At 41.6% G+C, this 144,179-nt stretch overlaps 2 protein-coding genes across 2 annotated transcripts; both read right to left on the minus strand.

The window, feature by feature from the left end:
• Positions 1-26,511: 26,511 nt before the first annotated feature.
• On the minus strand, positions 26,512-85,564 carry LOC124607318 (solute carrier family 22 member 19-like). The gene is made up of 4 exons (XM_047139617.1): positions 85,459-85,564; positions 50,941-51,155; positions 40,958-41,145; positions 26,512-27,066 (listed from the first exon to the last, which is right to left on the minus strand). Exons 1-4 carry the CDS (start codon positions 85,524-85,526, stop codon positions 26,815-26,817), a joined length of 723 nt encoding a protein of 240 aa, XP_046995573.1. The 5' UTR covers positions 85,527-85,564; the 3' UTR covers positions 26,512-26,814.
• A 4,528-nt stretch (positions 85,565-90,092) lies between these two features.
• Positions 90,093-115,632, minus strand: LOC124606134 (solute carrier family 22 member 7-like). The gene is made up of 5 exons (XM_047138098.1): positions 115,604-115,632; positions 112,060-112,284; positions 95,523-95,680; positions 94,734-94,902; positions 90,093-90,096 (listed from the first exon to the last, which is right to left on the minus strand). The coding sequence occupies exons 1-5, from the start codon at positions 115,630-115,632 to the stop codon at positions 90,093-90,095; spliced, it is 585 nt and encodes a 194-aa protein (XP_046994054.1).
• Positions 115,633-144,179: the final 28,547 nt, after the last annotated feature.

Below are 144,179 nucleotides of genomic sequence, written 5' to 3' on the forward strand. Positions count from 1 at the left end.
GTTTTTGTAATTTTTAACACGTTTTAAGTTGATTTCTGAATGAATAATAAGTTGATTTTTGAATGCGTGCATAGTGTACGTGATGTGTCTGTCGGGAGAATCCTCGTCGTATCTAGAAATAAACTTTCGGCGGATGAAATGGAATGGGCCTATACGAGCTGAGCGGAGTCAAGCCGAACGGATGAGTGCCAATCGCTGTCTGATTATGTGGTTGATTGGGTTTGCGAAGGATCACCATTGTTATAATTACCTGTGAAATCCATAGATTCAGACTACCAGAATGGAAATAAACGACTAACAGGTGAGAAAGATTACATATTATCTTCTAGGTGTATCCAAGAAAATGAAGAAATTTTGACAGAAAATTTTTGGGCGAGATCGCTGCACTAGTAAAACTTGTGCGAACATGTAATAACGCGTAACCGGACAATAATCGCGGGATAGCTAAACCTGTGATTCTGGCAGGGTTAGTGAAGTTAATCGGCGAACAAATTTTGACAAAGGCAGGAATAGCTACAGAGTTGGTGATGACAAGATTGTTTGTTAGAACGAGGAAGGAGAAGAAACGGGGACATCATGCAAATTATGGAAGAATAAGACGATTCCAAATTTATATAAAAATTTCGTAATACTGCTTTTCGAGCTCGTGCTTGAGAAACTGGTGCATATGAATGAAATGCGAAACTATTTTCTGACATAAAGCTTTTTGCTTGTAGTAGGCTTAATAGGCATTTTATATTGGTTCTTCGTGAATTATATTCTGTCGTGTTATAAAAATGGCCATTTGTGCCAAAACAGTCTCGTTTATTTGGTGTGTGTTACAAAATTGCTGCAATATCAGAAAGGCCTATTTTGTTTTATCTAGCAGACAGTGATAAAATAGACGTAATCAAATCGAGAAACCACACCAGTCTTGGGTATTATTTGTATTAACAGCTTTTTCAGTATTAGATAACGACATTTCGATTTTTCATGTAGCAAAACGTTTGACGAACTTTGATGAGGTAATAGATTCTTTCCTAGAAAGTAATGCACGCCATGTAAAGCTGTAGAAAGATTAGAGAGAAAAAATGCTAGGAGCTAAGGATTGAAGAAATGTGTACTTTCTTGCTTGTCTCTTGCATTTATTGGTTTTATGTATCCTATATTTAATTTTATGTCACACAAAACAGCAAGTTATTAGGCTGTCAAACCGGCCGACTGGGAGCAGGAAAGGCACCACAGGACATTTCAATTTCCACTGTCCTGAATATAGTTTGATGGCGTCCATTACAAAATATACACGTTTCAATTCCACAGAGCGAAATACAGTGACGTACGATTGAAGAATGCTGTATGAAGAGGCGTGACACTGCACTGCACTTTGGCACACTTAAGACCAAATAACATGTCTTACATTTCCTCAAACACATATGTTTTATGTTTCAGACTTTACAGAAAGATGTGCGCTACAAGATGAACATAATTTTGAAAAATCGATTTTTTGTAGTATTGGCCCGGTTAGCAAATATCGTAGGTACGGGGGCTGATGCGCAAAGCAGTCTGAGTTATAGTCTCCATGTGACCCGTGTTTACATTTAGTGATTTTCCTGTTTCCCCTTCGTTTACTCTCACGTCAAATGAAAACAAAACGGATATCTGTGGCCGGGAGCTATCAAGTGAATTGAAATACATTCACATAATTACAGAAGGCTAAAATATGTTATTAGTTTCAGATTTTATTTTATTTCCACCTTTCTGACAGTCAAGCATTAATCACCTTGCAGAACAATGAAGTTATTTTTGTCTGCTAAAGAAATTTGACTTTTATTAACCTTTTCCGCAGAGGCAGTCAATGTATTTGAAACGAAATGTTTATTCCGCAGTACTTGGTAGTTTCAACTGTCCGCTGCATTTCAAAGTGCACGTTTTCATCTTCTAGCACGTATGGCATTACGCCATAATAAAGAACCAAACATGATATAATACAGTACTGGTGCTCCAAGAAGATTTATATCCCGAAAACAACATTGAAAACCTTAATATCAGGTCGAGGTCTACTTCATTGGGAATCTGGACAAACGAATGTGCACTTTAAGTATGCACTTCAAATGTGCACATTTTAGTATGGTTCACGAAATTCCGATGCTCTTGAAGTAACCTCTGATGTCTTGTTTCTTTTATGGCATAATGTAGCATCTCTCAATGTTTTACACGTACGTTCATACGGGCTTCCTACGTCATGGTAGCGCGGTGTCGCCTGTTACCTGCGCTCTCTGGCAACTGCTGAAACGAACCTATTGCTAACAGGTAGCGGGAAAATATTGCGAATGGTAGTTTGAAAAGCAGTACTTTCTAAGTAAATATCCTTTTACGTAAGTTGAACTATGTGCGAGGATGTACCATGAATTTCTTAAATCACAGAGCGTTTGACTCTCATTTAAAAGTCAACTCTTTGATGACGAGCCATTTAGAAGAATTTCGAACCCTGAAGATCAGACGTTTATGTCATTATAAAAAATTTTACCGGCACATTTGCGTGACATATCTTAAAGTGTAACACGCGCAAAAAAGATCAACATTATATGCGAAAGCTTATCTTCTCTTGCAACATATTAACCTTAGAGACCAATATTATATGTGAAAGCTTTTCTTTTCTTGTAGCAACACTATGTGTATTAATTTAAACTATTAACGTTTCCTATTCGTGTGTTCGTGCTACTTAACAGTGATGTTGCTGTTGGCTGACTACATCACGTGTCCTATGCTCTGAATATCCGCTGTTATCGGCTGGCGAGATCACGTGACATGAGCTATGACTGGCTTACAAAGGCGCATCGCAATCTCGATTTCAATGATTTGGAAAGTAACATGTGGTGTTTGGTGGAATTCCAATGTATACTTTCGTAATACGAAAATACGCAGCGTACATGTTGCTGCAGATCAAAGATATTCCCAAAACGTGCCTTTTTCCCTGAGTTTCGTTTTCTGAAGTTCCGGGAAATTCTACGCCCGTGTGTAAAACCATAACCATTCAAAGGATTGATAAGTTTTGCGGTTCCGAGGGAAAATATACCGTCGCTTAACACAGAAAAAGTGTTTTCACCCGGGAGAAAGTGTATTTTTAACTGGAAAATCCGGGAATTTTTTTTCCTTGTCCGCGTATACACCCTGATTAGGTTTTCGAGGTGTTTGTAAACGTACGTCAGGTTAACTCAGAATCCCTGGAGGTTGTTGTTGAAATTTTCCGTGATTCTGGAAAAAATTGTTATTGTCATAAGTACGTTGAAATTTCTGTTTATGACCTCTTTGTTTGTTGCTGTGATACGGAACATTTCGGTTGAAATGCGATGTCTGGTTTCTGTACACGAAATTATTGCATTGTGGTGTTTCATTATTGCTACGCTGTTAGGTGTTCACGAAAGTTTGCGGCGAGCCATTGAAGTTGGGTTGACCTCGCTGAGAACATTGTTGTACGGAAATTCCAACTTGCTGGTTTTCTTGGTGAAACTGTTGTTGAAAATGCTGGTTGCTGCTACCAAACTGTTGGTACTGTTGTTGGTTTTGTGAATACTGATTATTAAATTTTTGACCCTTGTGAAAATTATTCTGAAATTTGTTGCTATTCCTAAACTTCTTATGACGTCTGTCATTAAAATTTCCTGATGAGTTTTGATATCCATACTTGTTGCTATTTTGGGAGAAATTTTTACTGACAAAGGAATAGTCACAACGTTGTACTTCCAAAAGTCGTAAAAGATCGCGAAATGCAGGAATGCTTTCTTTTTGTAGCCCGTTATCAGGGTGACTAGTAATGATCGCGTTAATTTAGAGACGCAGAGCTGTATTAATGCTGATTGACTATATGGATTGGTAAGATGCTAATTTCGTTGAACCATGTGTTCAAACAATTGCCTAATGGTTGGGAAGTTAGAATTTTCAAAGGACGGTAAACTGATCTTTAATTCCTCGTTTTGTAATTTCCGACCAATAAGCTGACAAAAAGGCACATTGAAATTCTTCTAATGAGTGGCATTGCCTTGCAGTGGGGCGCATCCTGGTGGCGGGCTCGCCCTTCAGAAAACTGCAAATGAATTCCAATTTATGGATAACGGCTAATGAGGTAGCAACGAGAATGAAAACTGTTGTACCCAGTCTAAGGCATGGAGATCTGTTTTGTTATTGCAGAATACTTTGAACTTACTTACTGACAAGAAATGCTTGTAATCGAAACCATCGCGTCGGAAATTTTGTGTCGGTTCACTACTGTTAAAAAATGTGGTGTGCCGACATTGCTCCGCATCTAACTCTCTCACACATCGTAATTTTCCAAGATAGTGCTCAGCGGTGTAATGTAAAATTGTTCTGCCCGATTATATTGGAGTTTACTATGTACTTCATTGTATGATGTCTGATCTTTTAACGTAGCAATTTCATGGTGCAAACTGTTAACTTTACGATTCAGTGCATTGCTATGTGAGCTCAGCTCATTAATAGCACGATTCATAGGTTGAAGTTGTTCAGACTTAATGGATGGACCTGGCAATGTGTCTTCATATTCAGCATCGGTATTACTTTCTAAAATTTCTACTCTGTTCGAAAGGTCATAAATTTTTCTGTAAGTGATGAAACTTGAGTGGTATTGTCGGTGTCATTTTCGTCGATCTGCCTCTGCAGTTTATTTGTACACTTGTTAAGTTTGCGTATGTCAGATTTGACTACGGTAGAATCAATATCAAGTTCGGATTGTTCAAATCTACTGGTGGCAGTTTGTATGTATTCTTGGTGTTTTTCGTATTGTCTACTCAAACGAGTTTATGCTCTGTAAAATCAGTTTGAAGCAGTGTTGCCAATTTAGTGGACTTTCCACTAAAATTGGTGGTTTCTATCCTCCTTTAGTGGCGAAATATTGCTTCTAGTGTCTGGTGGATTTCATAGTGGTTGACTAGAATTCAGTTTCAGTTACTGAAAATGCGATCTCTCGACCACTAAGCTATTTATATGTTTCGAAATATGTCATTTGTACTTTACTTGATTTCATGATTATTTAACTTTTGCTGCGAAGACAACACTGATGCTTAACTATGTGACATCAAACGAACCATGACACTGAATAGTCTACATGCGGCGATTCCCTGTAGAATGAACAGTATTTAGTAGCACCTACTCATCGTTCTTTTCATGAACGAAGGTGGCTTACGCAGGTGCAGGGAGTGCAGCAACCAGTTTCAACCAATGGGCGCTTACTTATTTGATTGTCGCTTCGAATAACAACTGAGCACTTGTTGGCTCACGCAGGATGGGCCCCGTCAGATGCGCAGAAAGATTAACTCGACTGTCATCGTTCTTGGTGTACACTATACAATTGTGATTCTCAGTGTATGATACTACTTCACGACTTATCACGTGTATAACTATGCCGAAACCACAATATACGCAAAAGTTTTGGAATTCTTGGCTTCAAGACCCACATTTGAAAGATTGGCTTGAAGTTATTGAAAGCACTGCGGGTCAGGTAGCGAAGTGCAAATTTTATGGTACCGTTTTAAGGAGTCACTATGGAGATTTGAAGTCTCGTGGGATGTCAAAGAAGCATCTACAAAATAAAAGCGTAAGCAACCTTTTTCTAAATTGATTAGTCATTCATTGATCGGTTTTACATCTTTGACTAAGTAAATTGTTGCAAGTTGTAACTATGCACCCTAAAATTGATTTTAAGTCAGAGCCCATTGGAAATAAAAAAAGGAAGAAGCAAGACTTGCATTATTCACAGCCATGCATACTAATATACGTGTAGTCGACCGTTTGGGAGAGGTAATTAATCACAGTCATGAAAAAGATACCGAAAGAGTTCAGCTGCACCGAACTAAATGCAACACAGTTGCAAAAAACGTGTCAGCACCGCATTTTACAGACGTTCTAAAACAAGATCGCAAAGATCAACCATTTAGCTTATTAATTGATGAATGTACCGGTGTTGCTGTACATAAATACGTGGGACTGATTATAGCTTTTCACAGTAAATTTCACCAAAATATAGTATCTGCATACCGTGACCTTGAATCGCACGAGTGTAATGCTGATGCTATTGGTTGTGCCATAAAGAATTCACTTCAACGACTCGATTTGCAACTTGAAAATTCAATGGGCATCGGTACAGATAATGCTTCTGTCATGGTTGGAGTAAATAACGGAGCATTTACGAAATTGAAAGAAGAGATACCACAGCTGGTTTTAGTACGTGCTTGTGCATTACTTGCAACTGGCTGTTTCAGCTGCTGGAAAAGAATTTTTACCGAGAAATGGGGACTTTTTAATTACAGAGACATGTTATTGGTTTAGTCGCTTCTCTTCCAGACAGTCTCTTCATAAGGAGCTATACAAAACCATCAACGATGCACAGAAACTGTTAAAAATAATTCAAGGGTGCCAGACAAGCTGGTTATCGAATCCTCTGTATCAAGAATATACACGCAATGTTCAAAGCTAAAATCACATTTCTCCGTAGCTAAAGTGCGCTAAAGATGTCACATAGCAGAGTTATTGCACGCTGTCTATGCAAACGAGATTAATTACGCGTGTATTTCATTTTTATATCCAAAATTAACTGAAATAAACAGAGTCAATAAAATGTTCGAGTCGAAAGGTGCAATTCATACCAAACTCTTTGATAAGTTGACCAACCTGATAGATATGTTTGTCAGAAAAGTTACATTACCTGTAAATAAAGTTAATATTTGTACTCAAAATATTCCTGATTTCTTCAGTCGAAGATGTTATCTGTGATTCCGTTTTGAAAAGCAGTTACTTGAAATGAGAGAAAAGAATTACCGTGGAAAGACGTAGAAATGTTGCGTAATCGGTGCATAACATTTACAGTAAGTCTGATTGAAGAAATAAAAAACAAATTACCAGAAAATTTAACGTTGATGAAAAAAATTTCCAGAACAAATGTTGAACAAGAACTTAATCACAACAAACAAAATGTAATTGATATAATGACTCAGTTCAATAAAAGTGTAGAATTTATAGCAAGAGTGGATGATCAGTGGGGACAGATTTATTTGTTGAACTGGAACGAGACGAAAGGTATAAAAAAAATTAGGAATGAAGTATTGCGTTTCAAAGATGCTCAAGGGGAATCTCCCAATACTGCCTCATTCCAATGCCGATGATGAGAGACTATTTAGCGGTATGACTGTAACAAAAAACAAGCAGAGGAATAGAATGAAGCTAAATCTTTTAACTGTTATATTAAGAACACTCTGTGGTTTGAGTTTGGAAGGAAAATGCTGCAACGAATATGAAATTCCAACAAACGTTGTAAAAAAAATCAGTACCACAGAATCATATGTCTGAAACCGATGATGATGATGATGCAGACAAAAATGATTAATCTGAAGAAGACGAATTCATTTAAAAAAATAGCTGTAGAACTTTTTTGTATGTTCCTGACCTTGACTGACTATTATTTAATTGTACGTTCATTTCATGATTGTGAATATTTTATTACTTAGTAATACAGGTAACTAATTACTAATATACTTATTGTTTTCTTTCATAATAATTAAAAACATTTTTAGTGGACATTTTAGCGATTATGATAGTAGTGGCATTTTTGCTAGTGGTTTTTGGACTTGGAACTGGTGGGGAGCTCACTTTAACTGTTGGCAACACTGGTTAGAGCTGTGTGTTCGTGTCTTGTATGGTTTAAGATCACCGAAAACTTTACTGTAGCAATTGTCTATGTATTTTTCTATGCGAGCTACTGCATTTTTGCTGATTTCATGTTGCTTGTGAACCAGAGTTTCGTGTATCTGTTCGATATTTTTGTATTATTGGTAAATGGTCTCATTTTGGGCTTGGATTGCAAGTGTAATTTGCTCCTGAAATTGTTTACACAACTCTATGTGATGATTGAGGCGTTCATTAAGTCGCGTTTCTTGTTGTTTAAAACATTCATTGATTTTTTGGTGTATACTGTGCGTCAGTTCCTCGTGTTTTTGTGTCTGTTGATTCATTGCGTCACTCATTTGCGTGAAACATTCGTCTTGTTTCTGGTGTAACTTTTTATTGCCATCCATGATTTGCTGAAACATCATCATAATGGCATTATTCAATAATTGACTATTAGTGTTTGAAGTATTTTGCGTAAACTGTTCAACGGTGTCAGCATGTGACATGTCTGTTGAGGTTTGGGTGTTGTAATTTTGTTTCTAAAGGTAAATGATCGGAGTGAAAATTTTGTACGTGGGAAGTATGTGTATCAGCGGCTTCCGCATCTGTAGAACGTGTTATCTGCTTAATTGCTGCATCGGTAGGTAAAGCAAAATTCTATGTAGTCTGACTGTTTGCCAGTGAAGAACTTTCATTAACTGTCGTGTGATTTACTGCCGTCAATGCAGTATTGTCAGAACTGGTATTCATTGCAACAGAGATAATTGGTAAATGAGTAACACAACTGTTAGAATGGGAATGGCATCTGAACATGTATTTTATCTCGTCGCTTATGCGCTTTGCGCCGTACTCAACTTTTCTGACTGCGAGAACGTAAATTTAATTTAGCTGTGAGAAAGTAAACTGTTAACAACTTTAAACCACACCATAACTGCATGAATTTACATAACACAGAAACTGAATCTAATGCAACACTATTGATTTGAAATTGGCCCTGGGCAATGCTCTCTGTTAGTGCTTTAAATTGTACAGTTAGCAAACAGCTATTGTGCATGGCTATCGCTTAGCATACATTTTAATTAAATAGAGTATAACTGAGACAATAACTTCTCGAGAAAAATAGTCAACCTAAAATGACATCGATCTAGGAACTGCTATTGACTTGGCGTAAGTAACAATATGACACTAACTTTAAAAATTCTATTTTGACTTTTTGAAAATTAATAATGCTGACAATGAACACACTCACTAAACTAATTATATATTAACAATTAGATTTACAAAACCATTGGGTGTGAGTGCTACACATTGTCTCAATCATCACGTATGAATACAACCATTGCATTAGTAACAAAACAAATTTGCTTACCTTAATATTTCCAACGTCTGTTGAGATTCCTTTTACAGCTACCAAACATCATAGCATCTCGCAAATAAAAAGTCATTACTGCCCATTGCGAGTAAGTATATATCCAGCATACATGTGATACAACACGTCTTCACACTTGAGAGTCTTCCCTATATCTCTTGATCTAAAGTTACTCTAAGACATAACACCTGGAATTAGCGATCGCTGTTGATCAGCGTTGCTACTATACAGTCGATACTGCTTTTGACCATCTCTGGATCACTATAATATTTTCTTACAAAACTTGAATTAATTTACCCTGTTTGTATATTTTTCACTCTACACTAAGTAGTTTAGCTGTTCCACGATGGACAATCTCATTGCACCTCATGCGTAATGGCATGTTCCATTATTGAAGTGAATGCAATCAGATTGCGGTCATTCAGCATCGGTGTTAGTATTTTCCATTGTCATTTAATGTTATTTATTGCAAAAAACAGTTATTGTGATTAATAAAATTTTTCAAATTATGGTAAAAATTGGTCAGAATCGAACAGTCGTAGAAACAAATTCTGGTAACATTTCTTCTGACACAGGAAGTAACGAAGCAGAAATTTTTCGAAACAGTGAGAATATATTAATACCCCTGTGTGTGAAACATATGCCCAATTTAAAAGTGCCACATGTCAATCGGAGATGCAATCGAACCCCCAATAATGAACAGATTGCGATTGCAAAGGATCGACCTTCAGACGACTTTGCGTTCCTGCCTGTACAAGCTTCTAGTGTACTCGATATAGACAAATGTTGCAGCACATATTAACTAATATGACCACTCTGGGAACTAAAGATGAAATGATCAAGTTTAAAAATGAAACTTCTACAATGATATCAGATGAAATGACCTCAAAGTTCGATGATGCAACAAAAAATATCACAACACAAACTTCGCGGCTTTCATCGGCTGTGCCTGTTTGGCAATTAGAGTTTAGTAACATCTCCCTCGGTGAAGTGGAAATATCCAAAGAGAATAAAAATTTGAAGCAACAATAAGAAACATTAGCTATCATCGTAATAAAGTTATCAGATGTATGTCAGACTTTGTCTACTAATATGGATAAGTTCACTGGTGAAAATACCACACTTCATGACATCGTGTACTCTCTCACGATTCAGTCTAAAGTAGAACATTTGCCTACTGAGTAGGCAAATAGTTTAAAGTTACAGTTCGAAGACCAGATGTGTACCTTTAACAATAATTATTCGGAATGGATAGACAGCAAAGATAAACACATTGATAAACATATTAATGAAGAGTTACCATGAGCAACAGTCGGCGAAAGTGTGGGGTCTTGCCCACTCATCGCTAATAGGGTGCCTACAGGATGCAACGTAATAGGAATGCTATACAAAAATTCAAACAAATAACATTAGCAGTTTTATTTCTATAAAGCAATTCACAATATTTTGGAAATTTGCAAGTAGTAGGCGCAAACGAAGAGGGACAGGCAATATATGTCCTTTATATATGTCCTTGATATGTGAAATGTTCAGGCAAGTTGACACAAGTCACTGATAACTAACGTCCATGATCCGGTGCCGATCTGCGCGGCCGAGGCTAAAAGGAGCGTCGCTTATATTCCCATCCTCCAGGTGTCGCTCCTGGCGCGGTGCAGTCAAATTCCATACAACATTGGCGGCCGTTTCCTCACCGCCTTCTCTGCTCTTACGTTCCGCATCTTCTTTCTGGCGTTTGTGGTTACGCCAGAGCAGAAAGAATACTTTGCAAAGGAAGAGGCTACAAAATCTACACAGATTCATGAACTGAAAAAACGAAAGCAAACTTTTGACTTAGATCTGGCGGTTTGGCAACAAAATGCAGCTTCACAGGAACTAAGAGCAGTGCCGGAAAGTGTTACATATTCCTCACTCACCACTGTAAGTGAAAGTTCTAGTCACTTGCAGACTGCTCGAAATTTTAGTAATGAAAATATGTGTGATGCTCATTTCCCATTAATATCCTATTGTGTAACTTGGGGGCGGTACCTAAATTGTCAACTGTGTTATTGGACGAGAGTATTCTGAAAAACACCGTCAATTTCACATATACATCCAAGAGGAAAAGACTGTCCACCCTGTCGCTTTTCTTAAATCATTCAAAACAACTTTACATAGAACTTAGACTGACTGTAAAAAGATTATGTGGCAGGCCACATACGGTGTATATCGACTACGAAAAGTTTGAAGACGTTTTCACGAAAAAATTTTTTGTTCAGGCTCGGTTCAGGAGAAACTGAGAAAACAGGTTTTTGAGCCAGAATTTTTTAATCCAAGTAAAGGTAACCTAAGACGTTATTTTGAGATGTGCATGATGCAGTACTGGTACGATTCTGTCTCAACGTAATTTGTTGCGGACACTAAAAGTACACTACTGGCCATTAAAATTGCTACACCAAGAAGAAATGCGGATGATAAACGGGTATTCATTGGACAAATGTATCATACTAGAACTGACATGTGATTACATTTTCAGCGATTTGGGCGCATAGATCCTGAGAAATCAGTACCCAGAACAACCGCCTCTGGCCGTAATAACGGCCTTGATACGCCTTGGCATTGACTCAAACAGAGCTTGGATGGCGTGTACAGGTCCAGCTGCCCATGCAGCCTCAACACGATACCAGAGTTCATCAAGAGTAGTGACTGGCGTATTGTGACTAGCCAGTGGCTCGGCCACCATTGACCAGACGTCTTCAGTTGGGGAGAGATCTGGAGAATGTGCTGGCCAGGACAGCAGTCGAACATTTCCTGTATCCAGAAAGGCCCGTACAGGACCTGCAACATGCAGTCGTTCATTATCCTGCTGAAATGTAGGATTTCACAGGGATCGAATGAAGGGTAGAGCCACGGGTCGCAACACATCTGAAATGTGACGTCCACTGTTCAAAGCGCCGTCAATGCGAAGAAGAGGTGACCGAGACGTGTAACCAATGGCACCCCATACCATCACGCCGGGTGATACGCCAGTACGGCGATGACGAATACACGCTTCCAATGTGCGTTCACCGCGATGTCGCCAAACACGAATGGGACCATCATGATGCTGTAAACAGGACCTGGATTCATCCGAAAAAATGACGTTTTGCCGTTCGTGCACCCAGGTTCGTCGTTGAGTACACCATCGCAGGCGCTCCTGTCTGTGATGCAGCGTCAAGGGTAACCGCAGCCATGGTCTTCGAGCTGATAGTCCATGCTACTGCAGACGTTGTCGAACTGTTCGTGCAGATGGATGTTGTCTTGCAAACGTCCCCATCTGTTGACTCAGGGATCGAGACGTTGTTGCACGATCCGTTACAGCAATGCGGATAAGATGCCTGCCATCTCGACTGCTAGTGATACGAGTCCATTGGGATCCAGTGCGGCTTTCCGTATTACCCTCCTGAACCCACCGATTCCATATTCTGCTAACAGTCACTGGATCTTGACCAACGCGAGAAGCACTGTCGCGATACGATAAACCGCAATCGCGATAGGCTACAATCCGACCTTTATCAAAGTCAGAAACGTGATGGTACGCATTTCTCCTTCTTACACGAAGCATCACACAACTTTTCACCAAGCAACGCCGATCAACTGCTGTTTGTGTAAGAGAAATCGATCGGAAACTTTCCTCACGTCAGCACGTTGTAGGTGTCGCCAGCGGCGCCAACCTTGTGTGAGTGCTCTGAAAAGCTAGTCATTTGCGTATCACAGCATCTTCTTCCTGTCGGTTAAATTTCACGCCTGTAGCACGTCATCTTCGTGGTGTAGCAATTTTAATGGGCAGTAGTGTAATTACCATTTGAGATACGTGAAAAGCTTCTACAAGTTGCAGAGACTGATATAGAATACTTGACGTCTGACCTCGACTCACTGGATTTAATCCAAGAAGATATACGCTCCTCTCGAAATAGCAATAGTCACACAACTGATGCACAACTTGCCACAGTACAGCCAGTATAATCTCGTGCGATGAAAACTTCGTTAACGATGTAGGACCGGCTTCAGCTGACAAATGAAAATTCGCTTCCTCAGAACTATGCACTGAATTCTCCTAACAGGAGAAAGAAAGAACGGAAAAAACCGTTTCCATCCAGGATACAAGGACAGTAATAACAGACGAAACATGGAATGGGAATGGGCATGGCAATAAAAACCGTAACTACCGTGACCGCCATAATAAAAGTAATAATAATAATTACCGAAACGGAAAATGGCAGTGGTACCTACCAAACAACAATAATAATTGTACGGGAAACCTGCCTGTCTATAATAACAGTAACCACCAAAATTGTTCGCAAAATAACATGCAGAGTCGGATGGTCCAAGGTGACTTGAGGACACAGCATTCTCATGTAAACATAACAGAAGTGGCAAATGAACATCAACCTTCAAATGACAGCCAGTCAAACTAGAATCGGTCTCATGTCACTCCCAGGACATAAACGCTGATCATAATGGGGGCAAGTTAACCAAAATAAATCAGAGAGATCTTGTATTCTCATTGAGATACTAGACTTGTCCGTAAAGTACGGTCTCCAAGGCGTTGGAACCTTGAGGAACGCTTATACGAGATCCGGCAACGCTGGCGTGTAACTTGGCTGACCCTTTTCCCCACTCCTCCAAATTAACACCAACCTGAGGCTGCTGCGATGCTTAATCTTGACTGTGCAGCCGTTCGCGGTGGAGCTCAGCCCCCTCCCCCCCTCCACCCGCCGAATCTTGATTTCAGTATCTTGATTTTTTGAGCAGGTTAAAAAAAAAAAAGTTCGAATGTGTGTGAAATCCTACGGGACTTAACTACTAAGGTCATCAGTCTCTAAGCTTACACACTATTTAACCTAAATTATCCTAATGACAAACACACACCCATGCCTGAGGAAGGACTCGAACCTCCGCCGGGACCAGCCGCACAGTCCATGACTGCAGCGCCTTAAACCGGTCGGCTAAACCCGCGCGGCACTTGAGCAGGTAGTGAACCATCTTCCTACTTATGACACACAAGAAACACCTGCAGACATCATGCTGAATGTCAAAGAAAGCAATGGTTAGGCAGATTCTCTTCTGAAGGTTCCAGGAGAAGCAGAACCCTTCGAAGAAGAGGTAAGATTTGTGATAATGGCATGCACTCATCAAGATCAGCTTAGGAAATCGCATTATGACAAGAATCTCAAAAACACGCAAAATTTTGAAGTATGGTTTACGTTTTACTCAGAACTCACTGCAAATCTTCGCAGTTCACATGAAAAATTAAGCAGCAAATGGACACTAGTCTGTGACAGACCGTGTATCATCATACACATTCCATGCCCTGGTTGTTTAATTTCTCACATATCCTAGAACCAATACGATCCAAAGTTTGTACTCACACAAAGATTTGAAGAAGTTTCGATGCACACAAAACCTTTAAATAAACATTATGAAAGGTAAGTACCCCGTACGAGAATATTCGTTGTGATGTTCGCCTAATGAACTGATGATGTGATGTCCGAGTTGCTAGGGTCTCCCATTGGGTAGACTGGTCACAAGTCTGTTTAGTCGACACCATTCAGTGACTTGAATCTCGATGAGGATGAAATGATGATGAAGACCACACAACATCCAGTCTCTGTGCAGAAAAAATCACTGAGCTGGATGGGAATCGAACCTGGGCCTGTCATGTGGCATTATTTTCACCTGTATGGGTATGAGGTTATTCCTTCGAGTGCAAAGGTGCTTTCAGACATTTCATCAATACCTATTATGCCTAATGTATTTTAATATTAAGACATTTATTTTGAGGAGAGAGTAGAAGATGGTCATGAACCGATTAAACTGAGCGAATGGTATAATGCCAGAGATTGACGTCTTGTCAATAAATGAAAACATTCGTACAGGTACACTGCACTGTGTGACATGTACCATCGACAGACAAAACAGACACATGCATGTATGTGGTGCACTAGTCTGTTCACAAAGTAAACATCGGTAGTATACTTATAAAAAATACTACTAAGTAACATGAATGGCAGTGTACTGTTGATGCGAAACTTGTAACTAGATGTTTTTTTCCTCTTCTCCTTTTGGGTGATCATATGTTTGTTTCGTACTTCAGTCGCCTCTAAAAGTCGCTACTTTGCTATTTTGGACCCACATGTTGTAGATACTGGAATGTTGTAGCGATTTTTCTCTGACCAGGCTTTTATGTGTATATATGTAAATAAAATATTAACTCTATGATATATGAATCCTACACTCGAATTCTGAACCATCTTTTAAAGGTTGAAAATAGGATGAATGAAATTTGTAAAAATTTGTAACTGGTTATAAAAAAAAAATTTAGCAGGTAAAATGACTCGGACAGAGAATCTGTAAATAGCGTGATGCTGAACAAACATTAGGTCAAGTAAACTGCATTTCTCCCAGATATAAAGGTTTATACTTACCTTGCGGGAAACCTCAAGCTGCTTCCTCCAACGGAGTGTCAGTGACTTCCATTGCACAGAAACTCAAAATGCGTCTTCACGTCATCGAAGCACAGTGTGCTGCACCCAACAGTTGCCTCTGAACAAAGCCATGGGAGCATCTACAGTAAACTATGATCGGCGCCAAACGGTTATGCGTTGCATGGTATTGAACATTAAAATTTACATGCTAAAACGCGTACATGTAAGCAAAACAGCACCGTTCTTTACATAAGCACGCTGGGCTTCCCTTTTAATTGTACTGCGTCACGCCTCATTCAATTGCTCAAGTAGAAGTGTATGAGTTAAACATATGAACTGAAACAGTCGTAGAACGAAAACGGTACGTTGTGAACATGGGTTCCTATTCAAAATATTGTGCACTCACTCCCCTCTATAAGTCCTAGAAGTTTATAGCGGAAATTTCCTAACACCATATGTAGTAACATTGCACCTACCATTCAAAATGAAAAAATAATTCACGAAAGACAGAAATGTAGCACAAATTTAGGAGACCATTTCATTATTAATGAATCTGTAAGAAGATACAGTACTTATCTATCAATAGTCAATCCACTCTCTGCACATGAATCAGTGATGGTATATTACATTTACACATCAATCATGTAAAATAACTCTTGACAAAGAAACCAGTTTATACAATTTCTTTATAAAAACGGGGAACGTAAACAGTAAACCACATTATCAAAGACAATGCAGAACATTTCTATAAGAAATAAAAGACAGCTGCGAGTTACGAGCAAAATACTTCCAAAATGTAAACCGTGAGGAACTAACACAACGACTAATTTTCAGACAGTCTCTAAAGAAAAACCCACCTTCAGAACCAACATCACTGCATCGAATTGAACAGTACATTGGCCAGCTGAAAAGCAACAGAGCGCCATGTGAAGGCGGCATATTAACTGAGATTTGGAAGCTGGCAGCTGAAACCATTTATGAGGTTATTTAAAATTACTGAGAGAAAAAGAAAAGAATACCGGACGACTGGAAGCAAGCCATAATCCATCCGTTACATAAGAAGGGTGACAGGACAGAAACCAACAATTATTACTCTACCTCCAGCAATCTACAAAATTATGTCCAAAGCCCCATTGTTTAAGATAGAAGATCAAGCAGAACGCACAACTGGCGAGTACCTAAGCAGGGTTCAGAAAAAATAGATAATGCCCAGAGCAAATTTTTAACTTGAAAACTATCCTTAGTATCAGAACAATGCGGAACCTTAACATAGCCGTTACATTAATTGATTTCATAAAAGCATACGATTCTGTACACAGATAGACAGTATTCATAACACTAGAAGAAGGAGGCATCGACAAAACCGACAGACAATTACTCGGACAGACATTCATAGACACAACTTCAAAAATTAAATTTGTAGGAGAGGTTTCTGAAACCTTTGCAATTAACACTGCACGGCAGGGCGATGGGCTCCCACTGATTCTCTTCAGTCTGGTCTTAGACATGGTCATGAGAGAGTGGGATAAAGAACTAGAAGAGGAAAACAACGAAGGAATCATCTAGGATTAACAAGATGAAGATCTGAAGTGAAATGTCTCGCTTTTGCTGACGATATTGCAGTAATCTCTAAGGACAAAACAGACGCAATGGTAATGATAGAAACACTTCACAAAACTGCAGCTAAAAACGGATTACTAATATTATATGAAAAAACGGAATACAATGAACATAAATACAACAGAGAAAAATACACGCAAACGCAACAGGGAAGCATCAAAAGAGTTGAAAAGTTTCAGTATTTGGGAGAACGGACACAATAAAATGGGTTAGATAACATCACAACTAAGGAACGATCGAAAAAAATGAAGAAAGTAAGAGAGAGTGGATTAAACAGATTAGAGAAAAATTCCTCTTGAGTGGAAATAAAACAAGATGGGTTTACAAGGGTTGCCCAGAAATTAATGCATTTTTGTTCTTCAACAATTTTTTATTGAACATAATGTGAGTTACACACAAAAAAGAATGGTGTTTTATCTACACACCCTACTTTTCCATGTAATCTCTATTCCATTCTATAGTTCCCAGCGCGAAACAAGGGCGTGTATTGTCTGGTGGCGGAGCCAGTGCTTCACTATGTGAACCACCTCCTCATCGTCCTTAAAATGTTTTCCATGAATGGCATCCTTTAATGGCCCAAACAAGTGGAAGTCCGATGGTGCTAGGTCAGGTGTGACAGCCGTGGATGGTCTCTCCCACTGCTACAAAACGTGGAGCTCATTTGAACCGGCTTCTGTTGACCTCACCCTCCGTGCGCAGCGACTAACTGTACTTTTGTCGACAGCAGATGCTCCATGGATTTAGCACAAGCGTTTTTGAATATTCCCACAGTTTATTTCTCTGCAGTGAGACATTCAATGACGGCACGTTGCTGGTAATGTACATCACCTACAGACGCCATTTTGAAGCTGTCCCCCAGCTACGCTATCTGTCGAAAGTGGCTCACTTAGGAGACTTCAAATAATACATACGCAACTTTTTTCATTCGTAACATCATTTTCGGCCGAGAAAAAGAACGCGGTACATTACTTTCTGGACAACACTCGTATGAGCCCTTAGTTCATCGGAACACTGTTGTGTTTTATTAGGTGCAGTGCAATGGAATGTGAGTTTTATGCTCGAGTTTTATGCTTGAACTACTCTTCTACGTAAGTACTCGCCCACTCAGCCGTTCATAGGGGTTTCTACAACTTCTCGTGAAAGTCAACCATGAGGCAACTTAATATTATAACACTCACTCACACACACACACACACACACACACACACACACACACAGACACACACACACACACTACTCCTCTAATGTCATCGTGGGATCTTCATTGCTTCATTGGAATTTTGTCTTCTCTTCTGTTTTATAGAGTTTACACCTTTCGATTATTCCTAGGAGTCCTGTTGTGTTTTTTTCTTTTCTTTTTTTTTTTCTTCACCGAGCGAGGTGACGTGGCGCAGTGGCTAGAACACTGGACTCGCATTCGGGAGGACGACGGTTCAATCCCGCGTCCGGCCATCCTGATTTAGATTTTCCCGCCGGCCGGTGTGGCCTAGCGGTTCTGGGCGCTTCAGTCTGGAACCGCGCGACCGCTACGGTCGCAGGCTCGAATCCTGCCTGGGGCATGGATGTTTGTAATGTCCTTGGGTTAGTTAGGTTTAAGTAGTCCTAAGTTCTAGGGGACTGATGACCTCAGATGTTAATTCCCATAGTGCTCAGACCCATTTGAACCATTTTTTTTTAGATTTTCCGTGATTTCCCTAAATCGCTCCAGGCAAATGCCGGGATGGTTCCTTTGAAAGGGCGCAGCCTACTTCCTTCCCCGTGCTTCCCGAATCCGATGAGACCGTTGACCTCGCTGTCTGGCCTCCTTCATCAAAAACAACCCCAACTCTTGTTGCGTTCCTTCCTTATTCACTTCTGTTTTCTCTTCTCGGTGATCGCGTTTTCTCGGCGTCTTATGGTGCTACCTGTGGTTGGTAACCAGCAATCCGCCCATCTGATAGACGCTCGGAAGAGTGTTTTTTGTCCGAGTGTCTAGATCTTCGATTTTGCGAGATCTGCGTGGTTCAGTAGACAGTATTGCGGAAGCGTTCAGAAGAGCCAACAATTTGGTGTACAGTTTCTGAAAGGAGATCGCCATCGGGATTCGGTTTTTTAGTCTTTGTCCCATCACAGCGTACTAGAGAACAGGGAGGAGTGCCACATTGTAAGGTATTATACTGAGGTGTGGATGCAGTGTAGAGCTTGGATTCAGCATTGCCTGAAATGTGGTAAGTATTCTACGAGCCTCTTTCCTAATGTCGGTCATGTGTTATGTCATGTTAGACCCTGTCAACCACAGCAAATGATAACATGGTAACGTTTCCTAGAGGACAACGATACTGAACATGCTAATCTGCTGGAGGGCTGCTGGAAATCGTCGGTAGATGATAATGATGGATTGAATTTTGACCGTTTTGAAACTGAGCCGCCATTTGACAGTCCAAGGGCGAGGTCATCACAGGGCCTCTGCGATGTTGCTACAGAACATACGGACGTATGCTGTGGACGAACAACAGTGTACCACCTGCATATAGCGTCAGGTGTACACATTCAGTTCTGGGGAAGTCATCAGTATACGGGGGGTACACGATCAGTCTAGGAAAGTCGTGCCTCAAAACAGAGGAGAGGTATTCGGAGGATGCACCGCTTCGTACCATTACTTGAAATGTCCGGTCTGTCAGGTAACTTTAGAGCATGAACATTTGACGCTGGAACTACATGTACAAGTAGCTTATACAAGTGTCCATCATGCAATACAATGGAGGGCTTCACAAGCCGATGTTTTAGCTATTGGTGAATCTTACAGATTGTATGGCAGCGTCCCATTAAACTTTTTCGTTCCTAACATTTCACCCAGAGCTTCACTGGACGTCATCACAGGTGGTGCTGGTTACACTGAGTCTTGGCATCTTGCTCTTCGGCCGGCCGTTGTGGCCGAGCGGTTCTAGGCGCTTCAGTCCGGAACCGCGTTGCTGCTACGGTCGCAGGTTTGAATCCTGCCTCGGGCATGGATGGATGTGTATGATGTGCTTAGTTAGGTTTAAGTAGTTCTAAGTCTAGGGGACTGATGAGCTCAGATGTTAAATTCCGTAGTGCTTAGAACCATTTGAACCATTTCAACCTTGCTCTTCGGATGTAAGCGAGCGACATAAATATTGTGAAAAAGGGGGTGTAGTAGAAGTTTATATGTGGTTGGCTCAGATTATCGTTGACAGAGATTAAACTTGATTATCGATTGTCGTCTGTGAAAGATACAACTGGTACAGCGATTCCAAAGAGCAACTGAGCATATATCAATAAATTTCACGGCTTCTTCTTTTATGTTAAGATTATACCCACGTTTGTAGGGTCCAGTCACATTTAGGGCCCCAGCACGTTTGTTCGACGTCAAAGTGAAATAACCATCCACAGACGGCAGGTGGCCGCACTAGTAGTGGAGGGTACATAAATCATGTCGGGAGGAGGCGGAAAACAGTGTAATAGTTATTGTAAAGTGAAAATGGAGTGATTTATGTCACATCCAGAGGGGGTTGATAAATCACTTCCTGGCCAAGGATGGAAGCATTCCCGAAACGGCTAAGTTTGTAAACTGATCACGTGCCGCCGTGGTTAAAGTATTTAGCGAATGGAAAAACTACGGTTTCTAAAACCGGCCCATAGCCAACTGTGGTGCACCATGGACCATAGATGACGGGGCGAACGCCAACTGCAAAGATGGGTATGGGGGAATAGACGTGCAACTGTTGAGAAACTGACCGCCCTGACGAACGAAGGGGCTACCAATAGTGTCCTCTCAACGCCCGTTCAGAGAATGGTGCTGTATAGGGGCTTCCGCAGCAATTGCCTGGTTCTTGCACTCGTCATGACTGCAGGAATTTGCACGCCTATACCGTAACTGGACGTTCACTGAGTGGCGACAGGTGACCTGTTCAGATGAATCACATTTTACGCTTCATCCGACAGGTGGCCGTTTGCGTGGATGGCGTGAAAAGCCTGCAAGTAAACACCCTGCAGCCAGGAGGGAGCAGTGTGATCTGTAGAATGTTTTCGTGGCATTCCCTGGGCGACATCGTCATTCTGGGAGGTACTATGGATCAACACAAGCTGCAACTATGGTTCAAATGGCTCTGAGCACTATGGGACTTAACATCTGAGGCCATCAGTCCCCTAGAACTTAGAACTACTTAAAACTAACTAACCTAAGGACGTCACACACATCCATGCCCGAGGCAGGATTCGAACCTGCGACCGTAGCGGTCGCGCGGTTCCAGACTGAAGCGCCTAGAACCGCTCAGCCACACCGGCCGGCACCTGCAACTATCCTTGAGGTCCATGTCCATCCCTAGATGCAGTTTTTTTTTCCCTCGGCACGATGGAATCTGCCAGCAGAACGATGCAACGTGTCACACAGCTCGCAGTGTACGTGAGTGCTTCGAAGAGTAACAGGATAAAGTTATGCTACTCCCCTGTCCACCAAACTCTCCGGATTTAAACCCAATCTGTGGGACCAACTCGATAGGGCTGTTCGTGTCATGGGTCCTCAGTCGAGAAACCTAGCGCAACTCGCCACGGCACTGGAGTCGGTATCTGCCAGAACCTCAACGTCTGCCTTCCTGCAAGTCTCGCAGTGGTCCACGGTGTAAAAGGTGGTTATTCAGGTTTTTGATAGGTTGCCACGTTAACGTGACTGGCCAGTGTATACATCGATGGCTGCTATATACAGCCGTGTGTAATGGTGTGTCTCTGTAGATAAATTTTTGCGTTTGGAAAACTTCACATCATGATTTCTTAGTTGAAGAGAATGTTCTGCTACCGTGGTTTTTTACTATTTTCCCTATTGAGCAAAGACGTTTATGTTCCTAAAAGTCTTTCGGACGTATCTCTTAATAGTTCCATTGTATACGTTATCACATGTACACGAAATTTTACATACCGTGCATACCAACAGAAGAGGACGTTTCTCTTTTGCATATCAGAGTACTTGTATTTTCTTTGTTGGTCTAGATACCGGTCTGAAATGACGTTACTGTAAAATTTTTCCGACTTCATCAGATACTTTTCTAATAAGAGGGAGATGAACTGTTTTATATACACTACCGGCCATTAAAATTGCAACACCACGAAGACGACGTGCCACAGACGTGAAATTTGACAGACAGGAAGAAGATGCTGTGATATGTAAATGCATTCACACAAGGTTGGCGCCGCTGGCGACACCTACAACGTACTGACATGAGGAAAGTTTCCAAACGATTTCTCATACACAAACAGCAGTTGATCGGCGTTGCCTGGTGAAACGTTGTTGTGATGCCTCGTGTAAGGAGGAGAAATGCGTACCATCACGTTTCCGACTTTGATAATGGTCGGTTTGTAGCCTACGGCGATTGCGGTTTATCGTATCGCGACATTGCTGCTAGCGTTGGTCGAAATCCAATGACTGTTAGCAGAATATGGAATCGGTGGGTTCAGGAGGGTAATACGGAACGCCGTGCTGGATCCCAACGGCCTCGTATCACTAGCAATCGAGATGAGAGGCATCTTATCCGCATGGATGTAACGGATCATGCAGCTACGTCTCGATCCCTCAGTCAACAGATGGGGACGTTTGCAAGACAACAACCATCTGCACGAACAGTTCGACAACGTTTGCAGCAGCATGTACTATCAGCCCGAAGACCATGGGTGCGGTTACCCTTGACGCTGCCTCACAGACAGGAGCGCCTGCGATGGTGTACTCAACGACGAACCTGGGTGCACGATTGGCAAAACGTCATTTTTCGGATGAATGCAGATTCTGTTTACAGCATCATGATGGTCGCATCCGTGTTTGGCGACATCGAGGTGAACGCACATTGAAAGCGTGTATTCGTCATCGCCATACTGGCGTATCACCCGGCGTGATGGTATGGGGTGCCATTGGTTACACGTGTCGGTCACCTCTTGTTCGCATTGACAGCACTTTGAACAGTGGACGTTACATTTCAGATGTGTTACGAGCCGTGGCTCTACCCTTCATTCGATGCCTGCGAAACCCTACATTTCAGCAGGATAATGCACGACCGCATGTTGCAGGTCCTGTACAGGCCTTTCTGGATACAGAAAATGTTCGACTGCTGCCCTGGAGAGCACATTCTCCAGATCGCTCACCAAATGAAAACGTCTGGTCAATGGTGGCCGAGCAACTGGCTCGTCATAATACGCCAGTCACTACTCTTGATGAACTGTTGGAGCTGTTTGGGCAGCTGTACCTGTACACGCCATCCAAGCTCAGTTTGACTCAATGCCCAGGCGTATCAAGGCCGTTATTACGGCCAGAGGTGGTCGTTCCGGGTACTGATTTATCAGGATCTATGCACCCAAATTGCGTGAAAATGTAATCACATGTCAGTTCTAGTATAATATATTTGTCCAATGAATACCCGTTTATAATCTGCATTTCTTCTTGGTATAGCAAATTTAATGGCCAGTAGTGTATAAAAGAGTCTGGTTATTCTTTTCGAGAAACTTGACGTTCTAATTTTGGCTCCTGACGGTACTGTTGTTAATCTCAGCTTTTGAAAATATGTACAGCTTTCTCAGAGTCAGTATTTACTTCTGCTCATAATACTACACTACTTCGCAGTCATCTAGAGCAATCAATTTTCTAGATCCCCTTTGTCTCCTAGGGCTTCTAACTTTTTCCCCAGTTTCTTGCTCTTTCTTAAAGTCTTTCAAAATAAATTGTACTGTTCTTTCTGATTGCCATAGCATTCTGAAGTGTCAAGATTGCATTTTGTAGATGTATCATTACTTCATTATCCTTTTTTACTTCCTGGCGAAATTCTCCAACTACGAACATAAACTCTTTTTCATCTGAGTTTCTTATCTGGTAGTCTTCACATAGCTATAGGACTTACATTTTATGTTATACTGAACGAACATGAATTGTGAGTTTTAGCTTCTTATCCCACAATCTCAGAGTGTAACTAACAATACGTAAATAGATTCTGTGAACTTCGAAAGCGTGTCTTATTATCAATTGGTAATTAGTGCTTACAACCTGAAAATCGTTGCTATTTGATCAATATTAATAACTGCAAGTAGTTCGGCTCCGTTGCGTGAATATCTCAGGGAAACTGAACTGGCATTACACTTGCCTTAAGACCTGAAAATCACTAACGAAAGATACGTTAATAGGGATCACTGTGGAACAATGTGTCCATATTGTACTAGCTTTTATGGATTATATGAGCTCTTGAGCAAATTCATTCAAAACTATAATACAGATGCTTTGCCACATGGTAAATCTGCGATTCGGGGAAAAAGTGGAGTAAATTAATGAATGTCTCTAGGCAAATTAAATAGAGAGTACTGTCACTGGATAGGGAGTCAGATACGCAGTTCACACATGGAAATAGAATTGACTAAAACTCTACATTACTCCACATTTCACTTGGAACAAATACAGCATTTAAAGTGAGATAAGCAGCATGTAACTCATCTGAGATTTAGGACACCTATTACTGAAATGCATGTCGGGTTAACATTACATAGAATAAGTGGTAAGCAAAAGAAAGACATACATTTAACACTTGATCTTACCACATGAAAAGCAACGCGGGAGAGTGATGATTTTATCGCCATCCAACAATCCTGTGAATGTACTATGAAGAAAAAGAAAATAAATGCAATGCCTTCATCGATATGCATCTTGTCATATTACATCAAAGTGTGAAACTTCCAGACAGAATAAAGGTGTGTGCCCGGACCGAGACTTGAGCTCGTGACCTTTGCCTTTCGCGGGCAAGTGCTCTATCTACTGAGCTACCAAAGCACGACTCACGATCTCTCCTCACAGCTTCAAGTCTGCCAGTACCTCGACTCCTATATCAAAGTGTGCTGGTCAATACCTTCCATCCTGCGCATTAGACAAAGGTGTGAAACACTGCTTGATACGGCCTACATCGAGCGCAGAGTCACCACCTTCACCCCATCGAACAAAGACCACCCAAAAAGTAGAGTACCTTCAGTGTGGCGAGTCTTGTGTCCAGAACAAGTGAAAACTTGTCACCCACTTTTCTTGTTGGCTGACTCGGGTTCAAATATGATAACACGTAAGAAGGAATACCACATTCTCACATTAGCTAAGATGCATTGCTCCCACGTTTTGCAGTCGATACACTGATCGACAAGTTGACCAAACGTGACAAATGCAGTGCTTATGGTGGATTCACGAGGAATGAAAAGGCACTCATTATTAATTGGTCACCTATCAAGTTCCTAAAAAATAAATATTTGATTCTGTAGCTAGAGTTTTATAAGACGACCTTTTACGTAAATTACACTCTACATGCTACTAAAATATCGGTTTCTGGCATTCCTTAACTTTGCAGTACCTCACGATTTCGATGTTGCAGAATACAACGTGTAAACCTAAAGTAGCAGTTTGTGTGGAGACACCCATTTACCTACAGGCACACTCTAAAAATACTTCTAGCGTTTGTAAGTCGGAATACTGTAGCTACTGTTGACAACGATGTAATATATTTTTGGAATATCTGTATCAGAAACGATAGTCTCTTCTTCCAGTAGCATTTTATTGTTTGTAACTACTTCTACAACTCCTCTGAAAAGCTTAACTGGTAGTTAAGTGTTGTTGTTATTATTTGGCAACACCATAATATGAAACAGGAGAAGGTAATAAATGGATTATAACAGAAAAACAATGAATTTTAATATTCTATTTTGTCAACATTTTGTTGACAGCGTCTAATAAGTAATCGAAAATTTTCTGTTCACAGGGGCACACAATAGTTTCCCAATAAATCGTCTTGCACAATTGTTCAGTGATCGACAGTAATTATGGTAATAATATTAGCAATAACACTAATCATCACATACCACATCCTTAGATTTTTTGCATACTTCAAACCTGATCTTTCCACCTCTGCAGATTTATCTCTCTAGACGTTCAGCGCAACATATGACATCTCCAGTTTAGACGATATTGTGAGATTTTGGCATTGAAATTGAGAAAGTTCGGTATGCCTCCACTTCTCATCCCGTTACTCTTTCTCACTGCCACAGCTGATGGATGAAGTCAAATTTCTGAGACTGCTAGTGAGCACCTTCCCTGTAGTCCCACATAAATCTGCTGGCTCCGCCAGAAAAGGCATACAGAACTTCTGCATTATTTTCTTCCTTACTCTGTTTCTTAACATTCTGCTTCTTGCACCACACATTCTGTCAAATTTTTCGATTGTCTTCCTTGGGATTCTAAACGCGCTGACCATTTTCAAGTGATCTGGAAATGAGACGAGTAATAAAAAAAAATTATTATAAATGAAAGCATCTTAAATGCTTCGATATCTTGTTTCTGTATCTGCTTTTCTGATGGTAACTTTGGGGCGGCTAAGAATACGTGGAAAAACGAATACGGAGCATCTTGCTATATCTGTTGTTGCATCTTTCGTAGAAGACTCCCCAATAAATGTCTAAGTTCTTACTGCAACAAAGACATAAAAAAATTGCTGCTGTGGTGTAGTGATAATTGTTCCTAGTCATTGGTTTGGATTCCCTTGGTTCATTACTCACCGACAACTATAAAATTTCTCTGAAGTTGCAAAGCCTGCAGTGGTGGTCCGTTATGCTTCACACGCTCTAGTTAAGAACTGTATTAATAATTAAGCGACGGCAACGATTGACACAAAATACCAAAGAGGTTCGATGTCGAAAGTTTGGCACTAGACTGCGGACTACTTCAGTTCCCTATACATTGTGATTACTGAAGGAGGTACATTCCGTAAAACCGGTTTTGTAGAGTGGAGTAGTTTCTGGTAAGCTGGTCTTGCCTCCGGGAAGAGTCCAGAACTTCTGGTCACGACCATAGAGCGCTGCGTCTTTCATTGTCTCTGGAAGCTTCTCATTCAACGATTCAGGTAAAAATGACACCAGAACTGATGCGATAAGCGTTACGGTCCCGAGTACTGCGAATAACCAGTGCTGTCCAGCTGTGTTTCCCTGTGAACAGAAAATCATCAAAGTGTAACTATTTTTGATTAGATGGACATACATAATTAAATATTTGTATTAGTATGATTACAAGAAACTTCTGCTGGGAAACAGTTACACAATTTGAATGAAAACTGCATTGTCAGCAGTAACAAATCGGTTATAATAGTAACACCGCTATAACGTTTCCACATGCATCCTGTGTAAAGAAATCTGAAAGAAAAGTTTGATTTAAATTGTTTGTCTGTAGATGGTAGTATAAAATGCCTGAAGACCACGAAATTTTTTTTTGGAAAGTGGTGAAATTATGGTAAATGTGTCAGTGGATGAAATTTATATTGGGCTTCATTTGACCTTTATGGAAGACATAACCCATGGTGTCAATAAAACATAATAACGATGTAGCTAAAAGGGCTTGGGTCTCAATTGCATCAGTGTCTTTTCAAAATTAAAATACATTGTGACTATTACACCTCTTAGCAATTTAACTGCTCCACAGATAAATTATACTTATGAAAAGTAATTAATGAGACAGAAAAAGCTGGTTGTATTATATTACCTTTAGTATCGTGCAATAATGTAATAAACAGAAAAACTTGAAACGAAACCGCCTTACTCCTAACTGTACACTGTAGACCTGCATTCTTCATCCTATTCACAGTACTAGAAAGTTGTTCCTAGTTTGTGACATTGGAAACATACTGAAGTGTACCTGAAACAACTGGATTGCTAAGCCCGAGAAAGTGCTGAAGTTTACTGATTTTGACAATTTTCATCTTATATTTCTGCAACTTTTGAGTATTTGGAATTGATATTTGAAGGCTTGCTTCTTTTCAATATTCGTTAGCAAAATATTAACCTAGCACCCAATGTTTTTTATGAAAAAGCTGCATTTGCTTTAAACGTCTTGGCTTATAAGGACACAAAATTTTCGGATCAGTTAGTTACCTAATTTGTTTTACCTTACATTAATCATACGCTCAATAAATAATTGTAATGGTATGGAATGAACCATTTTATCTTCAGATAAAAAATTAATTTTTATATATAGCTACATGCTGGTCATTTACCAGTTATTTTTTGATATACCGGTACAGTTGTGAATTAGTAATTCCTACCTTCCAACTTCTACACATTACAGTAACAGAAAGTTTTCTACTGAATAGAAGGAGTTGTCAAGAGGAAAATTTTTCTGTTTATTTTCATATTTTACTTTGCTGTCGATCCTACATGTCATATCACTGTGTGAACCATCACAGATTTTGGTCGCAACATTCTGCTCTTATTTGTGTGCTAAAGACAACCTTACTGTGGAGTAATAAATGCCATTTTTCGTATGGTATAGGAATAACGTACATCACTGTTGTTTTTAACTACAGTGGATTGGTACAACAAACTTCTTGAGGGAATGAATATACTATGGAGCAGCAGACAAAACGCCTAACTCCTCAAAAAGATGTATATGAGATGATCGTTGGTGAGCACCACATATTATTCTTATGGTGTCTGAACATACAGCTCTAGTCACACAAATAATTTTTAGCTGGTGGCACATTGTGAATGCAAAAATTGCGTATGAAGGAGAAAGATTTAGTACGGACTAAGTTTCAAAATAACACTCTGGAAGATAGATTACCTCAGTGGGGCAACGTACAATGTAAGTTAAATCAATAAAAAGGATTGAAAGATATGGTGATGATTAATTCTTTGAATCACAAAATTTCCGTGAGGGTTCGACTTCCTTGTTCTGGCAAATTTGGGAAATGATTGAAAGTTAGCATTTCTTATGTAGTTTTAAGGGAGACTTGGGAAACATTGAAGATACCAGAACGGTTTCTGTTTTTACTGAAGCGCAAATCTGGTTATGCTGCAAAGAAGGAATTTTCTCTTAAAACTTGTGAGTTTTGCACCTCTTGGGTGCAATCTAAGAAGAAAGTTGAATTAAATACCTAGGCGTAAAGTTACAAAGCTATATAAAATGGAACCAGCTCATAATGTTGGTAGAAGGGAAGGCAAATGGTAGACTCGGATTTAATTGGAGAATTCCAGCTGATCGATAAAGGAGACCACATACAGAACACTTGAGCGACCAATTCTTGAGTACTGCTTGAGTGCTTCAGATTCCTACCAGGTCGAACCAATTCAATGTTACCGTTCGGTTCTATCTGCATGCGTTTATTACAGAGCTGCTTCGTGAACCCAAATGGGTATGTGTAGAGGAAAGACGACATTCTTTTGGATAAAGACTACTAAGAAAATTTGGAGAAGCATCATTTGCAACTGACTGCAGAATGATTCTATTGCTGTCAATATTGCTGCGAAGACAGGACAAGAGAAATTATGGCTCACACAGATGCAATACAGACACTCATTTTTCCATCACTAAGTTTACGAGTGGAATAAGAAAGAAAATGACTGTTACTGGAACAAGGACCTCTCTGCCATGCCCCATGGTGGCTTGCGGAGTATGTATGTAGATGTAGCATATAAACCAGAATGCCACTACGAACGACCATAGTGCTATAACTTTCGATGTAGAAATTCCACATGTTGACTTGATTGAAAAAGTTTTCATGTCAACTGTCTCTGACCCGAAACTTGCTGATTGACATCTCTTACCTCGTCCAGCAGAAGCACTTAACAAAGGTAATGCCGACCATAGATCTCACTGATTAACAGAAGTTATACAATGTGAGTAAACCATAATAGTACGTGTAATGACTCATCAAATATGGCGAAAACGGTTGAAATCAAGAACTATTTTGTTTAAAAAGGGTAGATCATTGCGCTCTGGGCACGCGACGTCTTTGTTAGTGTCGACTGTGTCTGTGCTAGGTTTGTCTCCAGCCCATTGTTGGAAGACCATAGGACGCTTGGTCAATAGAGGGCTCATAGCAGTGGCGATTGGGATATATTCCGGTGCTCTGCTAGCTGTTGGGGGGGGGGGGGGGGGGGGCGGTAGGGCTAAGGTGGTAACCGGCTGGCAATAGTGGCAGTTGAAGGTCCGCAATGACAAGGGGCTTTTGAGCGCTCTGTTTTGTCCGAACGTTGCCAGAAGACGGTGGCCTCGCACCGTTTAGGAATTTAATTGGCAGCTACTCGACAGCTGAGGTGAGCAGTTCTGCTCTGGGGAACCAACGCCTGCCCATATTGCGAACCAGTGTGAGATCCTCTGAAAACAAATATTAATTTTGCGCTTAAGAACTGCATGTCGGTTCCTTTCGCGCCTACTTGATATTTCTCTCGTTACTCCGGTCTGGTGTTGTGAGTCAAAGGTGCTCGTTTTTTTTATGCATCTAAGGTACATTTTCGAAAATTGCGGCAAACGTGTATCAGACTGGCTGTCTGGTCACCATACTAATGGGCGGCCTGTTGTCCCTTCAAGACGGTTTCTTTAATTTCACCATGTAAATTTATTGCTGTGATCTTTTATGTCATACTTGATAGTTTTCTTTAAGGTACCTTGTAATTTTATTACTTATTATTTAGTGTCTCGCATTTTAACAAAAATTCTGTTGATTTAAAGTTGTCAGCCTCTGTTCATTTTTCCATTTCATTGAAATACGATTTAGAGCTTAGTGTTCGCACAGCTGATTTTATATTTTGGACTATGGAAGCTTGTGTATTGACTTATACATAAACAGAGTAATGTCTTATTCCGTCTATATGTGTGTGTTGCAGGCTAGATTAGCCATTATTTTATGAATTGTTTGTCATGGACTTCACTGTATGGCTTAATGGATCTGGTGACATTCAGGAAACAGTTTGGAAATATGACTTAAAAGGTATACTGTATATTTTACTGAGGCAGCTGGTCAGCTGATTGCATCAAGTCCATATTACTTCTCACTTCGGACCTTTTTGAACAAACAACTTGATTGATGTTATTTGTCGTGCCCACATTTACCTTTCAGCCCACTGAGCCTTGCCTATTCTGTTACTGTATTTGATCAGCTGTTATTGTTGTTTGCTGCCCTGTCATCCCGAGGGTGGGTGTTTGTCTCGCTTGAAATTTGTCGGTTATGTAAAGCGTTTTCCTCAAATGTTTATGTGAGGAACACCAACTAGAGGAGACCTATAAAATAAGTTCATCCTGTTAATCCCTTGGCCATTGTGCTGTGAACCTCAATATATAATTACTGATGGATTTCTTGCACTTTAGGTGAATGTCAAGCAAATCTTAAAGTACCTGTACTGATTGTAAATTTGTTTACATAGCCGTTGGCAGTAGAGCTAGCCTGTACATGTTGTTAACTTGCTGGAACGTCTCTAAAGTTCAGTGTGTGTGAAATGTGTAGTCGCCTTTTTTTAAAATTTATTCTGGTTTACAGGTTTTATTGAGCCATAAGTCATTTGGTAAAATTTTCAGGTGCAGTATCAGTTTCAGCATTTGTGTTCTTAACGTGTAGTTATTTTTTGTTTTCTCACTGCAGCTGCATACATTATTATGGTAGGCTTTTATGATTGGGCCGTGAGTAGTTGATGCAGTTGATTAGAATAATTTTGGGTTGATATTGGAACGTTATTCTGTTAACTGTACTGTACCTAGCAATTTAAATTATTATGACCTATCGATTAAACATACTTTTATTGATCCTTTAGCCAATTTTGAAGTTGTAAGTTTGTTTTTGGATTTTATTTAATTTTCAGTCTATGAACAAAACCGCAAGGGGATTTACTACCGAGAACTTCGGTAGTATTTTATTGGCCTTAGTTTGTAAGTCATTATACTGCTATAGTTCAAAGTTTCACATTTTTGTGACTTCGCAATCCTTGTCGTTTGTCATTTGCCCTTAAGACATTTTACTTGGTTGTTCTTGCCCTATACTTGTCAGCTCTAAAACATTAAAATAATTTTTGTTTACTGTGTTGTCGAGATACACAAGCCTGTCTACAACAAACCATAACTAGCAATACATGTACTTACAAGTATTTGAGTGCATGTGGAGTAAAAATGATTTTATGATAAATGTTATAGTGTAGAAGGAGGTAACCCATCATCGTGTCTGTCCAACATCTACAGCAGCTATAAACATTTACCAGACTCCTTTGTAACTTTTATGAGATTCTGCTTAAACCACACTTAACCGAAGGACAAGGTGAGTATGATAAGATGTAACACTCCTATTTCATAAATGTTTAGAGATCAAAACGAATTTTGGCAAATGACAGTACGCTTCTTCAATCCTACTAACTACTGCATCGACCGAGAAACTGAAGCAAATACTTAGTTTTTGTTGAAAATGTAGTACACACTTTAATGAAATTTGGAAGTACTTAATAAAACGAATACAGTAACATAAAGTTTGTTAATGGTGGCATTACACCTTTATGCAAAAGTATGTGAGAATTGAACTAATTGTTAGAGGCAAGGCAGCTGGACTACACTAATGTGGTGTAAACAGGGCGAAATAGGGCTAGAATGCCTAGTTCTCGCATTATATCAAGCCCTTCAGCTGTTACTTATTTTAAAAAAGTCTGTACAACGAAAAACTAGCCAAAATTGCGAATGGCACTTCTTTTTTATTTACTAAATGACTAGTTTTGGCCCTGGACCCATTTCCAAGTCTTCTTATAGGACAGAAGACCAAATTTACATTCATGTACAATACAGTGATTACCATGTTTTTGAAGCACGTGTCAAAAACACAGAATATATCGTTTCAAGACATGTGCCAGATAGTCAAAATGGTATTTCCAAAAGTACAAAACTATGTCAAAACTACATACATATTATGAAGCACACGTGAACAGTTACAGCACATACAGGTAACTTGCAGTGTACTCCTCCTGTTACCGTAAGGAAACCTTGAGAATGCAACGCCCTATCAGGATACAGCAACCATTTATATTTATTACAGCATTTTCCAACCATTAAAAATACAACTAATAATAGAATAGTACAAGTCAATAATAAAACTAATACTTTTTAAAAATTTTACCAAAAACATATGCTTAAAATCACTGAACACCTATCTCTTCTTCCCCCATCCCTCTACAATCCCACAGCCTCCCTATACAAGCAGGCATGTGTTTATTCTACTTGTGTGTTTTCCCCAAGGATGGCTGGTATATTCATATATACATGGCCCATATGACGAAGTTGTATGTCACATTGTCGTGTAAAAATCATTAAAAGTGAACCACAACGTTGGTGTTGGAAGAAACCAAAATAATAGGACATTAAAAAAATCTTCATCTCTTCCAGTCCTTTACAACCATCAATAAAAACTTTACCACAACAAACGTTACAAAAAATATAACAATAAAACATTTCTTCCCTTGACATGTCCCAATTAAAAACAAATATTAAATCACAAAGTTATCTTTCACAAAGCACCAAAATTTGATTATAATAATGGCAAATAGTCGTTTCTGGTCGAATTTTAGTATGTTTGTTTTACTACTACCGATAATATATTATTTACATCCTTCCTGTTCTTCTTCATCTTCATGCTCCTCCCCCCCCCCCATTTCCCATCCCTCCAGCCTTCCCCACCTATCTCTTCTTCCCCCATCCCTCTACAATCCCACAGCCTCCCTATACAAGCAGGCATGTGTTTATTCTACTCGTGTGTTTTCCCCAAGGATGGCTGGTATATTCATATATTTTGTGAAGTTTGTTAGTGAAGCTTTTATGCTTGTAAAATGTTGAAACTCAATAAGATTTTTAATGTCCTATTGCTCTGTTTTCTTTTAATAATAATGTTGTGGTTTAAATTTAATGCTTTTACGTGCAAATGTGGCACATAACTTTGTCATATGGGTCATATGTGGAGCTACTGTGATTTACTGTTCAGTGATTTTAAGTACATGTTTTTTTTTGTTAAAGATTTCAAAAAGTATTACTTTTATTGTGGACTTGTACTATTATTGTATTAATTGTTATATTTTTGATGGTTGCACAATGTTCCAATAAATACAAAAGGTTTTTCTATACCCTGGTGTGGCGCCCCCTCCCTGAGGTTTCGTTATCAAGCAGGAGGAGGAGACTGCCAGTTACCTGTATGCACTGTGATTGTTCATTTGCATTTATTAAGGTGTATATAGTTTTGACATGGTTTTGTATTCTTACATATACAGTTGTGACTGTCTGACATGTAAGTTTTGAAACGATATGTTCTATATTTCTGAAATGTGCTTAAATGGTAATGACTGTATTGTACACAGTATAAATTTGGTTTTCTGTCCTGTGGGATGATTTGAAAATGGGTCCCAGCCTAAAAGTAATCATTCAGTAAAGAAAACAAATGTGAAATTTTGAACTTTGGCTGGGCTTTCGTTGTACTGATTAACAGAACTGGCTTACTTTCATTTACTCTAGCATGGTGAAAATTTGTAAAAAAGTCTTCACATAAACACAGGTATATACACATTTTTGAAATAACTTTCCTAAGCCCCACTGGACATGCTAGAGGTTGCCTTATAGTTCGGCTTACAGAAATTGGAGCTGACCCTCTATATATACCACACACAAAGTAGGACAAAGAGGAAAGCTGTTTTGTTTTAGTGGTGTAGAACTTGTTTCTTACATCATATGATGATGGAGCCTTGCCCATTAGGTGGTCTTTTCATGACAATAGCGTATTGGAGGTTGTTGATATATACTAAAATTGAATGGAATGTAATTATAGTTTGAGATTAGTTCATTAATTAAACAATTCCAGCTTGTGAACACATTGTGTACTTTACTAAATAGTTGTTTATAACTTTAACGACCAATTTAATAGGGATATTATTGTACAGGTTTGCGTCATCTATTCTGCATGAAATGGACACAATCTGTGAGGATGTCTCTCATATTTCAGTGACTAGTATGTATTGTTATTTACAGATTTTATATTGTTTCATATAGGATACAACTTTTTAAAAACACATTGACTTTGAGAAACAGTTTGTTTACAGGGCTACTCATATAGTTTATGATTGGTGATTCTTCTTAGTGGACTTTACGTTGGCATCTTAATATGGGGGCATTAGGGCTATGTAGGTGATGTGGTTCTGTTTATGTCATGTCAACATGAAATGTGTTTTCGTTAACTTCCTTTGATTTTGTTGTGGAATTGTTTTGTTGGATCTTCATTCAGCTGCACTATGTTACTTTTTGTGTTAAAATTTTAAGAGTTTTTTCTCCATATTCATTTTCTTTCATGATGACTATTATTTCGTTTGGTTGTTGCTTTTAAATTGTTTTGTATGTGCCTATAGTTTCCTCATATCTCTTCAGTTCCGTCTCTATGGGTTTATTTAGTTTGTGACCTGTGGCTGATATTTGATTGTTATTCAGATTTTCAGTGTCTTTGGCACTGTCTGCTTCCATGGCTGTTTTAATGTGTTGCCTGATAGGTTCTTCTTTGCAGTACATTTCAGACATTCGTTTTACAGGTTGTATCTTACTCACTGAATACTATGTGAGTGTTTTAACATTGTCTTCGTTTTTTGTTGTTCCTATATTCCTTGTATATCAGACTTTCCAGCTTCAATAGCATGTGCACCACCAGTCATTAGGTACTTAGGTTCCATATGTTATTGTCTGTACATTTGAGTATTTGCAAATGTATGGCCATAAGCTGCCTGTTTACGGTGTCTTTCCCCTTGTGTAACTGTTTTTTTCTGTATTTAGCAACATTATTTATGATACTCATTTCACAAACCTTGCACAATAGCTTCTGTATCCTACACAATCTGTGCCACGTGTGCCACTCATGAGAACACAAAAATGTGGTATGCAAAATGTTGGTACACAGGACAAAGGAAATTCCTTTGCACAAAGAGAGTGGTAAATTAGCTAATGACTTTCTCAAAAATGGCTCTGAGCACTATGGGACTCAACTGCTGAGGTCATTAGTCCCCTAGAACTTAGAACTAGTTAAACCTAACTAACCTAAGGACATCACACACATCCATGCCCGAGGCAGGATTCGAACCCGCGACCGTAGCGGTCTCGCGGTTCCAGACTGCAGCGCCAGAACCGCACGGCCACTTCGGCCGGCAATGACTTTCTCAGCTCAGTGCTAGACAAAGTGCAGAAACATATAGCAAAACAGAAATAAACGCATGGCTCTCTGAAAGAAAACAATAATACAGCCAATATGTGGCCAGTATTTCTTTTGTAGGAACATTTTGCAAATAACAGCAATCCTACTTAAGTCATGTTAAGTAAAAGCGGCTTTCTCCTCAAAAAATAAAGTACAACAGAAATCAATTCACGCCTTAAACCATAAAACAGATAATTTCGCAGATTGAGGAATGTACAAAATGACATTTAGAACTAGTTCAAGCTTCTACATATCACAGACTAGCAGTAATTTTCATACTAGACACAGTGTATGCATCAATTGTTGCACATATAACCATATCATAAATTCAGAAACAGCGACATATATTAAAACACTGTACACCCTTTTACACAGAAGAAGCTAAGAAGATATTAATCATGCCCAGAAGTCATGCTCGATTTTTGCACACCACAAAATAGTGAAGAGAAAAAAGTGTCATTGATAATCTAGATATATTGTAATTTTAACAACTTATATGTCATCTGTTTAATAATGTAGGAGACACTCTCATATAAATCTTATTTAGTCAACTTACTTATTTATCCCAATGAATATGACATTTCTTTCATTGTTTATATAAAATATTAAATGAATTTTATGTAGGTAAATGTTTCTGTGCACAAATTTCACATTGTACACACAAATTGCTGTGTATATATGTTATACAATGTCCTTTTCATTTGAAAATTTACCAAGTGTCACGCGAACTGCATGTCACATTTAAAATGCCTGTACTTTAGAGCATGAGTGAGGATGCCTGTTATTATAATTTATGTTATTGGCGGCATGTGAGATGAGAGGACGATCTGTCATCTGTCAACCTTGTACAAGCCATATTTCTGGATGAGGGAAACAGTACCATGGTTTAAATCCACAAGCATAAAAATATTGTCTACCATTTTGCTTCATGGAAGAGTGCTACTTTATTTGAGTTGGGCACCAGTCACTGAATTTTTATTGTATAAATCACAAATGTGAAATTCGGAAATACCAGGTGGTCGAATTTTTAACTGTAGCTTCTATCCTGGTCCGCTGGCATGCGTCCAACGTTTGTGTGTATGTGCTGTTGTTGCCTCAGTGGATGACTGAGGACTCACTGAGTGGGTTTAAGTGTTGAATGTGGCTATTTATAAATATGAGTGAGAAACTGGCATCAACGTAATCGACTCCCCTTTCTGTCATCAATAATCGACTCAGACTGTGTAGTGTTTGTTCTTTCTGACACGTCCGAAAGGACAGACGCCACGCAGAATCCGCAGCTATTACATGTTATACGTAAATTGAAGGTAGTGAGGGGAAGAAATTCAATTTACGTATAATGTATAACAGCTGCAGATTCTGCATGCCACATTGGCATATAAAAATCATTAAATGTAAACCACATTATTATTATAAGACGCATTCATATAATTCGATTGGCCTAGCTGGGCAATGGATCCACCTTCAATGCGAATGCATAAATACGTTCGACGTCCTGTGGGAATCTCAGAGGACGAACATGGAGAAAATGGACAGGAATTGCAGCCAGGTGGTACTCGATTGGAAAATGGATCGGCCATGAGGCGTACTGGTATAGTCCGTGCACTTGCAATGGCGCAGTGGTAGCGCAGCTGCCAAGTAAGCAGGAGAACCCGAGTTGGAATCGCTCTAGGGTACACATTTTTACTCGTCGCAGCTGATTCAGCGTAATAGCCCCATGCAACTGACAGCAGTGATCTGCTCCGTTTCCTTTCCTTTTCTTTCTTGCCCTCTCCACCTTCAGTTTACCTAAAGTCGACTCAGACTTGTCCTATGTAGTGACAGGTTGATGACTAGTCAGATTTTTGTTTGGGTAGTTGACAAACCATCCTTACTTTAAGTTAGTCAACCAGTATCAAAAACAAATCTATTATGACTGAGGGATTATCTTGTGTGAGCTTGCAGGGTCGAGAAATGTTTGTAACATCTGGTTTCGACTGAAGTTGCATGAGAGCTGCTCATACATTCAAACAATTGCCCCCCCCCCCCCCCCAATTTAACTACCACTGTAACTTATGCTCAATGGAGATATGGAGATAACAGAATTAATACAAGGACCCTGTGGATGAGTAGTAAAAAGGGTTGCAGAGAGACTATATTTAATAAAGTTTCTAATCAATGTCTATGCTCAATAGTCACGAGAAATGGGAAGGAAATGAAACATATTGTCTAACTACTAAACGATAAACAAATTAAATATCAGAAAGAGATTTATTTTATCCAAAAAAAGATGATAAATATGCGATTCACTGAACAGTGCTTTAACAGAACAAGGGCACAATATAATGGTGTTGAGAAAAAAGTAGTCGGCAGGTTATTCAAAAGGGCACTTAATCTGAAATACTGAATATGGTAATCTGTTAACAGTGGGCCAATCAACAGAGATAATGATATACCACAACTGCAGGATAGAATACCGTTCGGGAACGAGAACTCTGTGAAAAATCCACAAGCAAAAGCGTGGGTAATGCAGCCCCAAAACGAGAGCTGCTCAGGGCGTCAGAGAAAAGTTACAGGTTCATGCTACGCCAAATACTTTACCACCAAGATCTCAGGCGGTGAGTAGAGAGCAAACAGGAGTCAGATGGTGCACCCACTGACCTATGTATTGTTGGGCTCTCTGATGATGGGAGATCGCGGATCAAACCCGATGAGATAAATTCCAGAAAGAATCTAAACTTCTGCTCAAGTGACCGAGACAGTCTTCCTCCTCAGATCGTGCAAGAGTATCTCCAAGGAGAGACACTATCAGTACACTTATTCTCCCTGGCGGTCCAGAGGAAACTCCCTCATCTCGTGCACAGAGCATTGACTCCGACTGCTAGTGCTTTACGACCCCACCATGGTCGAATGTTTCCAGTCGCAGGAGCCCACGGGAAAATGTGCTATCATAGGTGTCCAGTACACTCCACAAAATCCGACCAAGCTGGCTAGCAACATTTTTGTATCAATCGGGTGGTCATCACTGCCAATTTTCAGTTGGGCTCTCTCATGTCACATAGAATCTTCTTGAGTTGTCCAATCAGCTCCCTGCATTTTGAGGGATGTGCGAAAGCAGCCGTGAAAACCGCGGCCAATAACGAACAAAATATCGCCCGGACGCTAGACACCGTTGTGTCGGGGATCCTGTGGCTTCAGGCCTCAGATTTCGAGAACCACGAGGACCTACTGACTCCGGGCGTCAGCCACGCGAAGCCCAGAAGGAAAACATCAATGAAACGTTTAATACTGCTTCGAAAGAGAGTCGTACTCGCTGTGGCTTCATGCCTAATACACTGGCCAAGAGCCGTAGCAGGTCGGCCACCCTGAGGAGACGGAACACGCAATTCTCTACTCCCTGTCGGACTCACAGAAAAGCTTGCCCAGCCTGACTTCACATTCTTCTGCCTCACTCGACGTTGCTGACTCTCTCACAGCTCCAGCTCGCCCACGCAAGGAGGACAGAACAGTAAGCAATGTCCCAACACCAGCTGATATCAGAGTCCTCGTTTCCAGTCTAATTTACAGCAATGAGGATTCTTTGCCTGCCCCCACTGACACAAATTAACAAGAAAACAGGAGGCTTGTAACCTCTCAACTTCTTAACACAAAACAAAATGTATCTGACACACCTCTAAAAACGAGCAGCGTGGCGCTGTGGTTAAGACACTGTCGTTGCATTCGGGATGAAGGCAGTTTTGATACCAATCACTGTTTGCCCATCCACGTTTTGGCATTCCGTTGCTTCCCCAAATCGCTTTGACGAATGCCGGAATGCTTTCTTAGAGAAAGACATAGCCTGTTCCTTGCCCTATTCCTCTCCAACGTGAACCTGGATACCTGTCGGTGGGACTCTAAATCCAAATCTTCTCTTCTTGTTTTTAAACACTTAGGCCTTTAGTAGTAATAATAATAATAATAATAATAATAATGAGCGTATGGTATTGGTGGCCGGGAGACCCCTCGCGGGGAGGTTCGGCCGCCGCTCCACAAGTTCTTTAACGCCACTATGGCGACTTACGAGTGAATGAGGATGAAATGATGATGAAAGACACGCAACACCCAGGCATCTCGAGGCAGAGAAAATCCCTGACCCCACCGGGAATCGAAACCGGGACCCCGTGCGCGGGAAGTGATAACGCTACCGCAAGACCACGAGCCTTTTCTTTTTTTTTCTTTTTTTTAAAATCTCATTTTGTTCGTTGCATCTGCTCGGGACGGACGTCGTAAGACATGTGTTTAAATTCGTTGTTGATCAATTAACTCAGTTTTTTTACTACAGAGGGCAGCTAACCATCTGACCGAACACGCTGAGCTACCGTGCCGGCAGCCTTTGCCGTCTCATTGCCTTTCTCGCCAACAGTTTTAGCTATCACAGCGTGGTATTTAACCCATAGAAAAAACTCTTCTCCCATATATATTCTTCCTCCTTATATAACTATCTTTTCTCAACCAAGTGTTGCCATGGCTCAATCTGGTTAAATGGAAAAGGATGAAAAGAGAAAGCTTATGTTTCTAATGCACAAGGGAATTGTGTATACATCCCAATCTCCTTCTCCCCCCTGTCTCTGCCCACGTCCTCCTCCTCCCATTCTCCTTGTCTGCCTTCTCCTCCTTCCGCCTCTCTCTCTTCATCATCTCCTCCTTGATCTTATTATCAATTTTCTCCTCATCCCATTATGAGAATCAGTTTTTATTCGAGTCTGCTGTTTGTAAAGAATAATTATTTGCATGCACAATAAAGGACAAAGGAACATCGATACGGCTTTGCTGTAGTAGAATATGACTGTAACTGCACAATCAGAATTTTGTACCTTATTCTTTATAAAAAAACGGATACATACCAGGTATGAAAGGTACGGATTTGCACACATAACGCAAGACAGAACTATATATTCAATGGCGATACATGTTTGGCGTAGACATGTCGGATGGATTTCCATGCCCTGTAAGTTCGTAAGTAACAACGACGAAGAGGAGAAGAGTTGTAGCGACAGTGACCCAGCAGTTGTCACCCATTGTTCAGCAGATACTGAAAAATAAGAAAAAAATTCTGTAACATATCAGATACTGAGCAGTATTTGGCAGCTGGATGTATATGTTACAAAATATCATACTGTGCTGTATTTGTTCGTTTATCTTTATCGCATTAAGGATTACATGCTGTCTTTTATTTTGGACCGCCGGTCGCAGTGGCCGTGCGGTTAAAGGCGCTGCAGTCTGGAACCGCAAGACCGCTACGGTCGCAGGTTCGAATCCTGCCTCGGGCATGGATGTTTGTGATGTTCTTAGGTTAGTTAGGTTTAACTAGTTCTAAGTTCTAGGGGACTAATGACCTCAGCAGTTGAGTCCCATAGTGCTCAGAGCCATTTTTTTTTATCTTGGACCAGAAGAAATACTCACATACCGGGTAGCTATAATTAAAGTGTAGCACTCTCGAAGGTCCGGTGTGGGCTGTAATTATCGCACAGCAGCGAAGTTTGATAGATACACTAATGCGCTCGAACATCGGACCTCTCCTCAGATATTTCAGTTGGCGATACACTCTCAATGAAGCACTATAATTTATCCGTTCACATAAAACAGTTTCATTAATAGCGCACTGTCTCTCCTCTTGATAGCCTACTGCTCACTTATTTTGTGGCTTATCAAATGGCAGTGTGGATAGCATACTGTCATCCAATGTACAGCGCACGATTTGCACCTGGTGGCCAAAATTGGAACTATTTATTCCCAGCGCAAATCGGTTCCGCATAAACGTATTCACATATCTATCAAAGTTTCGTTGCCATAAGATAATACAAGCCACACTGGACTTAAACGTGAGCAGTTACAGCGAAATGTAACCACCCTGTATATTTTTATTGTAATATAGGTGTAACAGTTCTTGCTGGTTCCAAGTGAGTCCAAGTGTCATCCTGTGATGCGATGGACAGAGGCAGCAGCTGCAGCTGTAAGACAGGCAGAGAAGTACTTGGTGCCAGAGTAGGAGACCAGTGATTCGGTATTCCGGGAAGGCTACACTATGGGGTAAAAAGGAGAGCTTAGTAGTACTGAAGGTAGTTACCTAAGTCGGAGACTGACATCTTCATGGCAGGCTGGGCTTACCGGGAAGAGGTAGGGAAATCGGTCTATGGAAAAACATTCGGGTAACTTCGACCGTTGATAGCTGCTGCTTGTGAATGTGCATGCTGTTGTATCCAGCAAGAATTAAGTAGTGAATTATCCATGACTGTTGCGAAAGGTCTGAGCATACATCTCATTCATATCGATGAGAAACTCTTCATTATGATCAGTGTATTGAAAACGGAAATAGTTATGACGAATAAACTAAGTACAATGGACAAAAGGTATTCACTGCCAAGATATATCCCTCTGATACCTACTCTTTGTTTATTTTTTGTTTCTCTTGGACCTAATCTCTCTGTTTACTTAATGCATCGTTTTTAACATTTTTTGAAGCTTTTATATACAGGGTGAGTCACTAACAATTGCCACCAAGATAGCTGGGAAAGTATGATACGAGCTGAAAATTCTGTGGGACAAAAGTTGCATGGGATAACGGGGGCCATAATATGACGTTGGTTTTTTGTTACTAGATGGGGTCACTTCAGAGAAATCATGATCAACTTTGTTTTTTTAAATGGGATGCTATAGCTTGGTACTTATTTTCTGACAGCGGCTATTAAGACGAATCCAATAATGTGTAACAGTAAGGTCCTTGAACGTCAACGAATTTCACTAAGGTGGCTTGAACATCCATTTACAGAAGGTGTTCGAAGTGATGACCATTGGTATCAATGCAGTGCTAGAATCTTCTTATCGTTGATTGAGTGATATTCCTTAACACATCGGCACTTATCGAAGCACATGCTCTTACAATTCTCTCCCCCATATCTTCAAGTGTAGTTGGAACGTCATTGTAAACGATGTCTTTTACGTATTCCCACAAGAAAAAATCCAGAGGCGTCAAGTCTGGCGAACGAGCCAGCCACGACACATCTCCTCCGTGTCGAATCCAACGATCTGCGAATTGTCTCTGTAACTCATTTCTAGCCATCATCAGAAAATATGCCGGACACCCATCGTGTTGATACCACATTCTGTTCCTTGTTCTTAAAGGTATTTCTTCCAATAACAGACCTAATGTTTCTTGCAGGAATGTGGTGTACTCCCTACCATTCCTTCGATGAAACAGGGGCCTATAATTCTGTCCTCCTCAATCCCACACCATACATTCACCGACGACGGCTTTTGGTGTGCAACTTGCATCAGTCAAGATGGATTTTCAATTGCCCAATTATGCGTGTCATGCATATTAAGATTTTCATGGTTCGTGAATGTAGCCTCGTCAGTAAATAAAATCAAATTAATAAATGTGTTATCCCTCTGAATCTGAAATTGAACCCATCGGCAGAAGTCAATGGGACGCATACAATCCGTACCAGTTAATTTTTGGTGGCGACTGGTATGGTAAGGATGATATTTATGGCGATGCAGAACACGAACAACACTACTCTCGCTCATGCCAGATTCCATTGCGATTTGACGACTACTAACACAAGGATCTCGAACCACAGTAGCAAGAGTACCAATTTCCGTTTCCTCGTTAGTAACTTTCCGATGCGTTAAAGATTCAGTTGTTCTCAATTTATCATACACATTTTATATGTTCGACGTGTAGGGTGAAAACGTTGAGGATATCTTTCTGCGTATAGGTCTCTAGTTCTCATTGAATTTTGTTGACATTCTCCGTAAATGAGAAGCATATCGACTTGTTTTTCCAAAGAACACATCATTCACATTCGCTTGATTCGACAATACAAGTCTTACCGTTCCTATTAGTCTTGTATTGCGAAACCGCCGAACGGTGTTTACATGTCAATGGCACGTTAGATGGATACGCCGTATTCGGTGAATATTTACTATTTGCACTCAGAGCATGTGCTTCGATAAATGCCGAAGTGTTATGGAATACCACTCAATAAATGATAAGAAGATTGCAGCACTGCATTGATACCAATGGTCATCACTTCGAAGAACATCTTCTGCAAATAAACGTTCATGCCACCTTTTTGGCCTTCGTTGATCTTCAAAGACCTTACTGTTACACATCATTGGATTCATCTCGGTATCCATTATCAGAAAATAAGGGCTAAACTATAGCATCCCATTTACGAAAATAAAGTTGACCTTCTTATCTCTGACGCGACCCCCACAAAAAACCGTCATATTATGGCCCCATTGTCCCATGCGACATTTGTCCCACAAATTTTTCAGCTAGTATCATACTTTCGGAGTAGGTAGTGACTCACCCTGATTATATGTACAGCCACGTCAGAAATCGTGGCAACATTTTCACCCCGCTACTGCCAATGTTGGGCTACAGCAACAACAAATTATCATACGAGCGAGAGGTACTATACACAGCAGTGGAAATTAAAACCACTGAACATTGTCCGTAGAAGTATACGATGTCGACAGCGATCACGAAATTTGGAGTGATTTGACCGGTAGCGCTAGATACGGTCCGAAGGACACTATAACGTCGCTGTGGAAGCAGCTCACAGTCGAAGTGTCCGCCGCACTCACGATCGAGTAACGGCCTGTTTACTAGATCCGGAGCACGCCCGTCAGCGGAGGTCGCAGCACAGTGGAACTCTTTTTGCGAGTACGGTGACTGATGCGAACAAGGAATTCAGTTTTCGCAAATATATCCTGAAATTTTACTGCCAATATGATTTCGCTCATTCCACAGTATCCGAAATCGATGGATGGTTTCACAACGAGATTTCTCTGTGTGATAATGAAATGCTAGGTTTTAGTACGATTTTGTAGCAAACGTATGTTGAAATAATGCGATGACGAAGCTTGTGGTAGGATTGTGAATGGAACCCAAGGAAAAGTGGACTTCGAGCATACAGACGGAGAGGTCATTAAGTTAGCTATCAGTTATGCAGGTTTACGACTTAGGACAGTAAGAATTTTAAATATTCCACTTGAAGTAACACGGAAAAATTTGGAAACCATTCTGCAAATAATCTTTGAAAAATTGGTCGGAAACAAGTACTTCATTGTAGACAACGGATAAAGAGTGCCACAATTGATTTACAAAAATCATATCCCGTCATATATATTCATTCAGAGAGTTAAAGCCTTAGTAATATAAGCCATTTACTTACTTACGCCAACTGCGAATCCACTGACCACCAAAATCAGCATTCGCATTAATCCTGACGCGAACAAGGAAACTTAGGAAACAGCCCAACACATGCACTGCGGTGTTCATTCGAAGGGCGTTAAGAATAATCAAAATACTACGCTATACCGTTGTTTACGTGCTTACCATCTCCAGGGCTGGATGAACCCATAAATATAGAATGGATAAATACTGATCTAATCCACGTCCGAAAGTGTGCGTAGGATTGAGCTGTATTGAATCACAGTACTCCAAACATCGCAGTTTCAATAATGTCAAATTTTACAGAAATCTCAATATGACTCACGAACGGAACCCAGTAAGAACATAAAGACCCACGCAATAACTGGGCAAAAATCTGAGAAAATATCCAGTACCCGACGCCAGAAACTAGAATAAGTGCATAATTGTATGAAATTGTGAACTAAACGATCCCTGCGGGAGAAATCTGCATAAAAGGAAGACCCACTCTGTATTGCATTCAATAGATACCTTCTTCCGCCGAAACCAAAGCGAAATTTGCAGCTGGACGAGGAAGAAGCTTGCAGTACTAAACATGACAACCACAGCAACGATAGACATGGCGCACATAACTAACATGCACCGTCAGCTATTACATTTGGCTACTCGGTCAATATGTTCACTACGCGACCTCCACAAAATCTCCTTCCCTACAGGACCATTAATGTCTCTCACTGTTCAACATCAGCGTATGAGGCAACGCAACAGAAAATTGTTCCATAACTTTTTAACCGCTGTTATTGCTATGGAGTAAATATGTCACCTGCCCACAACTAACAAAACTCAGCGGTACGATAAGCTCTTGATGCTCTGGAATTCAGAAGTGACACTATATTTGCCCACAAGAATTATTGCGACTACTTTCGTATTTGTAATAAACTTGAGTAACATGCTGCTTAAATGAAACACGGCTTAAGACGCCCACAGATGGCGCAAAATTGCCGTTTCCTTTTTTATTATTAAATTTAAATTTTAATTTCACTAGCTTTGAAATTTCATCGTCAGTTTGACAGATTAGACAGTGCTCTTGAAGTGCACTCCGTCTTCAGGCCAATCGGGACCATCCGACCGCCGTGTCATCCTCAAGGGAGGGTGTGGATAGGAGGGGCATGGAGTCAGCACACCACTCTCCCGGTCGTTATGCTGGTATTCTTGACTGAATCCGCTACTATTCGATCGAGTAGCTCCTCAATTCGCATCACGAGACTGAGTGCATCCCGAAAAATGGCAACAGCGCATGGCAGCTGGATGGTCACCCATCCAAGTGCCGACCACGTCCAACAGCGCATAACTTCGGTGATCTCACGGGAACCGGTGTATTCACTGCGGCAAGGCTGTTGCCCCGGTCTTGAAGTGATGCGACGACAAATAGAATTTCGTAGGTGGACCCCTTTTGTTTGTTTTTAACTCTGTGTTGAAAGGTCAAAGCGAGCCACTCAGCCAGGCGTCCAGTCACTGAAGACGTGGGAGCAACGAAGCATTCTTGGGTAAGGCAGAAACTATATTCTACTTCTATACGTAGAAACACAAAGTTATTTTACTAAAAAGTAAACTACTCCGTCTGAACAGGCCTCGGAAAGCCCGACGGTACTGACCGGCCGCCGTGTCATCCTCAGCCCACAGTCGTCACTGGATGTGAATATGGAGAGGCATGTGGTCAGCACACCACTCTCCCTTCCGTACGTCAGTTTACGAGACCGGACCCGCTACTTCACAAACAAGTAGCTCCCCAGTTTGCCTTACAAGCGTTGAGTGCACCCCACTTGCCAACAGCTATCGGCAGACCGGATGGTCACCCGTCCAAGTGCTAGCCTAGCCCGACAGCACTTAACTTCAGTGATCTGACGGGAAGCGGAGTTACCACTGCGTCAAGGCTGTTGCTAAAGTTATTTTACACAGATGGATTTAATTTACAAGCACTGAAAAGACTTTACCGTTTTCAGTTGTTGTACGTTATCATCCCAACTAATCACGAGGAGAAATTTTTTAATTCAGAAATTGCTTATTTATGAAGAATGTCATGCTTCAGTTTATTTTTGCCTTGCTATACTTTAACAACACCTGTTCCGTTCGGAAGACAGAAGACAGCCTTCTACGTAGGAAACGTCCTTGTTTACCTAGCACGAAGCTTATTTAGTACCCAGACTGCAATTTATTGCGATGGAGAAATATCTTCTCACTCATTGACTCACTGGTGTAGCAACAAAGCTGGCCGAAGTAGTAAACTAAAGAAGTGTTCGGCATGCGCTAGAAGGGGAGGTCAGGAGGTCATAAAGAAAAAAAAAAAAAAAAGAAAACGGTCAATGTGCCTGTTTGCCACTCGTTGAAACAGAGTTCGGTTCCCCCCCGATGCGGTAGGTACCAAAGGCTTTTCTGTAGTAGCTTGTTTCGTCTTTAGTATAACTCTGGTGCGTATTATTTGTAGTCTTTAAGAGAACCATTGCAGTACGAGCTAGCGAAAACTGTATCACAAAACTCACTAAATTTTAAACAAAATTCATCCAAGTTATGCCACTGGAGTGAAATAATATTACTATTTTGAGGATTAAATGGTTTTGGACTAATCACACAAATGTAGCCAAATTGTACCCATTATGAACTTCGTATTTCAAATGTAGGTGAGAGTAACTAATCGTATAAATATGTAATTCCTTCGCATGAAAGAAACGGATGACGATATACTTTTTCTTTTCCCAAATTACAGACTCAAATATAAGTGCCAAGCTCATCGGAAATCTTTTTGTCCCTTTATTCGAGATCAGTAATTTTTTTTATCACTCTCAGCTTTGTACACAGTCAGATCCAAAGTAACTTGCCGAAGAGAAAGTTTTGCCTGTATGCTGTAAGGGCTGGCTGGCTGAAGGTGGTGTTGATTGGTGGGCCTGTAGCCGCGCGGGATTAGCCGAGCTGTCTTAGGCGCTGCAGTCATGGACTGTGCGGCTGGTCCCGGTGGAGGTTCGAGTCCTCCCTCGGGTATGGGTGTGTGTTTGTCCTTAGGATAATTTAGGTTAAGTAGTGTGTAAGATTAGGGACTGATGACCTTAGCAGTTAAGTCCCATAAGATTTCACACACATTTGAACATTTTTGGTGGGCCTGTGAGTCCCAGTGACAGACGAGTGGTTAAGGAGACTTTTACAACAATTACAACAAAGGAAAAGGAATTCAGCAATAAGTCACAAATCCAATCTGTGTTCTTATGGCAGCTCTAGATTTCAGCTACTGAGTAACTATCTTAAGTGAAAAAAAACGAGAAATGTACAAGAATCAGTACTTAAAAGTTGTAGGTTAAAATCATACTGTACAATAACGAAAAAGTAAAAAAATATATACACGGAAGTATTTTCGGGCTAAAGAAACACAGCATCTTAACATCACGAAATCATGCGCTCCTACTCTTAGGGCACAGCTTAAGATCCATAAGGGAAGTATCCCTGTAAGACCAATAGTTGACGGAAGAGGTGGTGCTATCAGTAAGGTTTCCAGGAAGTGTCTCAACTTTTTCAAGAAATGTTTTCACTACAATAGACAGTATTCAGTCAAAAATAGTTGTAATTTCGCCAATAATATACGTGACATACTAGAATTAGCAGACATAAAATTTGTCTCCTTTGACATAGTAAACTTGTAATATACTAGTTAACGGCACGATTGAAATCGTTGGGAAGAACCTAAACGAACAGAACAAGCTCCCTAAATGTGATACTGATGAGTTCCTCGATTTGTTGTCAGTAATTCTGCAGTGTAATTATCCTGAATTTATTGATGAAAAATACCTCATATAACGATGGACTCAGCATGGGAAGCTCCATTTACGATCTGCTTGTCGATATGTTTGTCACTACCTTGAAAGCTGTGTAAATTATTTAGATCCAATCATACACATCAGTGATCACATTCACACTTTCAAGATTTATGGGCAACCTACCACCATATATAGTGTAATACCTGCCATTCTCACTACCCAGAGATCCATGAACATGCTGCCTTTCATTCAGTGATGTATCGCTTAATATCTATCCCCATGAATGAAGACAACTTCCAAATTGAATAAAATGCAATCAGACAAATATCATGGAACAATGGTTGCCCTCCTACCTTGGTGGACTCCATAATGCACAAAAAGCAGAAACAACAGGTGTGTTCCCTTCTTTAGCCTGTTGAGGATGGGCCCAACAACATGGCGAATGGACTGCTCAGGATTGGCATCACGTTCTCTTCACCGATGAGTGTCGCATATGCCTTCAACCAGACGTGTTTGGAGGCAATTTGGTCAGGCTAAACGCCTTAGACACACAGTCCAGCGACTGCAGCAAGGCATTATGTGGGGTCCATGTACGCGGCTGGTGGTCATGGAAGGCGCCATATCGGCTGTACGATACGTGAATGCCATCCTCCGACCGATAGTGCAACCATATCGGCAGCATATTGGCGAGGGATTCGGCTTCATGGACGACAATTCGAGCCCCATCGTGCACATTTTGTGAATGACTTCCTTCAGGATAACGACATCGCTCGACTAGAGTGGCCAGCAAGTTCCCCAGGCCGGCCGAAGTGGCCGTGCGGTTAAAGGCGCTGCAGTCTGGAACCGCAAGACTGCTACGGTCGCAGGTTCGAATCCTGCCTCGGGCATGGATGTTTGTGATGTCCTTAGGTTAGTTAGGTTTAACTAGTTCTAAGTTCTAGGGGACTAATGACCTCAGGAGTTGAGTCCCATAGTGGTCAGAGCCAGCCAAGTTCCCCAGACATGAATCCTATCGACTATGCCTGGGCTAGACTGAAAAGGGCTGTTTGTGGACGACATGACTCATCAACCACTTTGAGGGATCTACGCCGAATCGCAGTTGAGGAGTGGGACAATCTGGACCAACAGTGTCTTGATGACCTTGTGGAAAGTATGCCATGACGTATAGAAGCGTGCATCAATGCAAGAGGACGTACTACTGGGTATTAGAGGTACCGGTGTGTACAGCAATCTGCCCACCACCCCTGAAGGTCTCGCTGTATGATGGTACAACATGCAATGTGTGGTTCTCATAAGCAATGAATAGGGCGAAAATGATGTTTATGTTGCTCTCTATTCCAATTTTCTGTACAGGTTCCGGAGCCCTCGGAACTGAGGTGATGCAAAACTTTTCTTGGTGTGGTGTATATAATTAAAATATACAAATGTTATGAAGTTAAGTGTACATGCTGTGGAATATCGATCCGTACAGAAAGATTATGCTGTGGCATTGTATGTAAAAGTGGCCTACTATGGGTCTGTAGTCATCTTAAATAGAAATAATAGTGCAATGGACCAAGTGGAGCAGTGTATAAATTCCTGTGTACCTCCTGTGCCAAACTGTATAACTGTATAACCTGTGTGCATAATCAAGTGGTTTGCACAGAAAATGTCCTCCTGGGCTGGTGGCCGTTTGGTTTTTAGTCAATTTATGTTCATACTAAACAGCCGTGAAAATTTTAGTAATTTGCAGACCTTGTTTCTGGCAAAAGTGAATATACTTATTATTGATCATAATATTGAATAACAAGTTTTTATGTAAAAAAATTGGTAAAAATATGAAGGCATGCTTGATTTAGTGGCAAGAAGTACGCTAGTGCAGTACCTGTTGTCAGCACCACGAGAACAATGGAAATAACGGTGGCGATCAGGAACACCAGACAGTGTGTAAATCTTCTGCCGAAGTAGTTTCCAACGAAATGTCCCAATATGCAAGCAGTCACCATCATGGCGCCCTGGCCAAAGTATCCAACGAAAGGATTCTCCCCAAAACTTTTGTTATGGAAGAGTAGAGTGAAAAGGACAAGAGAAGCCGCTGACCTGTATGGAGAAATAAACTTAATGTATTATCTTTAAATGTGACGACAAATGTTTATAAACTCTCTTTAATGAAGTGCTGAATTTGGATTTGATTAGTTTTCAAACAATTCCAGCAGTGCAATATGCCCTAACATCGTAAAATAATTTAGTGCGACGTTTACTTCACCACAAAAATTTTCTGTCATAGAGTCTGTTGCTGTTAGTTTGTTGATTCATTACTGAACACTGATTGATGCGTTTCTGTTACGCCATAAAAAACTTCATGCTAAAACGAGTCTTAAATCAAAAGAGGAAGAAATAAACTATCCACTCGTTAGTAAAAACATTAACCCGTAAGCAACATTCGGTTCAGAAATGCTACTAGTGCGTTTTCCTGTCGTTGTAGTGCGGTCCTCAATGTGACGAGTGGTTTGTGCAGCTCTTCAAGCTAGTATATCTTATGGAAGCGTCTTAATCTGTTCATAAATATAGCAAGCGACACCCACGTGGAGTTATACTCTGTTGTCAAGCCATAGGGGTCTGTCTACAATTTTTGCACTCCGTAATTCCCTCCATTTCTATTGACTATTCCTTGATACCCCGGGGTGTGTCCTATGAACCGATCCCTTCTTTTAGCCAAGTTATGCCGTAAATTCCTTTTACCTCGATTTAATGACGTGGTTATCAGTTATCAGACCTGTCCTTCTGATCATCAGCATTCTTCTGAGGAGCTACATTTCAAACGCTTCTGTCCTCTTCTTGTCTGTACTACTTATAGTTCGCGGTTCACTTTTGCAATAGCTCCATCACTTCCTGTGCAATAGCGATCGACGGTCTGTTTCCGTTGCCACTTTGCATGGCATAATTTTCGTAAACGCTATGGTATTGATCAGCTGACCATAGACCCCCGTTGGTCAAGATCTTCTCAACGCAGATGTAGAAGACAGTACTAACAGATACACCTCAGAAGCACCCACCAGATTCCTCGCAATCTACCGACCAGTTCCGTAAATGGACGTTTTCCGGCCAGAACTTTACATGGCCCGATGCCAACGCACACAGCAGGGTAGACGTAAGACGTCGTCGTCAGTAATATGGGGCGGTAGGCGTTTGAGGCCGGCAAGCCACACATTTTATAACTGACGCCATGACATGCGAAATCATGTTCTCTGTCGTTACTATAAACAAACAAACACCGTGAGGATCACTTCTTTTATTCCCGACTACGATTTTGGTCCACATTGCACATCATCTGCAGGTCTAGTTGGAGCAGGGAAAAGAAGCAACAACAATAACAATTTCTAAAGAGTGACATTACAGACATTACCATAAGAGGCTGCACAATTAACAACAAAATTTTATGAGGACACGCACATACCTTGCGTCGCAAACTGAAGTTTATCAGTAGTGGGGCAACAGGGACGTCACCCCAAAGTATGTCACCCCACGGGTGGCGTCACCCCAAATCCAAGATGGCGGCCGTGACTTAAGTACGTGACGTCACGTCACATCAGCTGAAGACACGATTGACGTCAGCTGATGATGCAAGTACCGTTATCCAAAAATGGCGGGAAGATAGGTCAATTGAGCTACCTATACCAACCTAAGAAAATTGCGGGAAAGAAAGGGCTACCTCCACTAATCCCTTCCTAGGAACTGGACATAAGTCTTTATTTAAACAATTACACGCAGACCCACCATCAAGTGTATTGGCCATCCTCTTCGAATTTCGAGTTTTTTGCTCTAAGAGCTTACATTGAATTCGAATATGATTTATTTTCTACATCATTAGTTTCGTGTTACCGTCACAAGAGGCTGCTCTTCGCGATATGTCACATTGTCGTGCACTGGTACTAGGAACAGCAGCCGACTAGCCTACTTTCACACCCACCGACGTCTGCCGGACACAAACATCTCGCTTTCTCTCGCCCGTCTGCGTCACCCGATGTCCTGCAGGTTCGTCATACCCCAGACACCCCAAAACAGGAACCACGCAGGTGTTCTTAATAATCTCCTTCAATCGATACGCTTAATAACATCGAGAAAACATTTCCAGCCATTGAAAGACTATTAAACACGTACTGCAGCTCTAAAAAGTTCCAAACATGTAACACTTCACTACAGAAGTGATAAGAAAATTAGTATTGTGCTACCACCACAAAAGGCTTAGATATCCGTTTCTCAGTGTTTTAATAGCTCTATTAAATGCACTTGACGTAAGTCTTTATTTAAACAATTAGGCCCAGTACCGCCATGAAATGTGTTTGGCATCCTCTCGGAAAATGTGCATGAATTTTGCTGAGGGAGGTTAGTTTGATGTCACCCCTACTAGAGGCTGCTCATTCATATAGGCAAGAAAAGGTGTTCGCTGCACTTCCAAATAGCTAGTTTCAACTACTTTTAAAGGTAATCCAACAACATTTCCTACGTACATCGAATTACGGATCTCACCTAGTTTATTACACTGATACAAAACTCTCACCATGACAGCGGCCTGGAGGGGAGGAAAATTGTTGTGAGAAAAGGAATCAGTCTGTTCTGGGCTGCTGGAGAGATGAGGGGGTGTGCTTTACTTATTTTTTTTGAACAATTTACTTCCTACGCGTTTCACCTAATTTATTAATTACGCTGATGCAAAACACTCTCCCTAACGTGTTTAGAGTCACTGTATACAGTTTACAGACCTCGAATCTACTCCTAAATAATACTACATTACACTGATGTGCAGAGACGCAAACAACTCCTAAATTACGAGGTAACGCTGTGGCTAGCACACTAGACTCGCATTCGGGTGGACAACGGTTCAATCCCGCGTCCGGCCATCCTGATTTAGGTTTTCCGTGATTTCCCTAAATCGCTCCTGGCAAATGCTGGGATAGTTCCTTTGAAAGGGCACGGTCGACTTCTCTAATCCGATGAGACCGATGACCTCGCTGTCACCTCCCTCAAACAACCCAATCCTAAATCACAGAAAATAATCCAATACACACCATGCGCCGGCCGGAGTGGCCGAGCGGTTAAAGGCGCTACAGTCTGGAACCGCACGACCACTACGGTCGCAGGTTCGAATCCTGCCTCGGGCATGGATGTGTGTGATGTCCTTAGGTTAGTTAGGTTTAAGTAGTTCTAAGTTCTAGGGGACTTATGACCACAGCAGTTGAGTCCCATAGTGCTCAGAGCCAGCCAGCCAGCCACACCATGCAAATCACTGAAATAATGCATGCAAACACGCTCACAACGCTTAAACACCCGAGAATAATTCAAAGCACAAACACTCAGTCCAAGTAAAACCCATCTTATCAACCACTCGATCCCTGATTTGAGTGGATGGAAAGCCTATGAGCAACCCCTAACACACACATTCAGACTCTCCAGATGCAGGAGACTGACCCAAATATCCATCCTAATTACATAATTAATCACAAAGATCGGTCATAATTACACAACTATATACATAGCGCTGCATCAGGACGGCTTAAAACCGCAAACTATACAACTCACATTATCATGCTATAATTACACAACTACATGCATGGCACTGCACAAGAGCCACAATACTACGCAAAAAGCTGACAACTCGTGTTGCCCTGTTTGGGAAAAAAATTATACCAATCGAGACCAACAACCGAAACTCTCAAACTCTACCCTATACCTACAAGCTAGGGGAAAAAAGTTCAACTTACTAGATCCTGCTGTTCGACAGAGATAAGTTTAAAAAAGTCTATTAGCTCCAAGCATACACCATCTATCCCTGTTTGATATCAGAGTTTACTACACACGCGTACTAAAAAATAATCCTAACCGGAACCAGTGGGAGATCCTCGTCCGAAAGACTGTCTCCTCATCCGTATACAATCACAAACTACGTGATCGAGCTACTATGCTAACAGTCTCACGGCACCTGCCTCGCCGAAATGAGTGGGCGCGAAAGCCCCGCTTTCCCTCCAAATGCATGCTGTTCCTCTAACTTACTGGCTACGAAGTACTGCTGTCACAGCCCCACGACGCCTCGTGTTCTCAGACTTTGGTTTACGTCACGTAGTACGCTCGTGCAGGGCCGGACGAGAGTCACCGTTCAGTATTCGATTATTATTTATTTAACACCAACTTCGCTCCTATAATAAAGCAAAACATTTCCGATCACAATAAAATCCCATTTTTCATGAAAATACACAAAGTCCAGTTTTATGAGGAAAAATCTATATAGTTTTTCAGGTTCGACTTCGAAACTCGTCACCTCTCCGACCACATTTGCGTGTAAACCGATATTTCCACTCACGAATACAGATTTTCGTGATTAAGCAGATTCCAAATTACGCTCTATAATTTACAAAGTCAAATAACGTCTTTCTAATATCTAGACAACCGACAAACGTGTCTTCCACCTGCTTGATGCACACTCCATAATCGACCTCCTCTCAACTAAATAAAGAAGTCAAATGCGAAGAAGCACTCGACCGAACAATTTACATGATAACAGAATAATGATCCAGCGCAAACACACATCCATATTCAATCTTGTCAAATTCCCACTTGATCACGAAAGCTGTCCGGCACATTCTAAGTATTAGTACGCTATTCGGTCGTCTAGACGACTACACTGTTAAGTCAAATACATTCCCGCACTGCAAAAGTCTGTTAGCGGGAAACTTGAATCATTCCCACAACAGGCCCTCCATAGACAGAATCATTGTACCAAATCGAACACATAATATATTTGATCGCTATACTTACAACTGAATGCCATTCGACAAGAGCGAAGTATCCAAAATACACCCTGCTTATGGCTCAAGAAATAGAAATTTCTGTACCCTTCTTGTCACTTGACATAATCTCCCCTTTGCCATCACAGTATTCCACTTCAAATCCAAGCCTTCCTTACCACTGGACATAGTCATCTCCTTTATACATCTCAGAACACAAGCACATACTTTATAAACCAGTTGCTACCAACTTAGAAAATTATTGTGCTAAGGAACGTGTTATGAAACCGGTATTTTCAACCCCCTCAAGCCACCGCAGCTAGATATTTAACCAGTATTTCTAAAGCATTCTCTCTCTGTGCCAGATCAGAGGTTCTGTGATATATCGACTGGGCTATAGGCGATGCTTGATTGAGAAGGATCACAAACAGTGGATGATGTCGTGAGAAATGTACACTAGCTTTCCAGATCTTACACTAGCTTTCCAGATCTCTAGTGCAACACTATCCGCTAGAAATGCTGTATCACATTTTGAATCAAGTCCTTGCAATCAAGCACATGCCTTTGTAGGATCCTATGGAGAAGTCCTTTATTACATCCCGATAATGAATCTTATTTATAGCAGGCTCATATCTCGAGCCGATCTGCTACAGTAAAATCGCAACCCCGTTTCAGTTAGCCCCCATGCAACTGCTGTCATTTCTCCAGCTTTACGAATCTGATCGTTCCAATTTAAATCGCAACTGAGTAGGAGTTGGGGGAAAAATGTACGTACCACCTTCTGCAACCCATGTAGAAACAGGCTAAGCTGCATTACTGTGACAGGACTGTGGTTTGACCATTCGATGGAATCCGGAACTGTTAGAAGGACAATAATTTTTCAACCGTACTGCGGTGCGCCCCCAAACTACATACAAATACTACAGATCCGAGTCTATTCACATCTATCTTCGTTATTCTGTACCATACAACAGAGAAATATTACCAACTATAAAAGCCTCACTAACTTCATCTGATAGATAACTCGATAACATTTTCACCGCATCTCTTTCCTGCCATATATAGAAAACAAAACACCGCATGCGTGCAGGTATCGAGCACATGCAACGATCCTATTACATGCACACGTTTTCATCAACTGCACACCTCAGTTTAAAGTTTCATCACCTGTACCGTAGGACAATGACCTTACCCCGAGGACTATATTGTAAGTCTCAAGAGACGCGCCCTGTGACCCTGTCTCGTTGTTTGAAACATTAATTTTTATGCTGTAACACGCTTTGTACACTGTCAAACATTTTATTTATTTTCCCCGCCACGACTTCGAGATCTGTGTCAGGTTCTAAACTGACATTAACACAGCCTCTCGCAGAAAACTAGACCTCGCACGGTGACGCGATTGACGTCAGCTGATGACGCGAGTACCACTATCCAATATCGTGGGCCATTGCTAGTGCCCATGCCCCCCTTTGCGGGAAGTTGAATTTTCGAATGAGATAGGTCAACTGGGACGCCTCTAGACTTCGCACAGTGTAACTAAATTTGTAAATGCTGTTACTATAACGCACGCTCGATGATTTAAAATAAAATTAACTTACAAGATAACGAAATTGGACTAGTTTTACCGCGTTCCCAGAGGTATCCAAACTACAGTCCGGATCTGATTGCTATGCGTTCCGTTTCGACTGATTCCTCATATTGCAGTCACGTACGCGATCACTGTTTCAGTCCTAGCATCTTCCAGAGGATGTGGCTCATCAACAAATCTGCTTCTCCAACTTGAACAAGCGTTGTCAGTCAATCATTATATGGTAACCAACAACGTGCCAGTGGACGGAAAAGACACCGCCGATCTACTGATACAATAAGCATTACAATTGATTATATGGACGATTTTACCAATTCTAAATTAATTTCAACTCCGACAAATGATGTGAGAGCATGTTTCCCAATTTCAGTACCATAGCTAAACCACCCCTTCTCCACTTTGCAGATCTGGGTAGATGACTGTGCAGTACGTCCATTCATTGTTAATTCTCGAACACATACATCATCAAAGTATATCGGACAGAACTCTACATATTTCCAACACTTACAGCATATCGCTTAATTTGCGTTCTATGTCTATACTGATGGGAGTCACAGAGCATTCGCGCAGTCGTATGTTAAAATTAGAGACTGAAAGACACACCTCACACTGTCATTGACCACTGGTACCTATTTAATATGCAACCGACCAGAAGTAGCCAGCTACATTTCACATCTCATGAATGGATGGAGCTCGCTGGGTCCTCGCCCATCCAAGTGTACAAGATTTCTCGAGAGATGCGTCCATGTCGAGGAGGTTAGCACTCCTTATCGATGTATAGCAATAGATTTCAATGTGTTGTGATCTACTAGCAGACCGTTAAGAAGAAGAAAAACTAGAACAGGGTGATTTTTTATGTGTGATGGAGCTTCAGATGGATGGAGCTCGAGGCATTTTTACGTAAATCAACCAAGCCATGAATTTTAAACTATTATACCAGAGTCTAGGATCAGTAGCTGGAAGGTATTGTTAAGAGAGAGATAAAATAAACCCACGCACTCCTAAGGCTACAACGTTCCTCACTTAAAACGAGCTATAATGTTCGATCATTTAAATTTCGAACCTATCACTCGTATGGAATGTAGCCCCTTTAATATTCCAATGTAAGAAATATATTTCAAGTGCATGACATACATCCTTCTTCCTGGTTTCTCTAGGATAAACTATGTTATCGAACTGTAAAACGAAAAAACTATTTTCTTGAAACATTTGCTCTGTGTGATACGAGCATGTTGACATCCGATCACGGTTCAGAAATTATACTATGCGTGCAACAACCCTATATATAAAATGTCCGTTACTAACAGGGAAAGCCTGTTAAAAGGAAACAGATAAACGCCTAGCAGCAGCGGCCGACATGCGAAAATTACAAGTCATTCTACCACTAACTCTGTAAAGAGCACATCTGTCAGACGAATGTACACACGAGCGGGAGGGGGGGGGGGGAGAGGGGGTTGTAGTACCTCTCAAGCACCTATCGCTAACTTAGTTATGAAGGTGATGTCTTGATTTTACACACAAGATGCAACAAGGGGGACGGAGTACATCATATAAATCATAGTTCGTTTAGAGGGATGTGTAACGTTTCATCACACATGAGATAGAAGTCATCTGATACAGGAGAGGTTAACAGCTAACGATCACAAGTAGACAGTACTTTAAATCATATACAGAACACGTGGCTGTATGTGAGTTGAACGCAGGCTATGTCACGTGACCGCAGATGCATATACGTATATAGACGGATGGTTCTCTGTCTTCCTGAAAAGCGTCAAATACAGTAGTCAATTTGCATGTATCACTGAGACCTCAATAGACATACAGTATAATGCTGCCTCAACGAACAAAAATTGACTGCTTCCCTCATTCCCTTCGTTTCCATGTCGACGTTTTCTCGAATTCCTCTTGTTGCAGCGTACTTGATCCCATGTACAAATTGTTCTGCACCAACCAGAAGATACGCAAGTACTTGTTCAAATTAGCAGCATTTATATTCGGTCAATTTATACCCATCCCCCGATCACTTTTCGCAGTTCTATCTATTTTCTGTCAGTTCTATCCATGCGATCATGACATAATCTCTCGTTCTGGTTTCTAAAATTGGTTATAAGTTTAATACAGCTACCAAGACCTGGCCCAAATGCATTGATCGGGAGGCTTAGTATAGCACTGTACTTGATTGTATCCAGCCAGCCACGCATTTGGAGAGCGTTTGGGAAGTCTTCTGATGAACAAGAGGTTTACAGTTAACGCCCGCAAGTAGACAGTGCTTTAAATCATATACAGAAGACATGGCTGCATGCGAGTCGAATACATGCTATGTCACGCGACCGCAGATGCATTTAAGTTTATAGACGGACGGTTCTGTGTCTTCCTGAGAAGCGTCAAATACAGTAGACAACTCGGGTGTATCACTGAGACCTCAATAGACATACACTATAATGCTGCCTCAACGGACAAAAACTGACTGCTTACCTCATTCCCTTCGCTTTCATGTCGACGTTTTCTCGGACTTCTCTCGCAGTAGCATACTTAATCCCAGGTACAAATTGTTCTACACCAACCAGGAGATACGCAAGTACTTGCTCTATTTCGCAGCATTTATATTCAGTCAATATATACCTATTCCCCATCACTTTTCACACTACTATCTATTTTATGACAGTTCTATCGATGCGATCGTGTAATAACCTCTCATTCTGTTTTATAGAATTGGTTTTAAATTTAGTACCTGCCAACACCTAGTCCAAATGCACTGATCGGGGAGCCTAGTATATCACAGTACTCGATTGTACCCAGTCACCCAAACATTTGGAGAGCCCTTGCCCTGTTTTCTGTATGACTGTGTACAGGGTGTTTCAAAAATGACCGGGATATTTGAAACGGCAATAAAAACTAAACGAGCAGCGATAGAAATACACCGTTTGTTGCAATATGCTTGGGACAACAGTATATTTTCAGGCGGACAAACTTTAGAAATTACAGTAGTTACAATTTTCAACAACAGATGGCGCTGCAAGTGATGTGAAAGATATAGAAGACAACGCAGTCTGTGGGTGCGCCATTCTGTACGTCGTCTTTCTGCTGTAAGCGTGTGCTGTTCACAACGTGCAAGTGTGCTGTGGACAACATGGTTTATTCCTTAGAACAGAGGATTTTTCTGGTGTTGGAATTCCACCGCCTAGAGCACAGTGTTGTTGCAACAAGACGAAGTTTTCAACGGAGGTTTAATGTAACCAAAGGACCGAAAAGCGATACAATAAAGGATCTGTTTGAAAAATTTCAACGGACTGGGAACGTGATGGATGAACGTGCTGGAAAGGTAGGGCGACTGCGTACGGCAACCACAGAGGGCAACGCGCAGCTAGTGCAGCAGGAGATCCAACAGCGGCCTCGGGTTTCCGTTCGCCGTGTTGCAGCTGCGGTCCAAATGACGCCAACGTCCACGTATCGTCTCATGCGCCAGAGTTTACACCTCTATCCATACAAAATTCAAACGCAGCAACCCCTCAGCGCCGCTACCATTGCTGCACGAGAGACATTCGCTAACGATATAGTGCACAGGATTGATGACGGCGATATGCATGTGGGCAGCATTTGGTTTACTGACGAAGCTTATTTTTACCTGGACGGCTTCGTCAATAAACAGAACTGGCGCATATGGGGAACCGAAAAGCCCCATGTTGTAGTCCAATCGTCCCTGCATCCTCAAAAAGTACTGGTCTGGGCCGCCATTTCTTCCAAAGGAATCATTGGCCCATTTTTCAGATCCGAAACGATTACTGGATCTCGCTATCTGGACATTCTTCGTGAATTTGTGGCGGTACAAACTGCCTTAGACGACACTGCGAACACCTCGTGGTTTATGCAAGATGGTGCCCGGCCACATCGCACGGCCGACGTCTTTAATTTCCTGAATGAATATTTCGATGATCGTGTGATTGCTTTGGGCTATCCGAAACATACAGGAGGCGGCGTGGATTGGCCTCCCTATTCGCCAGACATGAACCCCTGTGACTTCTTTCTGTGGGGACACGTGAAAGACCAGGTGTACCGCCAGAATCCAGAAACAATTGAACAGCTGAAGCAGTACATCTCATCTGCGTGTGAAGCCATTCCGCCAGACACGTTGTCAAAGGTTTCGGGTAATTTCATTCAGAGACTACGCCATATTATTGCTACGCATGGTGGATATGTGGAAAATATCGTACTATAGAGTTTCCCAGACCGCAGCGCCATCTGTTGTTGACAATTGTAACTACTGTAATTTCGAAAGTTTGTCTGCCTGAAAATGTACTGTTGTCCCAAGCATATTGCAACAAACGGTGTATTTCTATCGCTGCTCGTTTAGTTTGTATTGCCGTTTCAAATATACCGGTCATTTTTGAAACAGCCTGTATGTACATGTGAAGCGGAAGGCTCCCAGGACCCACAGTAGAGCCGAGTTAGTGTTCGAGTGTGGTTCCACCACCCACTATATATATATCCTGACCCATCTTGGGAGGCGGATCCACCTTCAAACCCATATTGTGGATCCACACCCCAACATCGATCCGGATGTAGCGCACGGTGTGTCCACACTCGAACGCTAACTCTGCTCTACTGCAGGTCCCGGAGGCTTTCTGCTACACATGTATATACATAGACATACAGAAAACAGAGCAGACGCTCTACAAATGTGTGGGTGACTGACGTCAAACAGGGATGGATGGTATATGCTTGGAGCTAATAGACTTTTTTAAACTTATCTCTGTCGAACAACAGGAACTAGTCAGTTGAACTTTTTTCCCGTAGCTTGTAGGTGTAGGGTAGAGTTTGAGAGTTTCTGTCACTGGTTTCGAGTGGTATAATTTTTTCCCGAAACAGGATAACACTAGTTGTCAGTTTTTTGCGTAGTATTGCGGCTCTTGTGCAGTGCTATGCATATAGTATTATTTAGGAGTAGATTCGAGGTCTGTAAACTGTATATTGTGACTCCAAGCACGTTAGGATGAGTGTTTTGCATCAGCGTAGTAAACTAGGTGAGATCCGTAATTCGATGTACGTAGGAAATGTTGTTGGATTACCTTGAAAAGTAGTTGAAACTAACTATTTGGAAGTGCAGCGAACTCCTTTTCTTGCCTATACGAATGAGCAGCCTCTAGTGGGGGTGAGACCAAACTAACCTCCCTCAGCAAAATTCATGCACATTTTCCGAGAGGATGGCAAACACATTTGATGGCGGTACTGGGTCTAATTGTTTAAATAAAGACCTATGTCCAGTGCATGTAACAGAGCTATTAAAACACTGAGAAACGGATATCTAAGCCTTTTGTGGTGGTAGCACAATACTAATTCTGTTATCACTTCTGTAGTGAAGTGTTACATGTCTGGAACTTTTTAGAGCTGCAGTACGTGTTTAATAGTCTTTCAATGGCTGGAAATGTTTTCTCGATGTTATTAAGCGTATCGATTGAAGGAGCTGATTAAGAGCAAATCCGTGGTTCCTGTTTTGGGGTGTCTGGGGTATGACGGACCTGCCGGACTTCGGGTGACGCAGACGGGCGAGAGAAAGTGAGAATGTTTGTGTCCGGCAGATGCCGGTGGGTGTGAAAGTAGGCTAGTCGGCTGCTGTTCGTAGTACCAGTGCACGACAATGTGACAAATCGCGAAGAGCAGCCTCTTGTGACGGTAACACGAAGCTAATGATGTAGAAAATAAATCATATTCGAATTCAATGTAAGCTCTTAGAGCAAAAAATTCGAAATTCGAGGAGGATGGCCAATACACTTGATGGTGGTACTGCGTGTAATTGTTTAAATAAAGACTTATGTCCAGTGTATGCAGGGTGTTACAAAAAGGTGCGGCCGAACTTTCAGGAAACATTCCTCACACACAAAGAAAGAAAGTATGTTATGTGGACATGTGTCCGGAAAGCTCATTTTATTACTTCTCTTCAAATAAAATTAATCATGGGATGAAAACACACAGCAACAGAACGTACCAGCGTGACTTCAAACACTTTGTTACAGGACTTTGTTACAGGAAATGTTCAAAATGTCCTCCGTTAGCGAGGATACATGCATCCACCCTCCGTCGCATCGAATCCCTGATGCGCTGATGCAGCCCTAGAGAATGGCGCATTGTATCACAGCCGTCCACAATACGAGCACGAAGAGTCTCTAGATTTGGTACCGGGGTTGCGTAGACAAGAGCTTTCAAATGCCCCCATAAATGAAAGTCAAGAGGGTTGAGGTCAGGAAAGCGTGGAGGCCATGGAATTGGTCCGCCTCTACCAATCCATCGGTCACCGAATCTATTGTTGAGAAGCGTACGAACACTTTGACTGAAATGTGCAGGAGCTCCATCGTGCATGAACCTCATGTTGTGTCGTACTTGTAAAGGTGCCTCGGATATGGATGTGTGTGATGTCCTTAGGTTAGTTAGGTTTAAGCAGTTCTAAGTTCTAGTGGACTAATGACCACAGATGTTAAGTCCCATAGTGCTCAGAGCCATTTGAACCATTTGAACTTGTAAAGGTACATGTTCTAGCAGCACAGGTAGAGTATCCCGTATGAAACCATGAGAACGTGCTCCATTGAGCGTAGGTGGAAGAAGATGGCGCCCAATCAAGACATCACCAACAATGCCTGCCCAAACGTTCACAGAAAATCTGTGTTGATGACGTGATTGCACAATTGGGTGCGGATTCTCGTCATCCCACACATGTTGATTGTGGGAATTTACAATTTGATGACGTTGGAATGAAGCCTCATCCGTAAAGAGAACATTTGCACTGAAATGAGGATTGACACATTGTTGGATGAACCATTAGCAGAAGTTTACCTGTGGAGGCCAATCAGCTGCTGATAGTGCCTGCACACGCTGTACATGATACGGAAACAACTGGTTCTCCCGTGGCACTCTCCATACAGTGACGTGGTCAACGTTACCTTGTACAGCAGCAACTTCTCACCGCCGACATTAGGGTTATCGTCAACTGCATGAAGAATTGCCTCGTCCATTGCAGGTGTCCTCGTCGTTCTAGGTCTTCCCCAGTCGCGAGTCATAGGCTGGAATGTTCCGTGCTCCCTAAGACGCCGATCAATCACTTCGAACGTCTTCCTGTCGGGACACCTTCGTTCTGGAAATGTGTCTCGATACAAACGTACCGCGCCACGGCTATTGCCCCGTGCTAATCCATACATCAAATGGGCATCTGCCAACTCCGCATTTGTAAACATTGCACTGACTGCAAAACCACGGACTGATGACCACAGATGTTAAGTCCCATAGTGCTCAGAGCCATTTGCAAAACCACGTTCGTGATGAACACTAACTTGTTGATGCTACGTACTGATGTGCATGATGTTAGTACAGTAGAGCAATGAGTCGCATGTCAACACAAGCACCGAAGTCAACTTTACCTTTCTTCAATTGGGCCAACTGGCGGTGAATCGAGGAAGTACAGTACACACTGACGAAACTAAAATGAGCTCTATCATGGAAATTAAGCGTTTCCGGACACATGTCGACATAACATCTTTTCTTTATTTGTGAGTGAGGAATGTTTTCTGAACGTTTGGCCGTACCTTTCTGTAACACCCTGTACAATACAGCTATCGACATGTCAGCCTCTTCTAGTGGTAACACAACACTAATGCTGTAGGTAGGTAATAAATTTAAAGAAATTTAAACAAATTTATAGAAGTTTAACGAAATTTAAACAATTTTATAGAAATTATATTCAAATTAAATGAGCAGCCTCTAGTGGGGTCGACACCATACCAACTCTTGGTTCAAATGGCTCTGAGCGCTATGGGACTCAACTGCTGATGTCATTAGTCCCCTAGAACTTAGAACTAGTTAAACCTAACTAACCTAAGGACATCACAAACATCCATGCCCGAGGCAGGATTCGAACCTGCGACCGTAGCGGTCTTGCGGTTCCAGACTGCAGCGCCTGTAACCGCACGGCCACTTCGGCCGGCATACCAACTCTGCTCAACAAAATTTTCCAAGAGGATGGCTAACAACATTGACGGTGGTACTGCTTGTAATTGTTTAATTAAAGTTTTATGTCCAGTTCCTAGGAAGAGGTTAGTGGAGGTAGCGCTTTCTTTCCCGCATTTTCTTAGGTTAGTATAGGTAGCTCAATTGACCTATCTTCCCATCAAAATTCAAATTTCCGGGCAGTTCGTAAGATGGGGTTACTTACGTTAGTGTAGGTAGCCCAATTGAGCTATCTTCCCGCCATTTTTGGATAACGGTACTCGCATCATCAGTTGACGTCATTCGCATCATCAACTGACTTGACGTGATGTCACATACTTACGTCATGGACGCCACCTTGGATTTGGGGTGACGCCGCCCCTGGGGTGACCTACTTTGGGGTGACGTGCCTCAAATAATGTAAAACACAAAAGTCGTGGGTGAGGTAAAAAGTTTTGTATAGTCAAGCGACGCGTGCACGTGTCATTGGCTAGTGTATAAAAGCAGCATCAATGAGACTTTATCATACAGATTCCTCCATGATAAAATAAAAAATTTCTGAAATCAACGAGCAAAAGACATGAAACAGATTTCTGTATATATGATGCGTCATACAATAAAAAATAAAAACAGGTGTAAAAAAACTCTCTCATACTACAGTGTGCATCATACATTTTCGTTCTCATTTGTTAACTTTAGGGGAATATACCGGTGAAATTTCAACCCGTTCATAAAAATTTCGCAGAGGGCTGAGAATTTTCTTCATAAACTATCTTGCCGTCTGAATTCAGTGGATAAATCCAATTTTCACAAAGAAATTGAGTTTTGAAAAAATTTTTTTTTTCTAAATCCATACGTGGATTGTTGTTTGTTACGGAATGCAGTTTCAAAAAAAGTTTGAGCCAAAACTGTTTAAAATTGGCGGAGGAGTAGCATTTTTTTAATGTGACAATTTAGATTTTTTCAAAGAAGTAGATGTATAGTCACCTTTCTATCAGTAGACAGATACATACGGTGAAGAAATTTAACTGAAACATAAATTTGACATGACTATGGACCTTGCCGCTGGTGGGGAGGCTTGCTTTCCTCAGCAATACAGATAGCCGTACTGTAGGTGTAACCCCAACGGAGGGGTAGCTGTTGAGAGGCCAGACAAACGTGTGGTTCCTAAAGAGGGGCAGCAGCCTTTTCAGCAGTTGCAGGGGCAACAGTCTGGATGATTGACTGATCTGGTCGTGTACCACTAACCAAAATGGCCTTGCTGTGCTGGTACAGCAAATGGCTGAAAACAAGGGGAAACTACAGCCGTATTTTTTCCCGAGGGCATGAAGGTTTACTGTATGGTTAAATAATGATGGCGTTCTCTTGGGTAAAATATTCCGGAGGTAAAATAGTCCCCCATTCGGATCTCCGGGCAGGGACTGTTCAGGAGGACGTCGTTATCAGGAGAAAGAAAACTGGCGTTCTACAGATTGGATCGTGGAGTGTCAGATCCCTTAATCGGGCGGGTAGGTTAGAAAATTTAGAAAGAGAAATGGATAGGTTAAAGTTAGATATAGTGGGAATTAGTGAAGTTCGGCGACAGGAGGAACAAGACTTCTGGTCAGGTGAATACTGGGTTATAAATACAAAATCAAATAGGGGTAATGCTGGAGTAGGTTTAATAATGAATAAAAAAATGGGAGTGCGGGTAACCTATTACAAACAGTATAGTGAATGCAATGTTGTGGCCAAGATAGACACGAAGCCCTCACCTACTACAGTAGCACAAGTTTCTATACCAACTAGCTCTGCAGATGACGAAGACATTGGTGAAATGTATGATGAGAGAAAAGAAATTATTCAGATAGTGAAGGAAAATTTAATAGTCATAGGTGGCTGGAATTCGGTAGTAGGAAAAGGAAGAGTACGAAACGTAGTAGGTGAATTTGGAATGGGAGTCAGAAATGAAAGTGGAAGACATCTGGTAGAATTTTGCACAGAGCATAACTTAATCATAGGTAACACTTGGTTCAAGAATCGTGAAAGAAGGTTGTATACATGGAAGAGGCCTGGAGATACTGGAAGGTTTCAGATAGATTATATAATGTTTAGACAGAGATTTAGGATCCAGGTTTTAAATTGTAAGACATTTCCATGGGAAGATGTGGACTCTGTCCACAATCTATTGGTTCTGAACAGTAGATTGAAACTGACGAAACTGCAAAAAGGTGGGAATTTAAGGAGATGGGACCTGGATAAATTGACAGAAACAGAGATTGTGGAGAGTTTAAGGGAGGGCATAAGGGAACGGTTGACAGGAATGGGGGAAAGAAATACAGTAGAAGAAGAATGGGTAGCTTTTAGGGATGAAATAGTGAAGGAAGCACAGGATGAAGTAGGTAAAAAGACGAGGGCTAGCAGAAATCCTTGGCTAACAGAAGAAATATTGAATTTAACTGATGAAAGGAGAAAATATAAGAATGCAGTAAATGAAGCAGGCAAAAAGGAATACAAATGTCTCAAAAATGAGATCGACAGGAAGTGCAAATTGGCTAAGCAGGGATGGCTAGAGGACAAATGTAATAATGTAGAGGCATGTCTCACTAGGAGTAAGACAGATTTTTCCTACAGGAAAATTAAAGAGACCTTTGGAGAAAAGAGAACCACTTGTATGAATATCAAGAGCTCAGGTGGAAACAGAGAAACAAAGAAGGGAAAGCAGAAAGATGGAAGGAGTATATAAAGGGTCTATACAAGGGCGATGTACTTGAGGGCAACATTGTGGAAATGGAAGAGCATGTAGATGAAGATGAAATGGGAGATATGATACTGCGTGAAGAGTTTGGCAGAGTACTGAAAGACCTAAGTCGAAACAAGGCCCCCGGGAGTAAACAACATTCCATGAGAACAACTGACAGCCTTGGGAGAGCCAGCCCTGAAAAAAACTCTACCCTCTGGTGAGCAAGATGTATGAGACAGTCGAAATACCCTCAGACTTCAAGAAGAATATAATAATTCCAATCCCAAAGAAAGCAGGTGTTGACAGATGTGAAAATTGCCGAACTATTAATTTAATAAGTCACGGTTGCAAAGTAATAACGCGAATTATTTACAGACGAATGGAAAAAAATGGTAGAAGCCGATCTTGGGGAAGATCAGTTTGGATTCGTAGAAATATTGGAATACGTGTGGCAATACTGCCCCTACGACTTATCTTAGAAGAAAGATTAAGGAAAGGCAAATGTACGTTTCTAGCATTTGTAGACTTAGAGAAAGCTTTTGACAATGTTGACTGGAATACTCTCTTTCAAATTCTGAAGGTGGCAGGGGTAAAATACAGGGAGCGAAAGGCTATTTACAATTTGTACAGAAACCAGATGGCAGTTATAAGAGTTGAGGGGCAAGCCCATCCCCGATGTTATTCAATCGGTATATTGGGCAAGCAGTAAAGGAAACAAAAGAAAAATTCGGAGAATAAATAAAAACTTTAAGGTTTGCCGATGACATTGTAATTCTGTCAGAGACAGCAAAGGACTTGGAAGAGCAATCGACCGGAATGGATAGTGTCTTGAAAGGAGGACATAAGATGAACATCAACAAAAGCAAAACGAGGATAATGGAATGTAGTCGAGTTAACTCGGGTGATGCTGAGGGAGTTAGATTAGGAAATGAGACACTTAAAGTAGTAAAGTAGTTTTGCTATTTGGGGAGCAAAATAACTGATGATGGTCGAAGTACTGAGGATATAAAATGTAGACTGGCAATGGCAAGGAAAGCGTTTCTGAAGAGAAATTAGTTAACATCGAGTATATTTGTATGGAGTGTAGCCACGTATGGAAGTGAAAAATGGACGATAAATTGTTTGGACGAGAAGAGAATAGAAGCTTTCGAAATGTGGTGCTACAGAAGAATGCTGAAGATTAGATGGGTAGATCACATAACTAATGAGGAGGTGTTGAATAGAATTGGGGAGAAGAGAAATTTGTGGCACTATAAGAAGGGATCGGTTGGTAGGACATGTTTTGAGGCATCAAGGGATCTCCAGTATAGTATTGGAGGGCATCGTGGAGGGTAAAAATCATAGAGGGAGACCAAGAGATGAATACACTAAGCAAATTGAGAAGGATGTAGGTTGCAGTAGGTACTGGGAGATGAAGAGGCTTGCACAGGATAGTGTAGCATGGAGAGCTGCATCAAACCAGACTTAGGACTGAAGACCACAACAACAACAACAACAACAAACATGTCTGTACATGTGAATAATCTCCTCCAAAATATGTAATCGTTTATGTCTATGTGCCTGATCTATATGTACATCCTAAATCAACGTAAATAAATAAATTTAACTATAGTTTACATTTTTTTGGAGTTTCAGAAACGGGGATTTGCGTTCACGGTGGACTCAATAGTGAACTGGAAAGCAAATATTTATTTAGGCTTCTGGTCCAGGTTGGGTGGCTGCAGGGTTGAGGGTCTTAGCGCGAGCAGATGATCAACTCTCGAGCACAGCCCATGTAGTTTACATAACTTTATTCGTACCACGATACATACATACACTCAAGCGGTAACGCCCCTGCAACCTGCTAACTCTAACACAAAGACAAAGCCCCGATACGGATGACTGCCCGAAGTCTGGCGGCCAGCAAACACTTCTATTCAGCGTGGTCAGCTAAACCATCGGCCGACGACCCACTCGTGTGGAGGCAGTGGAGGCGGGAATGTGTGATGCAATATGTAAACTGAAAATAAAGAATACTATTTTGAATCGTATTAACTCGTCTTTTGTTTATTTTTCCTTCACATTGGGCTAAACATTGCATAACGTCGTTGCAATATTATTTCACGCTAAATTCTTGTCACGTATTATAAATATACAATTTTTATAATTTATTGACACTTTTCGTATGTACAAAAAGAGGTCACTATACTTCAATTTCACTGAAACAGATCAGAATGGCCGAAACGAAAAAAAGCTACTCAATGTAAAAAAAATTAATACATTACGTGATAACGAACAACTCCACATACAGGTTTGAAAAAATATTGATTTTTGTTCAAAAATCAGAAATCAAATAGTACGAGAGGATTTTGTTTAGCGAACTGGATTTACACACTGAATTAAGCATGCCAAGACATGTTACGAAATAAATTTTCAGTCCTCTGTGATATTTTGCGACCGGGTTGAAATTTCACTGGTATGTCCCCTTAAGAGAGCGCAAAATTAACAAACATATCTAATCATCACAGTTTGAATCTCCTACCGGTGAAAATGCAATTTTAGGTATGGACCTTCTTTTTAATGAATAGGAATGCAAGTATATGGCACTGAGGACCATTACTATAAGCTAAAACATGGAAGAAGGGGTAATACAGCTACAAAAATAACTATAACTTATTTTTGCAAATACTACAAATTAATAAAGCGTTTAGTGATAATAGTGTGAGAAATATAACAGAGTAGCTGCTAGTACCAAAGCAGTCTGAGTTAATAATTTGAAGCAATTATATGAGGAATAGGAAAATTCAATCAAGATAAAAGGTTACCACCAAAAACAGCAACAAACAATAAACCGATTATACCAAAGGTGATGCTGTAAATAGAGTCTTTTCTTGCTATATATTTGCGAATAAGAAATTTTCTTTTGCTCTTCCTTTTCACGTCTTTTATGAAGATATTAATAAATACAATGGATTGATCATTATTTTGCTTTATTTGCAGTGTAAATAACGAAAAATTGAAAATGAGAGAACTCCACCAATGCGCCCTACCAGAGAACTCGTTACCAACCTTGTGGCCAGCACGTGGCCAGCACGTTGCACAGCAGGCATTGCCATTTGTGGTGATAACACGTCATACTAAGAACAATGTCAAGCCTTTTGCATTGTCTAGAGGACCGTCACAAATCGTGGTGACTTCAGCTGCGTGTCACAGGCTGTAGTCTGCGCGTGTAGCCTTCACCCTGGCCTGACAAGATAAACAAATTCATGTTTGTGGTATGAGGAGGAACACCACACACTGCGTGTAAATACTGGAGAACATAGCCATAAATACTAAAACAAGCATCATGGGAAACCCTTCGTTTGTCCTGTGTGACATCTTGCTGTTTTCAGTACTAGTGATTTCATGTTTGTGCATCTATAAATGCGTATCTAGTGCAGTAAGTCGTGGGGTAAAGCCAAAACGAGTAAAATCTATATCAAACTGATATCAAATTAATCACGCAAATTCATTAATTGATCAATGAATACCCCCCTTCCTCCTGATGACATCATGGGTTTTCCCCAACCAGCATGTGGCCCCTCCCCATCGCCTTACATTATTTTTCTCTTAAGTGGTTCATAACCCCTGAGGGTTCACTTATGGCCCCCTTGGGATTATCAAAGCTCCTGAGAAACCCTCCCTCCACCTCCTCCTCCTCTTACTCCTCCTCTTCCTCATCCTTTTCCTTCTCCTTCTCCTCCTCCTCCTCCCACCTCCTTTTGGGCAAAGGAATGTCAATCCCAATGCACTTTTGATATCGAATTAATTATGCAAATCAATTAATTGATCAATTAATTACCTACTCCCCCTAGTGACGTCATCCTGTCTGACTTGTCATGAAAATCCTGTACAAAACTATGGAAAAGACTGTATTTCCTATAAGTATAGTCTCCAGAATGAGATTTTTCAAGTTTCAAGTATGAGCTCATCATGTAGAAATATATGTTTTCATGAGCTTAATATCTGCCATGTCCTTCATCCGAGAATTAGAATATTAAACTCATTTTTGGCTCATGATGGAGTGCTAAGAGCATGCCCCACCTCTGTTACAGGATGCCTCGTCACTTTCGAACTCTCTTAAAGTAACCAAATGCCTCATCACCTTACTCTGGATCTACTGCCAACAAATCCACCAGCTTGGACAATTTGTGGTGGATCCGCTTCCAAACCCTATCCCAGCCATAATGCATAGTGGATCCACCTACAAGCTCTATCCCAGTCCTATCCCAAACCTACCCTGTGGCATGCAATACTTTGCATGAAACCGACACACACTCACACTTTCACACATACATATAGGAAAATGGCGCTCTTGCGCTAGTTGTTGACAACCGTACTACATTTACAAGCAATTTTAGAATACGTGGCCAGGAATGAAGTCACAATCACATGAACAAAGGTGGCATAAAATCGGTAAAATTGCGAAAATTGACGCAAAATAGTATACATTGAGGGAAAATACTGCATAATGTCAGAAGATTGAGGGGGACGAGGGAATACTTATATGTCAGCTTCGTACAGAAAAATTCTTGCAAATGGGAACTGTTGTGAGACAGCAAAGGATTATGAGAAAAAGTCGACGTGGAATCACTAGGGGCCAGTGAAACAATAATTTTTCTTGGGTCGCAATAAGACTGCTGGAATAGGTTGTTTAACATGAATGTCAATCAAATGTAGAGTAATAAATTTATAGATGTCAGATCACAAGTCCATGTGTAACCCCAGTGCTATCAGCAACCATGTTATAGATTTTTATAAAATTTTCGGGCATATGACTACGAAAAATTTTATGTCCTCATTCGCTAAGGAGCACTGTATCACCAGTTGAGGGCTGCAATATGCAACCACAGAATGGATCGCGTGTTTGACCCTGTGTTAGACTGTTCAAGTAATCTTAAACTCTAACGAACAGTATTTACAATGTACTTCTCTCTACTCTATAGCAATCACAACCATGCAGTGTCAGCTAACAAATAACTTACAGAACAATTGCTGCGTGGTTTTTAACAGTATTCTGCTGTATGTCTTCTGAGGAAATAGGAATACACAGGAATACATGCTTTCCTAGAATAACGAACCACCCTTCTTTAAACTGACATGGATCTGTGCTAAAGCATGATAGACAGTAGACGGAGTAATCGAGAGGGATTGTAACGAGATAGGATTTAATAGTAGCCTGATGATGGATTCTAGAGAGAGGCAATGTTGTGGTGGATCATTTATTGCCCATTTAACATTTTTCCCGTTGTTCTTTCGGGCTGTTTCAATCCTGCGGTATAGCCTGAGTTCGACTTGTATACAACTGCGTGTTCTACTCGTGATTTAGAGCACTATCTAGCTGCAGTTGTTAACACCAAACCTCTCCATACAACAGTCAGCAGAGGACTTCCAACACATGTGTTGTGAATCATATCTTCCAAACCTATGAAAATCCTGTTTCAGCACCCTACTCTAGACAAACGAAGGTGTATGCTAAGTACTCCATTCTCCTGGCGTATCTTGGATATAAATGGAGTTTTCAGTTTTATAAAGGCAGTGATTCTAAGTCAGTGACACAGATTCGTTAGGTACTGCAAACCCTGTGTATACATCTACTTGACAGTTGTTGTGTGTGGAAGAGGCTCTGCTCTGTTCATGGAGTTAGTGCAGCTTGGCGTGTAATTTCACATATCAAACACCGCAACTATGCGTTTGTCTATTTACTCATAAGAGTTTTTTGTTTCATGCGCCGCTACGGTCGCAGGTTCGAATCCTGCCTCGGGCATGGATGTGTGTGATGTCCTTAGGTTAGTTAGGTTTAAGTAGTTCTATGTTCTAGGGGACTGATAACCACAGATGTTAAGTCCCACAGTGCTCAGAGCCATTTGATTTTTTGTTTTTTTGTTTTTTTGTTTCATGCATTCTCCGTTGTTGACGATCGCTTTACAGGATTGATGCAAGCATAGCATAATTTCTGAGGCATAATCGGACGCGAACAGTGTGTGCCATACACCTCCAGAAAGCTATATAGTAAATGTATTACAAATAGCCAATGCTTCTTTACCTTTGGTGCAGAAGGTAGTAGTTCTATCATCTTGAAGTTTCTCGCGATAGTGAATGGGACAGAAAACTTGCAACGTGAATGTAAGTCACGTGTTGGAAATATATTTCCTGCATTGGAGTATTAACAGCATTGCATTCCACACCACTAATGTATCTGAAACCAACTGCTTTAACATTATAGTATGTTTACATGCAGAACCGCATAGCCTTAGGAATGTGTGTTTCTGTTCTACGATCGTTTCTTTATTCCCAGTACGCTTCTTGGTATGGAGTCCAAACACCACAACAACACTATAGAATTGATAGCACAAGTGATTTAAATAAAATGTTTCAAACTCCTTCCATCTGGAGTTCCATCATGCATACACCATACGTTTCTTCTTCTTCTGAACATAACCACAACACTTTCTAACGTGTCAGGCTCGTACCTACTATACACCAACAAGGAATGTTAACCTCCTCAGCGTGCACACATCTAGAGAGATTGTGCGTAATTGGATGGGTGATATGAGTGACAATGGTACAGGACAATCTTCGTAGAACGCCAGTTACAGCATTGGAATATGAATACCAGTCTATATTACCAGCGTCGGTCGGTTGTACAAGACTCGAACACACTATTTGCTCTTTTCGAAAGCAAAATTTTGAAGTGCATTGAGTATTTGGAACTCAGCTCATTCTTTTCCTTCACGAGACGTTGGATGTAACGGATATAGGGCCCTCATCCTTCTGGTCAGTTCCAAATTAAACCTGAGACAGTGTTTCAAGGAGGGCTGGTTCATTGTTCAGTTGTTGGGATGGTAATTGTTGTGGATTGGCAAGACAGCCAACCCACTACGAGAGGAAGCCGAAAGGCACGCGTTTTAGCTCACGCAGGCTGGCGTGAGGTCTGGAACAGGACAAGGAAGTTAGACTTTAGCAAAAAAGGACGTAGCTGTTGGAATACTTAACTTTAATCCGTAAATGGTGAACATCGCTCTTGACGGTACATGTTTTACAGCATCAATAGTAACTGGTAATGGCGCTTTGCTAGGTCGTAGCAAATGACGTAGCTGAAGGCTATGCTAACTATCGTCTCGGCAAATGAGAGCGTAATTTGTCAGTGAACCATCGCTAGCAAAGTCGGCTGTACAACTGTGGCGAGTGCTAGGAAATCTCTCTAGACCTGCCGTGTGGCGGCGCTCGGTCTGTAATCACTGATAGTGGCGACACGCGGGTCCGACGTATACTAACGGACCGCGGCCGATTTAAAGGCTACCACCTAGCAAGTGTGGTGTCTGGCGGTGACACCACAGTAATAATCAAAGGTGCTGGTGACATCTTTCAATCTCCGACTTTATCCTGCGAATGAGAGAACACTTTGGGAGCCCCATCCACATAGAGAGAGATGTCAAATGGTAAAAATCTTAAAGAATTTATAAAGTGTTGCCGCTAAGGAATGTAGGTTTTGCACGTCTTCTCTGCTGAAGGCCATATTCTACACTAAGAAACAATATTTCCGTGTTGTGATGTGGGTTGTGCAACTGAGTTTGCAATATGTCCGCATGTATATAGCACTCGCAAAGTAATTGGTGGGAGGGGTGGGGGGCTTGCAATGATACAGAAACTGAGACAGCGATGAGAGGTTTTGTTGACGTGACAAGTCGTCGGGAGTGGGGGTTTGGGACACGAGTAAATGGGTAAAATGCGTTGCAGCTACGGAAAAACTGTTTGAAATTACGACAATTGATGGAAAATGGAAAAAAAGTCACTGAATAAGCAACGAAAGGATAACGTTCTACTAGTCGGGGCGTGGAATGTCGGAAGCTTTAACGTGGGAGGGATGATAGAAAATCTGAAAAGGGAAATGCAAAGCGTCAGTCTAAAAATAGTAGGGGTCAGTGAAGTGACATGGAAAGAAGACAAGGATTTCTGGTCAGATGAGTATGGGGTAGTACCGACAGCAGCGGAAATTGGTATAACAGGAGTAGGTTTCGTTATGATTAGGGAGGTAGGGCAGAGAGTGTGTTCGTGTGAACAGTTCGGTGACAGCGTTGTTATTATCCAAATCGACAGCAAGCCAGCACAGACGTTAGTTCAGGTATACATACAGACGTCGTAAGTTGAAGATTAAGAGACAGAGAAAGTATGTGAGGATATTGAAAGGGTAATACATTACGTAAAAGGAGATGAAAATTTAATGGCCATGGAGGACTGTAATGGAGTTGTAGGGGCAGGACTAAAAGGAAAGGTTACTGGAGAATATGGGCTTGCGACAAGGAATGAGAGAGGAGAAAGACTTATTGAGTTCTATAACAAATTTCAGCTAGTAACAAAGAATATTCTTTCCAAGAATCACAACAGGAGGAAATATACTTGGAAAAGGCCAGATGATACGGAAAGATTTCATTCAGATTACATCATGGTGAGACAGAGATTCAGAAATCAGATACTGGGGTGTAAGGCGTGCCCAGACCACAATCTAGTAGTGTTGAAGAGTAGGCTGAAGTTTAAGAGATTAGTCAGGAAAAATCAATACGCAAAGAAGTGGGATACAGAAGTACTAAGAAATGACGACATACGCTTGAAGTTCTCTAAGGCTATAGATATAGCAATAAGGAATAGCTCAGTAGGGAGTACAGTTGAAGGGGAAAGGACATCTCTAACAACGACAATCAAGGAAGTTGGAAAGAAAAACATAGGCACAAAGAAGGTAACTGCGAAGAAACCATCGATAAGAGAAGAAATACTCCAGCTGATTGATGAAAGAAGGAAGTACAAAACTGCTGAGGATAATTCAGGAATACAGAAATACAGCTCACTGAGGAATGAAATAAACAGGAAGTGCAGGGAAACTAAGACGAAATGGCTGCATGAAAAATATGAAGAAATCGGAAAAGAAATGATTGTCGGAAGGACTGACTCAGAACATAGGAAAGTCAAAATAACCTTTGGTGAAATTAAAAGAAAGGGTGGTAACATGAAAAGTGCACCAGAAATTCAACTGTTAAATACAGAGGAGAGAGAGGAGAGGTGTACACTGAAGGCCTCAATGAGGGGGAAGATTTGTCTGACGTGATAGAAGAATAAACAGGAGTTGATGTAGAAGAGATAGGGGCTTCAGTATTAGATTTAGAGTTTAAAAGAGCTTTGGAGGACTTAAGGTCAAATAAGGCAGAAGGGATACATAACATTCCACCAGAATTTCTAAAATCATTGGGGCAAGTGACAAGGAAACGATTATTCAGTTTGGTGTGTAGAATGTGTGAGTCTGGCGAAATACCATCTGATTTTTGGCAAAAATCATCCACACAATTCCGGAGAGTGCAAGAGCTGACAAGAGCGAGAATTATCACACAATCAGCTTAACAGCTCATACACCCAATTTGCTGACAAGAATAATATACAGAAGACTGGAAAAGAAATTTGAGGTTGTGTTAGATGACGAACAGTTTGGCTTTAGGAAAGGTAATGGCAATGTGTTGCGGTTGATAATGGAAGCAAGACTAAAGAAAAACCAAGATACATTTTATAGGATTTGTCGACCTGGTAAAAGTGTTCGACAATGTAAAGTGGTGCAAGATGATTCGAAATTCTGAGAAAAATGGTTGTAAGCTGTAGGGAGAGATAGGTAACAGACAATATGTACAAGAACCAAAAGTAAATAATAATACTGAACGAACGATAACGGAGTGCTTGGATTAAAAAGAGTGTAAGACAGCGATGTTCTCTTCCACCCCTACTCTTCAATCTGTACATCAAAGAAGCAATGATGGAAATAAAAGGATGGTTCAGGAGTGGGATTAAAATTCAAGATGAAACGATATCAGCTACACACTTCGCTGTTGACATTGGTATCGTGAGTGAAAGTGAAGAAGAAATTACATGATCTGCTGAATGGAATGAACTGCCTTCTTAGTAGATAATATTAATTAAAAGTAAATCGAAGAAAGAGGAAATTAATGAGAAGTACCAAAAATGAGAACTGCGAGAAACTTATCAGGATTGATGGTCACGAAGTAGATGAAGTTAAGGAATTCTGCTATGCAGGCAGTAAAATAACCAGTGACCGACGGAGCAAGGAGGGCATCAGAAGCAGACTAGCACTGACAAAAAGGGCATTCCTAGCAAAAGGAAGTCTGCTAGTGTCAAACATAGACCTTAACTTGAGGGAGAAATTTCTGAGAATGTATGTTTGGAGCACAGCAATGTATGATAGTGAAACGTGGTCTGTGGGAAGACCGGAACAGAAGTGAGTCGACGCATTTGAGATGTGGTGCTACAGACAAATGTTGAAAATCAGTTGGACTGATAAGGTAAGGAATTGGGAGGTTCTGTGCAGAATTGGAGAGGAAAGTAATATGTGGAAAACACTGACAAGGAGATCTATTAAGGCATCAGGGAATGACTTCCATGGTAGTAGAGGGAGCTTTAGTGGGCAAAAACTGTAGAGGAAGACAGAGATTGCAATACACCCAGCAAATAATTGAGGCCATAGATTGCAAATGCTACTCTAAGATGATGAGGTTGGCACAGGAGAGGAAGTCGTGGAGGGCCACATCAAACCAGTCGGAAGAGTGATGATTCAAAAAAAAAAAATAAATAAATAAATAAATAAAAGACGTATCATACATTCGGAAATCTGCTTCATGATCCTGTTTTTGAGCCCCTGACTTCATTAATTATTTTAGTTCTTTTGTGATGAAGAAAACTCTTTGTTTTTATACACTAGCCCGTGACGTGTGTATGACCATCCGGTCCACCGAGCGCTGCAGGCAAGCGGGGTGCGCTCAGCCGTTGTGAGGCAAACTGAGGAGCTACTTGATTGAGAAGTAGCAGCTCCAATCTCGTGAACTGACATACACGGCTGGGAGAGCGGTGTACCGACCACATGCTCCTCCATATCCACATCTAGTGATGCTTCTGGAATGGAGGTGAGACGGTGGCTGGCCGGTACTGTTGGGCCTTCATGGCCTGTTTTGGGTGGCGTTTAGTTTAGTTCTATGACGTATACATCCCAGTACTTTTGTATTTTACATTAATTGACAAACTTGTCTGCGGGGCCAGATATGTGTAGTTCCTCATAATATTCTGTTGTTAATTGTGCATTAATTTGTTGTTACATTGATGTTAATGATTACAATATCACATTTTTGGTAATAATTCTGGTTGGTGTTCCCTCTTTTCCCTGCTCCAACTAGACCTGAAGATGATCTACAGAGCAAGATTTAAACCAGTAGGCGGTAATAAAGGATATGATCCAGACGCTATTTGTTTATTTACACTCCTGGAAATGGAAAAAAGAACACATTGACACCGGTGTGTCAGACCCACCATACTTGCTCCGGACACTGCGAGAGGGCTGTACAAGCAATGATCACACGCACGGCACAGCGGACACACCAGGAACCGCGGTGTTGGCCGTCGAATGGCGCTAGCTGCGCAGCATTTGTGCACCGCCGCCGTCAGTGTCAGCCAGTTTGCCGTGGCATACGGAGCTCCATCGCAGTCTTTAACACTGGTAGCATGCCGCGACAGCGTGGACGTGAACCGTATGTGCAGTTGACGGACTTTGAGCGAGGGCGTATAGTGGGCATGCGGGAGGCCGGGTGGACGTACCGCCGAATTGCTCAACACGTGGGGCGCGAGGTCTCCACAGTACATCGATGTTGTCGCCAGTGGTCGGCGGAAGGTGCACGTGCCCGTCGACCTGGGACCGGACCGCAGCGACGCACGGATGCACGCCAAGACCGTAGGATCCTACGCAGTGCCGTAGGGGACCGCACCGCTACTTCCCAGCAAATTAGGGACACTGTTGCTCCTGGGGTATCGGCGAGGACCATTCGCAACCGTCTCCATGAAGCTGGGCTACGGTCCCGCACACCGTTAGGCCGTCTTCCGCTCACGCCCCAACATCGTGCAGCCCGCCTCCAGTGGTGTCGCGACAGGCGTGAATGGAGGGACGAATGGAGACGTGTCGTCTTCAGCGATGAGAGTCGCTTCTGCCTTGGTGCCAATGATGGTCGTATGCGTGTTTGGCGCCGTGCAGGTGAGCGCCACAATCAGGACTGCATACGACCGAGGCACACAGGGCCAACACCCGGCATCATGGTGTGGGGAGCGATCTCCTACACTGGCCGTACACCACTGGTGATCGTCGAGGGGACACTGAATAGTGCACGGTACATCCAAACCGTCATCGAACCCATCGTTCTACCATTCCTAGACCGGCAAGGGAACTTGCTGTTCCAACAGGACAATGCACGTCCGCATGTATCCCGTGCCACCCAACGTGCTCTAGAAGGTGTAAGTCAACTACCCTGGCCAGCAAGGTCTCCGGATCTGTCCCCCATTGAGCATGTTTGGGACTGGATGAAGCGTCGTCTCACGCGGTCTGCACGTCCAGCACGAACGCTGGTCCAACTGAGGCGCCAGGTGGAAATGGCATGGCAAGCCGTTCCACAGGACTACATCCAGCATCTCTACGATCGTCTCCATGGGAGAATAGCAGCCTGCATTGCTGCGAAAGGTGGATATACACTGTACTAGTGCCGACATTGTGCATGCTCTGTTGCTTGTGTCTATGTGCCTGTGGTTCTGTCAGTGTGATCATGTGATGTATCTGACCCCAGGAATGTGTCAATAAAGTTTCCCCTTCCTGGGACAATGAATTCACGGTGTTCTTATTTCAATTTCCAGGAGGGTATTATAAGGCGTGCATAGTTGTGCATCGCAGTCAGCTATAGCCAAAACTCGACACAGTGCCATCATCCTTCTCAACACCGACCTGAACACACCTGTCTGACAGCCTGCCTGATACAACCTCCGCCTTCGTTTTAGGCGCGAGCAGTGAAACAACAGGAACATGCAATAGGAGCCAATGGACGTCGAACCACTTCGAACTGCTACTACCATCTCCCAGCTTTGCCAAGGCAATCAGTGGATGAGTATTCTCGAACTGAGGAGCCATGGAGGCCGAACCGCTGTTCACACCTGAACTGCATTTGGCACTCACTCCTCCTGCAGGTAAGAACAAGCAGTGCTCCAGAAATCGTCGATCGGCCAGCAATTCCTCTAATGCTGCCTATTTTCGACCCAGCCGATTACAAAAAGGAAATAGCGAAGAGCAAGCAGCGCCGCAGAAACCGTCGATCGGCCAACATCTAAACATTCTGCGTGGTGTCTGTTTGTTCTATATCGTGTCTCCCTACCACTTTCGCGCAACGACGCTGTGAGCGTGTTTTTTAGGGAATTGACTAGTTTGAACCTGGGACCTGTTGCTGGTAAGGAGACGCCAGACCACACATGACATGTAGAATTCAGAAGAGTTCAGTGAGACTAGCGATGATATAACCAAATACTTAATGATTTCAGCGTCAGCTCCACTGCACTCCCTGTAAAAGAATCTTAATACTAACTAAATTTAGTGGAAGGGGTTCAAGGGTTTCCTATTTTTAGTTAGCTGGTAAAATAACGTCGAAAAAGCAGTTAAGTTTACCATTGGAAATTTTATTCTACTCACAAAACATTGTTTATAAATTGCACTATTGATAAAAGGAAATGTTTTAATACAGGATGGTAAAAACCAACTGTGTTCAACAAAAATGTGAACGAATATTCCCTGAATGCGTTTCCAAGTTCTACAATGGATCGAAGGATGACCTATGCCATATCACGTCTATAATCTAGGTTTAAATTAAGTTTCACAAAAGAGAAAACTATCAAAATGGTCTACAGTGATCCTCAATTAGGTTTAATTACTTATCTAACTTGTCGTAAATTACAGTGGCTGATGTGGCTTCTCAATAACTATGTAAGAGAAAAATCATCGCGTTTCGGATTTTTACTTCAAGTGGCAAATGTGAACACCATGAGCTTTAATTGACGATCTACACTAGTATTACGTAAAGGGGATGTAACAGATGAGACTTCTGCGGTTCTGAGTGAAGCCTTATGCTCTCAAAAATGCGGCATCACGTGCGTTCATTACCTTGTCGTTGACCGTCAGGGAGCGGTGGCCGGCGCAGCTCCGTCCAGCTCGCCCTCTCGGAAGCAACTCTCCCTAACTTCTCGTTACTATAATTTACCGAAGTTGGTTTAAAAAAAACTATCTGGCTGTGTTTTCATCTAACCAATCAGGGTCTCAATGTTAACCTTAAGCTCTGCCTACAAAAATTCTGTCTATACAATGAGAAACGTTATACTTTTCGTGGTGGGGCAATGTTTTTTAAAGTTTGCAACGTAACAGAGACGCGAAAAAGTCTCACGCTAAAACTTGCAGCTGGTGTGGTCCTTTTAGCGTTATCGTAAGATCTATACTGTTCTTCTGGAGGACTCTATCTTATAACATGGGCTGGGGGGTGGTCCTAAAGTAACAGAGACGCGAAAAAGTCTCACGCTAAAACTTGCGGGTTGTGTAGCCCTTTTTGTGTTGTCATAAGATCTATACTATTATTCTGGAGGGCTCTAGCTTTTAACATGGGCTGGGGGGTGGTCCTGACGTGACAGAGACGCGAAAAAGTCTCACGCTAAAAACTTGCGGGTGGTGTAGCCCTTTTTGTGTCATCGTAACATCTATACTGTTCTTCTGGAGGGCTCTAGCTTTTAACATGGGCTGAGGGGTGGTCCTGACGTAACAGAGACGCGAAAAAGTCTCACGCTAAAACTTGCGGGTGGTGTCCTAGCGGTTAGCTGGCGACGTGGGTGTCCGTCCGTCCCTTATCGTAGGGCCTTCCAGCTTAACACGGTTCTGCTCTCAGCTTCTGTTCTCGTTTCTCTCCTCGGAACTGCGTCTGTCTCACGGCGGGAAGGTATGACATGCATTTAGGCATTCTTGTGTTAGTCTGTGGTATTCCATTTGCTCACTCGTTACTCGTATTTCTTTGGTTAATTTAATGTCACGATTTATTCGGAGCTATGTGACATACTACTGGATTTGCTTATCATGTCAGGGTTTTTATGGAAGGTGTTGGATTTGCCTGACACCTTACAAACAGTTCCTCAAATGCAGCCTATATTCGACCCAGCCGATCACGAAAAGGTGAAACGACAGTAACATGCAATGGGAGCCAATGGACGTCTAACCACTTCGAACTCCTGAGCTACTACCATCTCCCAGCACTGCCTAGCAATCAGTCGCTGAGTATTCTCGAACTGAGGTGCCCTGGAGGCCGAACCGCTTTTCACACTGGGTTTGGCACTCACTCCCCCTACAGGTAAGAACAAGCAGCGCCCCAGAAACCATCAATTGGCCAGCAGTTCCTCAAATGCCGCCTATATTCGACCCAGTGGATCACGAAAAAGAAATACCGAAGAACAGTCAGTGACCCAGAAACCGTCGATCGTCCAGCAGTTCCTCAAATGCCCCCTATTTCGACCCAGCCGATCACGAAAAGGAAATACCGCGGGAGGCTTTTGTATAGTCGGCTGCACTTCTCTCTTCCTTTCATGATGAAATCACCAGAAGTTGGACCCTTTATGGCCCTAAGTGCCTCTTGAAGAGCTCTAGAGCATAACATAAACAATTCAAACATTACAGAAACATCTAGAGCATTTATGTAATATATCGACTCTCTAGACGTTAGCAGGAATCCTTGTGGTCTACTATGCTATGGTATTGTGGGACAATACTTCTGTGATATGTCTGACTGTTTGTGATTCTCCACATCAAAAGAGTTAGTATAGTAAACAGGCTTTTTTAACAGTGGTAGCTGGTTAAATGCCTTTTAAAGTCATGAGAGCTACCCTGTTTGCTGCTTGTCATGGTCAGTCTACAATGCATCAATGACGCAACTATATAATCATATGTTCACAACATACACTCGTCAACCAGAACATTATGACCATCTACCTAATAGCCAGTTTATCCACCTTTGGCACGGATAACAGCAGCGACACAGTGTGGCATGGAAGCACTGAGGCCTTGGCAGGTCGCTGGAGGGAGTTAGCTCTATGTCGGCACACACAGATCACCTAATTCCCCTAAATTCCAGGGAGGGGGATGATGAGCGCTGACGCCACATTCAGCCTCATCCCAGATGTGTTCAAATGGGTTCATATCTGGCCAGTTGGGGAGCCAGAAAGTCAACTGAAACTCACCACTATGTTCCTCAAACCACTCCAATAACACTCAAGGCCTTGTGGTATGGTGCCTTATTTTCTCGAAAACAGCCACTGTTCTTGGGAAACATGATCCTCACGAGGGGGTATATGTGGTCTCCAATCAGTATATGATACTCCTTGGCCGTCACGATACTTTGCACGAGCTCCACTGGATCCATGGATGCCCATATGAATGTTTTCCAGCTTAATGGAGCCACTCCAGCTTGTTTCTGACGTGCAGTGTAAGTGTCCAGCGATTCGTCCCTTTCATCGGTATGGTGAAAGAGGTATTGGGATCCATCACACCTTGCAATGATCTCCCACTGTGCCAACGTCAAGTGCTGATCGTCGGGTGCCCATTTCTGTCGTAGTTGCCGATGATGTGGTGTTAACATTGGCACATGCATGGGTCGTTGGCTGCGGAGGCCCATCGTTAGGAGTGTTCAGTGCACTGTGTTTTCAGACACACTTATACTCTGCCCAGCATTTAAGTCTGACTGCAGTTCCGCCACAGTTCGCTGCCTGTCCAGTTTTACCAGTCTGCCCAGCCTGCAACGTCCAACATCTGCTATGAGAGATGTCTGCTCTAGGCCACGACGTCTGGATGTGGCCCCACATTCGTTTGGCCACGTGTTGAAGACACTCACCACAGCACTCATCGAACACCTGACAAGTTGTTCAGTTTCCGAAATGCTCATTTCGAGCCTCTGGACCACCAAAATCTGCCCTTGGTGGAACTCAGATACATTGAATGGCTTCCCCATTCTACACACAGACAGTATGCTCACTGATACTACATGCATTGTATGTCGGTAGTCATAATGTTCTGGCTGATCAGTGTATTTTTACATTCATTATAAATTTCACTAAAATATATACATGAGTAGCTAATACGTTTAAAAGCAGAAAAACCACAAATTTTTAGCTTCAAAATAAGAGTAATTTTAAAAACCCTTTCACAGTGGAGTATGTACAATGCAATTGATGAAATACGTAACCAAGTCAGATGTTACCACTACGATGATTCATCGGTTTCAGTCATCAGCAAGCAACCGTCATGTATTCCAGGTTTTTATTTTAAACAATGCTTTCACTCGGATCTAATGAACTAAAAGTATATATTCACCGTCCACCGCCAAAAATTGACATTTTCGTTCGAGTTTAAAAAATTATATGAAACAAATTAGATTCACAAACCTGCTAATAAGTAATAAAACTGTATTTTTAAAGAGATTCCTGTTGGTAATGATGCTTCTGATACCCATGTTTGGAGTTCTCTGTTCAGACAGGTAATTAAGCTTCATCAACGTGTCACAAGGTAGGGGCTTTCCATTTGTTGCTGCTACCCTCTCCAGAACCTTGAGAGCCTCTTCTGGTCGTCCTTTACTGAGTAGCCACCTCGGAGATTCTGGTAAATATCTACGGAACAAAAGGAGAACACATCAGGCTGCAGAACTCACCATTTCATTAAAGTTGCAACAGCACTCACTTGTACCCTTACGAGTACTGTAATCTCCAACTGTGCATCAGTGATATATAAGAGGGCAATACGGTTTGAATAAACCTCCTAAGATAGTTATGAACTTCAAAAACTTGCGTCAGTCATTCAGTTTTTATCTCAGCTCTTTAAATTAGAAAAAATGTTTAGGGAAGTGAATATGCTGGTATCATTATCGATACTTATCTGATGTAGGAGTAGAGCGGTGGGCAAGATATTAAAAAAATTGTGCCACTAACAATGAAATCCAAGGCGTTGAACTAGAGGAATAATGTGCTAATTAGCAGAGATCGTTAAAAGAGATTGCAATTGCTTGACATTAGCAACTGGTTCAAGACATATGTCGGAGGGGAAACTGGAGTGGGAGGGGAGAATAAAAGAGAAACAGTAGCGGAAGAGGTAAAGTAAAGAAAGATGGAAAAGTAAATAAGCAGCAAAAATACACTGCCATTTGTGAAAAGTACATCACCAAGAAGGAATTACCCGAATAGCGCCATACTTGGTGGAAGCAGCGACGGGCGTGCAAGCACTAGCGATTAGTGATGAGGAGCTCGTGAATGAGTCGTTCAAATGAACGCTTCACTCCAGTGAAGTGTGAACTAACCACTCAATTTCAATGAACTGGTACTTCAAACTCTTCACAGATAGCACACTCCACACTTTTTTCTAGTTCACTCACTCTCTCCCCCTCTCCCACTACATCGCCGCTACGTCACTCATCCTCCCTTCACTTCAGTCCTCCCTCTACTGCCTGTCGACGAATCGCGCGGTGTTTGTCTGGAACGATAGGTTTACGAGGTGTTGGGGAGGTGAGGGGCGAGGAGAATGCAGCGTCAGCTGCTTCCTGCAGTGCTGACATCATTACCCGTGACTATTTGTGCAGTTAAACTTCGCGTCTACGGGTAGCCTACCGTTGGCAGCGCTTGCAGACAAATGAATGTTAAAGATACAAACGAAGAGGCTGGCTGTGTGAGCATGCACAGCCAACATGAAAATAAGAGGTTTGTTAATAACACTGAAAGAGGGATTTTACGTAAAAGCGTACCAATGACTACAGATGACAGTTTACGTTTTGAATCTGGAGGATTATTATTCTCAACAAAAATAAAATCTACAGGAAAACTTCTGAATAATTACTTAACGTAGGTATATAGACTTTGTGACAGTAGTAAACATACTCATTCTATTTTGGATTAAGTTTTAAAAGGAACATAAAATTGGACTGCATTTCGTTGGTAGCCCTAGTTTTCAGTCCATGAATACAACAAATAATGTTTAATTTGGCAGATAAAGACTTTTTGGGCGCTTCATGAGAAAATGTCGAGCAAGATTAAATGTAATACCTTCTTTATATGTGACAGGCTCCTCTGTTTATCTTTCCTTTGTCCCCCTCGACCATGCTCTATTTAAGTTAACTCAGACGCTGTAAGAGCGTAAAACGTTTCGTGCACGTTACTGCATAGTTCGGCCATCTGTTGGTAAAATTATGAAGTACTACGAAGCTTTATTGTACGAGCGAGGCGAAGCGAGCGCAGCCGCGGCTGAGCTTCGAACTGGGCAACTTCGCCAGGCTTCCGTACTTCATGAATGAACTACTTCATTTGAACGCTTCACGGCAAAGAGTGAAATGAATGAAGTAGTTCACGGGAATGAACGAGTTCGACCCATCTCTACTAGTGATACGTTTTGCAGCGAGATGGGACACATGTAGACCGAGCAGAGAGCCCTCTCGTGTCGGTCCGACAGGGTCGGTGTTGCGCCTAGTGTAGTCGGTGCACAGCTGTCACACAAAGTGGAAACAATACAGTGAGTGTCAGTACGCCTCGTCGACGTCAAAGGGAGCCACATCGGCGTGTGAGCGAGTTCGAACGGGGCAGAATGATCGGTCTCCGGCAAACGAGGTTGTCATACCGTGACATTTCGGCTCGCACAAGGCATGCTGCTACGGCAGTGATGCGTGTGTAGAAGCAGTGGATAGAGAAAGGTCTTACCCAGTGACGAGCGGGAACTGGACCACGGAACATGACCACAACACAGGATGACCGTCAACTTGCCCACATGGCCTTTACGGACTGTACAGCGTCATCCACAGTGTTGGTTCCTCGTTGGAGCAGTGCAACAGGTGTGCACTTGTCTGCATCGACGGTTCGTCACCATCTGCTGTAGGTCGGACTGGTTTCACGCATGCCATTACCTCGGCTTCCATTGTCCAGAAACCACAAGCTCCTCCGACTGCAATGGGTACGTGAACACTTGTAATCTTTACGGATGAGTCACGCTTCTATGTGCTCTACAGTGATGGCCGCATACGTGTCCGGAGGTACCGTGGTGAGCGCAACCTGGAGCTGCAAAGCAGACAAACACCAGGTTTGATGTTTTGAGGCACCATTGGTTACAACAACCGATCTCGCCTCGTACGTATTGCGGGCACTTTGAACAGCAACCGGTACCTAATGGAGGTTGTGGAGTCTGAGGTACTCCGCCTGCTTTAGGCATCTCCACTGACAGCAGGACAATTCCCGGCCACATGTTGCGAGGAATGTACAAGCCTTCTATGAAGAACGACTGGTACCATTGATTCCCTGGCCTGCACGTTCGCCAGACATGTCACGCATCGAACATATTTGAGCATATGGTTGGTCAGCACCTGGTGCTTCACAATCTTCCAATAACTGGTGTAACAGATTTGTTAGCTCAGATACAAACTGCGTGGAGGGAAATCCCTCAGAAACGTATTCAGAACCCCATTGATTCTATGCCACGGCGTACAGCAGCACTAATTGCAGTGCATAGTGGCCACATGACATACTGAATAGTAGGGCTCAAAGGACATGTACAGATTTGAAAAAAATGGTTCAAATGGCTCTGAGCACTATGAGACTTAACATCTGTGGTCATCAGTCCCATAGAACTTAGAACTACTTAAACCGAACTAACCTAAGGACATCACACACATCCATGCCCGAGGCAGGATTCGAACCTGCGACCGCAGCAGTCGCGCGGTTCCGGACTGAGCGCTTAGAACCGCGAGACCACCGCGGCCGGCACAGATTAGAAAGGTTATCATTTGTTACTTGTCATGTACCTAACTGGTGGTATTAAATTAACTGAATTCAAGCATTTCCATCTTGGTGTTGCAATTTCCACAAATGGTAGTGTATAAATGGTCGTAGAGCAGTAACGAGAGGAGCTCCAGTAAATTAGTTTAGAGTGACTGCGTGAGACACATGAAATAAGGACAATGCAAACAATATACTAAAAACTTGCTGAGCATCTAGGATGATTAATTTCAACAGTTTTGAGCTCTGAAGCGCCTTTTCTATAGCAAGCAGATACATGGTTGTTCGATGCAGGAGTCATGAAGGCCAAAAAAATTATGATAACAGAACAGAACAAATTAAAGACTCGCTAATGTGAAGTAAAAAACCAGTACAAAATTGTTAAGGCTTTCATGGCCACTTGTTGAGAAACTGCCTATTGGCTTCTTTTTTTGGGTTCTTTGGCCGACGATCATCTAATGATTTTACTGACGTTTCGCCAGCATGAGTGGCTGGCATTGTCAAAACTTCACCCTCCATTGACGGTGGTGAACTGGAGCCCAGCTCGAGGCCACAGACTATATGCACCATCCGGGCCGCCATGCGCTGTTGCCATTTTTCGGAGTGTACTCAGTCTCGTGATGTCAATTGAGGAGCTACTCGACCGAATAGTAGCGGCTCCGGTCAAAGAAAACCATCCAACGACCGGGAGAGTGGTGTGCTGACCACACGCCCCTCCTATCCGCATACTCATCTGAGGATGACATGGCGGTCGGATGGTCCCGGGGGCCACTTGTGGCCTGAAGACGGAGTACTACTATACTATACTATTTCATCTGATGGATGCTGAGTTTTGTGTCCACACTCCATCAGCTTGGTACAGATTCCTTCATAGAATCTGTACATAGACAGCTGCCAGATTAATCGTTCCCCTAAAATATCCTGGTGTACATTAAGTTTTTAAAAGTATGCTCTTGCAGATGGGTGCACACACGTTCAGTAAAGAGTGTAACTCTTTGTGGGAAGTTCCCAGTGGCAACTGTTATGGTCAGATAAGTCACTGAAGGAGCTTGAGCAGTTCCATTGAACACTGTAGCAATTTGCGTTAAAATGTGACATAAATGAACCCACTCATCCATGGATAGTATTTCTTATGTATCGCTATAACGAGGATTTTCAAAATCCAGCACTCTGTAGATCCAACATCATACCAATAGTTACACATTTTCTGCCACTGTTGTTTTAAATAAATGTTGTATTAAACAAACACAACTTTCGTATCATATGGTTTTGGTTCACCTGCATGGAGAAAAGAAAATGAGTTACATACATGCAGTTTTACCACCATTTTCTGCCATAGTCATAATCATCACCACTATTTACAAGAAGGCTGCATTGCTGCTACACGTTTCAACATGTTCGCCCTTTGAATGTACGTCAGCGACTGGGAGATACATTTTTCAGCTTGTGCTCATAAATATCATGTGTCACAGTGTATGCAACTTTAAAAAGAAAAAAAATATATATCATCTTTGCTTACAATTGTATAAGAAAGTATTTGCTGGGTTGTACTTTCAGTTCATTATTATCACTCATGCTTGCAGTCTTTAAAAAATAATAAAGTTATGAAACTTGATTCTAAACCTGATAAATGCTGATCAACAGTGTCAGTTGTTAATTTAAGTGAGGGCACTGAAAGTATACTGCAAATTCTGAACACCAGCCCATCAACCCATACTTTGAATATCCAATAATTCACTACTAAGCCCTCACATCCTGAGGTTTCTGGAACTAATCATCCCTGAATATATCTAGATTCTGCAGCTGGCTATCGACTCCAAATGAAGGAAGAGGAAGCACATTTCCTATTCAAGTGCTTAATTAAAAATTATTGTGTAAGGCACTTCTTGACCTTTATGGTAAACTTATAGAAAGGCTATAATGTTTAAATGCATTGAACTATTATGTGTTTCCAGTACCTCTGATACCATTGCTATATGATATTTGACACTCCTTTCGATTGCTGTAACAAGTGTTGGAGTGATGTGCTTACTTCTGAATGTGAACCTTGTTATAAACTTTATGATATGCACAAAGTCAGATAAAATAAGTTTTTCATATATAGGTTTTTCCTTTAAAAATATGCAGCCACAGTAGCTCAATCAGTTTGGTGATGACCCTATTATTTTCTTAGTAACCTCCTCAGATACCTTACTCAGTGAGCTATGATAGATGTACTTCTTCATACACTTTAAAACCCGTACTTGAATGAGAGGATGGTGAAATTAATAAAAACTATGCTTGATTATTACACTATCGTACGTCAAAAAGCACACATTGGGTGCAGTATACCACCTTGCAGTGAGTTCTTTTTCACTTCATCAACAGCTGTACAGTATTCTCCAAATAACTGTTCTTATACTCCAAAAATGCAGCCTTTTTGTAGTTAAGACATATAGAAGCAAGAAAGGACTTTGTTATTCTTTCTCTAAATTCAGAATACATGGAGTTAATACTTATGGGCGTAATAGTTTATGACTTTGACACTGCACAGACTTATGAACTCATACACTGCTTTATGTTCTTCACATGAACGCTATGGTCATGTCATCATTGAATACAATTTTAATAATTGGCTGCCATTGACTAAGTCTGGCTAATATAACCAATAATGCATTTCCTACGTCACTTAAGTTCACAACACTTTAATGGCACAGATGAATGGAGGAGTCTCCAGATGCTACGTTGAGTGCTGTATCTCCATACATCACTATGATAGCCTCAAACCAAAGCAGTAGATGACTTGAGGAGAATGAGATGGGTCATACTCTGTGGTCGTATGGCTACCAACGTGTGGTGTTGCACACACAGCTCATTCTAACCCATCAGGCTAATTTTACTTTAATACCATGTTTGACATTCTTAATTTCCATTGCTACATGACAGACACGTGCCTTTATGCCTACATTTACAGGCTTTGATCTTCAGGCCATTGAATTATATGTTGTGGAAACAGCATTACACTAGAACCACTTAACTATGGCTTTGTGAATGGTTATATGTCCTGATCAAATATCTCTGGTAGCTCGTATGTGCACTCCTGCAGATTAACGATTGGTCGCAGTGCAGCCAATAGATGCTCGAAGAGATGTGTATCTAGCTTCAACATGGCAGTAATGCTGCATGGGGTGTCTGTTGTCTCTTGAAAAGAACACACACACACACACACACACACACACACACACACACACACAGATACAGACCCAACACATAGTAGCTATGACAGGATATGGTTAGTAAAAATACTTACATTCAAATGTGACAGCATTCTTCTTCTTACTCTTATAGGATGTGGTGACTGATCTCTTCTGACACTTCATGATCCTTCGATCATGGTGAACAGAACAGAAGTGACAGGCGGATAGTAGGTTTTGGCTCAGTCGGTGAATGGTGGGGGTAAGTAACTGCAGCACCACCAGATATCTGATGTCATAGTTTGCATTAAAGTCAGCATTTATGTTATGTATTTCCTATCTCATAGTGTGTCACAGTCTGCCATTGTGCTCCATTTATCTGATATCATAATGTAGCGCTATAGTCCGACACCTTTAAAGCCATCTTGTTATGCTGTAGTCCGTTATCTCGGCAGCTATCTTGTGACATCATTGCACAATTGCCTGAAAAGGGGGTGGGGAGGGGGGCGATGACAGGAATTGAAGCCAATTAAAAATCCATTAATTGAAGTGACACAGGGTGAACTTAGCCTTGCTACTCTAGAATTGTACAGTCTTGTCAAGATTTGCGAAATGATCTGTAGTGTCTGAAAAAATTCGTAACTTGTCATAGAGACGAGTACAGTATTGAATTAAAATGTGAGGATGACACGTGGAAGACTTCATTTAGGTTATGAGTGTACAGTAAATTGTAACATGTATCGTGCTGAAGCAGACAACTCGTTTGTTGACCCACGTTTGCTGGCAAGCTTTTGCTACTGTTATCGCATATTTTAACCCAAGACACTCTTAGCTGTTAATTATGATATACGAGGTAGGATTAGTTCCATCCATTGCTGTTTCTGGTTCGGGTGTTGAGACTTCAGCTCCAGACTCAGCCACAACTTTCTTTCTGCAGGGGAACTTTCATGAGAAAGTTTCTGTGTTTGCATCAGTTATTGTAGTCTGTGGTGATGCTACTGTTATATGTTGTTTTTCACTGGCGTTACCGAAAAAAAAAATTGTTCAAATGAAAGTTGAGGGAAACGGATACATCGAGCCATAAGTTCCTCAAAACTCCATGCCGACAGCCCTGTCACGCACATTATCCTCCTCTCCAATATCTTCATAACTACAGTTGAGCATGAATGTGTTCAGAACGCATGTGGAGCACTGTTAGCACATGGACGTCGCCACTGCTTTTGTCTACAGGAGGCATATTTTAAACCTACGGACGCCCTGTGGGTAGGGGATAGATACTTCAATGAAAACAAAAAAAAATCATTGGCGAGAGAACTCAAGGATGTGTGACAGTCTGTATGAATGACATACGTCACTCCACTGCTATCTCTTGCATAAGAGCTAGTCAGATTTTGCTATAAAAGCACAGCCCATGTAATCTTGGACTGTGTAACGTTTGTCTGTCGTGGATGGAGGGTTTCTTCCCACCTTATTTCCTACCTCCCTCACTCGGTCTGTTCCTAGGAGATGTTAATGCACCATGTGTTTTGGGACTCTATGGCAAATTTTCCCAGGTTCAAGGTGTTGAGAAGCCATTCCCAATGACGCCGACCATACTGCCTTCATTGCCCTTGAATCAGCCTTCTCGCTTTCTCTGAAGCACATCTTCTACTCTGTCTGCAGAATATTCTTTTTCACCTCTAGTACCTCTTAATCCATCCCGTCAGATGCTAGGGAATAGTCATAGGCTAACTAGTCGCTCGTTTGTTTCCTCAATGTTGACCTATCCCACCAGACTCTAGAGAATGTTCATAGGCTAACCAGTCACTGGTTTGTTTCCTCAACGTCCCCTTTAGTGTCCACCACCCTTAAGCAAATATTACTACAACAATAAAATAGCTAAGACTAACTTTATTCTACAGAGTTCCATGGGAGCGTCTCTTAGTAACAGTCTGAAACAAAGCTAACAAAGGATGAAACCTTCTCACTACCGTGACACACAAATTGCGACTTTTTACTATTTTTCAGAAATTCTCCCTCCGTTTTTATCAGTCTCTGTTGAGTCTTAACCTGAAATCTCTTCATCTCATTTTTTTTAAATCCATCTAATCTCTTCCACAGGCAACCTTTACCAGCTAACTAAGCTCACAGTTCACTACAGATTTCAGTAGTACCTCTAGGAATCCAGAGCATTCCGCAAACTAGAGCTGACAAATCCCACTATCTCTCGTCTTCTCAATAATACTGGTGCTATGAAACGCCTCTAACAGACTATACCGCTTTCAATTTGCGCCATACATAACATATTCATCCCAAAGGCACTTTCTTCTTCATCGATATATCCATTCTGAAATTGGCCCTTACTGCAAAGTATAGTACATTCCATCTCTGTCCGTTCTACAAATAAAGACTCTATCGGAAGCTCCATCACAAAGTTTCCACATAGCTCACACCAAGCTGTTAATACATGCACTGCCACATAACATTCCATCCAGTGCAGTCATCGACCCATTTAACGACCTTCATTAGAAACAGTTCAGCACACGTATATAGGTAACTGCACTATAAACAGCTCATGAATCTATATCACTACATTACATATTTTTTAATATTCCGAATAAAGATAACACTGCAAAACGTCTAGGTGATAAAAATTTAGGCTGGAGAGCTAGGATACAGTTGATGACAACTTGTCCATATTAAAAGAGAGTCAGTTGACCAATCAAGGAGAACAGAAAGGCAATTCCTTACAAAAGTACTTACCTATGCAGCAACAACGGAATGAAGCAGGGGACAGATGAAAGCAGTAGAAAGTGAACCCAGTTTCGTAACAACATTGCTGCCAGTGCCATAGAAATTGGTCCCAAACAGTAAAACACAAATACCAGAAAGTTGACGAGCGAGCGATGTTTGATGCCAGTCAGTTCGATTCCTGAAACAGATACACCGATAACGGGGTGAAATTCCTGTCATCTTGAGTCCTGCGGCTGCAACCGAAATCACATACGTCAGAATTCAAGAACGAGTAATGTAAATACATACTTTGACGGTAATTATGGAAGAACTAATTTTGTTTACATTCTTTCCAAAGATGAAAGGTAGTGCACAGTTAATAGACGTTGGCTTAAGACATTTTAAGCATATAAGCATGAACCTATAGAGGTAACGCGTGGGTACGAAAGGTATTTTACAAAATTATTGTAACGCAACTCAAACGTTTACAAAATAGACACGGTAGTATTACTTAAAAATGCAATGTAAAACGGACATTGTTATACGCATTTCGTAAGGCAAAAAATGTTAAGGCTCTACAGAAACTTTCTTATCTGCTTCTACGAAGTCAACGAGACGGAATAAATATATACATGAATGTGTCAGTAAATATAAACGAAACCATGAGCTATAAATGTTTTGGAGAACAATATATTGTGTGCTGTTCGGTTTTAATCTAGTAATCTAGTTTTAATCTAGTAATTTAGTTTTCTAGTTTTGACTGAAAAGTAATGTGCTGCTATATTTATGCCTGAGTGTTTCAAAGTGAGAGAAACTCACCAATGGCTGCAGCAGACTCCGTGCAAGGCAAGGCTGGACCCTCTGCTATCGCTGCGAGAGCGACATAGAGCGGGAAGACGGGCGCCGAAACTGTCAGCAGTGACCGGGATACCGCCATCATGCTTACGCTCGTGAGAAACTCTATCCTCCGGCCAAATCTGAAAAGCATAAACAGTTTCGGTATAGTGACAAGCGAAACAATAAGTATCTCAGTGCATGCCATTAGGAAAACATAAAAAATTTTGCAGTGGAATCTATACCTGATATAACACAACTTTGGTGTTCCATTGAGAAATGAGTTGTACAGTTCCAAATGTATTCAGTTTCCATTTGTAGTAAATGATGACTACTTCCCTTAATAACTTGTAAAAATTATTGTGCAGACATCCGATCGAAATTTTCTAGTTACATCTACATTTACGTGCACATAGGCCTACATGCTTGGAAAGCAACCATACGGTGCGTGGCAGAGGATACCTTGTACTCTTTCTCGTTCCACACGCAAACGGGGCAAGGTAAAAACGACTGTCAATGTGCCTCCATACGAACCCTTTCTTCTCTTGTCTTGCTTTCACGGTCTTTATGCGAGATGTACATTGCTGGCAACAGAATCGTTCTGCAGCCAGCTGTAAAGGTCAGTTCTCTAAACGTTCTGACTAGTGTTTCCCTCCAGAGATTTCCATATGAATTCACAGAGCATTTCCGTAACACTTTGTTATATACCAAAATACTATCTAAAAATTCGTCCAAGTTCTGTCTTAGCTGCTCCCAGAATTGAACCGCCTGTGCCAATGATCAGTAGACTGCCAGACAGGGGGAAATGCCGAGCGGCATGCGGCAAACACGGGAGCTATAGTAACACGGGAGAGAACAACCGAGCACCCAAGTCTGTAAGCGAAGCATAATATCATGCAAGCCGAGAGATACCGTCATACTAGCGACAAAGGAGAGTTTCGTAAGGAAGGCTAGGTACAACGCAACACTGTACGTGTCGAGCCAGCAGAAAAGAGCTTCTGAAAAGTTAAGCTGCGAATGTCTGAAGTTATTAGGAGAGCTTACACAGAGGGAAAACCAGAACATGTGATGTCGTAGCCATCCCAATCGCTGCAGGCCGCACGGGAAGCGCCAACATAAATACTCCACCCTTCTTGACAACTGTCTGGTTGCTGAATACTGATTGCCGGCGACTACCCAGTGCGAAGTCTCAGCCGTTGTGTCAGTTGCAGCTGTCCAGTGAGAGGGGAGGCTAAGGAGGTCCACTGGCATGCCTGCTGTTTAGATCTTCTATGAAACCATGAGGCCGGCTGAAAGGATGCTGCTGCTCCCATGTGCACTGCCAACTTCTTAGGCAACACAGTTGGGCTGCAGAGGCTGCCATCATCCTGCAGGCCTGTTGGAGGCCTGACCTGCGTGACCTGGACACTGTCCATCATTCAGTTTCAAGAGGGAGAGCACTCCTGTTGCTCATCCTGTTTCTTAGGCCAACACACTAATGGCTCCCGTTTCCTAAATGGGGGTGAGAGCACCCTATGAGCCATCGATTACGTCAGATCGACCCAGGGTGAGACTCTTGAGTGCACTCTTCGACGTCAACGAGAGTACATAGGAGATCGATACACAGAGCTGGAGGCCGCCTGATTCCATGGATCAAAGGCGGCCCTGTGATACAGCAGGCTCCACCCAATGCTTCCCTCTGCTGGTTGTACTGTGAGTAGAGTGCGCACTGGTTCTCCTCTGTTGATAAAGCGCGGCTCCATCTGCTTAATTGTCGTGTAGTGCTTTGGAAGACAATCCCATTTTAGTGCCCAATGAAAGTGTAAGGTCAATCATGTTTTCCTGGCGCTCTGCAGTGTAACTAGGTCCTCACCACCGCATCCCGCCCGACTCTTTCCTGACGACTGTAGGAGTTGGGGATTGGACTCCTATATCTACTGTCAGCAAGTGGTTACCAGTGGTAGAGACGTCTACACTGATGCCACACCCAGACATCTAGGACAACAGCAGCTTACCATACATGGAGCTCTGATGTGACGTCAATATCTACGAGTTGAATTTCATACAGATTTGGTGGGGTAAGTGAGAGATACTTGTTTACTTTACTGTTCTTTATTTTCTTATGGCCATGTTGAGCCGTTGGGACCATCACAGTACGTTAAGCGCGTCGTTTGTTAGACCGCAGGAACCTACAAACACGTCTCAGATCCGTGGGAACACTAGGGATGCTACTTGCAGCCAGCGAGGTATCCATACAGCAATTTATCTCGGCATGACTTGCCGTGCATTTAGACTTTGTCAGCTACCTGTAGTAGATGTGGGAGTGTTGGTCACGTAGCACACCAGTGTGCAGAATCTCGCTGGGTATGATACAGCATAAAGATTAAGTACAGGTCAATTCCTGTTTTTGCCTAGTTTGTGTGCAGTTTCCTTCTTTTCTCGTGTAACGGTCGGAGTTTAGACAAATGAAAGAAACTCGAGCAGCGACTCTGAATTAAACGGTGGAAGCTCTGAAGAGGCAGATAGCCGCGTTGTTACAAACTGCAACGCAACAAGTGAAGGCAGTAAAGCAATGGTAAGGGGAATAGAGCAATGGGACGCCATTGGCGGCCAAAAACTCCTTGATACAGGAGAAAATAAAACCCTGTCAAGTGTATTCACACATTCCGTCAGTCGTACAGTAGCTGTCCCATATCGCCATTTTCAGGGAAATCAACCGAAGATGTATTTATTTTTTTAGTGGTATAAAGGGTGCCATCAAACTGGGAAAATGGTCGGAAAAACGTCGTTGAATATGGCTAAATTAAGGTTAGTGGGTGACGCGAAAATTTATGTTATGTACCACGAGACCCTCAGTGAGATCCAAACGTTTAATGAATTGGCTGACCGTTTAACGCAGCGCTATCGGAACCAGGACATCATGAGGCACTTGAATGAAAAACTCAATGTAATATACCAGAAGTACGGTGAATCAGTGAAATTCTTCTCTGACAGCATTAGGAAACTGAACTCACAAACACAGAATGCGGAGGCTGGCCAATTGATTGTGCATGAGGCAAAGAATAGGGCTCTGGATGTATTTCTAAGGCACATTTCTCCTGATGTGTCACGGACGTCAGAATGCAGAACCCAAATGACTTATCTGTTGCCGTTAGGACTGCTACACAATTTGACGGGATCGACATGGCTACACTAAGACAGAGTGATAGCGGTGTTTTTCTTTCTGAAGTGAAATGTTTTATTTGTGAGCGCACTGCTCACATCAGGAAACAATGTCGTCAGCCCAAAACTTATGAATGTGAAGAGGTGGGTCACAAAGCACGTGATTGTCCGAAGAAACTACGGGTCAAGCAACTTCCTAATAATCGGTCGTTAAACAGGTATGGGGGACCGTCATCAGATAGCATTCCCAGTAGAACACGAGACTGCAGAAACGTATGCAGAGACAGGGTGTTGTTTACCAGGCAAAGTAAATGATACGGATCATAAATTTCTACTGGACACAGGGGCTCATGTGTCAGTAGTTAGTTTGGATCTCTTGGGCAGAAAGAGTCTGAGTTCGCTAAAGTACAGGTTACGGGGAGTAAATGAATCTGACGTGAAGTCATTGGGGATAGCGCTGTTCAGTTTTAACGTGTTTTCGAGAAAATGTGTAAGTATTTCCGCGGTTAGTGATGGGACTCGACTTTCTCGCTGAATATCACAAAGTGTAACTGTTTCCGCAAGGGGTAGCAGTTACAAGTGTTAAGCTATCTTAAGGTTCACCGCAAGATATAGGGACGTTGATCTGGGTGAGCATAGGTATGGATATACCTAAGGATTTATTATATGTTGTACAGCCACTGGAAACTAACGAAGAATTGGGTAAATCACACACTATTTTCCACGCAGAAGTTTAGTATGTGTCAGTGACGTGAACAAAGATTTTGCGGTTCTGGTTCATCTTGATAATTTTGGCAGGAACGAAGGAGTCAGCCAGAGGGTTTACTAGTTACTAATTTGGATGTTTTGGAGGAAAATGACATGGGTAGATCAAGTGAGGACCTCTGCCGCAAGCAAACCGTCAATGCATCTGCATACATCGGAAGTGAAACATTTACAGGAAAATGATAGAGAAGCACTAGAAGGTTTGTTACTGTAGCTCATAGATTTGCTTGACCCGAGTGGTTCGTTATCAGCAACGTCACTCACGCAAAACAGAGTACCAACAGGTAGTAATGCTCCAGTGTACAAGAATCCCTACTGAATTCCGAATTGTGTCCAACAGATAACGGAAGAATTTATCGACTAGCAGCTAGCTGGCGGTATTATTATGTATAGTGGTAGTCCGTGGGCGAGCAGCCGTAATTTTTTCCCCGAAAAAGTCACCAGATGGGACTAAAACATACAGATTTTGCTGTGACTACCAATACTTCGTTGCACGAACGATCACTGAGGCACATTAGATACCAAACAAACAGAGACTTTCGACAACTTGGGTCACTGTAACTATTTCTCCACAATGAATTTTAACAGCAGATATAACCAAATAGAAGTAGCAACAGAGGATCGACCAAAGACAGCTTTTTTCATACTATGGGGTCATTTCCATTATTGTCGAATGTCATTCGGACTCAAGAATGCACCTGTCACTTTTCAGAGATTATTAGATGGCGTACTTAGAGAACTGAAACCAAAACAATGTTTGATCTATCTGGATGACGTAATACTGACTGAAAAGGACGTGGAAGAGCATGTGAAATGTTTGGAGGAGACATTCAGAACACTAAGAACAGCATGACTAACAATTAAACACCGATAAATGTCATTTTGCGACAAAAGAAGTAAATTATCTTGGGCATATAATTAGCCAGGAGGATCTGAGAACACTTCCACGCTTGGTCTCAGCAGTTCAGAATTTTTTGCCATCGAAGACAGGTGAATAGTTGCGAAGGATCATTGGGCTCTGTAACTATTATCGTTGGTTCATAATGGACTTTTCTGAAATTGCCAGACCTTTGAATCGTTTGTTACGGAAAGGAGCAAAATTTGAATGGTCTACCAAATGTCAGTTGGCGTTCAGTATTTTCAAGTGAGCACTGACATTAGACCCAGTTCCGATATTCCCTGATTTTGAAAAAGAATTTATTCTGTTTTGTGATACGAGTAATATCGATCTGGGGTTTGTCCGAGGACAGAACAGGCAAAGAACGCCCTGTAGCATACAAATCTGACAGCTGAACAAAGCGGGGCAAAATTGTCCCACGATTGAGAAGGATATACTATCAGTAATTTAGGCTACTTCTTACTTCTGTTCTTGATGATGTGGCCAAAAGTTTAAGATAGTGATGGATCACGCTGTTCTCACAAGGTTGTTAGGACTGAAGGATCCTTGCAGCAGATTAACAAGGGTACATCGTTTGAGTGAATTTAATTACAAGGTAATACACGAACCAGGGTAAAGCCATGCTAACGCCGACAGTTTGAGTACAAAAAACTGCAGTTCTACAAACTCTGAATGGGAGAGTTGCTGGATGGCGAAAGGCTCAAGCTGCTGATGGCGACTGTCAACATTTCGAGACGCAACCTCATTTCGTGATGCACTGCAGCTTGCTGTGCCGAACAAAAACTGCAGATTACAAGTGGGAGTACCTGCAGCATTCTAGAGCGAAATCTTGCCACAAACACAAGATCATATGTTGTCAGGCCATGGTCGGCGAAAAGCAACTGACTGACGAATTGCCGAAAAATTTTCGTGGGAGACTAGAAAACGTGTCGAGCAATGTGTCAGCAACTGTGTACTTTGTGCGCAGCGAGTTGATATTACCCACCGACAAATTCCTTAACAACATCTACGTGGAGTATCTACGCCATTTGAAATGCTTGGAACACACATTTTAAACCCATTTAATAAAACGACATCAGCAAATAGATGAATAATTACTATAATTGACCATTTCTGGTGTTAATAGTAATGGTTGCAATTAGTGACCATAAAACGAGTACAGTTACTCAAGCATTAGTAAATAATTGGTTGCTCACATTTGGCATTCTGGACACATTAATTACAAACGAGGCTACCAATTTCGTATCTGATCTTATGAAGCAATTTTGTCGATTTATCCGGATTCGCAAGCTGCGAACAAGCCCCTGCCACCTTCAAACCAATGGGGGAACAGCGAGAGTTTATCACACGATCTGGAAGATGTCGAGCTATTGCGTTAACACTAATCATAAAAATTTGGAGGCATATTTAAATTTTGTAGCTGCCACGTACAGTTCTGAAGTCCGTAAGTCTACTAGTCTGTCGCCAGAAAAATGCCTTTACCGTTTGAAGTAATTAAGCTGAACCTCGGATCCGACATCTAATCAGTAAAAACGTTTACTAAGGAATTACAACACATTTGGCAACAAATAAAACGCAAAAATACGGAAGTTTAGAGAGACAAGAGCAGATACTACAATGGAATTGGAAATTTATGGTAAGGTCTTATGGGACCAAACTGGTGAGGTCATCGGACCCTAAGCCTACACACTACTTACTTATAATTTTATGTTCAGTTTTGTATTTTGGATCTATAATTTTGATTATTATAAATTGTTGTGCGTTGCTGTATTCTTCTTTGCGGTATTATATTTTAGATCTCAAGATGATTCATGTGTAGATGAAACTAGTAATGAAAATAAAAATTTATTTGCGATCTTATGTTCGGCGATTTCAGTCCTTAATAAAAAAACTTGCAACAGATCCCATGTCTCCAACGATGACAATATCAACAAGCACGATGAACTGCTTCTCTGTTCTTTCCAGCATACGATCTCCTAGCGTGCTTGATAGATTTGTTAATTTTAGTAATCATCGTCGCTCTGATGATATCATGATCACTTATCCCTGTCTCCTTACTGACACTGTCATTATGGTTAGATATGTTTGTAGCTACAAGGCCTCAAATATTTCCATTACTATGGGTTTTAGAGCCAGTTAATGATCGTTTTTGGAAACTGTGTTCGAAATTATTCTAGACGACTGTGTATGTCCGTATCGACTGCTGTGAATTCCTAGACGTCTCACTCCATAATCTACATGCAAAAGTCGCCTGCCACTGATATTGCATGTTTGCAGTATTTACGTGCTACATCCACATCTACATCCATACTCCGCAAGCCACCTGACGGTGTGTGGCGGAGGGTACCTTGAGTACCTCTATCGGTTCTCCCTTCTATTCCAGTCTCGTAATGTTCATGGAAAGAAGGATTGTCGGTATGCCTCTGTGTGGGCTCTAATCTCTCTGATTTTATCCTCATGGTCTCTTCGCGAGATATACGTAGGAGGGAGCAATATACTGCTTGACTCTTCGGTGAAGGTATGTTCTCGAAACATTGACAAAAGCCCGTACCGAGCTACTGAGCGTCTCTCCTGCAGAGTCTTCCACTGGAGTTTATCATCTCCGTAACGCTTTCGCGATTACTAAATGATCCTGTAACGAAGCGCGCTGCTCTCCGTTGGATCTTCTCTATATCTTCTATCAACCCTATCTGGTACGGATCCCACACTGCTGAGCAGTATTCAAGCAGTGGGCGAACAAGCGTACTGTAACCTACTTCCTTTGTTTTCGGACTGCATTTCCTTAGGATTCTTCCAATGAATCTCAGTCTGGCATCTGCTTTACCGACGATCAACATTATATGATCATTCCATTTTAAATCACTCCTAATGCGTACTCCCAGATAATTTATGGTATTAACTGCTTCCAGTTGCTGACCTGCTATTTTGTAGCTAAATGATAAAGGATCTATCTTTCTGTGTATTCGCAGCACATTACACTTGTCTACATTGAGATTCAATTGCCATTCCCTGCACCATGCGTCAATTCGCTGCAGATACTCCTGCATTTCAGTACAATTTTCCATTGTTACAACCCCTCGATACACCACAGCATCATCCGCAAAAAGCCTCAGTGAACTTCCGATGTCATCCACAAGGTCATTTATGTATATTGTGAATAGCAACGGTCCTATGACACTCCCCTGCGGCACACCTGAAATCACTCTTACTTCGGAAGACTTCTCTCCATCGAGAATGACATGCTGCGTCCTGTTATCTAGGAACTCCTCAATCCAATCACACAATTGGTCTGATAGTCCATATGCTCTTACTTTGTTCATTAAACGACTGTGGGGAACTGTATCGAACGCCTTGCGGAAGTCAAGAAACACGGCATCTACCTGTGAACCCATGTCTATGGCCCTCTGAGTCTCGTGGACGAATAGCGCGAGCTGGGTTTCACATGACCGTCTTTTTCGAAACCCATGCTGATTCCTACAGAGTAGATTTATTGTCTCCAGAAAAGCCATTATAATCGAACACAATACGTGTTCCAAAATTCTACAACTGATCGACGTTAGAGATATAGGTCTATAGTTCTGCACATCTGCTCGACGCCCCTTCTTGAAAACGGGGATGACCTGTGCCCTTTTCCAATCCTTTGGAACGCTACGCTCTTCTAGAGACCTACGGTACACCGCTGCAAGAAGTACTCTGTGTAAAATTGAACTGGTATCCCATCAGGTCCAGAGGCCTTTCCTCTTATGAGCGATTTTAATTGTTTCTCTATCCCTCTGTCGTCTATTTCGATATCTACCATTTTGTCATCTGTGCGACAATCTAGAGAAGGAACTACAGTGCAATCTTCCTCTGTGAAACAACTTTGGAAAAAGACATTTAGTATTTTGGCCTTTAGTCTGTCATCCTCTGTTTCAGTACCATTTTGGTCACAGAGTGTCTGGACATTTTGTTTTGACCCACCTACCGCTTTGACATAAGACCAAAATTTCTTAGGATTTTCTGCCAAGTCAGTACATAGAACTTTACTTTCGAATTCATCGAACGCCTCTCGCATAGCCCTCCTCACACTACATTTCGCTTCGCGTAATTTTTGTTTGTCTGCAAGGCTTTGGCTGTGTTTGTTTGCTGTGAAGTTCCCTTTGCTTCCGCAGCAGTTTTCTAACTCGGTTGTTGTACCACGGTGGCTCTTTTCCATCTCTTACGATCTTGCTTGGCACATACTCATCTAACGCATTATGTACTACGGTTTTGAACTTTGTCCACTGATCCTCAACACTATCTGTACTTGAGACAAAACTTTTGTGTTGAGCCAACAGGTACTCTGAAATCTGCTTTTTGTCACTTTTTCTAAACAGAAAAATCTTCCTACCCTTTTTAATATTCCTATTTACGGCTGAAATCATCGATGCAGTAACCGCTTTATGATCGCTGATTCCCTGTTCTGCGTTAACTTTTTCAGATAGTTCGGGTCTGTTTGTCACCAGAAGGTCTAATATGTTATCCCCACGAGTCGGTTCTCTGTTTAACTGCTCAAGGTAGTTTTCAGATAAAGCACTTAAAAAAATTTCACTGGATTCTTTGTCCCTGCCACCCGTTATGAACGTCTGAGTCTCCCAGTCTATATCCGGCAAATTAAAATCTCCACCCAGAACTATAACATGGTGGGGAAATCTACTGGAAATATTTTCCAAATTATTCTTCAGGTGCTCAGCCACAACAGCTGCTGAGCCAGGGGGCCTATAGAGACATCCAATTACCATGTCTGAGCCTGCTTTAACCGTGACCTTCACCCAAATCATTTCACATTTCTGATCTCCGTCAATTTCATTCGATACTATTGCACTTCTTATCGCTATAAACACGCCTCCCCCTTCACTGTCCAGCCTGTCTCTGCGGTATACATTCCAATCTGAGTTTAGGATTTCATTACTGTTTACGTCTGGTTTCAGCCAACTTTCTGTCCCTAGTACTATATGGGCGTTGTGACCGTTTATTAATGAGAGCAGTTCTGGGACCTTTCTATAGACGCTCCTGCAGTTTACTATTAGCACATTAATATTGTTATTCCCTGTTGCATTTTGCCTACTCCTACCTTGCCGCGTCTCAGGAGGCGTCTTGTCGGGCCTAGGGAGGGAAGTATCTAACCTAAAAAACCCCCATGTGCATTCCACACGTACTCCGCTACCCTAGTAGCCGCTTCCGGTGTGTAGTGCACGCCTGACCTATTCAGGGGGACCCTACATTTCTCCACCCGATAGCGGAGGTCGAGAAATTTGCACCCCAGATCTCCGCAGAATCGTCTGAGCCTCTGGTTTAAGCCTTCCACTCGGCTCCAAACCAGAGGACCGCGATCGGTTCTGGGAACGATACTACAAATAGTTAGCTCTGATTTCACCCCGCGAGCGAGGCTTTCCGCCTTCACCAATTCCGCCAACCGCCTGTACGAACTGAGGATGACCTCTGAACCCAGACGGCAGGAGTCATTGGTGCCGACATGAGCAACAATTTGCAGTCGGGTGCACCCAGTGCTCTCTATCGCCGCCGGTAGAGCCTCCTCCACATCTCGGATGAGACCCCCCGGCAAGCAGACAGAGTGAACACTGGCCTTCTTCCCCGACCTTCCCGCTATTTCCCTAAGGGGCTCCATCACCCGCCTAACGTTGGAGCTCCCAATAACTAATAAACCCCTCCCCCCGTGTGCCTGCTCGGACCTTGCTGAAGGAACAGCCACATGTCCACTCACAGGCAGAGCAGGCGATGCCACACGGCCAGCCTCCACATTGACCCTCCGCCTCGTGCGCCGCGAACGCCGCTGAACCCGTCACTCCCCTTGGGGAGAGGGTGGCCCAACCGCGCCCAGTACACGCGAAGATGTCTCGACAGCAGGGACAGTGGGTGAACCATGTAACACCTGGGATGTACCTTGCGACGCACCAGACTCCCCACTGCCGCTACACTCCGAGGCAGCAGCCTGAAGACGGCTGACCGCGGCCATCAACACGCTCAGCTGTTCGCGAACAGTGGCCAGCTCCTCCTGCGTCCGTACACAGCAGTCACACATCCTATCCATCCTAAGGAATCAATTTACTGAAGAGAGTTAATCAACCTTTAACTAGACTGCTAATTCACTAAAGGCGGCTGTTTATTCACTAAACTGTAGTTGCTAGGCACTTCTTGTAGAAAACAATGAAAATAGCACTACCTGTCTCTGGACTGTATTGAAAACAAACACTAGCACTCCAAAATGGTTCAAATGGCTCTGAGCATTATGCGACTTAACTTCTGAGGTCATCAGTCGCCTAGAACTTAGAACTAATTAAACCCAACTAACCTAAGGACATCACACACATCCATGCCAGAGGCAGGATTCGAACCTGCGACCGTAGCGGTCACGCGGTTCCAGACTGAAGCGCCTTTAACCGCACGGCCACACCGGCCGGCCAGAACACTAGCACTACTGGCACTATAGTTGACTAAAGGGACTCTCTGTGTTCAAAACAAACACTAAATCTATGGAACTATTAATAGCACTCGACAATCGAAGCTTCCTGAAAGCAAATACACACGGAAGAAGTAGTGACAAATAAGAAAAATACAGTTAATACTTAAATTAAGGTAGCTCGCTGCACAGCAGACGTGAAGCGGACGGCAGTTACGACGACACTGACTCTACTGGCACTATGGCTGACTAAAGGGACTCTCTCTGACTGTATTCAAAACAAACAAGAAATCTATGGAACTATTAATAGCACTCGACAATTAAAGCTTCCTAAAAGCAAATACACACGGAAGAAGAAGTGACAAGTAAGAAAAATACAGTTAATACTTAAATTAAGGTAGCTCGCTGCAAGCAGACGTGAAGCAGACGGCAGTTACGACGACACTGACTCTACTGGCACTATGGCTGACTAAAGGGGATTCTCTCTGACTGTATTCAAAACAAACACGAAATCTATGGAACTATTAATAGCACTCGACAATTAAAGCTTCCTAAAAGCAAATACACACGGAAGAAGAAGTTAAATGTTCTTTTAATTACTCTATAATTGCCACGGCGGAATAAGACAGCCGAAAAAATATCGGATGACTAACTTGACTTCATCGAGGTGGCCTGGTGGTGTCCAGGTTATTTTGCAGCCTGACTCAATTTCGACCTCGATAGATTTAATGTATCTGTCGATTACAACGATGATATCTAGCTTGTCTCTTCGATATACGTCCCATGCCTCATCAAATATGTCGGAGCTATTTACATGCTTGGGATTTCACCCTGCTCTCGGTTCCGATTAAACACTGAGGGGAAAAAAAGTCGGAACACCAAGAAGGAGTTATGCGACATAAACGGAAGTTGGTAGGCGTGTTTCTAGTTTTCAATCTGAAAGATGATGTCTATTAAAATTTCGCGCCTGTCTCATACGAGTGGCGTTAGTTGCGCCACTATGAGGACACAAATCAGGTTTGCTTTAAATACACGCTGTAATGGCTGTGAGCGTTAGTTACCTCTGCGATTGGCCGTGTTGAATTGATGTCAGTCAAGAATGCCTTTAAGGCGACAAAGACACCATTATCAACGCCTCACTGAGTGAACGAGATAGTGTAATAGTGCTACGAGAAAATGGATGTTTCTCCTCTAATATTTGCGGAAAGATTTGGCAGGAATGTAGCCACTGTACATGATTGCTGGCAGCGGCGGCCACGAAAATGTATGGTCGCAAGAAGACTGGGCTCCGGACGGCTACATGGCACCACCGAGAAAGAAGACCATCGCGTTCGGCGTGTGGCTGTGGTGCACCGTACTGCATTTGCAGCAGCAGTCTGAGCACTCGTTGGCACCACAGTGACACTACGAACTCTTAGAAAACGGTTACTTCAAGCACAGCTCCGAGCCAGACGCCCTGGTAGCGTGCATTCCATTGACCCCAAACCATCGGCATTTGCGACTTCTGGAGCGTCAAGCGAGAGCCACTGAGGGGCAGGGTGGAGGTCTATTGTGTTTGCTGATGAAAGCTGGTACTGCCTCGGTGCCAGTGATAGCCGTGTGAAGGACCTGCAACCAACCCTTCTGCGTACTAGACACACTGTAGCTACATCTGGAGCTATGGCTGAAGTACTATCTCGTATGACAGCAGGAACACTGTCATGGTTATCCACAAATCCTGACTGCAAATATGTACGTCAGTGAAGTGATTTGCGCTGTTGTGCTGCCATTCATGAATAGTATTCCAGGGAGTGTTTTCCAGAAGGATGACGCTGGCCCACGTACCGCTACTGTAGTCCAGCATGCTCTACATGTTGCCTTGGCCTGCTAGATCATCTGATCTGTCTCTAATCGATTACGTACGGGACATCATCTACTCCAGTATCATGCACAGCCATCACTAACCGTCCCTGTATTGACCGATCAAGCGCGAAAGGCGTGAAACTCCATCCTTCAACCTGACATCCGGTACTTGTATCCCTGCCCGGTTGCATGCTCGCGTTCAATATTCTGGTGGCTACGCCGGTTATTAATGTACTAGCATTTCACAGTTGAAATGACTTATCTCACGCTTACTTGTAATATTAATCACTTAAATATGTTACCTAGGCAAATGTTCCTGGGTTTTCATTACTCTTACGTTAATTATTTTTGTTTTTGCAAGTTTTTTGCGTCAGTGTAATTTGAGTCACAGCCTTCCTGGCTCGCGGTAAATTTGGGGGCTATGTTAGGAATGCTTCGGCAATTAACTGTTACAATTTTCATGATCGAAGTGTCTTTATTTTTTAAGCGATCTGATTTCGCTCTCTGCACATCGTCTGGCGAGGGTTTACTAGAGGACCTCAAGCTGTCGCCTAGCCTAACAAACTCCCATGAGCACTCCACAAGTTCTCTGCTATCGGCATAACATATTTCTGTCTAGTACACCGCTCGCCTATCAAGGGAAATCCTACAATTCTGCAACGTATAACGTAGGTAATCAGTGTAAAGTTCAGTAGTAAATCTAAAAAATTATATAACAATGATGATCTCTTTGCCTTGAGGAGATGATTAATATTCATTAATAGGGTCATTTTTTAAAGTATTGAATAACGTCTCGCCTTAATCTTAACAAACATCGCCAACTTTTACATATATAATAAACTGGTCCGACACTACATCTGACCGAGCGAGGTGGCGCAGTGGTTAGCACACTGGACTCGCATTCGGGAGGACGACGGTTCAATCCCGTCTCCAGCCATCCTGATTTAGGTTTTCCGTGATTTCCCTAAATCGTTTCAGGCAAATGCCGGGATGGTTCCTTTGAAAGGGCACGGCCGATTTCCTTCCCAATCCTTCCCTAATCCGAGCTTGCGCTCCGTCTCTAATGACCTCGTTGTCGACGGGACGTTAAACACTAACCACCACCACCACCACTACCACTACATCTGATAGTAGTGAACACTACCCCTAGCGTACGCCATGACGAGCAGCAAGTCCGTTTTCGGTAAATTCTTAGCTACAGTATAGAAATGTGTTTCCGATCCTAGTAAATCGGAATGTGTTTGATTAACATTGCTAAACATGACTGCAGAATAGTTTTCTGTAAGCTCTCATTGGGTGAACTGTTTTAGCTTAGTATAAATGAGCGGTTACTGCGAATGACGAAACTCTAAGACGCGATTCTCGCTGAGGCGATACGATATGCCGCACGATTCCTTGTAATAAAAGTGGTGTGGCGCGACGCTTGTCGGTGCGACAATGGCGTCCATTGCGCCGTACCTGAAAAATGACGACAAAACCAGCGGCTGTATTTGAATCTGACGACGTTTCTTCTTTTTATAACATGCCACCAGTTTCGCCAGTTAGGACCGCTTCATACAATGTTGTTCATTGCACATGAAAACGGTTGTGAATGGCAGGTTTCGTTCGGGGCCTGAAGATGACACCATGTGGTGTCGGAACTGCTAGTATGTTTCGAAAAGAATGAACGAAGTTATATTCAAATACAGCCGCTGGCTTTGTCATCTTTATTCCAGTACTACGTGTCCACCTGCAGCCCCACTTGATGGATTACCAGAGACTTCATACCGGCTATACGATATGTGAAGTGATACGCGATGCAGCCTCCGTTACGACAAACAAGACAGCACGAATCAAGTTTCTGGCTCAGCTGCAATCATGGGCTCGTCTAAAGAGTACGATATTGTGGATTGTCCGCGTTTGAATCCCAAAAAACTTAAAAAGGAAAGAAAGTACTGGATGCACCCGTTCAATGCTATTAAAATCAAAGCTAGTCCAGCTGCTCTCTCAAAACGAACACAAATTTCACGAATTCTACAAAATGAATCCAGATAGTTTCCACTTTTTGGAGCAACTAGTATTACCAACTCTGACAAAGCAAGACACAAATTTGGGACTTGCTCTTTATTCTGCTGAGAAGTTACTCAATACAATAACATAAATTGGTGAAAGTGTGTGAACTGCGTTAAAAATTTCGCCACGAAATAGGTATACCAATAATGAATTCAATTTGAAAAGCTGCAACTGTTCAGTATGTTACGACAGAGTATGATTTTCAGACTCACGTGTATTTATAAAGAGCGTTGCCGGATCTGAAGTCAGATGAGTCACCAACGATGATGTAGTGTTACATGTTGAGTTCTGTGTAGGGCTAGGCAATGTTGTGTTAGAAATGGAAGAAGTTCATTATGATGGGAGAATTCTAACGCCTGCTTCGGCTTGTATCAGCAGCAATGTGAAACAGCTCAGCTCAGCACAGCGTGGTGCGTGGACATGGCGTCGAGCGTTGTGTGGTGTCGCATGTCGCAGCCAATCGCCCGAATGTATCACGTTTTTACTCGAGACTGGAAAGTGGTACGGCTCTCCTTGCAGCGTTAAAAACAATTTAGGTATGTCAGCTATAATTATCGTGCAGTAATATACACCAACTGTAAACTGGCCAGCGACTACTCGAACACTTTTCACTGCAAACTTCTCAAAGTATGAAGGGTGCTGCATTTTACTTATAAGTATCACATAAACTATTGTCAATAACGAAATGAAAACCAGTTCATTATCAGGTTGTGATGTGTGGCTGTAAGATGTGCAAAAATATTTGGTTTCCGAATAGTTTCCTCAAAATCGAATAAGAAAGACTGTGTAGCGGAGAACAGGCCCAAAACCCAAAACAGTGGTTTTGTATTTTTTTACGTAAAAAGTAAAAGCTTTACTGAGAAACTAAATACAGAGACGGACGAAGCTTTGCATCATGTACATAAAACAATTTTTTAACGCAAACTGGATGACTTGAAATTTCAACCCCAGCGTATCGTACGGTTCGAGTTGCGTGGATAGACCAGCACCCAGTGTTTTGCCGGGCGGGACGATAGAGTTACATGCGTGAACCAGATAATTCGCTTCGAGTATTTTCTATACGCTCTTCAAATGTGGGTGCTTCTGCATCGTATCACGTATCGTACCACATGTTATATTGCCTCAGTGTAAACCGCGCCTCAGTTTTTTACAACTGTTACGATTATTTTTTCGTGTTAGCTGCGTAACATTCATGGAAGTAGAGGAAATGAATTTGAACAAAGTAGATTTGTGTTTGATGTAATGTCTCAAGCAGACAGCTTGAAAGTTATACATTATACACAATTCATTCTTTCGTATCGAAACCAGGTCTCTTTTAATCATTGAGATAAATTTCCATGGTTTCCTTACAAGACTAAGTACCTATTATAACTTTAGGGATTTACCTGTCACCAACGAAGAAAAGCAGAACAGCAAAAGCGATGGAAATGAAGTGACTGACGGAATATATAGTGTTAGGATACATTTCTCTTTCGCATACCCAGTCTTCCTGTGAGGAAGCAGTTGCTGAAAACCAAGTATCATCATATTCCCAACCGTACATACATGGTGTTGTTTCGTTCTCCTTGTTTGGTACCTTCATCTCGCAACTGCTGTACACTTCTTCCTTCCTAAAACATAAAATAACTGTATCAGTTCTCGGAAAAGGTAAATAATGTATTTTAAGTTTAAATGTATGTTAGAAAGAATTTACTGGTTCTGCACTGCAGGAACTGTATGATAGACATTCCAGTTATTTTCTCACTACAAAAAGCATAGGATAATACCAGCTAATGTTTGGAAAAATTTCAATGAAAATGCAAACGTAGTGGACCTGAATGATGAATGGCCCATAAATTAGTGACAGATCTTTTGTTAAAATGTTCGTTGAGCGTCCTTAAAGTCAAGTAGTCTTGTTAAAATCTTAGAGTACAGACAGTTTCAGCACAGAAAATGCCGTTAAATGAAATAATAAGGGGTAATAGCAATTCTCACACAATAACTGGGGCAAAACTTGGCGCTAACAGGAATGTAGCATCTGGAGAAATAAACTGGTCACTTGCGGACAGCTTGTAGTGGAAGTCGCCAGATTCAGTAACATTCTCACAACTGCTAGTATAAATGTTAGCCTATGTATTATGCAGTACATAATTAATTAGTACTAGTGGGCTATCTACTGCAATGTGATTTACCATAGTGACACTTGTACTGCTTGACGATAGTTGATGTCACTAAAGAAACAAAGCATAGTAATGTCGTTAGCAAAGGTTAGCGATTTTGCGTGTCATGTTCCAAACATAACTCTCAAACGCAGTAAGAACCGACATATCTGGAAGGTTTCTCCTGGCAGATAATAGCTACAGATGGCACTATGACCCTAAGTAACAGCTGATGCACGTTTATTTTATTTTTAATTAGTAAATGTTGTGTAGTGAATTAATCTCTCTCTCTCCCTCATTCCCTACCTCTCCCCCCTCCTTTCCTCCCAACCCCCCCCACCCATTCTCTCTGTTTGTGTGTGTGTGTGTGTGTGTGTGTGTGTGTGTGTGTGTGTGTGAGTGAGTGAGAGAGAGAGAGAGAGAGAGAGAGAGAGAGAGAGAGATGTTTGGTAAAGTTCAATCAGGTTTTTGAAACAGTAAGTGTTCCAGATGGGCTACTTAAATTACAGTTTTTATTTGATTAATGTCTTGAATATGGTTACTACTTGTATGCTGTATAGCCCCACACGAAAGTGATAGGTGAACAATAGACGGCACAGACATGAAGAGAGCGTACACAACTAGAGGTCGTGTTGTAACTGGTTGGTAGAAGGGAGAGACGATGACCCTGCACAATTCATTCAGCTACTACGAATCCCCTTAGAATGATAATTGGGTCCATTCAGTTCAAAAACCTCTGTTCAAAGATTATGATCAAGTCATTCTAATAAAACTCTGCTACTGATCATGGTTAATGCGTCTTTCTTGGAGTGGATTGGTTAGATAGACAACACTTTGATTTGGACCCCAACAATGGGGCAACTGAGCTACTACAGTCACTACTGGTAACCACTGCGTCATTCAAGTACTGCCACACAATGGTGGGTGCAGTCAGGTCTAACAACAGGCGGTTACCTGCCCAAATTACTCATAACGGAGGGTAGAGAATTAAGCACTTTCTACAAAACTGACCACTTAAATTTTGACTAACGTTTTGAACATCGTGCTGTTGAAATGAAGCAGCCTAACGTAAGAGACCAAAATAATTTATGTACCATTTACTTAATGACTACCGCTGAGTGTCTGAACAGACTTGAAAGTGGAATCTTGAAAGTGTCAAGTACTTCCATCAATTCAGACGTTCCATTTGGCCCATTTTATTTCAAATGAACATTCTGGCTTAATTTGTTTACATAATGTGACCCAGATCATTGAACACAAAACCCCATATTGGTGGCAGCCACGGCACCTTATCACGTAACAAATCACACTCCTCCTTATCAATGATGTCTCCAAACAATGCTCGCTTCCCTCCACCTATCCCACCTTCACCAACCAGTCTCAGTGAAGTATTAAAAATTAAAAATCAAGTCAAAAATTCAAGGTGATGGAATGAACCCGAATTGTATCAGTACGAAATAGAAATCTTCTTCCCAAACGATCCCCTCTCTTGCCAAACAATAAAAGTGAAATACTAATGTGATGCAACCCATCACAATGCAGCTTCAATAAATAAATTTAAAGAAATGTTGACGATGGGGAACCTACGTCAACTGTGCTTCATACACCCACGCAAACTCTGCTTCACTCCAGTGAGTCAGAGTGCAATGGTGTGTAAATATGACACCAATGTGCACTATTTCCGTGATATTTAAGTAACACTGTGTAAAGATACAGAGCATAAAGTACCACCTCCATCCCCTATTCTCCCCCCCCCCCCCCCCCCCAGTGACAGCCTAGTGTTTTAACAGCTATTAAAATGAAACAGCCCATTACAATGTAGCCCCATCTGGGCTGTACTCAAAAATATCCGAACGACAGAAAATATGTATTAAAAATACGATACTTTGCTGCATTTCCACATCTATGAGTAAACTATGTGCACACTTAAAAAAGTATCTGTACTGCAAAAATGACGAAAATGTCGTGAACTATATTTTCATTAATGAGTTCAAACAATAGTTTATGAACTGGTTCACCTGTGGATTTGGTAGATTTCTTCAGAAGCTATGGAATATTGGAAAGAGTATACACTATTCTCTGTATACGTAATTACAATCCAGCATACATTTTTAAAATGTATCTAAGAAATTCGTAATATGTTGTTGTTGAACATCAGTTTTACTTCAAATACTGTTCCACACACTCTAAGAAACGCGAAATTTAATCAACTGCTCATCCATCTGCTGTTGCATACTGTCACCAAAGGAATGTCTACACCAGTAAAGACGTTCACTATTTTATCAATAGCTAACACTTGTTGCAAGACTCAACAGAGGATTAAATTAATTATTTACCGCTACTATGATGACTGTAAAATGTCACAATATTGTTCCTAAGTCTGTAAAACTCTATCAACAACGCTAAAAGGTACCAAGTTTTCCTCAGATTGGTGTAAAAATGACTGCAAACTCTAAAGTAGATACAACAAATCCTCTTTAATGCATAAACACAAGTGGTCTGCTAAAGAGGTAGGTAAACTTCTTGATGAAATGTGAGAATGGGTATAAAATAAACACTCCATAAACAACTGAAAGCCTTCGTTTGCTCTTGGAATGTAATATGAGAGCTGAGCTGTCCTAAACACACTACTGGACAAAGAACTTAGGTACACTCAACTTTTTCATGGAAGGATCATGGACAGAAACCCAGAGAAACATAAATAAATTATATACGTTTATTCGGTAGTAAATTATCAACAAATAATGGTCTGAATAATTCACAAAGAATTTCAAATGACAGTGACACTGACTTGCAGTGGACAGCATAGCCTCCATCCATGGTGGCTGCTGTTTTCAAATAACACCCCAACAATCGTCGAGTAGAGGCAAAATCTAAATCACACATATATTTTAAAAAATCACTAAACTTGCACTGCCAGATAACCGTTGAGCATAATTAAAAGGAAATCTGCTTGGCACTTATTTAACTGATTTTGAGGGGAAAATCGAATTAAATTAAGTAAGTTTAAGAACCAGTAATAAAACTAACACTTAATGAAAGATTACGGCCAGGAGTGCCATACAAAATTTTTAACAGACAGTACACTTTCCCTTAAATGCACTTTACCTTTAATGCTTGCAACTTATGTAAGCTCAAATTTGACTCAGTATAACCAGCTGACAGAGCCTTTAGAAGCTGGCTATGATGTTTCGTAACTTCCTTCAAACGTTATAACCACTTACATTCCAAATGAATTACATACACTTTAATGGTACTAAAATAAGTAGGCCAGCACAATAAAAAGTTAGATAGTATTTTCCCAAGAAATAAATAATGAATTTTAAGCCATTTAACCTTTATACCTAAAACACTCTACAAAGCCTTAGGCCCAGTCAAATTCAGAATTTTCAAACCTGTGATACAAACTTGACAGTCCTCTTGTCCTAAAGCCAGTGAAATTACTTGCATACAAACATCACGAAAGCCATGGACTGAAGTGTTGCTTTGTTCTTCATCAGCAAACATATTTTGGAAAGCTTCCATTGTAGGTGGTTAATAAGGGTGTGCCTGACAACTCGATCTGGCGTTTCTCATCGCCAATGTGCAGCACCTCTATTAACGGACTGCATATAGCACCACCCACTATGGCTACCACGATTACTCCTCTGCGAGGTGCACTACGTCGGCCAAAGAACGACACCATGCATGTAACTGCCAAAGTTGCACTGCACAACTCCCACTGGATCTTCCATCAACTCATAACAATGACAGACTCGGTGATGCATACACCACTCGTCTGGAGTCACATAGGGCACTGCTCGCATTGGGAGCCAAAGAGCTCTTAAATAGGCTGTGTGTTCTCCTTTATTTCGCAGAGCCGCGACTCTATCGCCTCCTAGCGAGGCAGCAGGCTACCTTGGCCTTGAGTGCAGCTCAAGATCCTTGACAATCGACCACCAACGAGCTCAAGAGCGAGAATGGAACAGTCGACAGTAAGTATTACAGATGACTGAATAGACTGCTGCAGTCGGCACTATATACCTCTAAAAGCTGTAGTCAATCTACACCACATTCACGTGTAAAAGAGGATTTTGGGAAGGAAGGTGTTTTTATGTGTTTGATTTTAGGAAAGCTGAAGCTGTTTTATTGTGATACATCACTGAAGTTCAGTACTACATGCTTTGTTTATACATAGTCACAATATGGCCAAAGCTGGCAACAGAGATATAACTCTTCCAGAGATGATGACAGGGTCTATACCGTCAAAATAAACATATTTCGGTTAAGTTGTGTATCTTTTAGTGTATTGTTTGTAAGATTTCACACATCATGCAAGCACAATGAAACTTCAGTTTAAATATTCCTATATCTAAACTGTCTGCATTACTTACTAAAATGCATACAGTTTGCATGTTGGCTTGATGAAGGACTTTAGGTTAAGTAACAATCGTTTAAAAAGAGCAATCTCTGAGGTACTTAAAATTAAATATTTGTGATCATAAACTGTCTGTATAACTCATTAAAGTACTTGCACCTTTCTTGCTTATCACAATATGCAAGATGTGTACGAAAGTTCGAACAAAATAAAATTGTATTAAATGCCAGACTTCGTACAGTCTTCAAGTACAGTGGGGCTTCAAATTAAACATTCTTGCGTTTAAATTGTCTGTGTTGCTTAATGAAATACATTTAGATTGCTTACTGCCGCTGTGTAAACAAATTATAGGCTAATACATGACAGTATTTCGATCTGAGTACCACATATAAAATTCATATAAATATATAAGAAATAGTGACACATGGGTGCTAGAGCAGATTCAGCTGACAGCTAAAATATACTAATATTACTCTCAAATCTAAACCTTGCAGAAAGTCTAACACTCTTTCTAAGCACAATGTGCTTTAAATATTTCCACAAAGAACTGTCTGCATAACTTATTAAAACACATGCAGCTTGGTTGTTGGTACTACTTAAACATGTCATAAATTAATAAATGATGAAAGTTCGATTCCAGAATATGATTGTCTTGTGATGTCCTTACTGAGCAGCTTGCAGAAAACTTGCGTTCATGACAAATATGACTTTATATGTAAAAACTGTTCATTGACATTTAATTTATTACAACAAATATGCTGGAACTGCCTGAAGTAGGATTCTGGCAAACAGCATATGAGGAAAGTGAAGGTGTACTTTTAACGCAAACAGTGATATATTAGCATGGAAAGAACAGCATTCCCATCTCTCCTTGGTAACAAATTTTACACATCTGAATGTTGTTGAAAGGCCTCAGTCACTTGCTGTTTAGATGACAGAGCTATTGCGTTTAGGTTAAGATATGGTTACAGATTACCAAAGATTTGGAGGAGGCTCAATATTACCTGCATCCTTCACTGAAACTGACAAGTCTTTGCTTTGACTTGAAGTATCTACCAAATCATTATTAGTCACAAGGTTCACAAATAATCATATGTGAAACCACAGAGCATGATCGACCCATGGATCCTCCATTTGTTCCCAACATTCCAGGTCTCCATCACAATGACCAGTGTAAAAGAATCCAGCTTCACTGAGTTTGTTTGGACACTGTTCAAAGGCTAACGACCAAACACTATAGGTGATAGTCTCCCATGATATGTGTCCCATTTAGGATGAACTAACCTTATGTAGGTGAAGATGTTTCACATGTCATGCACTGAACTGCACAGTGGTAATAGATCAGGAAATGATAGTTGGCGTATTTCCATTCTAGGTGATATGTCTCCCACGTCACATGCTGAACTGCACAACAGGGAGATAAATGTACATTTAATATTCACTTACAGGTAAGTATTTCAGATAAGTATTTTCCTATAGTCTGACTAATACGACACTCTTGGACATTGCATGAGTATGGATGTGCAGACCTTAGAAAGTGTAATCATGATGTCAACTTAGCAAGTTGGTGCTTGTTTCAATTTGTACTGACAAGCAAAAGCAAGTTGAGACATATCAAGTCAATACTTGGGGGAATAGTGTATTCCCTCTATAATATGTTATTGCCTGGATATTTACTCATGTATGTAAATTGGAGAGGTGTTGATGAAACAGGTATTCACCAGGTAAGTCAGCAGTTTGTGAGGGACGGTATTCCCTGGAAGTTGTTATCTCGTGTGCTTCAGCAGGAATTCACTGCTGGAAAATCTATTTCGATCACTTTCCAGACATCTGGCCTCCTCTTTCTCATCTTCATTTCCAAGAACGTGAGCTTGAAAGCATGTTTCCCCTCACACTATATTCATACAAGCAAGCTGTTAGTGGAGGTATGCTTCATTAAGAATTAATTAGAGTGAACTAGATCAAAACATTAACATTTTTGTATTACTGTAAGGAAGCCTAGGGAATTCCAGGAAGACAACCACTGCATCCACATGCTGTATCATTAAGAAAGAAAGATATACTACTAGAGTGTCTGGAAAATTCGTGATCGTGAGTGCAGCAAGTCTTCTGTGTTTATGAGGTGTAGTGTGAGCTATTTTGTCATTTGTTGTTTGGGCGTTGATGGAGTAAGAGTGCTGGTACAGTCCACAATTAATTGCCTCATTCTATCGATTACACAGCAAGACAAGAACTAATTTGTATCTCATAGACGTTTATTACGGATTTTAAACACATAGCGCAATAACAGTCACCCTATAGACTGACCACCATTGCCCATTGACCATTATTGACAACTGACCGCCATCATCCACTGATCATCACTGTCCACTGATCATGGTCATCCACTGACCACAAATGTCTATTGATCATTATTTTCCACTGACCATAATTGTCCACTGACCATCGCTGACCACTGACCAACACTGATCAGTGACCATGTGTGTGCAGGGATCCTCATTGACCAATGGTATCCACTTCAGTATTTCAGATAAAAATGGACTGCAGAAGATGTGAAATAGGCTAAACAAGCTGTTGATGGAGGTTTGTCTTTGAGAAATTAGGCTCAAACTTTTAAAATACTTCTTAGTACCCTGCAAGATAGATTACAGAGTGGAAATGAGGTGAATCCAAAGATATCACTTGTTGTTGAATACAGCCATGTACCTATCATCCTCTAATCTATTTTTTGTTTAAGATGGGTACAAAATGGACTGTAGAAGAATTAAATGGCAAAAGAAGTTGTTACTGAAAGTTTGTCGATTACAAATGTTGCTGAAAATTTTAAAATATCCTTTAGCACACTGAGAATCATTTTTAGTGGAACTGGATCAGACTGAATCATAGAAAGGAAATGTGTCAGGTTTTGCTGGAGGAGAAGAAGAAGTGGTTCAAGAAGCATGTACTTCCACTTCCCAGCAGACCTGCTTCTCAGAGATTGGGACAACTATTTCGAAAGAAAGCAAAACGTTAAAAACAATGTATTTATGAAACCAGAACGTGGAGGACAAGAGAGCTATTACAATACGGAAAATGATTATCACAATGAAGCAGAAGAAGAATATAATGATTATAATGATGATGATGATGAAGCAGAGGATAATTCTGATGGAAATCCACAGCTGAAAGACAGTCTTCAACAAACTGAAAACAGATATCAACCCAAACGAAGTGATCAAGAGATTAGATTTATTGGTGGATCAAATAACATTGGGCAATAATTCACATGATAATGAAATAATGTCTATTGAAAACGAACTTTGAGAATCATCGATCATTGCATAAAGTTGCTGATGATAAGGTGAAAACCCGAAAAGCTGCATTTGAGAACACTGAGTCATATCTGTACTTAGTAGGATGATAAGAGAAGCCACCACCATAATATGTCATTGTTTACTTCACTGAATCTTGGTTTTATGTTAGGTCTATAGTAGTGCTCTAAATGAATTTATTGTCTGTATATTTTAATAAGTAATCCACACAGTTTAGGCACAAAAAATGAAATTTGGAAGTCCATTGTGCTTGCAAACTGTGGTAGGAATGTCAGAGATTTTTGGACACAAGAGTAATATTGCTCCATTTTAAACTGTAAGATAGACCTTGAGTAGTACTGCCAATGAATTCAGATGAATTTAATGCATAGTACTCAAATCAGAGTACTGCCATTTACTAACCTATAATTTATTTAAAGAGGTTTTGTGTAAGCAAGCTTCGTGCATTTTAATCAGTAATAACGAAGAGATGTAGTGGGGATATTTAACCTTGTCAAACATTAATTTTTTCTGGAGAGAGGAAAACTTTTCCTTGTGTGCTAATGCTCTTAGGTGATTTTATTAGTGATTTTAGATGGAAGATACATATAAAAATATGTACCCATCTTCAAACTGTACTTTGTACATTTGACTTCATTTTATAGACTAAAATAACTAATAATCAACAGTAAAATGACCATTCAATAACTGCCATGCAACATAACAATATTCAGTTACACAGTGGAATGTAGTGAACCAACAACATCCACAAATTCTGGTGGTCACAAAATGCAGCACTTTGCTACCTGAGTTGTAGGTATTTTCGTAGTGATACTCAACAGTTGGCAGCACTTAAGCATGATGAAAAGGTTGAAAATTTACAAATGTGTATTTCAGCTTTGGGAAAAAAATGCTCCTGTTACAGCTGAGATACAGTAAAAGTTCTTGTAGGCGATTGTACCCAGAGGGTCAGGAAGGATTAATTTAAATCTTCATTTGATTAGCAATAAAATACATTTTTTTGTCAATGCTTTTTATTTTAGAGACATCGATGTTGTCACTGGTTTTGAAGTTGTCATATCTCTGATGCCATCTTTGGTCCCCTCATGGGATCATACAAACAAAACATGTAGTTCTGCAGTTAAGTGATATATTGTAACATAAACCTTTATTCGTTTCTAAAGCCCAAGTGATAAAAACACGTAATATTTTCAGGAAACCCTATAACCTTTGTAAGTGTGGTAGTATTTTTATTATGTGTTGGTGAAATTCATTAAAACTTTTGGAGTGCTATAGTTCTAGTTGCAGTATTTTGTTCAGTCATTTGTAATACTTACCCACGATCGCATTTTCTCTACCGATGTAATATCTTTGCTCCTCCTCCGACATTCACGATTAAAAACGTAGGTGATGACGGTACACAACAGATGGAATTCGCTTCACATGTTTAGATACTGTTGTAATGTAAGCAGCATACTTTGCTGCATTGCTGACACATTTTTGCAAACATTTTAGAAAATTGTATAATTTGAGAAGAATCGAAGATGTGAAACATAATTAATTCAAGGCTCTATTGTGTCTGAAACCAAGTGTGGTATTGAGGTCGAACTATGAATGTATTGTCTATTGGCAAAGGAAAGCAACTGGAGCTTAAACCAGTAGTTAATCACGTTTGGCGTTTTTGAAGTCCTGTTTTTTAAGTCTTTAAAATAAAATTCATCTTCAACAACTAAATATTGTTAATTCAATAATTACATAGCATAAGTAAGTGTTGGTATTTAACTATTTACGTAAAGCACGTTTTACGCTGGTTCTCATATTACATTACAAATGCAAACAGTTTATAGAGCGTTTATTTTATACCCATTCTCACATTTCATAAACAAGTTTACCTACCTCTTAGCAGACCGCTCGTGTTGAGGCATTAAAATGACTAGTTGTACCTTAGAGTTTGCAGTCACCTTTTACACCAATCTGAAGTAAACTTCGTTCCATTTAGCGATCTTGATACATTTTTGCAGACTTGGAAGAATGTTGAAACATTTTACAGGTATCATAGTTGCGGAAAGTAATTAATTTAAGACTCTCTTGAGTCTTATACCAAGTGGTTTTACCAGTGCAGGCAGTAAGCAAAAGGACATGACTCAGCAGCTGATTATATTTCACGTTTCTTAGAGTATGTGTAACAATATTTGAAGTAAAACTGATCTTCGGTAATTACATATTACTGATTTCTTAGCTACATTTTATACACAAATGCTAGACTTTAATTATTTATGTGGGGAATGTTATAAACTCTTCCAGTATTCAATAGCGAATGATACATAGCTTCTGACGAAATCTGCCAATGCCACAGGTGACCAGTTCACAACTTACTTTTTGAAGTCACTAATGAAAATATAGTTCACAAAATTTTTCATCATTTTTGCAGTACAGATACCCCTTTATGTGTGTCTTGTACTTTACACATAGATGTGAAAATGCTGCAAAATGTCATATTTTTAAAGCACATTTTCGGTCGTTCAGGCACTTTTGATCATAGTCCAGATGGGGCTACATTGTAATTGGCTGTTTCATTTTAATGACTGTTAGAATACTAGGCTTTCACTGGAGAAGAGAAGAGGGGATGGAGGTGGTACTTCATGCAATGTATGTTTACTCATTGTTATTTAAATATCACAGAAATAATGCATATTCGTGTCATATTTACACATCAGTGTCAACCTATTCTCTGACTGACTGGAGTGGAGGAGAGGTCGCATTGCTGTAAGAAGCACAGTTGAGCTAGTTCCCACATCTTGGACATTTCTTTGAATTATTTATTGATACTACATTGTGATGGGTTGCATCATTTTAATGTGTCCCTGTGATTGTTTGTCAGCAGAGGAGGGGGTCATGCTAACGATTTTTTATTTTTCGCTAATTTGATTTGAGTTCATGCCACCATTTTGTAATTTTCATGAATCCTTTATTATTAATACTTCATTACCTTCGGTGGTGATAAGGAGGGTCACGACTTGTCACATGAGGAGGGGCATGGCTGCCGCCATCTTGGATGTTGAGTTCAGCGACCTGATGTAATCAAAGTGATCCATAATGTCAAAAGTAAACAAAGTGGACCAGGCAGTCGGTATCTCTGCTATTGATAGGCATATTGTTCACAAGATCCTATGGGTCTTATAGCCACTTCACGTATGATGAGTAAAGAAAGAGCATAACTTACAGCAAGAATAATTTTCACATCGACAGAAGGACGGCGTCTGGAGCACTGTGGATTGAAGGCACAGCAAAAATATGGCTTTTTTTTTGTGTGGCAACGGACAGTTTTCACAGACAGTGGTGTGTCCAATGACAACACTGGACGCAGGAATGGCACCGTGCATTCTTTGCAGATGTGTCGGGGTTGTGTGTACAACATCATGACCGAAGTACTCATGTGTGTAGGTTCTGAGGAGTATAAATGTTACCAGATTGGATTCATTATTACCATATAGATCCAGCTCTCGACATGAGGGCATGGGGTGAAATGGTGTGCACCGCATCATCAACTGTGGTTCACATAAATGGTGACTTATTATGACAGGCACATGTTAGGGGTCGTGGCTGTGTCCTACTAGCACATTCTATTATTTTGCACGGAGCCGCTATTGTGCCACAGCTGTCGATTTATCAAATTTTAATTGAGTGCATTGTGCATGGTGGCCTGTCACTTACAATTTGAAAGCTGATAGCATCTACACTACTGGCAATTAAAATAACTACATCACTAAGATGACGTGCTACAAACGCGAAATTTAACCGACAGGAAGAAGATGCTGTGATATGCAAATGGTTAGCTTTTCAGAGCATTCACACAAGGTTGGCGCCGGTGGCGACACCTACAACGTGCTGACATGAGGAAAGTTTCGAACCGATTTCTCATACACAAACAGCAGTTGACCGGCGTTGCCTGGTGAAACGTTGTTGTGGTGCCTCGTGTAAGGAGGAGAAATGCGTGCCATCACGTTTCCGACTTCGATAAAGGTTGGATTGTAGCCTATAGCGATTGCGGTTTATCGTATCGCGACATTGCTACTCGCGTTGGTCGAGATCCAATGACTGTTAGCAGAATATGGAATCGGTGGGTTCAGGAGGGTAATACAGAACGCCGTGCTGGATCCAAACGGCCACGTATCATTAGCAGTCAATATGACAGGCATCTTATCCGCATGGCTGTAACGGATCGTGCAACCATGTCTCAATCCCTGAGTCTACAGATGGGGACGTTTGCAAGACAACAACCATCTGCACGAACAGTTCGACAACGTTTGCAGCAGCATGGACTATAAGCTCGGAGACCATGGCTGCGGTTACCCTTGACGCCGCATCACAGACAGGAGCGCCTGCGATGGTGTACTCAACGATGAACCTGGGTGCACGAATGGAAAACCATCATTTTTTCTGATGAATCCAGGTTCTGTTTACAGCGTAATGATGGTCTCATCCGTGTTCGGCGACATGGCGGTGAACGCACATTGGAAGCGTGTATTCGTCATCGCCATACTGGCGTATCAGCCGGCGTGATGGTATGGGGTGCCACTGGTTACACGTCTCTGTTACCTCTTGTTCGCATTGACGGCACTCTGAACAGTGGACATTACATTTCAGATGTGCTACGACCCGTGGCTCTACCCTTCATTCGATCCCTGTGAAACCCCGCATTTCAGCAGGATAAAGCATGACCGCATGTTCCAGGTCCTGTATGGGCCTTTCTGGATACAGAAAATGTACGACTGCTGCCCTGGCCAGCACATTCTCCAGGTCTCTGAAAACTGAAAACTTGTGGTCAATGGTAGCCGAGCAACTGCCTCGTCACTATATGCCAATCTCTACTCTTGATGAACTGTGGTATCGTGTTGAAGCCGAGTGGCAAGCTGTACCTGTACACGCTATCCAAGCTCTGTTTGACTCAATGCCCAGGCGTATCAAGGCCGTTATTGCAGCCAGAGGTGGTTGTTCTGGGTACTGATTTCTCAGGATCTATGCACCCAAATTGCGTGAAAATGTAATCACATGTCAGTTCTAGTATAATATATTTGTCCAATGAATACCCGTTTATCATCTGCATTTCTTCTTGGTGTAGCAATTTTAATGGCCAATAGTGTATTTACGATGATCGTCAGGTTCTGTAACTGCTGAGTGAAGGCAATAAATTGGAGTCGATTAAGGGATTTTGATAAGTTAGGTTTTCAAATAATGTTTCGAAAGACAAATCAGACAAGTAATTTAAAGGCAGAGATTCGTTTATCGGAGTACTAGAAAGCGGGACTTACAACTTCACAGTATTCCAGTAACGCTAGTCGGCAGGGGTGGCCGAGCGGTTCTAGGCGTTACAGTCTGGAATCGCGCGACCGCTACGGTCGCAGCTTCGAATCCTGCCTCGGGCATGGATGTGTGTGATGCCCTTAGGTTAGTTAGATTTAAATAGTTCTAAATTCTAGGGGACTGATGACCTTAGAAGTTAGGTCCCATAGTGCTCAGAGCCATTTTGAACCAGTAACGCCGGCCGAAGTGGCCGTGCGGTTAAAGGCGCTGCAGTCTGGAACCGCAAGACCGCTACGGTCGCAGGTTCGAATCCTGCCTCGGGCATGGATGTTTGTGATGTCCTTAGGTTAGTTAGGTTTAACTAGTTCTAAGTTCTAGGGGACTAATGACCTCAGCAGTTGAGTCCCATAGTGCTCAGAGCCATTTGAACCATTTTTTTGAACCAGTAACGCTTCACACAGTCGACGACTAGTGTTAGGTCGCCTGCGAGTTTAGTAAGCGACAGTCGTTTTTCAGTCTTCAGTAGTGTTATAAACCCATTCATCCAGTGTGGTCCTATAGCGAGGCTGACGTGGAAGAACAACACGAGGGCATTGTTTAGGAAACCCATCAGCGAGAAAAAGCGTTGAACTCCGTAAACGTACGTGTGGTTCGTATGAGGTGGAGGGTCAGATGTTGATTAACTCATAACGGTACTGCATTATCTCGATTGAGGTTAGGATGGTACAATTTATACTCTCTACTGTTACCATAAGTATACATAGTGTGCTTCTGAATGTTGAAATTTTCCCATATTGGGTCGAGTTTTACTGTGAGAATGTGCCCAGTAACGTCTGTTACTGCAGTAGCAGAAAACGAGTGCTATCTTTATGTGCACCCGAAGGTCTTTGGGGCGGATTTTTACGAATACAGTTGCCGTATAATAATGTAAGTCCAATATCTCGCTGCTTCGTCAATACACAGACAGAATCAGGGAGTGGCGGGGTAACATTTATATGGCGCATAGTTCCACTTCGGCAGCCGCAACTGCGTGGGTTGTGTCGGACACATCACGTAGCGTCTGGAATTATACTTAATGTTTGTGACGTCATATATCCTTTACTACATCTACATCTACATTTATACTCCGCAAGCCACCCAACGGTGTGTGGCGGAGGGCACTTTACGTGCCACTGTCATTGCCTCCCTTTTCTGTTCCAGTCGCGTATGGTTTGCGGGAAGAACGACTGTCTGAAAGCCTCCGTGCGCACTCGAATCTCTCTAATTTTACATTCGTGATCTCCTCAGGAGGTGTAAGTAGGGGAAAGCAATATATTCGATACCTCATCCAGAAACGCACCCTCTCGAAACCTGGCGAGCAAGCTACACCGCGATGCAGAGCGCCTCTCTTGCAGAGTATGCCACTTGAGTTTGCTAAACATCTCCGTAACGCTATCACGGTTACCAAATAACCCTGTGGCGAAACGCGCCGCTCTTCTTTGGATCTTCTCTATCTCCTCCGTCAACCCGATCTGGTGCGGATTTCACACTGATGAGCAATACTCAAGTATAGGTCGAACGGGTGTTTTGTAAGCCACCTCCTTTGTTGATGGACTACATTTTCTAAGGACTCTCCCAATGAATCTCAACCTGGTACCCGCCTTACCAACAATTAATTTTATATGATCATTCCACTCCAAATCGTTCTGCACGCATACTCCCAGATATTTTACAGAAGTAACTGCTACCAGTGTTTGTTCCGCTATCATGTAATCACACAATAAGGGATCCTTCTTTCTATGTGTTCGCAATACATTACATTTGTCTATGTTAAGAGTCAGTTTCCACTCCCTGTACCAAGTGCCTATCCGCTGCAGATCTTCCTGCATTTCGATACAATTTTCTAATGCTGCAACTTCTCTGAATACTACAGCATCATCCGCAAAAAGCCGCATGGAACTTCCGACACTATCTACTAGGTCATTTATATATATTGTGAAAAGCAATGGTCTCATGACACTCCCGTGTGGCATACCAGAGGTTACCTTAACGTCTGTAGACGTCTCTCCATTGATAACAACCTGCTGTGTTCTGTTTGCTAAAAATTCTTCAATCCAGCCACACAGCTGGTCTGATATTCCGTAGGCTCTTACTTTGTTTATCAGGCGACAGTGCGGAAATGTATCGAACGCCTTCTGGAAGTCAAGGACAATAGCATCTACCTGGGAGCCTGTATCTAATATTTTCTGGGTCTCATGAACAAATAAAGCGAGTTGGGTCTCACACGATCGCTGTTTCTGGAATCCATGTTGATTCCTACAGAGTAGATTCTGGGTTTCCAAAAACGACATGATACTCGAACAAAAAACATGTTTTAAAATTCTACAACAGATCGACGTCAGAGATATAGGTCTATAGTTTTGTGCATCTGCTCGACGACCCTTCCTGAAGACTGGGACTACCTGTGCTCTTTTCCAATCATTTGGAACCTTCCGTTCCTCTAGAGCAGGCTGTTCCAGCTCGTCGGCTCCGTTGTGAGCTGCGGAGCGCTCCCTACTCCAGGGAGCCGTTCCGCTCGCTGTGACCATTCACGCCGGCAAGTGGGACGGTTGGCTGAGGCAGGCGGCAAGGCAAGCGTTTTGATGCGCCAGCTTACAAGCTTACAAGATCGACAACCTCATACTCTTAACTGCTAAGACGTGGTGACATGCTACACCAGGAAATACGATGTTCAGGAAATAAATGAGAAACAACTGTTTTACAAGAAATTGCATACTAAATTTATTGAGGCTCTGTAGCTTGGCATTTTCTTTCCATTACAAGATCGGAAATATCAGGCGTCAAAGTGTTCGCAGCGTTAATGTGGAGGATGGCCTTCATTGTGGCACCCTGAAGAAACGATCTTTCCTTACTTTTTACTCTTTCCATTGCTGAGAAAAGCTGCTCACAACTATACGTAGATCCAAACATGCACATGATCTGAGCGGCATTGTTGTGAAGCTTGGGAAATGTTTTTAGCTATAATGAACGATACCATCGTGACAAATCCAACATGTTGTAGTACCTCTCTTTCAACAAAGTTGAATTTTACAAATCAATAATCTCCAATTGAAGTGACGATGACAAGTCATCGGGAAAAATTGAAAAAGAAGTGCTGGACACTTTAAGTTCCATTTCCAAACTAGTGGGGTCTCGAAATCATGTTTCAAACGAAGTGATGTGATGCTTTAACTTTGCTTGGTAATTTCTGAAAGTAGTGCCTTCCAGTCGTTTTAAAGAAGCAAGACGATTGAAGAACGTTAAATGTCCATTACTCATCTGCCTCTCAAATAAACGTAACTTTTCCATGAACGCTCTGATCTGGTCGTGCATGTCAACGATTAGCTGTTCTTCGCCCTGCAGTGACAGATTTAAATTATTCAGATGAATAGTTATGTCAGCTAGGAACGCCAGATCTGATATCCATTTTATATCTTTCAGACAACGCATTTCTTCCCCTTTCATTTCGAGAAAAAGGGATATTTCCTCACGAATGGCAAAGAAAACATCAAGAACTTTTTCCCGACTCAGCCAACGAACTGTACTATGGTAAGGTATATCGCCATACTCCACTTCGATATCTTTCAGGAATCCTTTTAATTGACGATGATTCATACCGTGAGGCCGCACAAAATTCACACACTTCACGACATCTTTCATTACGCCACCTAGCTATACTGTTTCAGCACACAGTGCCTCTTGGTGAATAAAACAATGAGGAGTCAAAATGTCTTTCCCGAATTCGTCCCTGAGTTTATTTTTCAAACGAGAAGCAAAACCTTGGTGACGCCCGATCATTTGTGGTGGACCGTCTGTCGCTACAGAATGGAGCTTATCCCACGGCAAATTCATATTGTCCACTGATTCACAAACAGCTTCAAAAATGTCACGTCCTCTTGCGGTGTAATCGCGTGGTACCACAGCCAAGAGCTCTTCAGTTACTTGCAGCTCCATGTCGACACCATGCACAAAGACTACAAGCTGAGCACAGTCCTATATGTCAGTGCTTTGTTCAAGCGCTAGCGAAAATGCAACAAAATACTCCGCCTTTTTCCTGATCTGTGTCTCTAAATCCGCTGCCATGTCCAGTATTCGACGAGACGTTGTTTACTTCGACAGGCAAACCCCTTCAGTTGCCTGCACCTTCCTTGGAAACAAACATTCTGCAACTGCTACCATGCACGATTTTACGTGTGGTCCCACCGAAAAATGCTTGCCACTCGCGGCAATGATGTGAGTGATTCTGTAGCTTGCTCGAATTGCAAATTCGGTAGTGTTTTCTCCGCTCTAATTCACTTGAAAATTATAAACGAACTATGTTGCATGTTTTGATAGCCTCCGTATTACGAAACCGTTTTTAAACTTACGTCTCCTGGTATGTCATTCTTTAGCCTGGCTACCAGTTCTCTGCGTGCAACGCCTTCTACCTGATCGTAGTGCGCTGCGTGAAGACGTGTATAATGTTGTTGTATATTGTAGCTCTTCGCAGAATTAAATACTTTATGACATACAAGACACTGCAGACTGCCATCCCTCTCAATGAATAGAAAGGTATCCTCCAATAGAGGTATAGGGCCCCCGTGGCTAGTCATAGCTGTCATTGAGCACGGATTATTGCGTCAGTTGCGGCTGCATGCGGCCAGGGTTCAGTGAGTTCGCTTTCCCCCTCCACGCTGGCTCCGAGCTGCTGCAGTGAGCGCTCCGGAGCGCTCTGGCTCCCTGGAGCTCGATTGGAACAGCCTGCTCTAGAGACTTGCGGTACACAGCTGTTAGAAGGGAGGCAAGTTCTTTCACGTACTCTGTGTAGAATGGAATTGGTATCCCGTCAGGTCCAGTGGACTTTCCTCTGTTGAGTGATTCCAGTTGCTTTTCTATTCCTTGGACACTTATTTCGATGTCAGCCATTTTTTCGTTTGTGCGAAGATTTAAAGAAGGAACTGCAGTGCGGTCTTCCTCTGTGAAACAGCTTTGGAAAAAGGTGTTTAGTATTTCAGCTTTACACGTGTCGTCCTCTGTTTCAATAGCATCATCATCCCAGAGTGTCTGTATATGCTGTTCCGAGCCACTTACCGATTTAACGTAAGACCAGAACTTCCTAGGATTTTCTGTCAAGTCGGTACATAGAATTTTACTTTCGAATTCACTGAACGCTTCACGCATCCCTCCTTACGCTAACTTTGACATCGTTTAGCTTCTGTTTGTCTGAGAGGTTTTGGCTGCGTTTAAACTTGCAGTGAAGATCTCTTTGCTTTCGCAGTAGTTTCCTAACTTTGTTGTTGAACCACGGTGGGTTTTTCCCGTGCCTCACAGTTTTACTCGGCACGTACCTGTCTAAAACGCATTTTACGATTGCCTTGAACTTTTTCCATAAACATTCAACATTGTCAGTGTCGGAACAGAAATTTTCGTTTTGATCTGTTAGGTAGTCTGAAATCTGCCTTCTATTACTCTTGCTAAACAGATAAACCTTCCTCCCTTTTTTTATATTCCTATTAACTTCCATATTCAGGGATGCTCCAACGGCCTTATGATCACTGATTCCCTGTTCTGCACTGACTATGTTACATGCAATGACATAAGGCTGTAGGTTCATTCATCGGCATATATGGACACGGTCTGTGAAATTTATTACGAATAGAGTTTATAGCAAAGAAATAATAAATTTAAACGTCATGCATGATGCGTCCGTTTTCCATGCATGTTATTATTTGTGATGCAAATATCTAGCTCAATGTGTCTGCACAACGATATAATTTTGCACTTAAATTCAGTTTCATATGCGCATATTGTCTGTAAAATGTATCATCAATACAGTTATTAGTAAGTCATAACGTTGTACTTCATGCTGTACTTTTACTGCATGAACAGCATAAAAGTAGTAAGCGGTAAATATTTTTCTTTTCGTCTTTTCGTCATTTTTTTGGGCTTCTTAGCGAAAAAATACCGTAATGGTTTGAAATTATGTGTAAAGTTTGTTGAAAGTCACTAATTGTTCTCATTCTCAAATGCTGGATGAATAAAATCTGGAAATATACACTTCACGGGCTATGCTACTTTTTTACCCCTACCCTCATCCCTATGACAAGTAGGCGGTTCCTACCCCAACAGCAACTGTAGCCTGACAGTAAGTTACATGTGTACCACGTTCTGTTGAAATCAGTCCAGTGGTTTATAAGGAGATGTGGAACACTCACACATACATACAAACAACCACATTTCATAAAGTACTACCTACGTGTACTATGTTGCAGTTTCTTCTTAAAGGAACAATGTTGACAACAACATGGCTGGAGTAGATATGCAAAGAATGCAGAGTTAAAATGTAGAGGCACCTGAACAATAGCATAGACGAAGTTCGTCAATTGACACAGAAGATCTGCCTGTCTGCCCTATTGTGGTTTTGCAGTATTATTAGTTATTGCACAGAGTTGTACCAAAATGTGATACCATAGGCTATAATAGAGTCAACATTACCAAAGTAAAGAAATATCATGTTTCAGTATCAGAGGCAGTGGAGATTATTGTTGTAGCGTAGATAGCGGCAGTTTCTGAATAAAGTATTTAGTGAATATGAATGTTTGGAAACTTTGAAAACCAAACAAGTAATAAATTTAATAAATAAGTTCTACATTTGTCTTACTGGTAGCTTTATCTGTATTCACAACAACAGATGGGGGTAACATTATTAAAGGACACTGTAAAAATATTTGGAACCCTGTCTTACTTAACAGTAAAGCCACGTGGGCATGTTCTCCTTTACAGTGACACTCGTCCTTAGTTAGAAACATATACATACACCAGTTGTCGTACTAAAGCATTATAAGTATTATGTTTCTTTCTCCAGTAGCAACAACGGTAATTATTTTATACAGTTATAGTGTAGAAGTAACGTGTTAATATTTCTTATGATTTTATTTTCAGTTCACTAAAGTTAGTATCGTACTTGTATTACTTGCCTTGGTATTGTCAGTTTCTTCCACATTTCTATGGTTGAATTGGTACCTTCTCTTCCTGGAACGTGGCACCAGTGCTCAGGTACTGTGAGAGCAATAATCATGGCATAGGCTGACATTGCGGAAAAACACGATGCCAGGCAACAGAAGACAATGCTGAAGCGTATTTGGAACTTTCCATAACTGCCGATTTCTTCTATTATATCCTCAAATATAACGTTCTCCACCTTTCCAATGACTTTACCCTGTCAACAGAAAACAGAAAAATTAGGCAGTTCGAGTAGTTTTCTCTCATGCGCATGGTTCTTATTTTATTAGAATATTTTTACAGTGGTCACAATTTACTACTGATATTGATTGTGGTTCCTAAAGTAAACACACAGCTACAGCCTGGGCGAGAGAGATCTACTGAGAAACTGGAAATAGGGATACACATTGAAATGCTGACAGTTGAAGAGACTTTCCTCGCCAGTGTTTTGACAGTAACAGCAAGTACAGAGAGCAGTGGGGCATTCTCATTCAGCGCAGCCAACATCCATTCTGTTTCTGGTACTGAAGCCTCTCCTAACTCGTAGGTCTGCCATGAAATTGAAAATTCACACTAGGTTTGTCTTCTCGTCCACCAGGCAGTGGAGGCAGAACAGTGGAGCCATTTAGTCTCTTCAGAGGGCGCTTATGGCTGCGAGCTTGCAGAGACAGCCTCATTCTGAGTCTTGTTGTCGTGGCCTGCAGTGGTTGGCAATTGAAACTACGGAGCTAAAGCGGCAGCATCGATTTGAGCCAACACCAGAGGTCACTGTGTTTAGCAACTGAAAAATCGTGGGGTGACGCCAGAGCTTTGTATGGCGTCCTGTTCGGACTTGTTCCGCTTCAGTGTGGCAGGCATAAGGAGTCACTGTGGAATACAGTTCGGTACTGAGCGAGGCAAGTTCATTGGTGGCAGCCAAGAAAAACGGGTCCTGGGGAAGCAGAATGCTGTGGAACAGAGAGCAGCGTGGAAACAGCAGTACTGAACTGCAGTCGTCAGCGTGGAGTGCAGACAGTTGTAATGCAGACTTTCGCTGAGCTGTGGTACTAGAGTGTGTCTTTCTTTCATCACTCAGAAGAAGACTGCAGCTGACAGCTAAGAGGGAAGGATGATGGTGAGCTTCGGTTGTGGTAATAAAGTGCAAGGCACACAATGGCGAGTGCCTTTGTGCACGCGCCACAGTTGTAATTGGGAAACATTGGTAGTAGCTGGAGTTTTGACCAACCCAAAAAAGAAGTCTGCTGGGTATTGTTTGTTGTTATGAAGGAGCGTGACAAGGTTGTGTAAAACATTCATTGCGCCGTAATTGTTTTGTATATTTGCTTGATCGGCCGTAGTGCTGTCTGAGTGTATCATTATTAAGTTTGAAAACATGGGTAACTGAGTATTAGCGATAAAAAATCGTATCTTTTACATGTTCATACCTCTTCCTTGTACGTTTCATAGTGGCTGTTTGAGCATATCCATGTAGATAGTGTTCTCCTTTGTGTTGCCCATCTGGGATATGGTGGAGTTGTTGTACGTAGTGAATTGCAGATCATTCTAGTGAGCCACTCCACTTGTTGCTACTGCATTTTTGTGTCCGCTTGTAAGGTGATTTGTTGCAGAAGCAATAGTGCTTCACCTACATATGTGTGCCTCTTTTTTGGGATATGTTTTACTAAATTTTATTGTTACCCACTCTGGAGATCAGATTATTTTATTACAGTGGTGCGAATAATCGTTTTGCTTTTTGATATGTCACTTGTTATCAGAAGTTAGTCATTACAAAAGGGTGAGTTCAAGGATTTTCTGTATTCACATGCCTCTGGTTTTGTAAAAGGTTCTTTAATAAAATACACACTGATTAAAAGTCCAAACAAACACAACCTCCCAGCCCAACTTCGCTCCCACCAACATTCTTCACCACATGGGGCTGTAACAAGTCGATGTTAATCTTCTGTGCGGTGGGGCAATTTCATAAGGGAGACTACCCTTATGTTTTAATATAGTATTATCCTATGTGTCGGTACAAGGTGGATACTCCTCGTTTTCCACTGACATCAACAATGAAACATAATCTGTAGAATTACGATGAAACTATCTTTCAAATTTTTACTTCAACCTTAATATCAGTATATCATTTGAGACGAGTTCCAGGGTGGCGTTATTAACGAGGCCATTTTAATCTCCACGTTCTTCAGGCTCAGCTATTACTTTGGCTAAAATGGGAAATTGTGTGACTGTACATGAAGAGAGAACGCTTATTGACTAAGGAATTTGAACATGATATGCGACTTTTTATTCAAAAGGAGCCACTGAACATACGTTTTAAATTTTTGAAGCAATCATTAAGTGTTGTCTAACCACTTTAGATAATCTTACTAAAATTATTTTTGAACGTACATGAAATGTATTTGCAGTTACGAATACGAACAACCATCAGCTATATAAGGGAATGGCGACAATGAAATATGTGCCAGACTGCGGCTCGTACCTGGATTTTAAACTTTACTCGAACAGTCACCTTAACCGCGTGGGCTATTCATGCATGACTCACAGTGAGACCCAATCATCTATATGTCATTGTTCCTGCATCACAACCTGTACTTGTAGACACATTGTTCCCATACAGGGGATGACTTTTTAACTGAAAGCGGAAGATACCTTAAGTGAAAGTCGCTGCCTGGTATAAGCGGATATATGATCCGCATGCAAACCCGAAAGAACATTGCATTAGTCTTCTTACTGAAACAGGTTACACAGTCTTGTTGTTTTGAATGATTTACCATATACCGCGTATTTAGAAAAATGATTTCTTATTTGATTGATATAGTTCTTACCATTGCTTACTCCAGATTCAACTGCGTGGCAGAGGTGAATTGTTAGAGACTGTAACTAACAAACAGGATCAAGGCCATGAATCATTCACTATGGTACAGCACCATGATTGTGTCATTTTTTCATACTTACAAAACACCGTCACCTGCTGTAGCATAAATAAAGCTGTCCCTCTGTAATAGTTTTGCAGTGAGTTCGTGTGAACTTGTATTTGGGAGGTAGGAGGGGGGGGGGGGGGAGGGGGAGTTTCCTGTGTTGTGTGTACCTGTAACACAGTGCAGAAAGAAGGGTGTCAGCAGATAACCCCACAACCAGCCCTGACATGATCTTAAGTCACTGTAGAGTCTGTCAAGTAAAGTCATGCGCAGATCAAAACGAAATGCCCAGTGGTTAAGATAAGATCTATATAAATGACAACAGCGGAACGCCAATGTCAGTCATCTGCTGCCCATAGTACACTTAAGCCGCAGACAGGCACAGAATTAGGTGTGCCATCCAAAGAGCCAATCCACAAGACTGGTAAATTGACCTTAAGCAATAAAAAGTGTGAGGTCCTCCACATACGTACTAAAAAATTAGTTACATGATAAATTCACGCACATTTAATGATTATGAGTTGAACTAGATATCTAGAGGTTACAGTTATAAACAACTTAGCAAATGTTGTAAGGAATGCCAACCAAAGGCTACCTTTCATTGACAGAACACTTAGATGACGCAACACATCTAGGCCTACTGAACTGACTGCTTACACTAATTGCTGATAATTGTTTTATGTACATAAGGGCGTGATGCAAGGTATAATTCTCTGCCCAGTGTATCAGTTATTAGAGTTTATTTGTACTACATTCAAATATAGAGCATGGGAACAATGAGTGTCTAAATGGCTCTGTGCGTGCCTTAATTAAGGTAATCTTGTCCTTACAGAATCTGTGGGAACGACCTATGAGGGAAGCAGTATATTCTCAGAGTCATCATTTAAACCAGTTCTTGAAACGTTGTAAGTAAGGTTTCTCTTCAAGCGCCTGGCAGTTCAATTTCGTCATCACTTCTGTGACACTCTCCAATGGGTCAACCACACTTGTGACCAATCTGTGCTGTCCTACTCTGGATACTTTCAATATCCCCTGTTAGTCCTATTTGGAGAGGGTTCCACGCACTTAATAATATTCTAGCATGGATTGCACGAGTAATTATTAAGCAGTCTCTTTTGTAGACTGACATCATTTCCGCAGTATTTCCTGTCGATATTAGCGACGGCTAAGCCTATATCCTTAGAAGGTGTTACACCTCGGTATTTGTATGAGCTGGCCGATTCCAGCTGTGACTCATTGATGTAGTCACGGAATACTACACTTTGTGTGAAATGCACAATTTTACATTTCTGAACATTTAAAGAAAGATGAACTTACTGTATTCGGTGGTTATTACTAAGTCATAAAACTTGAAATCGTGAATGTCTACCACTCTTTCTGCTTTCTGTCGTCTGTCGTTGACTCTGAAGGATGAAGATGTTACGAGAAGAAAACTTATATAAATATCATATGTTCAATATAGCGTTAAAAAGAGTTCGAATTTAAAGTCAGTCGCATCAAAAATCAACTTTAATAAACTTTAATTACACAGATCAGACGAATAGGGTATAATACTACACATGTAATATTCGTTTAATGCATGGAAACGCTCCCATTCCAGGGCGCTTTGGAAAACTGGTGCCTTGCTATTTCGCTTATATTAACACAACTTTGCTTTCTCTTCCATGGAATTAAATCAGCACTAACCAGAAATGGGAGAAAAATCATAAAATCGTAAAAATATCAGCAATTAGAACCCACGAGAATTTCGTTGGTGGAGCTAAGGTATTCAAGTAATGTTACACTTATTCGTGGAAGCTTGCTTGTGTTAAATTTTGTACAGAAGCTATCACAATTTTACAGTGCTGTTTAGAGTATTTTGCTCTTAGGCACGGTGTAGATAGAGTTTCCTGATTATTTATATTCCTGCATCATAGTGTAGCAAAACAGGCACTCAAGTGTTCAGAGATTGACTGTAAGCTGCTCCAGACCAATGTTGCCAAGTTACTGGTTTTCCCACTAAAACTGGTGTGTAAATTTTGCGTCAAGTGGCTGGTGAGAATTATAGTGGTTTTTAAAACTATTTGGATAGTTTCACAGTACAATTATTTTTGAAAACAGTTTATACACAGCAACGGCATTGTTTAATTTTTTTACGTGTAATAGCTCTTAAATATACAGTATTTCAGCTAAAAATTTGTAATACACGTTATTCTCTCTTCGCCCACGTATTGTTATGCGCTATAGCAGGGGACATAGCAGTGGTATTATTTTTTCGATAATTGTACTATCATAGTAATTAGGCTGTACTCTTACTCATTTTCATCATCTTAATTGTAGTGATTGATACAAAGTTTCTTGAAGTACCTGTACTTAGCATTTTTAACTGTTACGGCAACTATATTTTTCTAAAGAACTATTTTTTCACATTCCCTCTAAACGCATCCGAGGAAGAAAACAGTTTTTTTTCTTTTTTTTTTTGTAAGACACTACATTGGCGACCGATTAGAGGACGTTATAGTCCAGTAGATTAATGCTTACTGTCTTTCTCTGTTTCATGAAAACCGCGTTACTGAGCCTGACAGAATAAATCTGGGCGTGAAAACGATGTAGAGCCATGACGGAGCCGGAGTGTGGGGAAGCAAGCGCTCATCGGTATGTCTGGCATGATGAGCGAGGTACTGATCTTCTCCGTCGCTTGCCAGCGTCAGGGTGACAGTGCTGCGTGAACAGAGAGATCGGACAGTAATCTCATGTAAAATTCAAATGCTAATACAGAACTTGGCGAGATTAAGTAAAACTACACCAGTGTCAAATGTTTTGAGGCTCAGCGTGATCTGATTATCAGTTTCTTCACAAATCCAGTATTTACGAAAGTTTAAACGTGCATGATATTAGACTTAGGAAGTTACACTTTTCGAACTGAGTTTAGTTGGTTATAAAACCTTTGAGAAGAGACACAATAGTTTTATGCTCCATAGAGAACCAATGAGAAGCCGTGGTGTAATACCTCTGAGAAAAATGTAGGCGAATGCTCAAAAATGTGGACGAGTGCCCTCCCTGACATATATTCCATGACACACATAAAGTTACGTTATGGTCATTCTGTGAGTTTCAGAAAGAATTCAGTGAAAATACGCACCTAGTTTAGGAACAGTATTGTATGTCTAAATGGGTGCTTTGAATGCCAAGGACTGCCTAGAATTTCAACAAATCCTTTGGGATCAAAATACCAATGACACCGAAATTTATATCTGAAGCTCGCTCCGCCACTATCTCGCCTCATTGCCACCTTTCGGAGAGAACTACTGTTGTTGCAGAGATGGCATGAGGTCTCGAAACATTTATTGCAGCTGTACGACTCCCACGAGGACATTTCGACTCAGAAGATGGGCAGGCCTTTTGAGGACTGTGCTCCCACCTGGAAGTAGGCTGCTCCGATTCCGCACGTACATGTCAGTAGTCGCTGTCTTCTGTGTCGTCCTTACTAATCTCACGCCGACGTGCGGTTTTGTGAAGCCCACCCTCAATCCACACGACAGTTTAAGGATTACGCGAGAAGAAATGTCCTGCTTTCTCTAACGTCACGCACTTCAGTGATCGTCCTGCTAGCCGCAGAGCATATGACATCACCTGACGGAAGAGTACTAAGTGTACCAGCACATGCTCTGATTCAAAGCCACGTGACACAGTGAAGAAATTCACCCGGACCGGAATGCCACGCTAAAACTGGAAGAGGTGATAGCTTACTACTGTGACATTTTGATATTTTCTCTGTATGTCCATCTTTATAAGGATGGTTGCGGGACCTCGGCTGTTCAGTAGAGAATGTCAGAACAGAACGCCTTTCAGCCGTCTAAATTTACAAATTATTATTTTATTGATCAACGAGTTTCGGCAGTATATTACGCCACATTACTTGTCTAACATTTGGCAGGTGATGATTGAAATGATCGCAGTCTCAAAAATCCTCGGATACCAGTCATTGAATGTTGACCCATATTTTGACTGGACCAGAGCTGGGGTCTTCCTAAGTGTTGGCAGTGGGCCTGAAGATGGCGCAATATACCGCCGAAACCGGTTGCTCAATAAAACGACAATTTGGAAATTTAGACGGCTGAAAGGAGATTTGGTTTGACATAATAATTTGATATTTTCGACGCCGCTAATAAAATGAAATGGGCACCCGGTGAAATCTACGCTGCAAGAAATCCACGAGATGATACATGAGAAGTTTCGCCTGAATAAGAGCTAGAAACACTGCCATGATTTGTCCGCTAAACAGCGATGTGGAGATCTAAACAGCAAGTAACATGAGAAACTTTTAGCACTGAAATCGGAAGCGTCACCGATGATTATCGTGCACTTCCTCACCAACACGAGCCCAATTTCCGCTTGGCATTCTTGATGAAATCATCCAGACGCCAGCGAAGAGAAAGAAACGACACTTTTGCAGATACTATTTGGAGCCAGTCGACGAGGGAAGAACACCAAATTGCCACCTCTTTTGACGCTGAAGAGATACAGAGATATTCTACATGTCCAAAGCATTTTCATTTACTGCCCGAATGCTGTATGTGTTGTAGATCTACGAAACATTTTAGAGACAGTGCCAGTACTTTGAATGCGGGGTAGTAGTCGATTGCGTGCTTCACTTTCGGAATAAGAAACAATTTGGTTAGTGTCTTGATAAACGTTCGTTAGCCACGAATGGGAATTTCTCAGCCGCCGGGCGGAGTTCCCGATAAAAGAGATTGCTTGAAAAGTGTATGCAGAGGTGTAGTGCTACTAGGTGAGTGTAGTGAATTTTTAGTGGATGCAAGCGCTGATAGTCGGTACCTAGTCTGGATCTCCTACGTACGAAGAGACTGAAGCATGTCTTACAAGGAGAATGTAAATTTTTACTTCTTTTGTAAATTTAAAAGATAAATTTAATGCCAATCAGAAGATTATTTAATTCACAGATTGTGTTTAGCGAAAATCGGAAAAGACTAACATCCCAATGTTATTCATTTTTAAAAGTGCGAAAGCGTAGACTTCCTCTTCGGGTCTTCATTTCTTCTTTTGTTGCACTGGCGAATAGAGGTACGAGTAACTGCTCCACGTAATTTGTAATAATTAATGATTAATAATGTAGATTATAACAAATGCAATAAACTGCATTATAATAAATGTGTTTTTGAAATGTGCTTCTATAGAACATTGCTGAAGATTAGGTGTGTAGATCACGTAACTAATGAGCAAGTACTGAGTAGAATTGGGGAGAAGAGAAATTTGTGGTACAAACTTACAAAAAGAAGGGACCGGTTGGTAGGATACATTCTGAGGCCCCAAGGGATACTAATCTAATACTGTAGGGAAGCATGGGGAGGGGGGGGGGGAGGGGGTAAAAATCGTAGACAGAGACCAAGAGATGAATACAGTAATCAGATTCAGAGAAATATTGGTTTCAGTAATTACACGAAGATGAAGAGACTTGCACAGGATAGAGTAGCATGGAGAGCTGCATCGAAACAGTCTTTGGACTGAAGACCACAACAACTACAACATAACAAATCCATTTGCAGTAATACAGACTCCTTTGGAATCATGCATTTCATCTGGTTTGTGACTTCAAACGTTTCAGATCTGTCTATCAGAATTGAGCACACATTGTTTGGAAGCAAAATGGTCAATAGCTTACCGCGAAAGGTCACTTTACCATTACGTTCTACGTAGTCCGATTTGATACCTTTGCCACTTTGTGCACAGAAGTCTCTATATGATACTGTCACGCTCAATGCTTTTAAATAATAACGACACATGTGCGTGCTGCGTGTATTGACCTTTACGTAAAATGGACCGGAAAATCAACAGTGCATACAAAACTCATAATCGTGAGGGAGAACTGGCTGCTGCAGCAAGCACGGAATTTTGATGCCAGTGGTAAGTTAAAGCTTCAAACGTAGCTCGAGCTGCACTGCACTTGCAGGTGACCCATCAAATTTCCATCCAATGTAACACTGTGCCAACCAAGCAGCATCAGCTCCACATGCGAACAGCTTCGCCCACCACTGTCCCGTAACACACACTAGCTCTTCCATTCGCACTAGCTCTTCCATTCGCAGGAGGTGACAAGACCATGAGCCAATCTGCGTGGATTGATTTAAAGCCTCACCCCTCGACCCTGCTGTCAGCTAGTGGGATGCAGAGGAAGGTGTTGCCAAGAGACGCGGTCTCGACATTTTTCAGTATCGATAGTGGACCGGCTCATCCTCCCCTGCTTAAACAAAATCAAGGAATACTAACCACCAAATGGCTACCTCGTCCAGCGCCTTTATTATTTAACTTAGCTGACTAAGATGAACTCAGATAAATTCTTTGGGTTTGGGGTTCTGGACCAAGTAACCACTGGTGCGACGTTTTGTACAATTTCGAATGGTTCTATGAAACGCGTTGTCATCTTTTCCATAATTTCCTGTCCATCTTTACTATACATCCAGAGTTCCTTAACATAAACCAAGTCCCCAACACGAAGAGAAATGTCACTACAACATTGGTTGTACGACATAACCTGCCCCTGATACTAGCGATAGGTGATGTGGTAGTAGACATTCCATTTAATTTTAATAGTATCTGAGTCTGTCCTTTCAGGTGAGAGGTCGCCCATTGTCCACAAATTACTAACTGCTAATTGATAGGGTAGCATAACATGAGCTTAGCTAGAGTGATCTTATACATTTCATTACTGCGCTGTTAAATACGAAAACAAACCAAATGACTAAACTACGCCATTGTGATTGGTTACGACAATGTAAACTTTCAAAGATGCTTTTAAATTCCAGTTGATCTGTTCAACAAAATTTGTTTGGGGAAATAGGGCACAGTAGTAACAAGAAAAATGGCTTGATAAAAGTAAAACTTCCCAAAAGAACTGGAAGGAAAGTTGACCTTGAGTGGCCCAAAGCTAGAGAAAATGTTAGTAATGTGTTGCACGGTAACATTCGTTGTAAATGACGTGCTAGCAATGAGCCAAACAAGTCTACTGAAGCACCCACAGTAACACATACGTAGCAATGTCTGTTTCTGGTAGGGACAAGAGGTCCTACGTAGTAGGTTAACTTCTTACCCATTTGGTTGATTTCCTTGGAAGACCACGACAGTCGCGATGCGTGATGGGTTTCGGCCTAGCTACCTTCGTAATTCACACTGACCAACTAGTTTCCTAACATCTTTGTAAAACCCCTCCCGAGTCAGATAATCCTTAATTTTTTGAACTATCTTAGAGAAACCCAAATGACCACCATAAAAATAGTGTAGAAATTATTGGAACCAACCGATATTAGGTGCTTTGGCAAATAAATTCGATAGTGGAATAAATCTTTTTGAACTGGAAACTGCATGTGACAACCTAGACAGCGCAGCGGCTGTAGTGGCCAACACTACGGGAAGGTGATTAATTTCAAAGAGATTACAGTCCATACAGAATGTCGTAGTTCGTTTAAACTCATTTGCAAGCGGAATCTGAGAACAAGCTTGGTGAAAACGGTACTGATTCTAAAACGACTGTGCCGTTTAAGGCACGATTGTCCAATCTGGGACTATAATCTGCCCCACCTGATTTAGGAAGTAACAAAATGGGCGACGCCTAAGGAGATATCGAAGATCTAATCAAACCAACCTCCAGAAGCTGGTCGACTTGTCTGCCACAACTACTCCATCTTGGGAAGTAGCAAACAACAACGGGTTTGTCTAACAAGCATGTGATCTGTTAAACGAATGCGGTACTGAATTTTATTAGTTTCTCCAAGTCTGTCTGTTAAAACTTGGCCGGCCGTAGTGGCCGTGCGGTTCTGGCGCTACAGTCTGGAACCGAGCAACCGCTACGGTTGCAGGTTCGAATCCTGCCTCGGGCATGGATGTGTGTGTTTTCCTTAGGTTAGTTAGGTTTAATTTGTTCTAAGTTCTAGGCGACTGATAACCTCAGAAGTTAAGTCGCATAGTGCTCAGAGCCATTTGAACCATTTGTTAAAACTTCTAGAAATTGATCTAGAATTTGAAGTAATCTTTTAGCTTGTCGTTTACTTAAATTATTCAGATTAAAATTATTAGCCTCACCATTAACTGTACGAAACGTCTGGTGAGCATCATGTTAGCAGAAGGCAATATCACTCACTCCTATAATTTAAAGAAATAAATCTTATCAGAATAATTCAACAGGCACGCTGCTTTGCTTAAAAAGTCGCATCCAAAAATTACTCGGGTGGTTAATCCTTTAAGAAACAGAAACTGGAGGGGCTACGAAAGTTCTCAATATTTATTTCGGCCAACACCATGTAGCTACCAGTAACAAGCTACTATTGGCCATAAAGCACATTTCCTCCACATGATTTAACGGTCCAGATTCTCCCACACCTCCATACCGAAAGTATCACCCACTGTCTAACAAAGAAACCGAACTGCAGGGAGAAAACAAGTCACAGACTGGTTCGGAGTTCAAAAATGAGGATACAAGAGGTAACGAACAACCATGTAACAAATTAA

Source organism: Schistocerca americana, chromosome 3 (assembly GCF_021461395.2).
Source record: "Schistocerca americana isolate TAMUIC-IGC-003095 chromosome 3, iqSchAmer2.1, whole genome shotgun sequence".
In the NCBI taxonomy this organism is placed as follows: Eukaryota; Metazoa; Arthropoda; class Insecta; order Orthoptera; family Acrididae; genus Schistocerca; species Schistocerca americana.

Excerpts from the sequence above, each read along its gene's own strand:
- LOC124607318 (XM_047139617.1), bottom strand. The coding sequence starts at position 85,526 with ATGGGTATCAGAAGCATCATTACCAACAGGAATCTCTTTAAAAATACA. Across the intron at positions 51,156-85,458 it reads GTTTTATTACTTATTAGCAG|GTCAGCGGCTTCTCTTGTCC; the intron begins GTTTGTGAATCT and ends TTCTCCATACAG. Across the intron at positions 41,146-50,940 it reads TCTCGTGGTGCTGACAACAG|TATCTGCTGAACAATGGGTG; the intron begins GTACTGCACTAG and ends CTTATTTTTCAG.
- LOC124606134 (XM_047138098.1), bottom strand. The coding sequence starts at position 115,632 with ATGGATGGAGGCTATGCTGTCCACTGCAA. Across the intron at positions 95,681-112,059 it reads CTTTTCTTCGTTGGTGACAG|ATTTGGCCGGAGGATAGAGT; the intron begins GTAAATCCCTAA and ends TATGCTTTTCAG. Across the intron at positions 94,903-95,522 it reads GGAGTCTGCTGCAGCCATTG|GAATCGAACTGACTGGCATC; the intron begins GTGAGTTTCTCT and ends TATCTGTTTCAG.